Source organism: Xyrauchen texanus, chromosome 29, assembly GCF_025860055.1.
Source record: "Xyrauchen texanus isolate HMW12.3.18 chromosome 29, RBS_HiC_50CHRs, whole genome shotgun sequence".
Lineage (NCBI taxonomy): Eukaryota > Metazoa > Chordata > Actinopteri > Cypriniformes > Catostomidae > Xyrauchen > Xyrauchen texanus.
The window spans coordinates 34246442-34374860 of record NC_068304.1 but is presented as its reverse complement, the minus strand read 5'-3'; the positions used below and the strand labels follow the sequence as shown (position 1 = coordinate 34374860).

The following is a 128419-nucleotide window of genomic DNA, read 5'->3' as shown; positions in this document are numbered from 1 at the left end:
TACCTTGAAAATTAATTGGCTTAAACGTTTCCTTCACAATCAATCTTCTATTTGGAGTATAATCCCAAGATATATTTTTTCTCAATTAGGAGGTATACATTTTCTTTTAATGTGCAATTATTCAATTAGTAAACTTCCTGTCAAACTTTCCAATTATCATCAGCAGATGCTTACGGCTTGGAAACTTATTTACAAGCATAATTTCTCGCCACACAATTTTTTAATTTGGAACAACTGTAATATTCTTCATAAGAGGAAATCTTTATTTCTTGAAAACTGGTTCAATAATGGGGTGATATTAGTAAACCAGCTATTTGATAGTGAAGGTAATTTATTTAATTATTCCGATTTTGTTTCAGGATACCAATTCCCAGTATCTAGTAAAGAATTTAATATAGTTTTCAAGGCCATCTCTTTGGAAATCTGTATGCTGTTTAGAACAATAGTGCTACAGTGACTTCTGTTTCTCCCCCTAGCCCTGAATCTACTGTGGTTGGTTCTATTTGTTTTTCAATACATAAATCCAATTATAAAATTAGGTCATTATTTTTGGACCCTGTTACTTCAATTCCTTCCTCCATTTCTTATTGGAATAACCTTTTTGATGATATTAAATGGTCATATGTTTGGTCACTTCCTCAGAAATTCTTTCTAACTAATAAAGTTAAAGAAATATCCTATAAAATTATTCATAGATTTTATCCAGTTAAATACTTTTTAAAGAAATTTAGAAATGATATTGATACTTCCTGCTCTTTTTGTGAAGCCTCCTCTGAAACTGTTGATCATTTGTTTTGGGAATGTCTTTTTACTCGGTCTTTCTGGAACAATATTGATGCTCTGATTGTCCAAAAGGTTTTATGTAACTTTTCTTTATCATATAGACACATTCTTTTTGGATTTTATGTTAAAGACAAGAATCTAATTAATGCATGTTTTTGTATAAACCTTCTTTTATATATTGGAAAGTTTCATATCCATAAATGTAAATATATGAAAAGTAAACCCCACTTTAGCTTTTTCAAAGAAGAATTGAAGATGTATTTAAATACAATTTCAACTTCTGTTAACAAGAAAGCAATGAAAACATCCAGAATTAGTGCCATGTTTAATATTCTCTCTTAATGTTTTTTTCTTTTGTGCCCTCTTCTTCTTCTTTTTTTTCTTTCTTATCTTACTCTCTTTTCTTTTTAGACTATTGTTGAATATATTTAAATTTCTTTCACATTTCCTCTCTTAATGTATTCTGAACCATAATTTCTCTTTTGTTTTGAAAGATTGTTTATATTTCTTGTATGTATCGTCTTGTTCTGTTTGTTAATATTGCAATAAATAAAAAATAAAAAAATAGTATTCCATTTGAGTTTTGGCTGGCTACATATGCGACGCTGAGAAAGTGAAAAAGCAGACGTGGTAATTGAAATTGCTATTTAAATATGACAGGGCCAAAACTCGTAAGATATGGGAAACACAGTTGCAAACGGACTTTGCTTTTCCATTTGAAATCTGGCAGTCACTGTGCGTTCGCTTAAACGAAAATGCAAACAGTAATGCGCGATTTGCAATTGCGTTTGGATTATGTCACATTTTATGCCTCCACAAATTGAAAACGCAATTGCAAATATAATTTGCAATTCCTTTTGAATAATGTCCGGAATATCATTCCATATGCACATGTTACCAGACACGATCATATATTTTAGCAAGAAAATTCATGTTGGATCATAATTTCTTTTTTCTTGTTCAGTTTGATTTATCTTGTTTTAGAAACAACATTGCATAAGATATTTCGTTTTTTCAGAGAATGTATTTTGTCTTACTGTACTGGCAGTTTGTATAGTCAAAACAAGTGAATAAATACCAGTGCTGAAGAAGTAATCCAAAGTATTTAGAATACGTTACTGACCTTAAGTAATCTAACGGAATACGTTACAAATGACATTTTACAGCATGTATTCTGTAATCTGTAGTGGAATACATTTCAAAAGTAACCCTCCCAACCTTGGTTATGGATTAAACTATGCATCTGCCCTCATTCTCTAATTAATGTGTTTAACATCAGTAATGACACCTACATTACAAATCTGTCATCATATACTCCCTCATGTCATTCAAAACCCACAAAACTGTCTTTCTTCATGGAAAACAAAAGATGCAAGGCAGAATTTTAGGGACTAACAGCATCAGTCACCATTCACTTTCATTGTATGGAAAAAGATGCAATGAAAGTGAATGGTGACTGAGGCAGTCCATCTCTAACATTTTGGGTAACATCCAAGTATTGCCATGTTATGTTACATGTTATGATGTATGCAAGCCTTGTATGGTTACAGCCATTCAGGTATGTAAAGAGACATTGGAGAGGTGCAGTATATGTATTGCACTGCAAGTAATCTTACTATTTCTTCCATACATCGTTATAGCAGATATAGTAATAGAAGTATGCATCTCTTTTTGAGTTCCATGGAGGATAAAAAGTCACACGGGTTTGGAACAACATGAGAATGAGTGATTGATTATACGACAATAGTAAGTTAGCATAACCATTAGGAGCAGTTCTGTTCACTATAATAATATCCTTGTAATTTCTTTCAAATGATTTCTTATTGCAGTTGGCTGTGATAAGTGTTTGCCTTGATTCTGAAATGCAGTCTGCAGACTTATTAATCATGTTATTGCCTAATTGAACCATTTCTCTAAAGAAAATGGCAGACAAAAGAAGATTCTTTGCACTGTTACACTTCATTTCAGCACACTTATAATACTATCCACCTTGTACCAAAAATCACATTGTTTACAGAAATCTCATCCTATGGGATGCTCTGTAAAACTTCCATAAGCGAGTAACAGTAATCAAAGGAGGCAGGGCTTAGCAAAGGATCAATTATGCCATTTCAATCATCTAACGAGGAATCAGACAGCCATGGAGCATCAATGTGGGTGCAATCATGGATTTTGCAAGCCTTGCTCTACCTCAGTCCTGGATTAGCTCCTTTAGCTTCTTTTCCACTTCCTCAAGGAAAGCAGGAAAGCCAGTATCAAGCAGACAGAGGCTCAGTAGAGCATCCAAGTCTCCAGGGAACAACGTAGACTGATGATACGCCATCGGAAGTGACAGCTCGCCCTCACCCAGGAAATGCTGAGGAGAAGGAGGGTTATATACTGTACAGTATTTTGTACATGAAAAGGTCAGAGTGCACTTCATGGATGGCATCTTTGAGATCAAATTAAACAATCAATGATTACAGCATCTAATTCATTTACTCTACACAACAGCACACAAATGCAGTTATCACGTTCATTTCAGCTGCCTTCAAATCAATCACAATGTAGTGGTACCTGAGAAAGGTGTTTGATTGACAGTGATCCCATGGCAATGGCAGGGGCCGCCCGTGAAGCATCTTCAGGGGCCTGAAGAGGGAACATAGAAATAGATCCATTCATTATAGTCTCAGGACGCACACTGAGGGCCTCACCAGCTAATCAATACCCTCATTCCTAATTCAATATCCTCATCCCCTCACGATCTCTTTCATCCCTGCTGCTGCAGGGTGTCGCTGTCACTAACAATATTTTACAAAGAGAATTTCCTTTGTGCTTGTGCATTGACTGATTTTTCAGATTCACAAATAAGAACGGTTTAATTTATGGTGGGATTATTTCATTCTCATCCCCATTTGATTTCATTATGTGGCAACAGCATCCCCTGGTGACCAAAACTTCTAAATGCAGCGCAATCTTTGCACTTGAGACATTAAACTGCCACCATTTACTCTCTTTATAAACATTCCTGATCTTACTGGGCACATTTAACCAGTGAACATTTTTCAGAAGAATACAATTTTGTTTTCATAATCTTCTCATCATAATCTTACATTTCTAGGCTTCTGAAATAACTTTTCTGCTGATGTATTCAATGTGAGGGCAGAATGTATTCAAGGGATAGTTCACCCAAAAATTGTAATTCTTTCAACGTTTACTCAACCTCATGCCATCCCAGATGTGCGTGACTTTCTTTCTTCTGGAGAACACAAACAAATATTTTTAGAAGAATATCTCAGCTCTGTAGGTCTATTAAATTCAAGAGAATGGTGACCAGAACTTTGAAGCTCCAAAAGCAAATAAAGGCAGCCTAAAATGTATCCATTCGACTCCAGTTGTTAAATACATGTCATCAGAAGTGATATGATAGGTGTGGGTGAGAAACAAATCAATATTTAAGTCCTTTTTAACTTTCAATTTCCACCTTTCGATCAAGAAATATGATCATATTAGCCATTGTTAGTCAATTTTATTGTTGTTACATTGGCTACCTGTTAAATGTAATATATATATTTTATTTATTTTCTGTTAACTACGTACAAAGCTTTGAATGGTCTAGCTCCGCAGTACTTAAGTGACCTTCTACCACCCTATAGTCCAACACATTCATTACGATTGCAATATTCTGGCCTGTTAATAGTTCCTAGAAATAACAAAATCCACAAAAGGAGGTAGATCCTTTTCATATTTGGCTCCTAAACTATGGAATAGTCTCCCTAACTCTGTTTGAGATGCAGACACACTCCCTCAGTTTAAGTCTAGACTAAAGACTCATCTATTTAACCAGACATACACCTAGTTTATCCACATTGATTATGATCTATAACTCTGCAATAAATTGAATGGCATCTATGCTTATATTATTTTATTTGTTTCCATGTCTCAACCTCGGGACTCCTATCCTGTGGTCACCAGCTGGATCAGCACCATTCCTGCTTCGTGTTGCCTTCACTGCTACGTGTCGCTGAGTGATGATGACAAATAGCAGCTGGTGCCAGCCAAACATCACTTCAGTCTATTATGATGGACTTCAGAGGATGAACTGATGCCAACTCCAACCATAAGACATGGGATACTTCATATGCCATTGCCTGAACCTTGGATTTAGGATTCACTGAAATTACCAGCCGGTTGAACTGCGATGCACCTCATTGATCTCTGCCTGCATCACATTGATAGACTACACTATTATAATGGAATACATAGAATATAAATGAATTGCCAACAAAAGCCTTCATCAGCCAATTAACAAGGACAATTACATCGATGTGAACTTCTGCAGTTTATCCAGGATGGACTTCAAAGACATTGGTCATTAATCTTAATGTTTAAGCACTGACCCTTAACACTTACTTAGTTTAATCATTTTAAACCATGACTTATGTATCCACTATACATAAGTAATATTGACATTATATTCATGATGTTAGCCAGAGGGGAACTGGCCCCCACAGCCAGTTTTCTCCCAAGGTTTCTTTTCCTCCATTAACCAATATCTTATAGAGTTTTGTGTTCCTTGCCACAGTCGCCTTCGGCTTGCTCACTGGGGTTATAAATACAATTATTATTTAATTACTTGTTTTTTTAAACACAATTCACAATCATATTTTATCAAACTACACAATGATGACTAAGACTTTATAGATATTACAGTTAATGCATAATTTTCTGTAAAACTGCTTTGAAACGATGTGTGTTGTGAAAGGCGCTATACAAAACAAATGACTTGACTTGACTTGACTTGAGACCCTACCAGTAGGAGGCGATATGCACAAAAATAAAAACAAAAGAAGAATGTGAAAATGGAGAATTATAGTAATAAAAACTACAATATTGATCTGTTTCTCACCCACACCTATCATATCACTTCTGAAGACATGGATTTAACTACTGGAATCATATGAATTAATTGTATGCTGCCTTTATGTGTTTTTTGCAGCTTCAAAGTTCTGGCCACTGTTCTTTTACATTGTATGAACCTAGAGAGCTATGATAGCAAAGATATTTTTCCAACAATCTCCATTTTGTTCTGCAGAAGTAAGAGAGTCATACACATCTGAGATTGCCTGAGGGTAAGAGATGATGAAAGAATTTTAATTTTTGGGTGAATTATTCCTTTAACCAATAAAATCATTGTCCACTTCTCACAAACCCGCCTCACATTGTTTTTTAATGGATAATATTATGCGTGTATGTGTATATCTCTTTATTGGACAATTCTCTTAAATAATTGCATTTTGTGGACAATTTCATAAAAGGACTGCTACACCGTACAATTCATCGTTGTTTCAGGGAGTGATTTCCTTCATAGCTTTGCTAGATTCATGTCTCTCGTATCACTAAGTGCTCTGTTTTCACATAACAAAATGTTCCATGTCTGTTCATTTATTTTGGTAAGTAGCCTTGCAATGTAATAAGCAGGATATTGTATAGTTAGACAATTATCATCACAAAATAAGACTTTATTTGCATTAGAGTGACTGTACATTATCCCTTATGTATCTCACAGGTAATTTCCCACCTGCTGCTGTTGTTTAGAGGTTCCAGGTTCTGCAGGATTGGTTGCAGACGCAGTTGCTGGTGTAGCCACAAGGTCAGGAGTGGCCGCATGCTCCTGGACAGGTACATAACTCTGAAACCTCTCTTCTGCTTCTGCTCAACTGTTACCATCAAACTGCAGTCTGATCAGAAGATTCTCTCCAAAACAGAAAACACAAAAACATCTCTGTGACCTGATTGCATTTTTCCAGCTCAGCTGTGTTTACATATTAATCATTACCCAAATGAATCTCCAAACACTTGAATGGAAATGTAAGAAATTCAGTTGACATTCAACACTAAAACAAACACACTTACCATTTCAACTGAAAAAAACATTTTGCACAGATGAATCTCATTTTAAAAGCTGCAAACACGAAACCACATTTGCAACCATTTATTTGTTGTACAAAATATAGGCAGCATTGGGTTGCAATATATTCTCAGAGGGTAGTACTGTCACCTCACAGCAAGAAGGTCCTGGGTTCGAGTCCCAGCTCAACTGGCCCTTTCCATGGAGTTTGCATATTCTCCTTGTGTTTGTGTGAGTTTCCTCCAGGTACTCTGGTTTCCCCCACAGTCCAAAAAGACTTGCAAAGTTAATTTGAGACCCTAAATTGCCTGTAGGTGAGAGTGTGTATGCCTGTGTGTTATCCCTGTGCTGGACTGGTCACCTGTCCAGGGTTTTTCCCTGATACAGCTGGGATAGGCTCCAGCACTACCTATGACCCTGCATAGGACAAGTGGCTATAGAAGATGGATGAATGGATTTCAAAATATAGGTTGTTACAACCATATCACAGCTTTATTACGTATTGTTGTTTTTAAGAAGCATCAGTATTCTTGAAGTAATGAATTGTTCCATGTTGGAGAAGAGATAATTAGCTTAATTAACAAGCACAAAATTTGTTTTTTTGCTGTAACTTGGAGGTCACTTGGAAGTAGATATTGTTTTTTAAATTTGCATATTAAAATTGTTTATAGCTTTCAAGGACAAGAAGGTGGTGGAGTCTTCCTCCAGAACAACATCCACAAATCACATCCTGTTTACTTCCTTTTGTGTCTGATAAAGCTGTGGAAACAATATTTTATTCTTGCGTAACTAATAAGTATGAAAAATTGAAGTGCTGTTTCTCACCTTTACTGTAATGTTAAACAGCAGACTGTTTGATTTGTGCTGAATTTTCAGAAAGCTTTGTGCATTAAGCAGAGAAAAGCTTTCCAACATAAATATAAGAAAACAGCACAACACATCATCATTATCTGTCAGGGACTCATTTAATAGGATCGCATCTGGCAAAGCACATCATGTAAGCAGAACACCATGGACTTACTGCCATGCCCGTCCACTGGTGTGTTTCTCACACTAAATATAAGTGTGATGTGTATTTGACTGTTGTCAATGATTTAAAATGCAAAAGTAAACTGCATTTCTTTGACTAATTTAACATAACAACAATATATAACAATTTTCTGAAGAATACATTTTCAAAAACAAGCTTATGTCATTTAATATGTGTGTAACTAGACTAGTACTGTTATCATAATTATTCGTTAATGCTTTTGACCTACTAATCAGGTGTTTCCAGGGATGGATTACCGACCGGGCCAATGGGGCCAGTGCCCAGGAGCCCTTGACTACCGGGGGGGGGTGGTCCCGGTCCCTGGTCTTTCAGGTTGCGCAATCCAGTTTGGTGATCCAAAACTCATCAACGGTGAAAACGAAAACTTTTTTGCCATGAAAACTAAAACACTCCTCCCCACCTGTCAGTGTTAGCCCTAGGGCCTTTGCAAGTCAAAATCTGTCCCTGGGTGTTTCCCAAACATAAGGATAAAGGTCTTTTATTTCTGGCTGCTATTACATGACCACGTCAGAGGAGGGCTCTATTAACAAAACAACCTCAGTGTCTCAACTCTCCAAATCACTGTTCTACAACAGGGACAATATCAACAAATACATCAGTTCAAGGACTGCTATTATTACTACTACTATTAGGCCTAATGATATCCATGTGAACCTTACAGCCAGAATCTTACAGGGGACAATTTCATTTGCTAATTTCCCCCTCATTTCTTCAAAGTTTAGAGTTAGAATTATTTCTTGTGATTTATTATAAATTTCACATTACCCTGAGCCTTTTGTAGAAGGTGCAGTAACGGAAAACGCCACGGTTCGACGAGAACTCGGCTTCATATGGATATGTAGCAAGTGATTTGAATTGATCGATTCAAAACTGATTATTTCCTCACTGCAGAGATGCTAAAAGAGGATAAGATTAAAAGTATTATCTTTTCAGATATCATATTAACATTGCACAGCATTGTTTTCTACACTTGCTTTGTTGTTGTTCAAGTAAAGAACTTGCTGTTAATCCCTTTGACTCAAAAGCACTATTAGTTTTCCCTTTTAAAATAAAAGGTATAAGAAGCATTCATGAAAGTGGTGTTCAGATGATTGAATACTGGTCTCTGCTCTTAAAAGATCACCCACATTTCACCCTGGATAGGCACGTTGTCTCGTTTGGCTCTGTGGTTCTGCATAAAAGCTGGAAATGTGGCTCATTCTCCAAAAGTGGCTCGGCAGCAGCACGTCATGAAGAGCCAGTTGTGTGACTATTGTGTCCATGAGTCCAAGATTGGGGCTTATTGTTGGGAGATATCAGAGGCACTCAGCCTGGCAATACTCTTGGTCTGGCAATCCTAAAGTAAAAGTGACAGGCCCAGCGGGAGAGGAAGGGGATTACGCTGTTCTTTCAGTGGGTGAAAAGAAATACAGTCAAGCCCTTATGATGGGCTCAGTGGAACCTGTGGTCTCCAGACCCTGCACTCAGAGCCTGATGGGAGGGAGTGTTAAGGGTTTAAAGAGTGCCATAATCTATTAACAGCCAACAGGTAAAAAAAAACAAAAAAAGGGTTATTGGCTGACAACTATGACCTGTATATTTATATAATCTTACCAAGACTTCCTGGCCTTGAGATACTAGCAGATGACCAGAGCCCAAAATATTCAACTCCAGCAGGCCAGACAGTTCACTGCACACAAAAATCTGAAAGAAACAAATTTAGCTGTGTATGTAAGCGCAGCGTAGTTCTAGCGGGAAGACTAGCAGCTGTACATCATCGCACCATTAGCTGGGTAATTCCCAGCCAATCACATGTAAGACGTTGCTTTATAAGTCTGCTCACAATCTATCACATTGCTGTTTCAGTGTGCTAACATGGCAACCTCCACCACCCCACCACCACCAGTTGAGTCCCATCCTGCATGATGGTAGGCTCCTCGCCCCTGCCTCCTATCTCCGGCAGGATATGACGGTTCCGAGTACAACTTCTTCTGCTTCCGTAGGCCCCGTCTGGACCTGTTATGAAATTGGTACCATTTGTGAGTTAACCATTCCATAAATAATAATAAAAAAATATTTTTATCATAATGACATTATCATGCTGTCAGGAAATGAAATATTAAAGAACAATTGAAGGTCTCTTTTTAATCACTTTATCTCATGTATTAATGTGTACATAAATAGGGGATGAACAGATATTGTTCACTCAAAAATTTAAATGTTCTCATTTACTTACCCTCATGCCATCCCAGATATGTATGACTGTCTTTCGTTAACAGGACACAAATGAATATTTTAGAAGAATATCTCAGCTCTGTAGGTCCTTACAATGCAAGTGAATGGTGGCCAGAACTTTGAATCTCCAAAAATTACATAAAGACAGCGTAAAAGAAAGTCATATGATTCTTCAGAAGTTATATGATAGGTGTAGGTGATAAACAGATCAATATTTAAGTCCTTTTTTACTATAAATCTCCACTTTCACTTCCATATCCTTCTTTTGTTTTTTGACGATTCCCATTTTTCTTGCATATCGACACTTACTGGTCGAGACTGGTCAAGGTGGAGATTTGAAGTAAAAAATAATGTGTTTCTCACCCACACCTATCATATCGCTTCAGATGATATGTGTGACACTCCTGTTCTACCGTACGGGAGCTATGCATCAGCTGGCTCCCGTTACACTCACCCCCCTAAACCTCACTCCCATCCGGGTCATGGCACCATTGTGACGCTCCTGTTCTACCCGCTCCGTACTGGACTAGAACCAACATCTCTGGCATGGGAGGTAGGTGCGCTAACAAGGAGGTCCTTTTCTGCATATCTCGGTGCCGTTTTGTGGTCTGTTCTGCATAATGCAACGGCTCATTTTAGCTCATCATGGCCCATTCAGTTCTCACAATGGCCAGTCTGCCTCTGATCAGCCCAAAAGTGCGTCGGCCTACCGGGATAATGCTTGGTATGCCAGATTACCAGTCCAGCACTGGTTTCTACACATTGCACTGCTATCTATCAGCTGACTCCCATTACATATGCCTTTAACCACTGGAGTCTGATGGATTACTTTTATGCTGCTTTTATGTGCTTTTTGGAGCTTAAAGTATTGGTCACCATTCACTTGGATTGAATAGACCTACAGAGCTTAAATATTATCCTTCAAATCTTCATTTGTGTTCTGCAGAAGAAAGTTATACACATAACAGCATGAGGGAGAGTGAGGAGAAAATTCTAATTTTTAACTGAACTATCCCTTTAAATGGTCAACTATGTTGCCTTAATTTTGTAAAGTAAACAATCACTAATTTAAAATAATTAAATTAGTGATTATAACTAAGCAAATTGTAATTTCTTCAGTGTTGTTACATGAAAAAATATCATCAAATAGTTACAAAAATGTGAGGGGTGTAGGCCCTACTCACTTTTGTGAGATACTGTATAAATTTACCTTGACAGACAAAATAAAAATAAAATAAAAAAACTTAAAGATTTACTTTCAAAATCTCGAAGTTTCTGCTTCGTTACTCTGTCTGTCCATTTTCACTTTTATTTTATTTTTGTAAATGACGAAGGGAAGGGAGTTGAGTTGGTTTGTTTATGTGCGCACTGCGCATGTGTCGTCGGCGTTTTTCGTAGTTCTGTTCGTCATCCTCAGAAAAATAATGTGCTAGTAATATCTAGAAAACGTCAGCATCTATCTTATACACAAATTAACGTAACAGCAGACTGTGTACCGATTCACGTTCAAATTTGCACAATTTGGAAATTAGACCACGTGACTTTTAGAAGCTACAGCTGATTAAGTATGTACTAAACACGTTTTAAAAGTCTAAATGGAATAGTAGCCTACGATATTATCCTTCGTTATTGACACCTGTCGGTCGGTCTGTGTCACAAAAATATGCCCAGGCATTTTCATTTTCATTGATAAATGAACTATACATTTATTTTGAGTTTTCTGCGTAAAATACCCAGTGTAATGTGATTATTGTGGATATTGCGAGGGAAATCGTGTAAAGGGTTAGGTATTCCGGACCTGAGTGGGTGGGCTGAGCTTCCTCTGCCGTTTTCGCTTCTATGGCAACCCGATATAGATCAGCATCGCCATGAATATTCGCGGAATCAGGACGGCTTGGGACGGCGGTGATGTCAGCGGTGCCCGGCGGCATCTGATGATGTGATTGACAGCTCCTGAAGATCTAGGCTTGGGTCCATGACCTCCGCGCCTCTCCATTCGCCCGCACCTCCCTCTCATGTGATGCTGAGGATACTCCAGTCTGCGTTTTCTCATGACTTTCCTCCACGGGTTCACAAAGCAACACAGTGCATTGGGAACTGGAGTGATGTGGTGAGAAGTGAACCACTGGATCTGTGAGCGAGGGCAAATTTGTGTATCATAATGATTGGGGTGCTCCTGCGTGCCGTGGCATGTGTTTGAGCGAAAGACAGGTGGAGTTTGATATCACCTCCAGACTGTTTTTCATTCAGACAGAGATTCAGAGGGATTTGTGGCAATAATCGCACCAACAACATCACCAAACTGGATTCTTGTGTCATTGAATTGATCGCGCCACCGTTTCAATGTCATAATGGACAGGTTGCATTCGTCCATGCGTAAAAGGCTCTACAGTTTGCCTCAGCACATCGGACAGAAAGCTACGACCATGGGTGAAGCTGAAGACACCGACAAGGACACCCGGAGGAAGAGCATCAGGATGAAACCCCTGCCGTCTCCGACCTCCGGGGGTGCGAGCTGCAAAGGGGAGACCAAAAGCGGAGAGCCCTTGATCATGGAGACGGACATCGGGAGACCCGTGAAAACCAGTTCCAACGGGGACTGCCGGAGGTTCCGAGGCAGCCTTTCGTCTATCACCAGTCGGCACGTCTCGGATGCAGCGGAGGAGAGGCGTCTGATCACGGAGGGAGAAGTCACCCCGAGTGAGTCGAGCCCCCCTGGAGCCGCGGGTGGCGGCGCGGAGCCCGGGGCGCAAGGCGGCGCAGGTGATGATGCCCCCGGTACGAGCCAGCATCAGGGCACCCCCGATCAGCAGGCTGGCTTTATAAAGCTAGAGGGCATCGAGCAGATCTTACCGGACGATGAGAGATATTACCAAGCCGGCTTCATGCACAGGCAGTTCGGGGCGATGCTGCAACCAGGGGTCAACAAGTTCTCCCTAAGGATGTTTGGGAGCGAGAAGGCGGTGGAACGGGAGCAAGAACGGGTAAAATCCGCTGGGTTCTGGATTATTCACCCCTACAGTGATTTCAGGTAAGGCAACGTCCACGTGCCCCTAAAATGCTGCTCATTTTACAACTGGACTAAGCACTGTGTGAGGGGAAATAATGTAATGATTGACTGACCAAAAATGATGTGGAGCATTGTTTTCATTTAATTATAAGAGCTAGGATATTGAATGATGTGACCCCCACATGTAGATTATTTCATATCTCCAATATTTTAATGTGTGATGTGGTAGAAAAACAAAACAACAGCCTTAAGACAAGGTAGATTTATTGATGGGCATTTAGGGTCAAAGAATTGCATTTTATGTGGCATAATTGTTCTCATTGTAATAATAATTATCTCAAGTCACTGCAAACATGCATGTATAGCTTGCTTTATAATAGTTTTATTTGTACCATGCATGCTTAACTCCATAAAGATTTTTCAATTTGATCAACAGTCTTATAAAAATCATATTTCTCTGACAAATTGTGAGCCAAAAGGCAATTACAATTGAAAAACACTTCAGGTTATTTTTTTATTATTGTTGTTTTTCCTTATCTGTGCTTTTTTGTTTTGTTAATTTTTGTACCGCCAACATTTTGGGCCCCAGCTCTCATAGTGGACAGTTGAAGTGCATTGCTTAAATTTTATATGAAATTCAGACTCTCTCTTTATTCATTCAAATGTGTCCTTGGGGATGACATTTCATAAATCTGCTTGTTAATACACATTGGTTTGTGCACATTTGACTTACAGTAGGCTTAACTTGTGATCATTTGAACCAGGAGCAATGAAACATTCAATTCACGATGACTCCAGACAAAGTGTTAAATGCTACCTATTTAATAAATAAATGTTAGATTCAAAGATAATCATTAATGCCATTGTATTATCTTTCTTTAACATTCCCAATCAAATTATGAAGAAGTATTGAAGGTTGATTCGGCTAAATGTGTATTGAACAGTGCTGGCTGACATGGTTGTCTGTGATTTGGTTGAATTTACAAACTGTTTTCATTCATAAATCAGTAGGCTAACATGTGAGAGACAGAGTGCAGGTTTAACAAGTAACCCAGCCCCCTCTGGAGAGATGACTGCTGTTTGCCTTGTTTACCTATTGATCATGAGAAAACGCTTTTATTATTCTCGACATTATGAGATTGTAGCAGTGTTCCTGGAGGTTATGAAAGGCAGTGTGGGAAGAGACTGATATAATAAGAGGTTGTTTCATCCTAGGTTGCTGTGTGTGTGCAGAGAGAGGATGTTTATTTTGTTGTTGACACTAAGCAGCCATATTTATCTGGATATTCTGAGAGACTTTATTAAAGGAATAGTTCACCCTGAAATGTATCTATGCACTCATCCTCATACCATTCCAAACCAGTATGTTTGTATTTTTCTATGGGACACAAAAGGAGAAATTTTGAATAATCTTTACACAGATAATTTCCATGCAATGTTCATGGTGACCACATCTGCCAAGCTCTAAATAGGATGATAAAGTTCCATAAATACAATCCAGACAGTGCATGTGTTATATTTAAAGTCTTCTGAAGCCATATCTATCTATCTATCTATCTATCTATCTATCTATCTATCTATCTATCTATCTATCTATCTATCTATCTATCTATCTATCTATATATATATATATATATATATATATATATACGCACAGAATGAGCAGTATGGCTGGTGGCATTGTCATGCTGGAGGGTCATGTCAGGATGAGCCTGCAGGAAGGGTACCACATGAGGGAGGAGGATGTCTTCCCTGTAAAGCACAGCATTGAGATTGCCTGCAATGATAACAAGCTCAGTCCGATGATGCTGTGGAACACCGCCCCAGACCACGATGGACCCTCCACCTCCAAATCAATCCTGCTCCAGAGTACAGGCCTCGATGTAACGCTCATTCCTTTGACGATAAACACAAGTCTGACCATCTCCCCTGGTGAGACAAAACCACAACTTGTCAGTGAAGAGCACTTTTTGCCAGTCCTGTCTGGCCCAGTGAAGGGGGTTTGTGCCCATAGTTGTTGCAGGTGATATATGGGAAGGACCTGCCTTAAAACAGGCCTACAAGCCCTCAGTCCAGCCTCTCTCAGCCTATTGCTGACAGTCTGAGCACTGCTGAAGGGATTGTGCGTTCCTGGTGTAACTCGGGTGGTTGTTGTTGCCATCCTGTACCTGTCCCGCAGGTGTGATATTCAGATTTACCGATCCTGTGCAGGTGTTGTTGCACATGGTCTGCCACTGCGAGGACAGTCAGCTGTACTTCCTGTCTCCCTGTAGCTGTCTTAGGCGTCTCACAGTATGGACATTGCAATTTATTACCCTGGCCACATCTGCAGACCTCATGCCTCCATGCAGCATGCATAAGGCATGTTCACGCAGATGAGCAGAGACCCTAGACATTTTTCTTTTGGTGTTTTTCAGAGTCAGTAGAAAGGTCTCTTTAGTGTCCTACATTTTTATAACTGTGACTTTATTTGCCTACCGTCTGTAAGCTGTTTTTTAACAACCGCTCCACAGGCACATGTTCAATAATAAATGCAGTATATATATTGTATATTGATCAATTATAAAATCGTTTTTAACAAGTTACAAGGTCCTTTGTATAATTAACAGCATTAGTCTGTTCAATTGCGGGTTTGGCCTGGTTTTGTTCTCGATGTTGTTGATGAATAAACATCATAACCGGCAAATTCTTTTCATTTTGTACATCAGGGATATTGCAATATAAATGATAATGTTAAATTATATTTAGCCTTTGATACACATCTTTGGTTTTGTGATAATGAAGGGGTGCTTGAGCATTACCGAGGGTGCTGTGTGGGGTACTTATGGCAATAAAGGTTGGGGAAAACTGCTTTAGAAGACTGGAATATTGTGCGCAAGTGCACTACTTAAATAATCATTTTTTATTGTGTTTTGTGGTCCTATTTGGAGCTTGACAGACATCACTATAAACTATCCTTGCATGGACCAGAACTCTGTGAAAATTCTCTAAAAATCCTCCTTTTGTATTCAGTGGAAAAAATAACTGCATGCAGGTTTTGAATGACATAGGGGTGGGTAAAGGCAGAATTGTTATTTTATGGTGAACTATTTCTTTAAGCATCTTGGCTAACAGATTTTTTTATAGTCATGCTGGTATTCTCGAGATCCAACACATTGTTGCTGTGGCACAAATAATACTGGAGTCTCTCTCCTTCTGAACACAATAGAATGAATTTCCAGCACTGATTACAGGCCTAATCTCATCCCGCATATTCCTCCGTAATTACCACTGCAAGGTCACACACCACAGCATAATTTTAGAGGATAAAGGACAGAACAACATGTTTCATTGACCACTATACTTTCTATAGCTCTACTCCAAAACCTAGTGAGCTCCCGTGCTGTCTCCTGCCGACATGAAGAGACCTGACTCCAATCTATTCCAGTAGAGTTTCACATAAGCATGTTGCTAAGATAATGAGTCAACAGATAGCAAATGTGATATTGCTTTCATGCAACATGATACAATTAAACAAGAAGTTAATATTGCATTACTTAATATGGTAAGTAATTTTGTTTATTTTTGCTACACCAACTAAAATAATTGGCAGTGCGTTTTGAGATTGCTGCATCTGTGAAGATTAAACATGCTACCTTAATTAGGCTGAACTGATCTTAGAATGCAGCATAATGTTGATGCCTACCTTTTTGGACCAACCTTTGTGTTGGTAGTGCACCTATGAGGCCTTAAAACGCTTTCTAGGTAGGCAGCTTACTAGGTTTTGCAACAAAGCTTATTTGGCACCTCCCTCTAGACATCATTCCATTCAATGCACTTCAGTTTACTTCCAAAACCCTCTTCGGTGCAGTGTGTTATCCACCATATTTTTATCTTGTCATGCTCTAAAAGGACTTGAATTGCTGTATCTGTTCTAGAGTCATTGAGCAGAGAGAGATTTGCCCCAGCCCCGCTCTCATAACTGGCCTCTGTAGGAAGTGGGTTTGAATATAGGCAAATGAAAGAATTTTTATGTTTTAATTTGTGTCAGAGTGGCTTAAGTCTGCCGTTGCGTAATGGCCATGTAATTAGTGTTTTACCGTATGCATAAAAATGAACTTCTGTTTCAGCTGCACTTAAACACAGTGTGTCTGTAATTATGGATCCGGCAATTAAAATCATCCAAGTCTCTATCCATCCATATGCACAGAATTATCTGTATCACTGTAATTTAGCCTTTTGATTGATGCATTCACCCTTCCACAGGTCACACGCAGCAGATCAGCACAGATCAGATACTCGCTGGCTATAATGAGTGAGATCCACTCTGCACAGTGTGCTGTCTTGCTCACACTTCATAAGAGAAACAGTGACTGCAGTAATTGAAATGTCAGAGCTGCGCATCTAAGCTGTGAGCTGCGAGCCTTTTTGAATTCACTTATAGAAAATGGTTGGTCAAAGTGAAAAAGTTAATATTGGATGTTCCACCGGGCACCTACGTGTCCAGATGCCACTTCTGTGGTGCAGCAGACCAGCTGCAAGTTTTTAACTGGGTGAGTGTCAGAACAAATCTAAGTCATCTTTCTAAGTCATATCTAAAGAAAATGAAGCTTATTCTAAGACTATACTGTGGCATTGTTGTCATGACAATTAAGCACTGTCAGCATAAAAATCTTTCTCTTTACTGCAATGTGAGAGTAACAGTAATATTATTGAAATTGTAATATGAATGCATCATTGTAGTTGCTTTTGATAAATGCTGAGTTAACTTAAAGTTGCAGTGTGTAAGATACAGAAACACTTGTTATTAATGACACCTGTGGCCCTTAAGTGAACTGCAGCCAACTACCTGTTGCTCGTGCTTGTGCTTATGCACACACTCCATAGGGACCCGAGCGAGCAAACATTAACCAAAACAATGACGTAACGTACAAAGAGACTGAACGTGATTCACCGGCATCATGCTGACAGATGAGGTAGCATAATTCGAAAGACACAGTTATGATGTTTTTACTACAAACTTTGAGACTGTATATTATATTTGACTCTCCAGTGCTGGAACAGGGCTAAAACAAAGTGTGGATATAGGTCTGACTATGCAAGACTGTAGTTTGAAGTAAACACTTTTCTTTGCATGATATATTGACTGCATTTATACGATAGCCTATGTCTGCGTTAGCTAGCTAGCCAGCTTTATCAAGAGCTGTTAGCTAAATCTGGTGGATGATGACAGTAGCTGTTGATAAAATAGACCGTACATTATAAATATGTTGACACAATTCAGTATTGATGTGATTCCATCACAACTGTCATTTACATATATCGATGCGCTATTGTTTTATAGTAATATAATGTATATATTTTCTGAGTAACCAAGTTACATTACACTAAAGAATGGGTCTTTTTGCATTATATTGTCTAGCATTCATTGCATGTGTTATTGTAGTTTAGCTAAAATTACTCAGATCAATCCTTATGGCACTATATTTCACATGCTTTGCAGTTATGTAAGCTTATGTGTCCTATAAGAAGAACGCCAATTCAGGGTCAGTTTTGATCCCCAAAAGTTCCCTCCAGGAATCAAATGCCCTGCTGATGTTCACTCTAGTTTTCGCTCGACCCCGATCACATTCCTGCTTAGCCAGACGGGATTCAGTAGATAAATGTTTTTTTTTTTTTTTGGCTTACTCTGAATTTGTGTAGGAGTCGGTGTTGTGCTGGGAGCTGGACGTTTGCTGTATTCCAGCTCTACGATAACGTTACCTATTGTCGCAGTTTGTTGTCACTTTGTTTGTTGGCAAGGCTCTCGGGAGCGCACATAAACGTCACATCCTTTGGATTTTTCTGACAAAAGCAACCCGCTCCCTTCGCATGAAAATCAGTCTACAGGCTTTAATAGGCAACATAGGAAGTCCGGGAAGGACTAATTTTTTAAGTTGTGTTACAAGCCATACATGAAATTTGTAACATATTGCACCTTTAATAAAAGGTATTGATGAGAATCTCTGTTCAAAAATTATGAGAATTACAAAAATCTCAAACGTAGAAAAGGGTATGTTGTTACATTGTCAATTTGAGGGGGGAATTTGCTTAATTGTCATGAAAATAATACCACAATGCCAAAAATCTTGTAAAAGTATATTATCAATATTGTGCTTTATTTTCCTTTTGCGAAATAAAATTAATTTTTATTTATTAATTTATTTATTTTGGGGTGAAATGTGACCTAGACATGTTTTTGTGAGATTCTCCCAACTGTTTGATGGAGCAATGAAACGGTTAAAGAATGCTCTGTAGCACTTTACATTACAGTGTCCTTGTTATACAAATAAATGCTAATATAATTAATTATAAAACAATAACACTATTATTTTGTAATTACTCAAATTCCACAGAATAATTATAGATTAAGTGCACGTTTCTCATTAGTTTTACTGACTAATATAATTACTGACACTGTAACGGGCACTGTAATGTAAATCTTGACATTCAATGGCGTATTAAGAACATGTTATTTACTAATTCCCAATGTTATTTGCCGGTAGAAATTTAATTATGTTTTGACAGGGCAAAAAAAAAATTATGCAGTGATTTAAAACACAAGAAGCTTTATAATTTGAGTTGATCAACTGCAGAAAGAGCTTGACTTTCCTTAATAACACACTGGAATCTGAGAGGTTCCTGTAGGCAATGTGGTCGTGACTGGTGGCTTCAGGCTATATTATCTTATGTCAGATATTGTATAAAATGAGTTGTATAGAAAGATGTGAAGAGAGAGGGTGGATCTTTTCTGAGAGCAAATAAGGATTAAACATGGCACCATAATCCAATCTATAGTCTCATTTCCAGCTCTGAAGCAGAGCACTTCCTCTCCGTATTTTGCTTATCTTGTATTTATTTATCCATCCTTAATCGAGCCTTTTATTCTGCCGAGGAATGCCTCCGTTGAGATAGAATAAATTTTTCTAGAACGTTCTGAACTTCACGTTGAGTGTTGCAATTGTGGGGCGGTTTTTTTCAAAGGAAAAGTCTGGGAGGACAAAATGTTAAAAGAGAAGAAATGATGTCAAGAGAGAAAGGTTTAATCAGAGTACATGTTGGATTGGGAGGGTCTTTTGTAATGATGGCAGCTTTACCCACCAGATTTTGAAACCTTTTGACAGCTAGAAGATGCTTAAGGGGTGTGTTTTTGTCTTGGGGTCCTCACATGTATCCCCAAAATTGTCAAACATATTTGATCCTAAAGGCATTGTAAAAGTCAGCATGAAATGAAAATAGACTTATTTGCTTTAATGCACATATTAACTCACAGGAATCAGGAATATTAGGTCTGATGTGTCTGTCAATTAATTCCACATCAGAAGCCTGTCTCATCATTCTCTCTCTCTTTTATTCATTCTGCATAAGAAGCCACACATCTCGCAAAGTGGCATACCTCCACAACTGAAAATAAGAAGGAAGTCATCTCTCCCTGGTATCTTTTTGTCTCTCTTTTCTTCAGATCTAGCTGAATTCATTAAAGTAAAATGGAGCAGCTTTAGAATACAGAATGCACATTAGAGTTTGATGTTTTCCTTTCGTTCTACAGGTAGCAACAGAGAAAGCCTGCGTTTTTCAGTGTAGAGCTATTGTGCTGTATTGTTTTTTGGATACATTCTTATCCAAAGAGATTAAGATTATGTTCTTTTGTCACACTTTTACACCATTTTCTTTATCTGTCCTTGACAGGGTTGTTGTTGTTTTTCCCAGTAGGTAAATCTCTGTGGCTCTGACATTGTACAGTTAGAGGTGTTGTCAATGTGAGGTGCGTGAGCTGTTTTCTGACAGCAAAATAGTTAAAGGGGTCATGACATGGTTTTTTTTATTGTATTATTATGGTCCCTTAGGTGCAATTATAGTATTAATATATTTTTTTTTTAAGAAAAACTTTTAAAATCTAGTGATTTATGACCTTTTCCCACCCTGTTTCTCATCCTCTGATTCAAACAGTCTGTTTTGGGGGCGTTTTCCATTTAAGACTTCAGTGTTAACGCCCACTGTTATGATTGGCTAACGTCAGTGCCTATGTATCAATTATTGACGCCCCCAGCCAGAACAATATGCAAGTAAACTAAGTAAAAACACTGTGATTATTCATAATGAATGAAAGAATCACTTAGAGATCTTAGAGAGATCCTTTAGAATCACTTAGAGATCTTAGAGAACAAAAATGTCAGTGTCAAAAACTGCCATAAAAATATTATATGTTAATATTATTTTCCACACTGAGCATTTTTAATCAACATCATTTCTGATCATAACTACCAAATATTCATTCATTTTCAGGATTTTAACCCTTTAAATGCAGTTTATTTACATAATGCCACTTTTGTTTTTTTACACACTCAGATACACACAAATTTCTCAGTACACACATACACAACACACCCTGAAATCCATACCAACACACCCACACAATTTTAGCTGCATCATTTGTTCAGTTGGCCTGCAGTGCTCTATAATACAGCAAACAAAAATAGGAAAAAAGAATGTATTGCTCCATAGACTAAACATGAGAAAAATAGCGCCATCTGGTGGAAAATATAATTGTAAAAAATGTTGAAGCCAGGGTTCCAGAATATCATAGAATTCATGATTTTATGCTTTAATGCTTTAATGGCACTGGGATCAAATATTGCAGTTTTAATGGGTATCAATATGGACATTTTGTCCTGAAGGTCCTGAGTGTAACTATTTTGTGTACACAGTGTATTATAGAGGTATTATAGGAACTGAGGATGAAATATAAAAATTCCCCTATAAATACACACCTTTGGCTAAATTTATGCCATTGGCATTAACAGCCAAAATGATTAAAAAAAACTAAATTTAAAAAGACAAAAACATCCCTAATATTATTTAAAAGACAAAGATACAAAATACAAATTCTAAGGTTGGTTAAAATCCAGGGAAAAAAGGAACATCTTCAACTTGGTTTTAAAATCATGTATTTTTGAAATAGTTCTAATGTAAATAAGTGTAATGTCAATTTTGTGGTGGTGCAGCTACCACAAAAGCACAGCCACCCCTCAACTTTAGTTTAGACCTAGGAACTGTCAATAGCCTCAGATTTGAGGATCTAAGTGATCTCAGGGATTGTACAGTTTCTATGTAAAGGTTGGCAACAAACAAAGGCGCTGATCCATTAAATGATTTAAAAACAAATAATAATAATAATTTATAATCAATTCTATAATTAACCGGAAGCCAGTGAAGAGAGATTAAGATCGGTGTAATATGTTCACGCTTACTTGCACCCGTCAGCAGTCTGGCTGCAGCATTCTGGACCATTTGCAGTCGTGCAAGTTATGGCATGGCTAATTCCTATATAGGGAAGTCGGGGAAAGATAAATGCATGAATCACCTTTTCAAAATCCTTAAATGACACAAGTTAGCATTAGCAGCCTCGTCTCCCTCCGAGCTTTGACCTTTGAAGTTTTTTCAACAACTTTAATTCATTAATTCATCTAAAGCATCTAAATTTAAATGGAATCTCATAAGGGACTCATAAATAATGTTAACTTGTTTTAATAACAACTTGATAATCTAACAAGCATAAAAACACATAGTTAACAAGTATTGGGTAAAATAATACATTCTTAATAGGCAAGTTGATCTAGTTTAATTAGAATCAGCATGTCTGTTTTTTATGGAGCTTGTGGTAATACATTCTGGCATTATTTTCTCTGATTGCTGCCTTAGTATTTAGCCAAGAAAATGTGTCATGGAAATCAGAAGAATGTTGATGCCTGCCTTTTGCAATGGCAGTTATATTGGGAGCTTGTCTATTATGTTTTAAAACGCTGTCTAAGTGGGCACTAACCAAGGTTTGGAACATAGCTTTTTTTTTCCTCTGGTCCATTATTGTGGTTTCATCAATTTAATATTTAACTGCCCCTAAACGACATGTAGAAACAGAATGTCTGTGGTCGGTTGCTTTACATGTCAGTCAGACAGCCTCATCTTGTCTAAGTTGGCAGTTCATGGCCAGAATTAGCTGGAAAGTGGACCAGACTTAATGCTGATTGTCAAAAGTATGGCTACACGAGACAAGCAAGCATGTGTTTCTACACCTTTTGAGTACATTTGAGTATATTTTTAAATGTAATAAAACAGCTGAAATTCTGTTGAAAGGAGAGAACTGCTAGTTTAATTATTTTAAGGACAATTAATTAGTGAAAGAACAGAACTGTTGCAATCCACTTGAATTCTATTGTACAATATGTGCACTCACAAACACACTTGACTCACAGCTCAAATGACAGTGTCTGATGCTCTCTACAGGTTTTGATTACACTTGATTGTTGGGTGCGTCTCTCTATTGATTTGCTTGGGTCTCACAGGTTTGCGATGGTATTCCACACATGATTTATTTGAGAATGAGAAGAGACAGACCAGCATCCCATACCTGCTCGCCCACAGCACTTCAATAACGTAACAAATGAATATGCTAAATATCTATAACCTTTTACTGCATAAATCTATCATAATAATAAAACACCTATGTATTACTTACGAGTTTCAAAGCAATAGTCTTGAAAATTACTGTTGAATGGTGAATTAGTTTCCAAAGTGCTGCTTTGATTGCTGTAGCGATGGTTCTTTAAATGGGATGAAATTTAGAAACCCAACTACTCTGGGACAGTTCTAGTTGACACTAGTATGTTCTGCTGTACCGTGCTAACAGTAACTGTTGACTTTCAGCACAGTAAAACCTTCTCCAACGTTTGCAACTCTAATTTCGTCCTTTTTAATGCACCACCACTAAAAACATTTTTTTTGTTGTTGTTGGATGATAGGTCAAGTAGTTTAAGTTCCAAGAAATTGTGTTTCAAATTAAAGGATAATTTGCTAAACTTTGTGCAGGACTGTGAAGTGCTTTTCAAAGACTATATTATATTATATATATATAATTATTTGAAGGACAATGTTTGCTTGGGGGGCACTGCAAGAGTGACCAGCTGCCACACCCCAACCCCCCACGGGCTCTAATTTAGTGAAGGTAAAGTGGGAATTATTGAGTGCCCTGGTTGGACTGAAAGTGTGGTAATCAAAAAGGCCACCAATATGAGGAGCACACAGCCGAGGGGATTATTACAACACAATTTATTTAATGGAGGGATAGGGAGCAGGGCTGATGGGACGATGAGAGAGAGACAGAGGGACGGGGGTGGATTGGATGGAGCCTCAGAGGGATTGAAATAATACCGGCTCCATGACCTAGGCTCACTTACCAACAGGTTAGCAAAAGGGAAACACGCACACAGCCTGCCTCGAAATTTATTTTTGAGCACTATTTTGCCCAGTAGTGCAATTTTTCAAGCTTTTCCTTGTATTTCAATAATCATTCACAGACTTTGTGTTAATGTATTTGCTCAGTGAAGAAAAATTGTGTGTTTGAAGCAGTTTTGAATCTATAAAATGATTGTAATTTGCCAGTAAGGTTTATTTAACATCTAAATAGGGTTTGGCGGTATGACAGTATACACCGATCAGCCACAACATTAAATTCACCTGCCTAATATTGTGTAGGTCCCCCTCGTGCTGCCAAACAGTGCCGACCTGCATTTCAGAATAGCATTCTGAGATGATATTCTTCTCGCTGCTGACTGCCTGGAGCGGGAGAACCGCTGCCAGGGGTGAGGAGAACCCTTCTGTTCCCCGAGAACATGGCGGGGCGTTCCGTCTGCCAGGGGCTGGAGGACTGCCTACGATCTGCCCGGAGAGGCGTGGCTGTTGTCCGTTAAGGGGTGGAGGAGTGGCCGAGGAACAAGCTATGGTGTATCGGAGAACTGGCGAGTAAGTGTTTTTTTTCCATATCTCTCTCCTCTCTCTCTCACTGCCGATAAATTTGACAGTGTTTTTTGGGGGGAGGTACTACACTGTTACAGGAAGTACCCCCCAAATTGAATTACTGCTGTTTTCCTCCCCTTTTTCCCTCCCTCATCCATGTAGACAGGGATGACCTGCCGGCAGACGGGACTTAGGGCACGCCCTCCCCCAGGGAAAGAGGGGGAGGGGGTGTATGTCATGCCGGGGGCTCCCCTGCCTGAGAGAATGAGGGAGGAATGTGACAGGGCGGAGGGCGGGGCCGGGTCGTGATTATACACACCCCGTCCCTTATCAGGCTAATTAAGCCTCAGATAGGGATAAAGGCAGATTGCGGACGGTGGTGTGACGAGAGAGAGATCGTTTACGGACATGTCCATCATGTGTGTGTGTTTGTCTTTTGTTTAAGTTAATCATTAAAATATTGTTTATATCGCAAGGCCGGTTCTCACCTCCTCCTTTACATTGAACTGCTTTACACTTTGAAAAATCTGTCTTTATGTATTTCTTTGGTGGTCGTGTTTCAGCTTTCTTGACCTTGGCCATGTCTCTGAGCGCTTGGCACCTTGTACTTCTGGACACTCCAGGTTGGTTGCAGTTCTGGAATATGGTAGCATTGGAGGATAATGGGATCCTGGTAGCTTCACGTTTAAATAAATTATTTTACAGTTAATTTGCGCCTTTTCTTCTCCATGCCTTTTTTGCGCCCCAGCTGACTATTAGCAACACAACGTTTGTTTTTCCGGTGGTCACGCCTCAATAGTTTAGCTATTTCAAGAGTGTTGCATCTGTCCGAAAGGCATTTTACAATATTTTACTTTTCTGAGTCAGTTAAATCTCTTTTTTGGCCCATATTACCCTCAGTAATGAAGCTGCCTAATAATTATGCACACCTTGATAAGGTGTTAGTCACTTTTGCCACACCCTCCCTCATTGCACAAATACATACCACCTGAAAATGATTGAATCCAATAAGCATTCAAGTTTATATGGTTTGGAGTTGTAAAATGTTCATGGAAATAATGATAAGATCAGAATACTCACTTGCCTAATAATTGGGGACACAGTGTACAGCATTAACAGGAGTTAAATTGGGGTGGGACAATCTGAAATATAATGCATAGGGCACCAGTATCACAGCCAGATTTTGGGGTTCCCCATTTACAAAATCCTAATTTAATCCCTCACGGTAGATATGTTTGTGGTGTTATTAGATAGCAGGACTGATTACACTTATTTACTCAAGAAGTAATTAAGAATGGAGTAATGAAAAATACATAGTGGGACTTGTCCCAAATAAATCAAGACAAGGAATAACTTGTTATTAAGGGTGTACTGTGAAGCAGTTGTTTACGGTTGCCGACCACCAATGCAACTTGCCACGTTGATATTGAATTCAAGTGATGCGCAGCCACAGGTGTGCTTATAGGGGAGAGTCATGCTTCATGTGTTTTGATGTGGCATGTAACAGATCTGTCAATCTGCAAAGATGCTACACTTGTGTACTGTAAGTAAGTCGCTTTGGATAGTGTCTGCCAAATGCATAAATGTTTTTCTTCTCTGCTTTTGTTACGGTATTAAAATGGCTTTATTTTTTGTCCTTGTTTCCAAATTTAGTCCTACACAAAACCAGTTTACAGTCTCAGTGCTGGAAGATACAGTTGACTAGATAGAAAGTGTTAGAATTTAAAGAAAAATACACATTCAGGATCAGTTCTCTGTATCTATGACAGGGTCTATTTACCATTCCTGCATTTTCATTGATCGGAAAGTTATCCGATCATGAAAGACCAGGTGTAAATGCCCTCCGAAATGCATTCCGATCGCTCAAACCACTTTAGAGACACATTCCATTCATACCTTGTTGTGTAAATGCATCTGGCTGTTCAAGACGCATATGTAAACTTTACTCCACCCAAACAGCGCTGCGTCAGCATAGGGGAAACATGAAATAAAACAGCTGCTACCAAATCTTTGCATAACGCTTGTGTCATGCAATAAATAACAACAAATGAAGACACAGATGCACGTTGTAGGAAAGACCTACAGGAAAGAGAACTTGTGGGCCCAAGACAATACACCTCTTTGAATAGCATTTGGGAGGCTGTGGTTAATGATGCAGATCGCTGAAGAAATTGAAACTAACACTGGCAATGAGCGCATCTGACGCGCATGACACATTTTGCCTACGAGAAGCCCAGAGGGGGTGAAATACACAACGCGCAGACACACTGTTCAAAGTCAGTTGGAAAATTATAAATCACATCTTTTACATTTTCTGCTCAGCATTATCATAATCATGGGAAGTGAACTCTGTGTTATTTTCATTTAGGGTGGGAATTGAAGATCGGATTTATATCTGTTTGGCGGAGACACATTGATGTGGCCAAGCGTAAATGGAATGAGCTTATTCAATCGGATAGCAATCAGATCAGTAAAAACTGATCGTACATGTTGGAGCCTATCGCTTTGGCCTGCCTCTGTCTCATGTATTCGGGCCGGATGCCTGTTTACTCGCTCCCCGATTCTGGCCTGAGTCAATCAGCCCAGATGTGGCAGCCGGTAATGCACTAAAGCTCCAGGGGTTAATATGAATTGGCCCAAAGATATAAGTGACAGCACGCCAGAGCTGACCCGAGTTATGTAACTATGTACGGTTAATAAATATTACCATTTAAAATTGATATTCAGCCTAAAAGTTCTCTTGCATTTTAATTATAGTTTGTGATAAATAATACATTTTCACAAATCTATGCTGCATTCCTCATTTGTAAGTCACTTTGGATAAAAACGTCTGCTAAATGAATAAATGCAAATGGAAAATGTAAGTAAACTAGCATTAAACTAACTGCTGTCTCATATACTACACAAACATTTAAATGTATAGTGCATTAACTTACGGAGTACAAAAATTCTTTGGGCCAGTTCATCTAAGTCAAGGAGCTACAAAAACCTCCCCCTGACCCACTACACAGTCCCCCACAGACATTTACTGCCTCACATTTACATATGCGTTCGCAGCTTTCTAGTTCAGTCAAAGTAGACTTAGGATGAAGTTCAGTTTTAGTTCTTCAGGGTTTGGAGAAAAGCATTGTTTGGTTTTCACAGGTGTTCGATGATTATCGGCAGGGTCTTCAGTGATGCTTTCTTGGCTATTGAATATAAAAAACATGCACACAACATCAGCCATGGCTTGAGTCTGTTGTTTTATCAGATTGTAGCATGTTAAGAGAAATAGTAGCAGTGCCTCTACATGTAGAGTAAAAAGCAACAGATAAAGTGACAAAATGTGATACTGATAATGTTACACTTCTTGAAGGCAGATCAGAGCTATTGTAGAGGATCACTAAATCAAGCTAAGCTAATCGGTCGCGGCAGTCTTGCCATGAAGTTAAAGCACTATTTGTCACTAAGAGCATCTGCTAAAAAAATACACCAAATTTAAATGTGCATCAATGCTTACCCAAGTTGTTTTCTTCTAAATTAGCCCATTTTTATAAAACTTCATAAATAATCCATTGTTTTGCCTGTGTCCAACCAGCTCAAACATGGCGTTCATCCCCCCACTGTCACCACCGAGAGCGAGAACCACATTATAGCAACCACGAGGAGGTTAGCCCAACATGACTCTTTCCACCCTAGCAACTGGGCCAATTGGTTGCTTAGGAAGCCTGACTGGAGTCACTCCTGAGCACGTCCTGGATTCGAACTTGCGACTCCAGGTGTGGTAGTCAGCATCTTTACTTGCTGAGCTACCCAGGCCCCCACAAATTCACATCATTACATGTGTGGTGGTTTTCAAATTTTCTGACATTACAGGTGTATAATGTGCATTTTATGATAGACATACAGTATAATGCATCCTAATCAATAGATCAATCCAAGCTGAAACATTTCCAGAAGTGGCCCAGACCAAGTGGCCTGAGCTGGTCCAGCTGTGTTGAGCCAGAATCAGCCAAGTGCTGATTGAGGCAGCACATGAGGCAGACGTCTGCGGGTATCACTCGGCCCAGATCATACCTGCCGATGCCAAGTCTGAGCCGCAGGCGCTGCTACGCTGCTGAGCTCAGGCCCATTACTACATGCTACCTGGGAGTTTTACCTTTTAGCACAAAAGCAACTTCTGTTAAATACCTGGGCACTAAAACAGTAAGACAATTTTTTTAAGACAATGATTAAATCAATGCAAATATGCTTACAATTGCATAAGTAAATATATTTTTGATATACTGTAAATTAGCTTGTGTAATAAATGTTTAATGTTAAAGTGAAACCATTTACAAACCATTTTACTTCAGTTATTTACATTTATGCATTTGGCAGACACTTTTATCCGAAGAGACTTACAGTGCACTTATTACAGGGACAATCCCCCCAGAGCAACCTGGAGTTAAGTGCCTTGCTCAAGGACACAATGGTGTTGGCTGTGGGGATCAAACCAGCAACCTTCTGATTAACAGTTATGTGCTTTAGCCCACTACACCACCACCATTCTGTTATGAGACATATTACTAAACAAAACAAGATTTTAAACAAGAAAATAAATTATGACAGGACTTTATCCATCATTCCATCCATACATTTTTATTTTATGGTGACTTGATGTTTGAGTCATTTTCATCTCCAGAGAGTTAAACAGGCTGGAAATCTTCTGCACTCTGTGTGTGCTGATAAATCGATTTAAAAACCTATATTATTTACATGTTTCAACTACTACACAGTCCCTTAGATTGTGCAGTTATTGTGCTTTACCGCAGGGACAGAACGGAACATCACCCACAACACTGAAAATGTGTTGATAGCATGGACACATCAGAGACTATTCAAAATCCGCCTTCCTCTTTCAAATCCAAAGTTTTGCAACATTTTGATCTGGGAAAAAACTTTATGTTGCACATTAAAGTCCACATTACCAGAAGTGAAGTAATCATTCTTTTGGTCATTAGCGCATAAGCGTATTTTCTAGTGCTTATCTTCACAAATAATGGTTTACATTTAAATTATTTGAGGCAAATTTATATTTAACTAATAATGCATTTGGTGATTTGGAAACAGTTTTCTGAAGTCCTATGAATAAGACTGAAAAACAGTAAGTAGAATATGATAGATATCACTATATATTGCAGTTTTGAATGCAGTTTCCTACACCAAAAATAAAGAAATCGCAATTCTATCGTTTCGTGACCTAGACATCGATATAATATACCAGTTACCTTGTGATACCCACCCCTAATACTGACATATTGACATCATCTAAAACATCATCATTTTACATATTAAAACCTTTAGAAACGTGCAAATGCTTACTTATACTATTTAATAAATAATAAATCTGTTAATTTCATTGCAGTTTTAATAATTGAGATTAGCTAAATGCCATCAGATTTATTTAATGCAGTTGACATTATAATATTAAATTTTTTGATAAAGAGTATAATGCCACAAATGCTGTCAATTGAGGTTAACTTGAAATTAACTTGGAATATTTATTTCAAGTTTGAAAGTGCTCAGTGCATTTTTGAGTGGCAGAACACTACAGAATTGAGAATTACTTGTATAACAATGAACTGATCAAAATTATATCTCTTTCTCAATTTCTTATTTTACTTTTCATGGTTGTCTCTTTTTCTGTTTCTTCTTCCTTCACTTTCTCTTCTGTCTGTTCATATTACACAAATGCCCAACCTTTTTTAGATTTCGCTTTCTCACTCTCTGGATCAGTATTGCTGAGAGATCAAGCAGCTTTCATTTTGCTCTCTCCATTTGCTGATTACATCACCTGCTGTTGGGGTATAATGTTCAGCGTGAGCAAGAGGTGACCGTGCGTGTTTTTTTTTTTTTGTGTGTGCATGCGGCACAAAATAGTGCTAGTATTAGGCTGTACATTAGGTACAGCCTAATACCTTCTACCCCCCCTATCACACACAATTACCCATTACCAGTTTCATTCCATTTGTCTTCCATTTGGAGATAAACTTTGCAAGATACACTCACCTACACTTATGTTCTCTGTGGTTTGCCTCACACACACAATTAATTCTTTCTGTCACACTCAGGCTCTGATATCTGTGATGCAGTCCCCTGTTACAAACATATATACACTCACACACAGATAATGAGGGATCAAAAAAAGAGAGAGAGAGATTAAACAAGTATCATGTGACTCCTCTCTTATGGAGATATGTACTTAGTCCATGAGTTATGCAATGGCTGTATAAAATTGTTGTTTTTGAAAGAATTTTCTCTTGCTATTGTGAAGTATTTTTCTGTTTTTGCAGCAGGCCACTCAAATTGGTCCTAATTATACAAAATAAAAAAATGTGTAACATATTTTCATTTCTATTTTAGATGTACTAATGTATCGGCTAAACATCAGCATTAGCCAATAACACATAAGTGACTAAACTGGTCACAAAGTATGTTTGTTGTTGCCAGTGGCGGGCCGTGCATTTACAGTCTAGGACTTCAGTGTGATTCATGCCATTAAGAAAACACAGTTTCACAATGAATTTCACATTATGTCACAGCTAACTAGTAATACCAACTGACATTTTAAAAGCACATCCACACATGACTGTTTTGTGAAATGAACGTCTCCCGAACAGACATTCTAAAATCATAATTTTCATATGAATCTAACAAGGAGGTCAATAATACCTGGAAAAATCTGTCTATTAATATTTGCGATTTAAATGTTGCTTGCAATAAATTTCATTTCGTCAGGGTACAAGGTTATGCTGCGTTCCATTCAAAAAGGAGACTTTTTTTGGTTTCAAACTGGTAATTACAAGGGTATTACACTATAAATGTGGTTTATGAGGACATTTCTAGTGTCCACATAATTCAAATCGCTTAAAAAACATACTAAACGAAGTTTCATTGAAAATGTAAAAATTTATTTTTTGTGAGGGTTAGGTTTAGGGATAGGTTTAGGTTTAGGGGATAGAATCTATAGTGCGTACAGTATAAAAATCATTATATCTAAAGAGTCCTCATAATGATAGCTGCACTAACGTGTGTGTGTGTGTTTTGTGACTATGGTGAGTTCTTGTGCATTGTGTTATATACTTGTTATCTCAGTGGGGTTTATTATAATGTTAGGAACTCTCCTTCATGCTATTGTTTATTTCCTGAAGTGGGTATGAACCAACACACTCTCACAGTGAAATCGTCAGGATTCGTTCGACTTTTCAAAATTTGGCTAAGTATTTGCACTCATTTGAATCCTTATGACTTTCACTACAGCCAATGACGTCGCTGGACATCCTTTTCATCTAATATGCCACACACAACAGCTTCCTATCATGTTTACATACTACTGATTGGTTGTTTAGATAAGAGGTTTGGGTAAGGGCATAATATTAATAATTACACACATACAAATGGACACATTTGAAGAAAAATAGAAAAATATCTTTGCTCAGTAAGTCCTTAAAATGCAAGTGAATGGAGATTTCTCTTTTGAAGCTCCAAAAACAGACTGTCAGCATATATGTCATCCATTCGACACCAGCTGTTAAATTAATGTCTTCTAAAACGACACAATCACTTTTTGTGCGAAAAAGATGAGTATTTAAGTAATTTTTTTAAACTCCGTTATGCAGCTGTACACACATGTGACATAATCACACTGGCATTTGAAACAAGATTGAAGCTAGAAAGTCATACTCACCTGGGATATCAAGAGGGTGAGTAAATAAAGAGAGAATTTTCATTTTTTGGGTGAACTATCCCTTTAAATGTGATCATTCTGACATGACTTGAAGGCAACAGTTGATTGCATGACTGGTGGTTTTCATGAAGGCCTTAGGACAGTCTAAATAACTTCACAACCTCCCTTTGAGGTAAAACACCTTCACTATAATAAGTTCTTCCTCCTGTATTACTGTTTGAGCGAGCATGCAGGCTTCAAAAACTGGTTAACATCGCTCTGTTCTCACTCTACACAATCTCCTTATCAGTGCAACTGGAGTCATGAGTGATAAAGCCAGTACCCCAACTTCCTACACGCATACTACGCAGACTGTGTAGGGCACCAACTCCCTAGGGGGGCACCATCTTACCCTAGTAGGGCACCAGAAAGTCCACCGGCTGCCCTTACTCGCACGTTATACGTTATTCAAGAACGTCTATATATCCACCTGTAACTCTGCATAGGGCATCATTCTGGCCAGCGGAGGCCCTGGATAAAGCAACATGTGTTGACCCTAAATACAGCCTCTAGTGGTTGCGAACTCACTGATTTGATTACTATAATGGAAGACAGAGTCAGAATCAGAAAGACATAAGACAGCAGCACTGAGATGCTTGTGTCACATTTTTGAAAGCAGCTCAGCTCCACCCAGAGGAAATTTTTTTGCTTAGATGTTGCGTTTTCATTGCTCACAAAACAAATTAAAAGTAAACAAATTAATTAGCCCCCCATTTAATAAAGATTTATTTCATTTATTTATATATATTATTATTATTATTTTTTTTTTTTTTTCATTTAATCTTTTTAGATTTATATTAATAATAGCATTTCCACACACACAAATACACTTTCATACACACTCTCACAGATGTGGACAAAGTGTGCGGGGTCCCCAGCTAAAGTTGAATCTCAGTGGGTTGGACAGGGTGCAAGGCAAAAGACTAATTCATACCGGCATGTTTTACTGCAGCTGTCTGATACAACATGATCTATCATCTGCCTCTCTCTCTCTCTCTCTCTCTCTCTCTCTCTCTCTCTCGCTCTCTCTCTTTCTGTCTGTCTCTCTCTCTCAAAACAAAGACAATGCAAAACAATGTACATAATACAAGAAAAAGGCTAAATATGCATATGTATACTTGACAAATATGGTACAAAAGGATAATGTTAAATTATAAAAATGAAGTCAAACATAGAGGAAAAATACAATATTACTGGAAAACTATAACGATGAGCCATAGTAAAATATGAATCGGGTCAGTTCACTCACTGTCTCTCATTCTGTGGCAGACAAACATATTGTGCAGCTATCACACAGCACTCCTTGTGTTCTACTAATAAGCAGTCTGTCATGGTTTGTTAAATGGTCAAATGTGCATGGTCAAATGTTTTCCTGAGTCTGCCCGTTTCTATGGTGAGGTTGTGTCCACAGAGTCTGTATCTTGTCAAGGAGGCTCTCAGTTTTTTGTCTGTCACTGTGTACAGATCTGCCATGAAGTAATCTCTTTTTAGGGACAGATAGCATTGCATTTTGCTCTGTTTTTGCACTTGACTTTTGCTAAGTTATGCCATTTTGCTTTATTTGTGCTGTAATTTGGCTGTTTGTAATTAGTTTAGCAGTATTGTTGTGGTCCAGGTCTTTAGTGTGATGAGGATTAGTGGATGTTGGTGAAGCATCAGGACTAAAGCTCCAGACCAGCTGAGAGAGGGGATTGGTTTCTTTGCTCAGCTCTTGGTATTGCAGGGCTTTATAATGGTATGAGTGGGGTCACTGAGTTTTAGATGTTTCCAGAAATTGATTGCCCATTTTTGTATTTTTATAATTAGTGGATATTTGCCTAATTCTGCCTTGCATACATTATTATTCTGTACTTGTAGAATATTTTTACAGAATTCTGCATGCAGGGTCTCTATTGGATGTTTTCCCCATTTGGTGAATTCTTGATTTGGATTTGTCAGTGGACCACACATCTCAATGACATGCAGGGCAATCGGTTCAATCACTGATTCTAACATTTTTATCCAAATTCTGACAGGTATCTCTATTGGATTTTTATGGCATTGTTGTTTTATGGAATAGAAGGCCCTGCAAGCTTTATCTTTCAGTTCATTCACTGCAGGGTTGAAGTTTCCAGTGGAAGTGATTTTTAGATAATTGTAGTGTAATGAGTGTGTTATTTGGTTAGTTCCTAATGTGAATGTTTGTTGTGTTCCCTGGGATCTGGATCTTTTTTGAGAGTTCATGATTTTAGTTTTTATTGAGGTTTACTGTCAGGGCTCAGCTCTGACAGTATTGCTTTAGCAGGTCCAGTTTCTGCTGTAAACCCTGTTCAGTGGGAGACAACAGAACCAGGTCATTTGCATACAGCAGGCCTTTTATTTCTGAGTCATGAAGAGTGAGACCAGGGGCTGTAGATCCCTCAAGACTGGTAGCCAGTTTGTTGATGTAAATGTTAAGCAATGTTGGACTTAAACAGCAACCCTGTCTCACTCTGTCATGATTCACTGTTGTTTTGCCTTGTGCCTGTCATCTGTTTCCCCCAGACAACACTTCCCATAATTCCCTGCCCTCATCACTGCCAGCTATGGTTCTCACCTGTGTTTCATTCACTCATTAAACCCTTTGTATATAATGCCCTGATTTCTACCCAGTCATTGTCAGTTGTTATGTGTTTTCCTTCAGTTCATGTTCCAGTTGCTATCTTATTTGTATTAAACAAGTCTTGCTAGTCTTGCCTTGTTCCAGTGTTTACCCTGTTCTTGTATTTTATTTTATTTTATTTAAGTAAGCTGCATCTAGATCCCGCTCTTCATGACTGTGTTTCGTTCAGTTTGCTCCACGCCATGTCACAGCCACATTTGAATCTGCTCCACACTATGTCACAGCCACGCCTGAGTCTGCTCCAAGCATGCCATGGCCAACGAGTCAATGGCCACACCTGCCACGGCCAACATCTGCCAAGGCTAATGAGTCAACGCCCACGCCTGCCAAGACCAACAAGCTGGAAGCCTCGTCCGTCCCAAAGCCTGCATTGAAAGTCTCCTGGCCGTTTGGCTGATCGGCTCTGGTCTCCTGGGTCTCCTGGCCATCCGCCTGATCTGCTCTGGTCTTCTAGGCCTCCTGGCCAGCCACCTGATCTGCTCTGGTCTCTTGGGTCTCCTGGACATCCGCATGATCCACTCTGGTCTCCTTAGTCTCATGGTCTTCCGCCTGATCTGCTCTGGTCTTCTGGGTTTCCTGGCTGTCTGCCTGATCTGCTCTGGTTTCCTTGGTCTCTTGGGTGTCTGCCTGATCTGCCCTGGTCTCCTTGGTCTCCTGGCCGAGCGCCTGATCTGCTGTGGTCTCCTTGGTCTTATGGCAATCTGCCAGAGCTGCTCTGGTCTCCTTGGTCTTCCGGTCTTCTGCCTGATCTGCTCTGGCCTCTTTGGTCTCCAGCTCCAACTTGGCCCTGCCTCCCTTACCAGCCTTCCTTGGGCATCAGGAGGGGGCTATACATAATATATATATATATTACATGTATATAATTCCCTGATTTCTACCCAGTCGTTGTCAATTGTTATGTGTTGTCTTAATTCTTTATTCCCGATGACAGGGAAGTAACCTACTCTCAGAACCACATTGAATAATTTTAGAATGGCTGATTGGAATTTAGTGCTGGTATATTTTTAACATTTCATTCAATATCCCATCAGGTCCAGATGTTTTTGGGGGATTAGAGTATTTATTTAAGTTCTTTCTCAGTAATAGGAACATCTAATGCATACAATTTGTTCCAGTTTCTACTTTATAATGTTTGGAAATGAGTGTCTCATATTTCTAATTTTTGGATTACCAATTCTTCCTGGTCAGTTTTTTCAGGTTGTTCCAATTCATATATTTTATAATCTACTGCGCTATTCCCAAGAGGTGAGCAAAATGTAAATCTACCTAAAGTGTCACCTATTGTCCTACCATTGACAATGTACAAACCCAGACTTCGACAGAGCTGCAGGAGAACTTTAGCATTCTTATTTACAATACGGTCGTAGTTATATCTGTGAAGACATTTGTATCATGGACATTATATCCATGATAAATTTTTTTAATTTATACACGTCAGTTTATTGTTAATATATTTACTCCCCTGTGTGTCCGTGAAATCAGTCTGTTGTCCTGTTCTTGCATTCAAGTCCCCACAAATAAGTAAATTTCCCTAGGCCGGGAAATAGCATGTCTCTTTTTCTAATGTGTAAAACATGTCTTCACTGTATTAGGGGGACTCTAATGTTGGGATGTATATAGCAAAGAGGAATGTGTCTTTTTGTGACAGGAGTAGTTCCTTACAGAGTTTGAGCCAGATATGGTGTTTGTCCATTTTTACAGTGTCAATAAAGTTGTGGAATTTTGAGTGGTACCAAATTATTTGTCCTCCTGAATCTCTGCCTTGCCAAGTTTCTGTGATGGTAAAATTATTTATCTCTAATTAGGGGGACAGTGGTGGGCTGTCTTTACACATTAAACAAAACTGTCCAGTGGAAAAAGAGGCTGAAAGTTGAAAAAATTACGTTGAATCTAACTTTCATATAGAGCATTAAAAAAAACAACCGATCAGCAGATTGAAATGCCTTTTTGAAAGATTGAAAGTGGAGAGCGGCTTAGTACAACGTCTTTGAAAAGTGGTGCTGAGAGCAACAGTGGTGGTCCTAAAGTTAATAATGTTGAACAGAGTGGAGAGGATTGCAATGTGGAGTCCCAAGGCTATGTGAGACTCACTGATGCTGAGAAAATCGGTGGGTTAGTGCAATCTGAGGTGCTAGATGTGCTCAGGGCGGGTGGATGTTCAGTTGACTTGGAAACATTAGGTGATAATATATCACATGGTGACATGGACTCGCTGTCAGAATAAATGGACTCTCAGCTCATTGAAAATGATTCAGAAAGTGAATATTCAGAGATTGTTGATGATGTTGAGGCAAACTCCCAAGATATCTTTGTGGGTAGGTGGTACAAGCCATATTACTATACAGTCGAACAAATGAATGATTGTTTTGATAATTCATGGCAAAAAATTATTTTCAAGACAATGGTTTAACGTATCTTTTTTTTTTTTTTATTGAGTGGAAAGTAGTCACAAACATACAGCGTGACATAACAATTGACAGAGACATACAACCCGTTCCACGAAGTATCAATATTCCAATAGTTTTTTTTACAGCAACATACAAAACAAAAAACGGAGGGACAAGAAAACCATAAATTGGAAAAAAAAAGGGGAGGAAAAGGAATAAAGATTATTTAAATTTAATCAACAGGTAAAGTCCGTAGAGAATAGAAATTTCAGTAGTTCATATGTTAAGGTAATCTTGTGTTGAAGCTGTAAACGTATTTGGCCTGCTGTCCATATGCTGGAGGGCTGATTACCCCCCAGACTTTACTTATTTAGATAATGAATCTAGAGAATATGTGGAGATGGGGTGGAGGTGGGATGTCAGGAGAGTTTTCAGAGGAAGCATGCAAGCAGCAGCTTATATACTCTTGCTGGTGGGCAGTGAGTTGTCAGATTCAAATTAACATGCTCCTCCCAAACCTCTGTTAATTAACTCCATATGTTATAATGGGTTGCCATTTATCATGAAAGGAGACAGATCTATCAAAGTGAGAGCGTCTTATCTTCTCCAGTTTCAAGAAATACATCGCATCTAAACATTCTTAAAACGCGATTTATTTACTTGTCAAGCAAAATGGTGTAAGATATTAAGTCTTGTTTTAAGAGAAATCAGACAAAATTTTGTAGGTTTCTCAAAGAATATAAAAAATGTTATGCCAGTTTGCTTGTCAAGTAAATAAATAAAATGTATTTATAATGCTCATCCTGCAATGGACTGGCGACCTGTCCAGGGTGTCCCCTGCCTTTCGCCCAATGTTAGCTGGGATAGGCTCCAGCCCCCTGCGACCCTGTACACAGGATAAGCGGTTGACGATGGATGGATGGATGGATGGATGGATATAATGCTCATCTTGAAAATAATTGTTTGCATTGTACAAACAATCATAGGAAACCTGACTGAAGGTTATCTCAAATCATTTGTGTGGTGCAAGGGTTGATCAAGGGCAAATAGCAAAGGAATGTTCTTTAGAAGTTCTATTGCACCAACATTTCTATCAGATCACATTACAGCTCTATGGCTGTTTCTGTATTCTCACCTAATTCTTAACTTAATCTCACTTAATTCTTGTTGTTCACACTGACTAAGAATAGATTAATTCAGGATCACTTTTTCATTCACTTCTTTAATTTGTTCTGGAAATCTTGGAGAGAGGAAATATCCAGTTATTCAACATTGAGTAAGTGGTGGGACATGGGCAAAGTGCAGATGAAGAACTTTTGTCAACAGTATACTGCACATAATACCACAGCTTTAAAGGGGTCATGAATTGGAAAATCAAACTTACCATGATTTCTTGACATATAAGAGTTCATAGCACTATAAAAACATACTGTAAATATCAGAACCGAAAACTTCTTTGTTAGTCCAAAAAAAAATCTTTATTGAAACGAATGTGCCAAAATGACTTGTTCTCTACTTCCTCCTCACTATTACATCATAGTGAGGTCTTTCATCAACACAGGCCAGCCTCTGCATAAACAGATCCACGCCTACTTTATTGTTGACACTGCTTAGGCCCGCCCACCGGTCTTGTGGTTAGAGTTGAGCAGTGAGATAATTTGTAGAGCAATAGGAGGTATCACGATGGCCACGAAGATGTCAAGACGTTACAGTGCCAGGTTGTTAGAAACTAAGAAAAGAGTGGCTGAAGTTTATTTTTAATGAAGTCCTGGATCGCGTCGGTAAGAAGGTGTTTGTTTGCTCGCTTCATTTTCCTGATGATTCTTTCACAAATAAGACACAGTTCGAAGCAGGCTTTGCTGAGAGACTTAAGTTAAAAGTTGATGCAGTGCCAACTGTATTGGACCTGACAGTGATGTCGCAACAAACAAGTGTGAGTATCCATGTTAATCGTTTTGCTTTATATGTTACAGACTGTTAGATGTGTACTGAGTATTTGATTCTCGTGTATTAGTTTTAATGCACAGGGATATATGATGAAAGATGATTCTATGACGACAGTGCGACAAACACCGGTGAATGTATTCTGTATACGTTTACATGTTGCACTGTAAGTGTATCCTTTCACAGTTATAAATGTGATAGCACCATGTATTTACACTTTATTTGGCACTGTCATGCATTACTCAGCATTTGTAAAACACGGAAATGTTTCACCGTTGGAAAATGCCCCAACTCAGTAACAAGATACACACCGTTGTGTCACGTCTTGGTTTAAACAACAATAAAAGTAATACCTATTACACAAATAGACATGTAAATTACAGTGATTAGCCTACTTACCACACGGTCACAGACTGCAGTATCCATAGTTTTTGTTGATGGGGGTTAATTTTCTTTAAACCCGGGATCAGACTCTGGCTCAAACATGTATGGATGAATTCATTTTTTTAGCCATCGGAAGTTTTCAAAACAACCCTACATGTGCGTAATGGTGGGGTTGTTTACACTTATCCACATGCAACGATGTTACCCAATCACAGCAGTGGGGGTTTACACTGAAGTCTTCAAGAACACACACCCCAAAAATCAGAGGCACAAAAACGTTATTCCTAAATTATGACTTTTAATGAAAAAAATCACACTGACATTATAAGTGGACCTCAAAGAACATTATAAAATAAAATAAAAATCCAATTCGTGACACCTTTAAAGAATAAAATGATGATGCCAGAACAAGAAATTCTCCAGTTATCATCACAATGTGGGTCAGTGTCTGCTGACATTATTGAAAATAATAAACTTCTTTTAAGGAACTTATTGGAGGAACAAGGCAAAGGAGCAGCTTGATGTGCTCAGCTGAATAATATTGATGACCACACAGCTTTGTTTTGTTTTTTTTGGACTTGAGAAGAAGTGAAATTATCAGAAATTGTTTCATAGAATGAAATTTCCCAATGGGCGGGATACAGCTGACCAGAAAGAAATTCTCCTTTTATGAAGATTTCTACAGATCAGAACCCTGTGATGAAACAGCAGCTTGTCCAAAAAGGACAAGATGGATTTAGAATGTATTTTGACTTTTGCTGAGCTCTCGAAGGCTGTGCAGGAATTGAATTCTGGGAAGTCACCTGGACTAGATGGACTTTCATCCCAATTTTATGACTGTTTCTGGAGTCTGTTTGGTCAAGACCTCTGGATCTATTGAGAGTGGTATTTTGCCCCTTAGTTGTCGCAGAGCTGTGTTAACATTATTGCCAAAAATGGGGGGACTTGGATTTTTAAATAACTGGCGCCCTGTATCTTTATTATGTGTTGATCTGAAGATACTGTCAAAAGCCATGACTAATAGATTGAAGAAATGCATAGCAACTGTGATCAATGAAGACCAAACATACTGCATCCCTAAATGGACAATTTTTGATAATTTGTTTTTAATAAGGGATATAATTGCCGTTGCTTAAAAGCACACATTTGATATAGGTCACTTAGCTTTAGATCAAGAAAAAGCTTTTGATAGAGTGGACCACTTATACTTATTCAAAACTTTTGGGGTTGGTCCACGTTTTGTTTTTATGGAATTGTGTACAATGACACATTCAGTATGTTGAGGATTAATGGTCATCTAACTAGGCCTTTTTCAGTAATGAGGGGTATTTGCCAGGGCTGCCCACTTTCTGGACTTATTTATGCTATTTTCATCGAACCTACGTTGTCATCATTAATAAAACAACTTCATGGATTTGGTACTCCAGGGTTCTCAGAAACTGTTCCTGTAAATCTTGTAGCTGATGATGTAACTGTTTTTATCTGAAATACAGGTGATGTCACCACTTTAAAGTTGCACTATGTAAGATTTTTGTGGTACATAAACAATCAGTGTTCCAAACAATGTCCTTACCTTACCCCGATTCATTTCAGTAAGCATATAAAAATAATTAATATTTTGAGCTGTTGGGTCGGAATGTTGTTCCTCTTTGTGTCAAGACTAGAGCTGAAACGATTAGTCAACATTATCGACAACGGCGACAAAAACAAATTGTCTGCAAACATTTCCGTTGTTGAATAGTCATTTGATCTCATTTAACGTAACATGAGATCATATGAAATGCTAATGATGATGTGTAAGAGCAGCACTGTAGTTTGTGCCTGACTGAGAAGAGGAAGAATCACACAGCTCCAGGTGATATAGATCACAAAGTATGGGGGAATTATACAAAATAAGTATATACAGAAGCACTTTCGTTGTGAAATAAGCGGAGCTGGAGCTGCCGCTCCTCTGAAGCAAAACTTGGTGTAACACCGTTGTTACATCTTTATTATGCAATTATATTTAATGCATTATAGCTTTATTAAAGTTCAAATAATAAGGATTGAAGATTGAAACTGCACATGGCTGAGGCACACACTGTTGCGGGGATGCTCATCCCTCGAGTGTGCACGCTTGCTGCAGCTAGACTATAACGTAATGACTCATGACTTATTGAATCGTAATATGTCACTGTGCATTTCTTATCGTGAAGAAAATTGGTAATAAGCAGCTTAATTAATAAGAGAAAGTTTTTTTTTTTGTGAGTTATAGATGGATTTTAGTGAACAAAAATTGAGATAGGATAGTCTTCTCCCTAATATACACTGCAACAAAATGTGTTTTTGATTTGTTTTTGTTTTGGCTTGTTTTCCAAAAATTATATCTAAAACTAATTTTAAGCAACATACATTTACTTTAGCAGCTATACTAGAGAATAAAAAATAGTTATCTGAGAATGTTGAAAATAATATTAATAATTAAAATATTTTAAAATGTAAAAAATCCTAAAAATCTTATTATCTTATATGTTGCTTCTCAAGTAAATGTATCTTGTTTTAAGGATTTTTAAACAATTTTAAATAGAAAATAAGACAAAAACACTTGATTTTTTCAGTGAATTATTTACTGAATTAAACTTAATAAAAAGTTTTTTTCCCTTTAATTCAGTGAATGTAATTTAGAGGTATTTTTAAAAGATGATGTCATCTGTATTGTTAGCAAGCACGTTTAATACAACCTTTTAAGTTGGGGCACAAGCTGAATAGTCGGTTAAGAGGTGATGATTAATTGTTGCAACAATCGCCATATAATCGAATGATCGTTCTAATAATCGTTAGATTAGTCGATAATAAAAATAATCGTTAGTTGCAGCCTTCCATAAACACAGGAAAGAAGTGCCAGCTGTCACGTGTTCCGACTGAGGACGCTGTTCAGTCAGTCGCAGTCACACATTTCAGGATGGCATCACTGCAGTCTGGATGGATGTTTATCTGTTATCCATTTGGCGAAGTTATTTACCTGCTATAATGCTTGGAATTGGATACAGTATGTTGTCTGGTAAGGTTGTCATGCTTTTATGAATCGAACATTACTCGTGCACTGTAAAAAAAAAAATCCTGTTATATTTACTGTAAAAAACTGGCAGCTGTGGTTGCCAGAAATTCACCGTAAAAAATACGATACCATGTTTCAGGCTTTACGGGGTGTAATTTTGATGCCTGTATATTTTACTATACATTCTGTTGGCATTACCGTCGTTCATATAATTAAATAATACATTTGATATATTAACCTTCTAGAACTGTAAATATCTGCTTTTCACTTTATAATGTATTGTTAATGACCGTAGTAAATACAAAAGGGCACATGATGACATGAAGTTCATCAATAGAGGCCCTTTCTGGAGCAATGACCAATAAAAATTATATAGAGACAGTTCTCAGTGTCACTCATATAAACACTAAACACCATCAGGGTAACAAATATGAAATTAAAATAATGTAATAAACATTAGCTAAACTACATCAAATATAACACAAAACACCCCAATGTACAAAACTGATATTAAAAATAAGAAGAAACATAACTATTCATATAAAATATAACTAAATGAACTGGGTTATGGGTAAATGGGTTTCAAAATTGGGGAAAAGTTATTATATAATATTTGTGTAAAGTCTGAATATTATATGTAACTAATGGGACGAGTTGATGCTAAATGGAGAGCACATCTCTCTATTCCTGCAGAAATAACTCCATCATGGAGATTGTTACGTAAGCCACCTATTTCAAAGAGAACTGGAGGTCTCCAGTGGAGAATAATTCATAGTATTGTGGCGACAAATGTTTTAGTTTGAAAATGTATTGGAATCATTTCATCTGATTATACATTCATTGATAATATTTGTATTTTTGAAATGATGTGGGTGTAAAAGGGGCTCTTGTGTTGGTGGATGATTTTGGAGAATTGATTTTTGACTGGTTATTTATTATTAATTTTTTTCCCGTGTAATTTTTCTATTTTTATTTTTATTTTTTGTTATTGTTTTTGCTAACTGGGTTTACTCTTTATGTGAAAGTCAAAAAAACTCTCTTTTTCTTTCTTTATTTCTCTCTCTCTAACTTTTTCTCTCGCTCTCTCTCGCTCTTTTATGTGTCATGAGTGTGTGTGGCCAGATGGCACATCCATAATTCTGAAAGGGATTCTTAGAACAAACAAACTTGTGAGCCAATAATTACCTCAAAACAAACAGCCGCCTCACAAACAAATGCACAACAAGAGCAAGAAAATGCATTATTCAGGAGGATGCTTTTTATCATTTTTGCTCATCAATTAGTTGCTTCAGTCCTCAGAAAGAAATAGTGCGAGAGGGAATCAGATGCGCACTTGTCTTCCTCGTTCATTCGTGAAGAGTGTGGAGAAACGCACTTCCTCTTCACCTGAAACAACACCTGAGAAATGTAAACGCAGCGTAGTTCTAGCGGGAAGACTAGCCGCTGTACATCAACGCACCATTAGTTAGGTAACTCCTAGCCAATCACATCTAAGCCAATGCTTTATACCTCTGCTCACAATCTATCACATTGCTGTTTCAGTGTGCTAACACAGCAGCCTCCACCAACCCACCACCACCAGTTAAGTCCCTCCCTGCACAGGGGTAGGTTCCTCGCCCCTGCCTCCTATCTCCGGCAGGATATGACGGTTCCGAGTACAACTTCTTCAGACCGCCAGACGGGGCTTACGCCAAAGAGAGACATTACTTTTCTGTTTTATATTCATCGAAACAATGTCATCTTAAATTTCACTCCAGTCTGCGAGTCTTCCTGATATAACTATACTTCACCTAAAATTACACCGCAAAAGCTCACTCTCATTTTATGTCATTAGGTCTTGGTTTTATTATTATGACATAAAATATTATATTGACATGTATTTTTTAGTCTGGCTGAGCTTCTTTCATTTTAAAATGGATACATTTGACTCTAAAATAGAATTGGTTTGAAGCGACTTTATGATTTACACAATGTACGCACCTTCTACTATATATTGGTGCGCCAACTAGTTTTAGAATAATTAACTATATTACGTGCTGCGAGAATTGTTTAATGTGACTATTATTATTAACTAAAGGGAATTTGAGTGGCATGTTGCTGCAACAATGCTAGGATGTTGTTGGTGTTGTTGCTATACAGTTGTAACCGGTCCTGCTCAACCCGCTTCGAGCGGGATTCAAACCGTATTCAGCCAGCATGGGAGGCGGGCGTACAAACAAGGAGGCTAAAGGCTACAGTCTCTAGTGTCTCTAGTGCACCTGTTGAGGTCAGGGGAGTGAGTTTTACACATACCGCACAGCTTTCACTTACCAGTTGGCTCCCACAGTTGCTAATGTGTTCTAGATAGTTGCTAGGGAGTCTAAACTGCCGATATTCAGAAAAAGCAGTGCAGCAGTCTAATATTTAGAACTCGCTTACATTTCTTTTATCAATTCATCAATTAATTGTCTGATTTTGTTGGGGACATAAATAAAAACTAATTATTTAACTAAAATTCTGCATAATAAATGGCAAGAGAATAGCGGGAAAATAATGCATATGTAGTTAATACAGAACATGATTGCTGACTATGCATGTAAACCTCTTTTTGGAATTAAGGTTTAGCAAGAATATGAACATTGGTTGAGGAATGGTGTGGAATTACATTAAATGTGGTCAATTAATGGATTTATTATTGATAATGGAAAATATTAACTGATGATGAGTTGTTTAATAGGCTGCATTATATGGCCAGAAACCGGTAACTGCACTCACTTTTTTAGAAAAACCTTGCCAACCAAACAAGAACATTCCAAATGAATGCATGAATGAACGAATTGATTAGGGGATGTGGTATCAGCGGAATTCTAGTCCGCATCATTGGCGCTCCTGACCGCAGGACGCTTTCCGATTTGGGGAATAAGTGAAAAATATAGGTGTAATAGGATTTATCAATTACGCCATGTTACACCAATTACAGACATGAAAATAAGTAGTGCGAGTGGTTCTGGTTCTGGTTAGTGTTGTGGTAACTGTACTAAAAAATAAAAGCTTAAGCACGCCAATTGACTAGCTCTGATGTACAGAAGTGGACAACAGTGGACAAAACAACAATTTCACAAACACACACAAATTTATAGACAAAGCCTATATACTGTATATTCAGTACATTCCATGCTGCATTTGTTGCCATGATCCTGCTTACATGTTTTTCCATGATGCCAGACTGTAATATATATGAGAAAGAGAGAGAGACAGAGAGAAAGAATGAGAAAGTGAGAGAAAGAGGCTTATCGTGTAGCTGGAGGAGCTTAAAAGGAGAAAACATGACATAGACATCCTCTTAGGGAACAAGACTCTCTCTCTCTCTCTCTCTCTCTCTCTCTCTCTCTATCTATCTATCTATCTATCTATCTCATACACACACACACATTCTTACTCTTTCACGCTCTCTCTCTGTAGTGGATCAGGCAAATGTCATAGTGGTGCATCGCGTATATGTGTATGTGTGTATTTGTCTATTTCTTTCAGTTAATGGATATTCTCTCTATTCCTCTGCTGTTCTGTTCTCCTCCACCCTTTAAACAACATTTTCCAATGATAAATGGGTAAATCCCATTTACAATCTGTGCCCCCGCAAGATGCTGCCCATGTCGCCCATGCCTAAATCCACCACTGCACAGACATGTCCTGACAGGTTTTGTGAGATTCATCCAAGCACATTCTCTCATTCTATTCCTGTCTCTTTCCCTCTCTCTGTCTCTCTTTCTATGTGTCTGTTTCTCAGTTCCTCTCTTCTTTTCTCCTTCACACTGGATGTGTGGGGAATTCAAAACGTCAGAGAGAAAGGAACCACTGTAAATACTGGCGGGAGTCTGTTTCTGTCAAAGAACAATAAATGCACACACATATGCAAACATGCACTTTATTATAGAACAATGTCTCTCCATATCAAGGTTTTTACCCACAATCATACAGCATAGATCCCTGCCTCGCAGTCAAATATACTCTCCATTAGAATGCAACATTCACTTAAGCCTGAAATATACTCGACACATGTACGTGAATGTGAATGCAAATGCGTCTTGCTAGCTTCAAGCTTGATTTCATGCATCATTGTGTTCCAAAATGTTCAGAACACAATTCATAACACAACACATTTTAAGCGTTGCCACAAGGCATGCTATAGCGGACATTAGGGAAACTGCATTTCTACTCTCAGTTTTGTCTTTAAGGTCAACTACTGTTATGCAGAGCAACAGTTTGAAGAGAAGCTTGTAGAGAAAATAAAACAGTTTAAACTGTCAACATGCTTATAGCCAGGGCTGGACTGGTAAACTGGGTATATCGGGCACACTTTGGGGCCTTTGTTAGTTATTAATTAATTATCAAACCACCTTAGTTGTCTTATGACTGATTTATTGTACTATGACAATCATAATTATATGTACTGTATAAATACATTTTCTATGTCAATGTTTTAAACCCACGTTTGAAGCATCCGTCTGTATAAAGTCACGTTGCAGAACAAACTCCACGAGTCAGTTAACCTTTAGAGGGTGCTGTTATATTCTTGAACCAAGGAGTTGAGACTGTTGAATGCTCCAGCTTCAGCCACGGAGAAATGAAACATAAAATAACTATTGTAAACTGATTTTTTCCGATTGTTAAAAATGCAACACCAACTAAGTGGTGGTGGTGTAGTGGTCTAGACCACATAACTGGTAAACTGGTAATCAGAAGATCGCTGGTTCGATCCCCACAGCCACCACCATTGTGTCCTTGAGCAAGGCACTTAACTCCAGGTTGCTCCGGGGGGGATTGACCCTGTAATAATTGCACTGTAAATCGCTTTGGATAAAAAGTAATGTAAATGTCTATTAGCTAGCTGATTAATAACTCATCTGGTTTAATGATGGAGGCATTTGAAGGTAACTCTATCGCCCCCTTGATTACTGAGGCTTGTTACCTCTCCTCAGGGGGCGTATCTAGAATTTTTGAGGGGTTGCAAGATTAAAGCAAGTGCCCATGCGAAGTTCTTATGGATTAAGGTACATGAGCTACATTTGCAACAAGTACTGGTTATTAATATTAACATCAATTGGAGTCGCTATCAAATTAGAAATGTCCATGAATTTGTGATTTACTACTGCATTACCATAGGAACTACATAGTAACAATTTTGATATTAATTTGCCAACTTTAAAAGCTCAGCGAGCAAAGACACTGACTACCACCGCTGGAGTCGCAAGCTCGAATCCAGGGCATGCTGAGTGCTGAGTGCTAGCAACCAAATTGGGGTGACAATGCTTTATCTTAGGGTGGCATTTGCCACCCCACGCCACCCTGGTAGATCGGCCCCTGGCTCCCCAGTATCACAATAACGCATAATGTGTACATCCAACAGAACTTTGTGCTTGCAATGCATTGGTAGTGTCTTTTTGGCCTTACACAGGGCTGGAGTGGGAAGAGAAATCGGCCCGGGATTTTATATAGCAACTGGCCCAATTAGCGATTCAGTGACAAACAAGACACACACGTATACAGATGTCATGCTGTTAAATGTGTCTTGCGTCTGCCCTCTGCAGCTGTATACATTTACTGAGATGAAGACATCCAAATTCTGATTTTCCATTTGCAAATCTTTTGAGCAAGGAAATACACAGCAGATTAGTCAAAATTGGTTGTATTATCATATCTCTCCTGCTTAATTACATGTATGTTGGAAGGAACATTTATGTAATACAGTATGTTAAGCACTGTTTACATGGAACAAACTTCACCCTAAGGAATAATGTCGATAACACAAACAGAAGCTCAACCAGCTGTCCCATCTGAAATGGATGATTTTGACAACAGTCATATAATACAAATTTAACTCAACATTTTTAACCCCTCTTTAATTTTATGCCAGCTAGACTTCCATTTTAATTGCATTACTGTAATTGGTATTCATAGTGTTTTTATTTACACCATTTGACTGATCATTTGTTTTCATCAACAGCAGACCACAGATGCTGTCGATAGACCTGAAGTTGTGTTAAACCTAGAAAATTCTGTTAAAGTCTACTTGATACAGCTTTTACAACCTATTTTACTTCCATTTGTGACATATTTCCAAGTGAAACAGGATATTAGTCCTTTTCCAGCAAATGTACGGAAATTTTTCCATTTAGAGGTCATGTGTGAACAGGACCTGTTGGGAAAAACTGGGAAATCGGTTCTTGCTGTTTCTAGGAATGAGAAGTTGTAACATTACTGGAAAAGTTCATAATACAATAAGTCAGTGTGACAGGGCAGAGGGCGGAGGGCGGGGCCGGGTTGTGATTATACACACCCGGTCCCTTATCAGGCTAATTAAGCCTCTGAGAGGGATAAAGGCCGACTGCGGAAGGTGGTGCGATGAGAGGGAGATCGTTTACGGTCAGCTGACCATCATGTGTGTGTGTCGCGACTCGACTCGATAGAATCAAAAAAGACTTGCGACTCGACTTAGACTTTGACAGCAATGACTTGCAACTTGACTTGGACTTCAGCCGTCTGACTTGGAAATACTTATACTTTTTAAAACCAATGATAAGAGTTGTATAATTAAAAATGTGCAGTAAATCAACAATTAATTTCCCAAATAAACAATTAATTTGATTTACAAATCTGCATGTCAATGCTCCTTATTCAACCAATCAGCTTCCACGAAAGCTGGACCAAGTTTGAAGACCGTGCATTTAAGGACAAGGACACAGCAAAAATGATACCAAAGGTGATATAATTGGGATATATTGAATACAGAGTTAAAGGCAACATAAGGAATGCAACATGTAGACACCAAAATTATAGACACCTCGTCGACAACTCCAATTTTGGGAGGCATCTGAAAATCCACAGACAGAGGTAAGTTGTTAACTAATTTACGTCAGCTATGGTTCAGTAAAATACATGTCTATGGCAGCACATGGCAGATTTACAGGCTAACAAAGTCTGCATATCGAACCGCAAACAATTTTTTACTGCGGTCAGTAGCGTTTAACGTGTTATAGCAATTGGTGTAATGGACTAAATCTACCCAGTGTTTTATCACGCTGTTGTATGACCTCAATAAAGGAACTGCATTTATTGTGACCACACACGTTGGTGCTTTTTGAGCATAACGTGCATGTAAGAACGTGCATGTAAACACACTCATTCTTTTGCGGACGAGCTGGTCCTCTGTCATGCGTTTAGCTATATTTATTTAATTATATTGGTTATGGTTCTAAAAATCACAAAACCGATTATTTACTCTGTTCGCAGCCCTTTACAGTATATAACTCATATATGCAACGTAAATGTCTGCAATTAGCCACTGCCTGGTAACATTTCAGATTTCATTCACCAGTTCAGCACGTTCAGCGTCCTTTCACTGTGTGTTTAGAGTAAAAGTTTGGTTTGCCTTAATGTGTGTCCAAAGATAAGATCCATGTATCATCTTTATTACCCTCTTTGGTCTTTACAGGTAGATATCGATAAAAAAAAAGAAGATAAAATTAGATTATAAATTAGAAACTTCTAGATAAAATTAGTCAAAATGTACTATAGTAATTAATACTCTGATACTAATTTGCGCAAAGCGCACTAATGACTTGTTTAAGACTTGAAGCTAAAAGTTGAGGACTTGTAAATTGACTTGGACTTGACTTGGACTTGCCTGCCTTGACTTGGGACTTGACTTGGGACTTTAATGCAATGACTTGAGACTTACTTGTGACTTGGAAAACAATGACTTGGTCCCACCTCTGTCCTTTACACTGGTGCCAAAACCCGGGAGCGAGGAGGGATACATCATAGTAGAGTTCTCGCCACTACCATCCACCCCAACGGAGCAGCTGCGGCTCTCTGCTGGGGGACGGAGGAGCCTGGCCACCTGAAAATGGAGGAACGGCTGTTTATATCCCTTTACACTTGGTAATAGTAAATGCTCACTGCACAGTTCAGTTTGAATGCATTTAGTGTGTTGATAAAAAATTGCAAAATTGTACTCATTTTGAGCTGCCAGGCCTGTGTGGCACAACAGCAAAAAAAAAAAAGTGATCATAATTATGACACTGGAATTACGGTTACCGAACTTCCCAGGAGGACTAGGGATATTCTCATTCTAGAGAGCATATTACTGAACAATTATAATATATATATATCTCTGTTTTACTGGAAGAGATCGTAAACTAAAATGCATTTATCTGGTAAAAGATAATTATATCAAATTTTTGTAGAAAACCAGCATGGACTAAATATACCTCAAAAGCTAATAAAACACACAAAAACATATTTTTTTTGACATTTTGATTTCAAAGTATTTTTGTTATAGGCTGGACTGGACCAGGCACAACCTTTTCTGGTCAAATGACCCAGTTAAATCCATCGGTAGGTCCATAGAGGTGGCTGTACTAGTATGAAATGCCAAATGTAAACTTGAAAGAAACTGGTTGAGATGCTGGCACAGATGGCACATCTATTACACATTAGCGGGTGTCTTCCCCACCGTGCACATGTGTATTTGTGCTGGGGAATACTGAAATTTATGAACAAATGTTCTGTGCAAATATGATATTCCTCTTATGTGTGTGACTTTCTCTTGGGTTTTAAAGCTCAACTGAAGCGAACAGTGTCAAAAACGTCACACTAAATATAACACATACGCTGACAGTGATCCAAACCGTCGGGTATCCTCCTTACATTCTTTTAAAAATTCCAACTACTGGCAGTGTTTAAAATGTGTGCGTGTGGGTACATTGTATTCACAAATTCACATCACAGCTCAGGCATCACCGCAGTTTATGTGTGTGTGTAATTTCCCCTGTAATTAGTGTTTATTCAGGAACGCTGTGATTTTGTCCACAAATAGCCAAATGTTCCTGCTAAAAGTAACAATAAATAAACATGAATAATAATAATGAGTAGCAGAGGTTTAAATTCAGGGGAAAATGTCCTCAAATATGATGAAATTGAGCCGCTTTCATTTACGTTGCCCTTCCTGCTTTAAATTGGCTTTCACACTGACGATGGATTTTTATGAGCTGTCTAAACTTGGTAGGTTAAATCAACCAGAACCAGTGTTCACAACACTGACCTCTCTCTCTCTCTCTCTCTCTCTCTCTCTCTCTCTCTGTAATCTATAGAACAGTGAGGATATATCACCCAACAACAGAGCCAATCTAGATTCAATTACCAGCTAGGCCAAGGGGGCAATTTATAACTAAACACACACTGGTACACCCACACCCACGCATGTAGACGCACTTTGGGATGGGAAAGGTAGAGCTGCATGTATTAAACTTCCTTGTTTACCTTGGAGAACATGTGAGGACTTCAGCGTCATTATTTCCCAAAGATAATTCATTGCTAAAATCTCATGTGTCCTACTTATGATTCATAAACTAAAATCCACAGTGAACAATTTTTGAATTTTTGGCCGAAATACATTTCCTGTATCGCAAAAGTGTGTGCTTGTATTTACATTCTGAATAACTATGCAGTGCACTAATCTATGACTGATCATGTACACTGATTTATGTGACGGATAAGCTTGTGAAAAGGTCAGGGAATGAAAGTCTTTGCTTCAGATTGTACCTTAGGTTGAGGCATTTCAGCATGAACAATGCTCTCTGGATGATGTGCTGTCTATGAGCTATGAAAAAATAGCATATTAAGGCCGTTATAAATTCCAGATTTAGATGGGCAATGGTGGTCTGTTACTGACATGAATAATCAAAGGGATAGTTTACTTATAAATGAAAAATCACTATTTACTCAGCCTCATGTTCTACACAACCAGGCATGACTTTCTGTCTTTCATGGAAGACAAAAGGTGATGTTTTTCTAAAAGAATTTACTGCTCGTTTCCATTTACGAAAACAAATGGGGACTGGCAAGTTTGATTTGAGAACTAAAGCCTATGGGGCTTTTTTGTCATTTTGGAAATCTTCAAATGGAAAAGAAAGGCCATATTTGTCAAAAATGTCCCTTTTGTTTTCCATGCAAGAAAGCTGTACTGGTTTGTAACGACATGAGCATTAGTAAATTGTGACAGAATTGTAATTTTTTAATTGTACTTTTCCTTTAAGACCAGCTTGACCAGTATAGCCATTCTTAAACCAGCATGGAAGCTCCCAAATCATACTTTATACATGTAAGAGGAAATAGGATCTTCTCATATGGTAGCTGTTCTTAACCTGGTCACCAGCTGAAATAGCTGTTTCAGTGATGCTATGTGTGTGTCATTCAGTATAGGAATACGGAAACTTTAAATAGCATTATCTGACTCTAAAACTTGGAGAGCATAAAAAGAAGACATTCTGAATTTATTTTAATGAGCAAATTGATTTGACTTCAGCTAGGCAGAAAACAGTTTGTTATTTGGTCATTTTATTTGATATATGTTAGTGGTCAACAAATATTTTCAAAGCTGATGTCAGATATAATGCTGTTGTATGCATAAACCCATTTGAATGAAATAAAAGAAAATGCTTTTGATTTAACACATTATTTACCAAATTCTAGATTTTTATTAACTGATACAAGGAACAATTTTTTTTTTTTTTTTTTTTTTGCTGCTGTGCCTTTAAACACCCTATTTTATGTAAAAGCCCTATAAGTGACAATTACAGTGCTTTGCTGTGCTAATGAGCTGCGGAATTGCAGTGGAGTCCAATAAAGTTTGGAACTGCCCAATCCTTCAATAAGCTGCATTACATTGTTACATAGTCATAATACTATATGTGCTGAAATGTGCCACACAAACTGTTTAAATCAGACTAAAGTGATCAGGGACTGTTTAAAATAATCTTCAACTGCTTGTTTGTAATGTTGAAATTTTGCAGAAAGATATGCAGAGCTGCAGGTGCTACACACAGGCAAGAACAGCACAAGGTTTTGGCAGACTTTACCACATTTTACTCATATCCTTAGTTATTTTTGTGTTTAGGAATATTAGTATCTTTCCTACTTTTTCCTTATTACCTCACTGTGACTGAGTAGGCCCATTCACACCCAATTAGTGTTGTTGCCATTTAAATATGGGTGGTCATATCGTAATATTTAATGTTTCTTGTGTACAGGGATTTTGCATCTTAGTTTCAATAAATGCTCTTTTTGGGTTCTGAAAGTTGCACTATTCATTTCTAAAGATTAAGGAAAATTAGATTTTTCATTATATGACCCGTCTAAGTGGGCAGGGTGTTGACGTTATCAAATATCGGTCCATCACTTGTACATGTCATAATGTTAATGTGACTAGTGATGAACATACTCATTGCTCACTGTAATTCTTCTCTAGATTTTACTGGGACCTCACCATGCTGCTCCTAATGGTGGGAAATCTAATCATCATTCCTGTGGGCATCACCTTCTTCAAAGACGAGCACACACCACCGTGGATCGTCTTTAATGTGGTTTCTGACACATTCTTCCTCATGGATCTGGTGTTAAACTTCCGCACCGGGATCGTAAAGGAGGATAACGCAGAGATTATTCTGGACCCTCAGCAGATAAAGGTCAAATATCTGCGCTCGTGGTTTGTGGTGGACTTCATCTCCTCAATCCCTGTGGACTACATCTTCCTTATCGTGGAGACACGGATAGATTCGGATTTCTACAAAACGGCACGCGCTCTCAGGATTGTACGCTTTACGAAGATTCTCAGTCTGCTTAGACTCTTGCGGCTTTCACGGCTCATACGCTACATTCACCAGTGGGAGGAGGTGAGTGGACCTTTAAAAGTGTTTATAACAGTGCTCATTGTTCATAACAGTGCTCGCACAGTGTGACAGGTGATGATGATCATGTTATCCAGAGTGATTTTCATGCCTCTTCCCAGAGGAAAATGTATTGCTCAGAGGTTGCTCTTTCATAGCTCACGAGACTTGACAGAATTGTCAATTATGTATCATTAAAAGCAGGGGTGCTCACACGTCTATGGAATGAGATCTACTTCTTCATGTTATTACAGCAAGATCTACCATACACAATATATACAGAGTTGGTAGTGCAATTTCACACTACTAAAAAACTACTAGCTGCTGGTCTTCATTGTTTGATTATATTCCATTTATACTTTTTAAAGCTACTCAATTTATTGAGAAAAGAGCAGTTAGTTGTTTATTTGTTTTCTTGTTTGATTAATACTTATCAACAGCAGGTCTATTAGGTTACATTTAGTCCGAACTTTTGATACAAATCCGCTTTCTTGTCCCATTGTTAACTTTCACTTTATACGTTACTGATTGTATTTACATTAATACCTCGCCAAGACAGGCATTTTTGGTGGGATTTTGAAGTGTATTTGCCCATTGGAATTGGTGGTGTTGTAGTGGGCTAAAGTGCTGAACTGGTAATCAGAAGGTCACTGGTTCGATCCCCACAGCCACCACCATTGTGTCCTTGAGCAAGGTACTTAACTCCAGGTTGCTCCAGGGGGATTGTCCATGTAATAAGAGCACTATAAGTCACTTAGGATAAAAGCGTCTTCCAAATGCATAATTGTAAATGTAAATTTAGGCTCGCATCCACTTTACCACAAGCACTCTCTAAACAGAAGTGCATAGAAGTGAGGAAATGAACCACTTAGATAGCTAGGAAATAAAAAGTAAATCTTTAATATTTTTGTTATTTGTATAGGTATTATTTTCTCTCTCTCTATCCTCTTTCCCATTTGACCTGTTTTCGAGATCGACCAGTGGTTCTCATGCGATCGATGTGAAGAGCACCCCTGATTTAAAGGAATAGTTTATTTGATGAGAAATGTTTGAGTCATATTGAGATCTTTGCCATTTTAAATGACTGACAGTAATTGTTTTTCATGAGGACGTGAAGTAATTCCCTCGTTTACAGAGGCAGTCAGTGAATTTATTGCCATCAAAATCTAAAATGTTGGTGTTTTCTCTCACCAGCCGCAAGCATTTTCAGCAAAAAGACCTACTCTTAGGGGCGAATTCAGTAAACATTGGTGCCACTTTGAGCGTGGTATTTCAGCGCAAAAATGTGCACTGTGTTCACCGACCTCATTCCTTTCCCTACATACACACCTCCTTTGTATGTAAATTTGGCTCATTTTAGATTGTGCTTAATTTACAAAAATCATGCTTTTACTGCCAGATGAAAGCAGGCGGTAAATGAATTTATATTAAAGAGATATTTGTGTACATTTTCTTTCGATCATATCAGCAGTAATTCATCAAATAATGATCAAATAATGGAGAAGAGAATTGTAACCTGGCATATAGCCAAATGCACTGTCTGGATTACAGTCGGGTGATGCTGTATAGTCCCGGAAGAGTGTGTCAGATTACGGTGGTCTGCTGCATCCTCCTCTGCATAGCGCTAAGAATCGGCCCACAAGATCAGAATTGGACAGGCAACGTGCGTTCAGAACTGATTTTGTGGGCGTGCATGCGCTGTTGTCTGATCTTCATAATTTCTGTAGTGAATTTGGCGCTAAACCAGCACAGACCAGCCGCAATTCATTCTTAGTGAATTCCCCCCCTTAGAGTTCCTAGACATAAAAAAACTTCAACAAAAGTCTCCATTTGCTCTCCATTAAATGCTCTCCATTGCTGTTTGGGTGAAACGATTGCATTATTAAAGAGATCTCATTTCTGAATTGTTCTTTCCTGTGGGTGTCCATCCATTAAATTATTTATTTTGAGAACACAGTGGCTGATTCATATGCAGCAATTCATATTTGTGAAGGCTCATTTATACATGACTGCACTATGCATATTTCTTCAACAAAATTACAATACAGCACTTAAGAGCCTCTTATATGCACATTGGAAAAATAAGTGCAATTTTAATAACTGTAACAAGACGTTAGAAGTGCAGATTTCTATATCTTTTGCCTTTCCGCTCACCACATTTATTGTGAAAATCACAATAACCACATTTTCAGAGGAGAGGGAAGATTTGTTTGCATTGATAATGTCCCCTGCTGTTGAAATATTACTCCTATGGCATTCATTATCACTTTAACTCTGTCTGAGCTTGCAGCTAGTGGCTGCTTAAACGCCATGTCGAGACTAACTTGCACAGGCTGTTTATACATTGCTCCCGTAAGCTCAAGAGACACAAGTGGATGATGCCGCCGCAAATGAGTCATGTTAAAGCCCGTTTACACTGCCACAACACATGCCAACAAAAACCAACATCCAACACTTGTTTGGTTTTGTTAGATCAGTGTGATCACCCTGTTGGTGTTTGTTGGCATCTATTTTTACCGTAATGCACATAATAGTTATATATTAAATCACAACCACTTCCTTGTCAGTCATCGTCAAAGGCGAAGTACAACATGCAAAGTCGTATGTTTGTTGGTGTTTGTTAGATGTGTGAGCACTACAGTTCTCTTACAAGAGGTTCTCTCGTATTGCGTAAGCTAGCTTACGCTACGGGAAAGATTAATCTTTTCTGAGATATTGAAGCCAAAAAATTATCCTTAATTTTGTATCCATTGTCAACGCAGTGCAGCAGCTGCATACCTTGAGCGGGCTAGATAGCGAGCTCATTGGTTGCTCTGCGGCAACTGCTGCAGCCTATAGACGAACTTGAGTGAACTTGCGTCCAATGACAGGCACCCGCGCCGTCACTGTATCAAAGCCCGCCAGAATTGGCGTGGCTAGAGTGCATATAAGCGTAAGTTCGTAGCCTGGAACCCTGATTTTCATCTATTCAGTGAAGCTCTTCGCATCTCTTAACTGCAGAAGCCGCGTCGCCGTTCGAGGGGCATCTAGCAAGGTTGGACAGCGCTCGAAGAAGCCAGCCATCTTCGCCACCTTCAGCCATCCTGCGAGCTACGCCATCCGGCGACATATCCTTTTTAGAGCAAGCTAGTTCCTCAGCGAACTTCACAAAAAGAGCAACGAGCGTCTTTTTAAAGATGCCTCGCACCACCTGCGCCTCATGCCGCGCCCCTCTCAGAGCCGGAGACCGCCACCTCATCTGCGCTCTCTGCCTGGGACTGGAACATGCAGAGCTCGCCCTCGCTGACGGCGGATGCGACCTCTGCGAGGAGCTTCCTATGTCGACCCTGCGGGCTCGACTCGAAGCACTCAAAACCGAAGCCGCCACGCCGCCTTCCGTTTCGCTGCGCAGAAAGAAGCGCCGCTCCCAAAGGCTGCCGGAACCAGTGTTAGAAGCCTCTCCCTCGAGCCTCGCTTTCACCCTCCCCGCCCCCCCGGGACGCGCAGTTGCCGCCGAGCGGCCGCACTGTTGTCATCTCGGATGACGAGGCGGAGGATAAGGGCTGCTGTTCCATCATGGCTTCGGACAGCGAGGAGTGGTCAGGCTCCCAAGCCTCCTCCTCAGCCCAGGAATCCAGCAGGAACCGCGCCGAGTCGAAGAAGAACTAACGCGCCTCCTCACACAGGCCGTCGACCGCCTCGGGCTCGAGTGGTCACCGCCCTCTGAGCAGGCTCCCAACAGACTCGACGGCTGCTTTCTTCAGAGCCATCGCCGCGCAGCGCCCGCGGCCCGGGCTCCCTTCCTGCCGGAACTCCACGCCGAGCTCTCTAAATCGTGGAACGCGCCTCTCTCGGCCAGGAACCGATCCCATGTCTCCACCTCTCTCTCGGTGGATGGCGCCACCGAGAGGGGCTACTCTTCCATCCCCCCGGTCGAGGATTCGGTAGCAGCACACCTATGCCCGCCCTCCGCGAGATGGCGGTCTAAGCCAGTTAGACTTCCAGAACTACTTCCGCCTGTGTTGGCCGCGCCTATGCCGCCGCCGGCCAAGCCGCATCTGCTCTGCATTCCATGGCCGTTTTACAGATCCTCCAAGCAGACCTTCTTCGAGAGTGGGATGAGAAAGGCAGGCACCCAGAGGCTGTTTCAGATCTAAGGAGCGCGATGGATCTCAGCCCTCAGCGCCACCAAAGCTGCAGCTCAAGCCCTAGGGAAGTGCATGGCCAGCTGACTGTGACCGAGAGACACCTATGGCTAACGCTAGCCGACATGGGAGAAGCTGAATGCTCCACGTTCCTCAACGCGCCGCTCTCTCCGTCCGGTCTCTTCGGTTCCGCGGTGAGTGGCATTGTTGACCGTTTCTCGGAAGTCCAGAAAGCCACCCAAGCCATGAATCTCTTCCTGCCTCGTCGCGCTAGCTCCTCTGCAGGCCTCCCACGTGACCAGCCTTCTGCACGAGCCTCTTCACAGCGTCCAGCTCAGCAAAGTCAGACTTCTCAGCGTCGACAGGGCGGCCGCCCTAGAACGCGCTCAGACAGCCGCCGCAGACCGCCGCCCCCCCGCGGGCCTCGGCCTAAGATTGTGCTGAAACCTGAGCAACCGAAGTCCTCCTAGCTTTGTTAAGGAAACGACGGCTCAGTCCGCGCGGCCGGACCACCGTCAAAGCTTAGCCCCTGTCAGTCCCCTTCTCTCAGGCTACTGCAGTGGTGGATTCAGCAGCCAACAAGCCGGTGATACTGCCCGCTTGCCTGCACTCAAATGCCGTTTTCACGGCGACCCAAAGAAATCTTGTGAAAAGCAAACATGCCTTATGTGTAGAAAATGTGCCCACAATCCAGTGTTCACCCCTACACACAAGCATTACACTTCCCGTGTCCCTTTCAGAGCCCACTCACATAAAGCGGGCACAGCCAGCTCGAGTGTTAGAGTCAATAAACGCGCCCACGAATCCGTGCGCGTGCCCCTTCTCTGCCCACTCTGTCACACGGCCAGCAAACACCTCTCTGTATGTAAGTCCCATGCCCGTGACTGTGCTCGCGCATCACTTCACAGATGTGACTCTTTCCCCATTCACCTCAATCGGGAAGTCACTCACAGAACAGCCTGTCCCTGCTGTCTGCGGGCAGTCATGCATAAGCACAGTAAGCGCGCTCACACATTCTGTTCAACTCACTGTGTGCGGCAATCAGGGCGACTTGGCCATTCACCCTCTAGCGTTATGCTTCAAAGCGTGGAAAGCTATCCCAGGGATATCCAAATGGGTGTTAAGCACAATAAAACAGGGCTATTTGCTACAGTTCGATCGCCGCCCTCCCCACTTCAGAGCTCGGCTCGAAACTACTGTGAACACGGAAGCAGCCTGCATGCTTCGTTCAGAAATAGCAAACCTTCTGTGCAAAAGGGCCATAGAGAGAGTGCCACCTTCTCTGAGCGAGTCGGGGTTTTACAGACGTTATTTTCTTGTCCCCAAGAAAGACGGCGGCCTCAGACCAATATTAGATCTCAGGGTTTTGAACAAGGTGCTCGCAAAAAGACTGTTCAAAATGCTTACAATCAGGAAACTCCTCGCGCATGTGCACCAGGGGGACTGGTTTATTTCTCTGAAAGATGCCTACTTTCAGATTCAGATAAATCCCCGTCACAGGCCATTCTTGAGATTCGCCTTTGACGGCCAGGTTTATCAATACACCATCCTTCTGTTCGGCCTGTCTTTAGCACCCCGTACTTTCACGAAGTGCATGGATGCGGCGCTTGCACCCCTGCGGAGTCACGGCTTGCGAATTCTGAACTATTTGGACGATTGGCTGATTTTGGCACAGTCACATACGGAGCTTCTGTCTCACAGGACAGTTCTCCTCAGTCATCTGAACAGTTTGGGTCTTGCAGTCAATTGGACCAAGAGCTCACTACAGCCCAGTCAGGCAATTTCCTTCCTTGGAATAGAACTAGACTCCATGGCGAGTAGCCGCGTCCTTTCAGATGAACAGCCTCACGCCTCTGAAAAAATTTCAGAGAATGCTAGGTTACATGGCCTCAGCCGCAGCAGTACTTCAGCTGGGTTTACTGTGCATGCACCCGCTTCAGCATTGGCTAAACACCCGCGCGTCTCGCCGGGCTTGGGCCACGGGCCGCCAGCCGATCAGAGTGACTCAGACCTGTATCTCAGCTCTGCAGCCCTGGGCAGTGGCCTAATGGTATCAGCGGGGAGTGACGATGGGAGCTGTATCTCGCCGAAAAGTCATCTCGACAGACGCGTCCAACACGGGTTGGGGCGCGGTCTGCGAGGGCTCTCCGGTTTTTGGCCTATGGTCAGTTCAGGAAAAGCTCCTTCACATTAATTGTCTGGAAATGATAGCGGTTGAGTACGCGCTCGTGCGCTTCCTCCCGGTCATTCAGGGTCACCACGTCCTGGTCCGTTCGCACAACAGATCTGTGGTATCCTATCTAAACCATCAGGGCGGTGTCAGATCCAGGAACCTCTTCCATCTGACAAAACGCATACTGAGTTGGTCCCAGTGCCACCTGCGCTCGCTGAGGACGACGCATGTGCCAGGCCACCTGAACGACGGCCCAGACAGACTGTCCAGAGACAATATTTCCCCAAGGGAATGGTCCCTGCACGCTCAAACAGTCCAGAAGTTATGGAGCATATTCGGCAGAGCAGAGATAGACCTCTTTGCGTCAGAAGAGAACTCTCACTGCCCAGTATTTTTCTCGGAAAGCGAGGACGCGCTGGCCCAGGACTGGCCCAACCGCCCGCTTTACGCCTTCCCTTCCGTCTCACTATTGCCACAGGTAATGCAGAGGATCAGGGAAACGCGTCACTCGGTGCTCCTCATAGCCCCGCGCTGCGAGAATCAGACATGGTTCCCGGAGCTTACGCAGCTGTCACTGACAGCCCCGTGGCCCATTCCAGTGAGAGCAGATCTCCTCTCTCAAGCTCGCGGCACGATCTGGCATCCCCACCCAGAGCGCTGGGCGCTGCACGCGTGGGTGATCAACGACTACCCGTCGCTTTGCCAGAAGGAGTAATAAACACTATCATACACGCTAGAGCCCCTTCCACGAGAAGACTCTATGCGTCCAAATGGTCTGTGTTTTCAAAATGGTGCACCGACAGAGACCTGGACCCACGGACATGTGGGGTGTTGTCGCTGCTCGTGTTTTTACAAGAGCTGCTGGATAAGGGCAGATCCCCATCCACGCTCAAAGTGTACGTGGCGGCCGTCGCGGCGTTCGCTGAACCCCTGCACGGCCAGTCACTGGGAAAAAACGAGCTGGTTATCCGCTTCCTCAGAGGAGCTAGAAGGATGAACGCCCCGCGCCCCCCATCGGTTCCTATCTGGGATCTTTCCGTAGTTCTCGAAGCTATGAAAGCCCCCTTTCGAACCGCTTCAATCCATGGATTTGAAATACCTTTCACTCAAAACCGTTTTTCTAACTGCCCTGTCATGAGTTAAACGTGTGGGAGACCTTCACGCGCTGTTTGTCAGCGCTGCGTGTCTTGAGTTTGGACCAAGTGACTCCAAGGTCATTTTAAAGCCTAGACACGGCTATGTCCCCAAGGTGATCGGTACTCCTTTCAGAGCACAAATCATTTCCCTATCGGCGCTGCCAGCATCCGATAGCGAACGCGACGCCAATCTCCTTTGCCCTGTCAGAGCACTGAGATTGTATACTGCGCGCTCCGCCTCTTTCAGACGCTCTGAGCAGCTTTTCGTTTCGTTCGGAGGGCGCACCAAAGGTTTCGCCGCCTCGAAACAGACACTGTCTAGATGGATAGTGGACGCTATTGCTGCCGCGTACGCGTCAAAAGACCTACCATGCCCGTTAGGCATTAGGGCTCACTCCACTAGAGGCATGGCCTCCTCGTGGGCATGGCCCAGCGGGATTTCCATTCACGACATATGTGTGGCAGCGGGCTGGGCTTCCCCCTCCACCTTTGTCAGATTTTACAATCTGGAAGTGCCCGCCCTGCAGGCAAAACTACTAGCGGTTTAATACGCTACAGCTCCCCTGGTGAGCTGCACAGACGGGACACATTCCACACAGACCGGCACAGCCGCTCTGTCTTTCCCTTCCCACTATGTGCTTATGTATTACACACACACTGGCCCGCACTCTTGCTGGCCAAATATTATTCCCCCACTCACAAGGGCTCCCCCGGGTCCCCCCACCCCCGGGGCTCATGCAGTGGATGCTTGGCGCGCACGGCGTTGACAATGGGTTCCCGTAGCGTAAGCTAGCTTACGCAATACGAGAGAACCTCTCGTAAGAGAACGAATCGGTTACCTAACGTAACCTCGGTTCTCTCTAGAAGAGGGAACGAGTATTGCGTAGCCGGCCGTGTTCGCGCCACGAGCGATTTTCGCTTCATTCAATGAAAACCAGGGTTCCAGCCTACGAACTTACGCTTATATGCACTCTAGCCACGCCCATTCTGGTGGGCTTTGATACAGTGACGGCGCGGACGCCTGTCATTGGACGCAAGTTCACTCAAGTTCGTCTATAGGCTGCAGCAGTTGCCGCAGAGCAACCAATGAGCTCGCTAGCTAGCCCGCTCAAGGTATGCAGCTGCTGCACTGCGTTGACAATGGATACAAAATTAAGGATAATTTTTTGGCTTCAATATCTCAGAAAAGATGAATCTTTCCCGTAGCGTAAGCTAGCTTATGCAATACTCGTTCCATCTTCTAGAGAGAACCGAGGTTACTTTAGGTAACCGATTCGTTTTGTTTCTCAAAATTCTAAATACAACAGCCAACTTTAGAAGGTTATCTTTAAAATACATTGTCCTGAAAAGTTTATATATATATATATTTATTTATTATTATTATTATTTATTTATAAAATATATATATATTATTATTATTTATTGTACATTTGTAACATTATTATTTGTGTTTTATTACACTGACATTTAAAAAAATTGTAAATCTCTTTTGGAAAGTCATGGAAACTTAATAATGGAATTATTTTCATTTGTTTTTGGAGCAAATGGGAATGCAAAATTAATGTTTGCTTTAGTCCTCCATTCTCAATGTAGTTTACTTTTCTGTTTCAAACGCAGAAAAGTGAAAAGGGTCCATTTTACGGTCATGTTTTAATGGCTTTTAAATAATGGAAGTAGGCTAGAAAGCTTCCTCGTGGAAGTCACTCTGCTGTGAGTGAATCTAGTTAGTCAGTAGGTTATTAAATTAAACTCTAATGACTCTCTCATGAGATCTGCAGATACTCTCAATGGTGCTCTTTTGCCAAGACAGCTATAAAAACAAACCTCACAGGGACTTTTTTTTTTTGCCCATCAATGAGCGTATTAATGAAGTGGATGTTAAAGCACCCCTCTTGGCCTGTATTATGCTTATAACAAAGCTTTACTACGCTCTTCGCATGCAGGTGGTTGATGCGAGCAGTGGTGAGAATTAGCTAGAACGACATTAGCATGAGGTATAATTTTGAATGAGTGTGTGGAGCTTTGGAAGCGCAACCATCTGTGTTTGTTTATTGAGAGGAGACAGAAAGTCCACCTCGGCCATTCGGGATTCTTCTGATTTATGGCTTGTGTTTCCTAGACTTAGAATGTTCTAGATACAATATGGCCTAGAGGTCTCTAAGGCTATGTTCACACAGACAGACATTTTTTTTTTTTTCAGATTGATTTTTCAGATCTGACATGAATCTCTTTTGGTTTTTATAGTCAGAACAGGAAAAAAAACACATAAAATCACAGTTTTCAAAATCAAAAGCCTGTTCTATATCATCTTTGTAGTTGGTTTGGGATGCGTCTTTGTCTAAATGGTTTTATCGTATTTCATGTATGTTTTCTTCATTCGTATTACAATGTGGGTTGTTTCGTCTGGTGTTGCAACAAGAAGATAATAATGGCCACACTGTAGGATTGTTACAAACTGAATAAAAAAAATTACTAAAAAGGGAATTCATGTTTTATCACACCTTTCAGCCCTCTGGAACTGTCACAGCAGTCCTGTGTGGTATATGCTGTAATTTCGGCCAAAATACGATACGTCCCAGCTCTCCCATTTTTTAAGCCGTTTTTTAGATGAATGTGTTAATATTTGGATATTGCACTCATGAAAAACATAAAGGCCTTAGATGCTTCAGTGATGACACCAAAGATTCCCTTGTTTTGAATAGAGATGTGCAAAATTGCATATGACTCACCGCTGACTTTTATGGGGGGAAAAAGATGCAATGAAAGTGAATGGTGACTGAGACTCGTATACTGTATAATGTCTTCTTTTGTATTCCATGGAAGAAGGAAAGTCATACAGGTTTGTAATAACATGGTGGTGAGAAACTTGGGTCTGAATTTCTGGGGGTGTGTACTTGATTTGTATGCTATTCTGTACAGAGCCTAGGTGTTGCTGTTATTCAGAAACCTACCATGCAAATCTGAGGGTGTTTAGTAGATTGCATGTTATTTATTTACTCTCTTTTACAGCGAACCTGGTGTGTGATTTTAATCATTCTCAAAGGCACATTTGCCTGTTATGTTGCCAAACCATCTTAGATCCCATAATACCATGTGTTAAACCTTTTTTCTCCCTCCTCCAACAGCTCAATCTGAGTGTAAAGCATCTAACTCCAAATCAGAATGGCTACAGTTATCCAATGTTGTCAAAACTAGGAATGGGTCAAGATGATGGATTAGCTATCCAAAAAACAACTAGTTAAAAGAGGTTTACAAGTGAGAAATTTAAATAAAGATATTTTTACTAAAATGTCGATTCAAAATGCAAAAGAAAATATTTTCATTTCAGAGATGATAACTGGATGTTTCAGACAGATAGTTTGGCAGCTCAATAGAGCTTGGAAATTGTTTCCGTTGGATGAAAATTAATGAATGAATGAACGTTACATTTATATAGTGCTTTTCTGACACTACACTCAAAGTGCTTTACACAGTGAACAGGGAACTCTCCTCAAACACCACCAGTGTGCAGCTTCTATCTGGATGATGCGGCAGCAGCCATAGTGCACTAGTACGATCACCACACACCAGTTATTGGTGGAGAGGAGAGAGTAGAGTAATAGAGCCAATTAGTGGATGGGGATATTAGGAAGCCATGATTGAGAAGGGCCAATTTCTGTTTCTAAAACATCTTTTGTGGATCTTTAGATTGAGTGTGTTGAGGAATTTTCCCAGAATTTCATTGGATATTCTTTCATATGGGGTTGTTTTTAATACATTTATTTATTTATTTATTTATCAATTCTCTCTTTGACTGTGTCTAAAAAAAAGGCAGCTGCTTTGTTGCCTCGCTGCCCAGTCAATAAATGAATAAAGTAACAAAAAGAAACTGGTTTCGACTGGCTTCCCAGATAATCAAATAAATATTTAATGACTACAGTGCTTCTTTCTTATTTATTTATTTTTTTCTTTTCTTTTGGGAAAAGCCCAATCCCCAATGCGCTCTTAGCCCTATTGGCGGCGTAGTGACTCACCTCAATCCGGGTTACGGAGGATGAATCTCAGTTGCCTCCATGTAAATCCACGTATCTTATCACGTGGCTTGTTGAGTGCATTACCGCAGAGACATAGCACACGTGGAGGCTTCACACTATTCTCTGCAACATCCACACACAACTCACCATGTGCCCCACCGAGAGCAAAAACCACATTATAGCGACCACGAGGTGGTTACCCCATGTGACCTACCCTCCCTAGCAACTGGGTTGATTTGGCTGCTTAGGAGACCTGGCTGGAGTCACTCAACACACCCTGGATTCGAGCCTCCAGGGGTGGTAGTCAGCATCAATACTCTCTGAGCTACCCAGGCTCCCTGCAATGCTTATTTCTTAATAATTGATAAGTTGTTTAAAATGTATGAATTATTTTACTTCTTTCAACATTTACATCAGACAGCATTTTTCTCAAAAGAATGTACTGCATTTATTGAAGAACATCTCAAGTGTTCATAAAGCATGTCCTTTGTGTATGCAGGTGATGAATATAAATACATTTCTGGACATACAGTGCTACATCCTTTGACCAGTATGTTCTTTGATTTCCTTCATGATGTTCTAATGACAGTCGTGAACATAATTCACTCTGATTTTGTTAGATAAGTACAGTATAATTTAGCATTGAGGAACAACATTTTTTAAACCCATAGCACTTAGGGGCCATTCACTTCTGAACACATTTTCATGTCCATCTGTGCTGTTTATTAATAGTTTTTCTATGAAAACATGCACTAGACAAACTTCTCTGACAGTTGCGCCTCTTCTCACTGTTTTCTTTTCTCCATACACATTTTTTAAATGTCATGTCAAGTTAGAAATTAATTCAACCGCATTCTGTTCTGTTACAGTGTCTGTTGCACTGTGACTTGCTTTTATTTTGGTGCAAGCATGTGTTCAATCTGAACAGCCCCTTACATTTTCAAAGATTCACCCAACTCACAGATCTCTGTGGTATTTTATTTATTTATTTAAATTCATCATTTTAAACCTGACTGTTTCTCAGCTTTCGTGAACTTGGAATAGTAAGTGTCCACTGGTTGCACACTTCAGAATCTCTGCATATGCCGTAGTTCTTCCAGGTATTTCATAGACACTGTTTCATGAATACTGAGGATTCAGACATCCTTTTTCACATACTGGTTTTTTGCATGCTATATGGTCGGGATGTATGTCTGTCTGTCTATCTTTTTAATTTCTCATCAGCTTCATTAAACTCGAGTTGTTTAGTCTCTGTGAAGCTTTCATCTTTAATGTTCCTTCATGTCAATTAGAGTCACAAAGGCGTCATTCAGTGTGTGTGTGTGTGTGTGTGTGTGTGTGTGTGTGTGTGTGTGTGTGTGTGTGTGTGTGTGTGTGTGTGTGTAGTGTGTTTGAGTGAGAGGGAGAAAAGTTAACCGGCCTCCTTGGTTTTTGTGATTAATACATTCCTAGATTCGTCCCTTACCATTTGGACAAGACATATTAGACTTCTTTCCCCTGATCCACAATAATGACTTTATAATAAGGCCATATTAGAGAGGATTTCCACAATCTACCCAGAGCACTTCTCTTTTTAATTGCGGAGCAGTCTGTTTCCATTTCAGCGTGCTAATTTTTTAGAATAGAAGAGCATAGACAGATGGGAGAGAGGGACAGAGAGAGAGAGAAAGAGAGAGAGAGACATTTGTCGATCCTTGTGTTGTCTCTCTCATTGTGAATTGTTTGTATCCGTAGATTTGAATGACATAACGGTGATCAGGGTGCAGTGTGCAAAATCTATGCTCTTGAAAGAGTCCTTTAGGGGTAATAAAACTGCCTGTAGTATTTTAATATAATCGTTAAACATGTGGGGAGCTAGACACTATGACATTGCAGTCACAGTCAGAAATTATCTAAAGCTCCGGGGGGAAAAATCAGTCTTTCTCATCACATTCAGTTTAGATTATTACCCACAACTCAGCTAAAACATAACTTTGTGCTGTATATTAAGTAGCAGATCAGAATATATTAGAATAGTATTGTGTTTCATCCTTAACGGCAGAAGAATTCAAACATTCAGACCACCATTAACGGAACAAAATGCCTTTGAATATCGTTTCTTTCTGGTATTTTTGAAATTCTGAATCTGATTCTTGATTCCCAACTCTAATAATGAACATCATCCGTTTGTATCTGAAGTGTCCTCTGTCTAGCTCTATCAATTTCTCTCTCTCTCTCTGTCTGTAATGTAGTGTGTCTAGTGTGCAGTAAAGGCAGATAGTCAGTAATGAGGGTGACTTTAACAGAACACAACATGATTAATTCAGATGCTTTTCTGCTAGTTAATGTTACAGATTTTTTAATCTGGCCTCATGCTGTTTGTCTGCACTCAGAAATAACAGAACTCTGAGCAACATAATGTCCTGTTTGTGATTAAAATGTTATGGCAGAGGAAGAACATGTTGAAGAAAAACATATGGACAGTAATCACAGTGGTGACAATTGGCAGGTGACCGTTGAGAGAGAGAGAGAGACAGACAGGCAGACAGGCAGAGAGGTAGACAGAGAGAGAAAAACTGCTTATGACTGGTTCTGACTTATAGGGCTTTTTTCATCGCCCAATGACAATGGCTCGTGCACATATCCCTCTCAACTAATCTTTTAAAAGCACTGTTTTAAAGTGACTCGAGTGGTTTTTAATAAGCACAGGTGCAGTTAACAGCGCATGCCGAGGCTTCACTCAGATTAAGTAGCTTTAAATTGTGAAGGCCATTAACACCCAACTGCCTGCATGGTGACCGACGGTCTCTCAAGAGAATACTTAACTATAAGGATTAGCCAGTCACTAACTCACCTTCATATCTCTCTCTGTCTTGTAATGGAGCAAATTACCCTGGACCTGTTCTTTCCTGTTTTTAGTTTTTTAAATGACTTGGAGTTTTGTCTTTTGCATGCGCGCACACACACACATACATGTAAACACACATGAAAATATTATATACGTGCACAGGTCCACAATATGTGATGCGTTTTTGTGGGATCTAATCATTTATTAAAAACATATATATAAAATACAAACTGTCGGGCCTGTGTAGCTCAGTGAGTATTGATGCCTACTACCACCCCTGGAGTCGCGAGTTCGCGAGTGACTCCAGCCAGGTCTCCTAAGCAACCAAATTGCTAGGGAGGGTAGAGTCACATGGGGTAACCTCCTCATGGTCGCAATTAAGTGGTTCTCGCTCTCAATGGGGCGTGTTGTAAGTTGTGCATGGATATCGGAGAGTAGCATGTGCCTCCACATGTTGTGAGTCTCTGTGGTGTCATGCACAACAAGCCACTTGATAAGATGCGCTGATTGACTGTTTGAGAAGCGGAGATGCCACCATGAGGACCTAGTAAGTAGAGGGAATTGGGCATAATTCTGTTAAAATGCATGTGAAGATGTAAATTTGTTTTTTTTTTAGGGTTATAGGGGAGAAAAAGGGAGAAAATAAAATATTTATAAATACAAACTGTCCTGAGATCTGATTAAAAATCTAAAAAACTGTATGTGGTTTTGGTTGTCTTAAAAATAAGCAATGAAGGAGTTTTGTTTTTAATTATGAATAATATTTATATTTTTTGTCTGCCAAATAGAAAGTCAATGTGTTGTAACCAACATGCAAGCAATAATTGTATTATCACCTGACAAGAAAATAATAAAATAGGAAATGACACCATAGAGAGGACCACTGTATACCCTCATAACTGTGTTTTAATGTCTGTAAGTCTCATAAAATATCAGATAATTGTAGTTTACATTTTTTTAATTAAAAAAACACAAAACAAAGATAACATTTGGAAGAACTTGGCATGTGCATTTAACATTTTAGACATATTTGTCTTTGACCCAAGGCCGGGACCTGGTTGCATAAAACCCCCGAAATTAAGAAAAACCTCAGTGACAATACACTTACAATTATAAAGTTACTAATATTTTACTTAACTTAATGGAATATTCCAGGTTCAATACAAGTTGACAGCATTTGTGTCAATGTTGATTACCACAAAATTAATTTTGACTTGCTCCTCACTTCTTGAAAAAAGCAAAGATTGAGGTGACAGTGAGGAACTTTATTGAATAAGTAAAATACAAACTTTTTCAAAAGTATAGCCACAAGATATAAACAATATGCATGTTAAAATTATTTTTGAATGATAAAATCACTTACAAATGTTTTCTGTGTAAAGTTGTAGCCAATTTTACAACTTTGTTGCCATGACGATGTAATTTCAACAAACCCTAAAAATAAAATTTTTAACAACTTTATAGCTTAAATAATACATTTGTTTTAACAGAGTAATTCATGTATGTTTTTATAAAATTATAAGCTTCACACTTAAAAAAAATAAAATTTGGCCACATTCACTTTCATTAAAAGTGCCTCACTGGAACCCAGATTTTTGCTTTTTTTAAAGAAAAGGATGTGTCGAAATGAATTTTTTTGGTAATCAATATTATTCCACAAATGCTGTCGATTGTGTTGAATTGAATATTCCTTTAAGGGGTTTCTGGCAAATGGTCCCAGATTGGGGGGACCAACTATTGTTTGGCCTTTAAAGGTGTTGATTGTACAACAGATGTCAGTTCAGTCATTAATCAATTACATTTTTGTATTTGTTGAGTTAAGATTTGCCTGTTTTGTTCTAGTACAGAATGTAAATTTAGTTAGCACTGACTGGAAAAAAAACTCCTAATGGAAATGACATTCAGAGAGATCAACATGTGAAAGCTTGTTTCCAACATCTCCTGTGCCTCATTCTCTCCCTTTTTTCCAGATCTTTCATATGACCTATGACCTGGCCAGTGCGATGGTGCGAATCGTGAATTTAATTGGAATGATGCTGTTGTTGTGTCACTGGGACGGCTGCCTGCAGTTCCTGGTGCCCATGCTGCAAGATTTCCCTGCCGACTGCTGGGTCGCCAAGAACAAGATGGTGGTGAGTATTTAAACATGAAGTCTGTCCCAAATCAGATTAGGATCTGCTCCCCATGGGCTTCCCATCTCATCCCTATATATATGCTGTCACTGCACTACACAGCTCCCTTTCAAAGCAAACCATGAGTATTTATAACTCATTTGTTTAACTCATTTACTCATCATTCTTATGGGAGTGTAAAAGAGTATAATGATATGTTGTTTTCATTAAGTTACTCCCTCAAGTGTAAATTTGCCTTCTCTAAACTGCTGTGTAGCATAAATGTATGTTTCTCAGAGGCAAACATTTTCTTATTGTTTTCAAATTATTACTCATACTATTCAAGCCTCACCATGAGTTGACATGCATGCATGTATTTGCACAGGCATTAGTGGGCACATGTGAGCAAAGACGAAACCCAGGCCAGAATAATGTGACAGTGCAGAGCAGGACGTGTAATAAGCAAGTTATGATTAGGAAGAATTTTTATTTATATTGTGATATGCTTCTGTGATTTCAAAATTACACATAGCATCATAGCATTATTACATAAGAAGGGTGTCAATTGGTTAAAGTGTCTCAGATTGTGTTTTTGGTTTCAGCACACTTAATTCTATAGCACTCTAGGATTGACAGTTGTCAAGTGCGCTGGGCTTTCATTTTATTTCCAATTTTAGTTAAGACGATGGGCATCCGCAGAGTTCCCAGTGTCCAGAGAAAGAAAGAAACAATCTTATTCATGACATCCATGATATTTAGTTGCTGTCCCGAGCTGTGACTATAAATCAACCCGATAAGAGAGAGAGAGGCTGTGCCCGAAATCAACACGTCCTATCGGGATCTGTGATTTATCGCAGGGGTATAGCGATGAGGCTTGTGGTGGCTTGCATGCTTCACTAAGGGAAAATTGGTGGTCTGTGATTGCCCACATCCTGCAGTAACATAAACCCTAGATCAAATACAAACAAGAGCATTACCAATCAGCAGGGTGGCATCCAAACAACAGAGGCACACTGAGAATTTATCATGGAAAGGGTTCTCAAATGTCCTAGTTTATTTTGTAAGACAATTAGCACTTGCCAAATGCAAGGAAAGTCTGGCTTTGGCAAGTAAATAAAACTTGCCAGTTGGCTGATTGCATGGATTAAGTGGAATAGTAAGAAAGATACACTGATGTAAGTGATGTGAGAGATTAAAAAAGAACTTGTGGATCTTGGAAACAACTCTCATCAGAACTCCATGTAGTGACTCATGTGGTATATTCCACACAGTAAGCCACCACAACCAATAGACTGTATGAGAAACAGAATCCAGATGTGTATTCATGTTTTTGTGTCTGGTGCAGATTCACTGCAAGACTGAAACTGACTCATCTTATATACAGTATACTGTAGTGCTGCGAGTGGCACATTAAACTGTGCTGTCAGACACTAATATAGATGAAAGGAAATGGCTAAATAATTCCAAAGTCACAGAGACATTTTCAAAGCAAATAATGCAAAATACCCTTTAATGGCCAGTATGAAATATTTATGGTGAGTAATTTTCTGAATTTACTTGCAGGTGTGGCAAAAGGGTAATTTTGGATGTTTTTACAGTTCAGAGTATGTAAATCCACACTAATGTATAAAGTAAAAGAGGCCAAATTGTGTGTGTGTGTGTGTGTGTGTGTGTGTGTGTGTGTGTGTGTGTGTGTGTGTGTGTGTGTGTGTGTGTGTGTGTGTGTGTGATTTTGTGATTTACGAGGACAATTTTGTAAGTTACAAATTAGTAATTACAAGGGTATTATGCTATAAATGTGATTTATGAGGACATCTCTAGTGTCCCCATAATTCAAATCGCTTAAAAATCATACTAAACAATGTTTTATTGAAAATGTAAAAATGCAGAAGGTTTTCTGTGAGGGTTAGGTTTAGGGGTAGGGTTAGGTTTAGAGGATAGAATCTATAGTTTGTACAGTATAAAAATCATTATGTCTATGGAAAGTCCTCATAATGATAGGTAGACCAACATGTGTGTTTGTGTGTGTGTGTGTGTGTGTGTGTGTGTGTTTTTCCAATTCGTCACATTTTTACATCCAGCTTTTCAAGTGATGTAGGCTTCATTATAAAAGAGTATGATCCTTTTCCTCTTCTTTGGAAAGCTGTAATAAGCTGTCTCTCTCTGCGGATCAGGCCCCTACAGAAATGAGTCTGAAAGCAATCTGGACATGTCACCTTAGAAGAACCAATATTGATTCCTCATGGACTTCCAGACACATCCACTGGACAAGGGCAATTTATTCACTATTTTAGACTCGCATCTTTTTAAATAGCTGACCCACTTTCCTCTAGCTCGGATTTTGTTTCCGGCCCCATTTGTACATATTTTCATTTTGTGAATGTTTTCTCCAATGCAAAGCTCCCAGGAGTCGCTCTAGATTAATATTCCTGCAGTCATTTGAAGAGTTTGAACTTTGATTCAAACATACGCATAGGCCTAGATGAAACAGCTAAAAGAATTACTGGTTTGTCTCGATATATAACTTGATATTTATGTATTTTCTCTGAAATTGCTTATAAGGGTGGCTTTCAACAATTCAAATGTTTTTCACACAATTTTTCAGTTTATGACCACAATGAAGAATTATGTTTATTATTTAATTATTATAGTATAATTATTTGTTTTGAAACGTGTTCACTCACAATTTGCACTCACTTACAAAATGGTAGGTAGAATACAGTGTATACTGAGAAGTATTCAGTAAGTAATAAGCTAGTATTCTATTCCGAACATTTAATTTTGTATCTCTCCTCTTTCAGAACAACACGTGGGGACAGCAATATTCGTACGCGCTCTTCAAGGCTATGAGTCACATGTTGTGTATCGGGTATGGCATGTACCCGCCTGTCGGCATGACAGATGTGTGGCTGACCATTCTCAGCATGATTGTGGGTGCGACGTGCTACGCCATGTTTGTTGGCCACGCCACCGCTCTGATTCAGTCGCTGGATTCGTCACGGAGACAGTACCAGGAGAAGGTGAGTGCAGGTTTATTTACTTCGCAAAAACAGCAGGAAACGCTTCCTGTGAAGGTAAGTTCTGGTTTGACATCTGTTGATGTGGTTAGCAAGCGCCAGGGACAGTTTTGTAAGAAGGCATCTTTACACAGTCTAGTTAAGCCTGCTCTGTGCATGCTCACAGAAATTAAAAGCCAAACTAAATTATGCCTGCTCTGACCTGCCATAGCTCCTAGTATCAAAGGCAGTTCTGATGCTGCTTTGGTACTGTGTATATGAAATGAAGGATCAGAGCAGCCTTAAACTTTGTCGTTGTCATAATAGAGCATATATATTTTTATATTTTAGTTTCAAATTTAAAATAATAACTTCATATTTTCTTTTATTTTATATTTCTATATTCAGAATTTGATGTTTTAAATGCATTTTTAGCTGCTGTTAATGCATTTATGCCTGCTCTGAGCAGCATTAAAGAGTCTGTGTAAATACAACTAAATGCCACTTCAGAGGCATTTTCTGTGTCACCCTGGTAGCGTAAAGGTCACAAAGTAGGGCAAGCAGCATAGCAAATGTAAACTTTACTTCAGAAAATGTCAAATATATCTATATGTGCATCTAAGTTTGTTGCTGCCACTGTTCCAGAATTTACATATTATAATTCATATGTCACTTAGGGGATTGCCAGGGCATTGCTATGTGGTTGCCTACTGGCTCAAGTTTCCCTAGCTCAGGTCCTTCCTTCATAAACCTATGAGGAAGGTGAAAATTGTAAGTATGATCATATAAAAAAGTAGTAGCATACCTTGCCTCAACAAGCTGCATTATTTGAGTATTATATAGAACAGTGTTTCTAAATTCTTTCCTGGATGGCCACTAACACTATAAATGTTGACTAAAATGTCTCTTTTAACCTTGTGCAACCCCGCGTCCTCCTGTGTGGACTGTGTGTTTTGTCTTCGCTATACTTTATGCATAACTTAATTTCATTTAAACCAACTGATCTCAGTTCAAACTATAATGCTGCTAGCACTGAGATGACATCTGCCCCCCTCTCTTACATACCTTACATTACAAAGTAGTTTTATAATCACCTAAAACAAAGTAATGACTTATCCTATTCCAGTCCCAAAGTGACTTCTTTCAAAAGATAGTACAACTGTGTCCATACTCCAAAGGGTTCAGTAAATACAACCATTTAAGTTCAGGTATGTCATTTTCATGGTTTGTGCTCATAAAGGGGGCGCACATCAACAGGTTAAGGTCAACTTAAAATTGGTGACAGATTAATATAAAATTAATAATTAATTTGTAAAATGCAAATTAATAACTGTTTTTGTAAAAGACAGTACAACGCAGAGACCTTCAAAGGGGAATCTATTCTATCAATGGGTTCCACTCCGGACTGATAGGTTTGTGAGTGTGCCCTTCTACCTTTCCTGTTTTACAAGAACACTCTGGGCTTTCAATAAATGGTTAAACTTTTGATGCATCGAGTCATGAACAACATGGTGCTGATCTCAGCGGAGTTTGTCTTTGGTAGACAACAAAACTACATCTGGTAAGAGACCTCATTAAGTTTTTACACTGAAAGCTGTTTGAGTCAAAAGAATAGACTGTCTAATTTCATCCGATATGCAATTTTTTTAATTTCTGCAATTCTTCTCAAAATGGCACGCTGTTAAGCATAGTGACGCAGGATGTTGACTTTAGGGCTTTTTTCCCTTAGATAACCTATATTTACTGTGCATTATCTCAATGAGAATCAATGAGTTCATTCATTTCAGAGGCTTTATATGGAGTTAGGATGAAAATAAAGTGTATTTCGAACTGTTCTGAGACCAGTGAAAACAGACAGTACACTGGAGGTCATTCACTAAACAGGGAGCAAGAGATCAAGGGAGCATCCTATAGCTTTGCTATACAGCATCCTATAGCTTTCCTAAGTGCATTCACTCCGAACATATGGCCAAAAGTTCAGTATAAGGCTGCAGATTATGTTTGGATCTCTCAACATGGTTGGCAGAAATGGAACAAATGTAATTAGTACAAATATTCAGAATTTGTGACACTACATTTTATTTTAACATGGTTGGCAGTGATAGGATCATTCTGGCCATCACTCTGAATCAGAATTAATTATGCTAATTTCTGATTGGTAAAATGCTTCAGCACTGGCTATCACTTGTTAGTTTGACAGTGCAAACTTTGTTGCCATAGTAGAAAAAGCATTGTAACATAAAAGTCAGATGAAGTCAACACTCCTTGAAATATAAAGATTTGAAAGAAAAAAATAATCTGACTTTCTATAGCTTGGTATTACAAAAAATTTCACAACTTAGTCCCGCTGTCCCCATAGGAGGAAATAGGTTTTTAGGAAAACTATTTGCTCTTAAAATAAAAAATAAAAAAAAATGAATAAAAAAATTGACATGTTTATAAGTGGCTACTAGTTACAAATCATAAAGGGGAAATTGAAAATGCACACAGCAGTTGCGCTCAGGTCACAGGAGGACATATAACATCCCTGATTCTTATGATTAGCTAATTAGTAGAGGTTCATTGATCTGAATTAGATGTGTCAAATAAGGGAGACATCCAAAATGTTTAATGCTATAGGAAAGAGCAAAGTTCAGTTTGACAACAGCGTGATGCTTCTAAACTCATCTTAGCTCGCTAGCGGGATAACGAATCAGTTACCTAACGTAACCTCGGTTCTGTCTAGATGAGGGAACGAGTATTGCGTAAGCTAGCTTACGCTACGGAAAGATTCATCTTTTCTGAGATATTGAAGCCAAAAAATTATCCTTAATTTTGTATCCATTGTCAACGCAGTGCAGCAGCTGCATACCTTGAGCGGGCTAGCTAGCGAGCTCATTGGTTGCTCTGCGGCAACTGCTGCAGCCTATAGACGAACTTGAGTGAACTTGCGTCCAATGACAGGCACCCGTGCCGTCACTGTATCAAAGCCCGCCAGAATTGGCGTGGCTAGAGTGCATATAAGCGTAAGTTCGTAGGCTGGAACCCTGATTTTCATCTATTCAGCGAAGCTCTTCGCATCTCTGAACTGCAGAAGCCGCGTCGCCGTTCGAGGGGCATCTAGCAAGGTTGGACAGCGCTCGAAGAAGCCAGCCATCTTCGCCACCTTCAGCCATCCTTTGAGCTACGCCATCCGGCGACATATCCTTTTTAGAGCAAGCTAGTTCCTCAGCGAACTTCACAAAAAGAGCAACGAGCGTCTTTTTAAAGATGCCTCGCACCACCTGCGCCTCATGCCGCGCCCCTCTCAGAGCCGGAGACCGCCACCTCATCTGCGCTCTCTGCCTGGGACTGGAACATGCAGAGCTCGCCCTCGCTGACGGCGGATGCGACCTCTGCGAGGAGCTTCCGATGTCGACCCTGCGGGCTTGACTCGAAGCACTCAAAACCGAAGCCGCCGCGCGCCTTCGTTCGCCAGCGCAGAAAGAAGCGCAGCTCCCAAAGGCTGCGGAACCAGTGTTAGAAGCGACTACCTCGCCGGAGCCTCTCCCTCAAGCCTCGCTTTCACCTTCCCGCCCCGGGACGCGCAGTTGCCGCCGAGCGGCCGCACTGTTGCCATCTCGGATGACGAGGCGGAGGATAAGGGCTGCTGTTCCATCATGGCTTCGGACAGCAAGGAGTGGTCAGGCTTCCAAGCCTCCTCCTCAGCCCAGGAATCCAGCAGGACCCGCGCCGGAGTCGAAGAAGAACTAACGCGCCTCCTCACACAGGCCGTCGACTGCCTCGGGCTCGAGTGGTCACCGCCCTCTGAGCAGGCTCCCAACAGACTCGACGGCTGCTTTCTTCAGAGCTGTCGCCACGCGGCGCCCGCGGCCCGGGCCGCTCCCTTCCTGCCGGAACTCCACGCCGAGCTCTCTAAATCGTGGAACGCGCCTCTCTCGGCCAGGAACCGATCCCATGTCTCCACCTCTCTCTCGGTGGATGGCGCCACCGAGAGGGGCTACTCTTCCATTCCCCCCGGTCGAGGATTCGGTAGCAGCACACCTTTGCCCGCCCTCCGCGAGATGGCGGTCTAAGCCAGTGCTCCCGTCTAAGGCCTGCAGAACTGCTTCCGCCTGTGAAGTACTGCCTACTTTCATTGACCATTGAATGTTAGTTCGTAGGCTGGAACCGTGGTTTTCATTGAATGAAGCGAAAATCGCTCGTGGCGTGAGCACGGCCGGCTACGCAATACTCGTTCCCTCATCTAGAGAGAACCGAGGTTACGTTAGGTAACCGATTCGTTCTCTTACGAGATGGGAACCCATTGTCAACGCCGTGCGCGCCAAGCATCCACTGCATGAGACCCGGGGGAGCCCTTGTGAGTGGGGGAATAATATTTGGCCGGCAAGAGTGCGGGCCAGTGTGTGTGTAATACATAAGCACATAGTGGGAAGGGAAAGACAGAGCGGCGGTGCCGGTCTGTGTGGAATGTGTCCCGTCAGTGCAGCTCACCAGGGGAGCTGTAGCGTATTAAACCGCTAGTAGTTTTGCCTACAGGGTGGGCACTTCCAGATTGTAAAATCTGACAAAGGTGGAGGGGGAAGCCCAGCCCGCTGCCACACATATGTCGTGAATGGAACTCCCGCTGGACCATGCCCACGAGGAGGCCATGCCTCTAGTGCCCTAGTGCCTAACGGGCATGGTAGGTCTTTTGACGCGTACGCGGCAGCAATAGCGTCCACTATCCATCTAGACAGTGTCTGTTTCGAGGCGGCGAAACCTTTGGTGCACCCTCCGAACGAAACGAAAAGCTGCTCAGAGCGTCTGAAAGAGGCGGAGCGTGCAGTATACAATCTCAGTGCTCTGACTGGGCAAAGGAGATTGGCGTCGCGTTCGCTATCGGATGCTGGCAGCGCCGATAGGGAAATGATTTGTGCTCTGAAAGGAGTACCGATCACCTTGGGGACATAGCCGTGTCTAGGCTTTAAAATGACCTTGGAGTCACTTGGTCCAAACTCAAGACACGCAGCGCTGACAGACAGCGTGAGAAGGTCTCCCACACGTTTAACTGATGACAGAGCAGTTAGAAAAACGGTTTTGAGTGAAAGGTATTTCAAATCCACGGATTGAAGCGGTTCGAAAGGGGGGCTTTCATAGCTTCGAGAACTACGGAAAGATCCCAGACAGGAACCGATGGGGGGCGCGGAGGGTTCATCCTTCTAGCTCCCCTGAGGGAGCGGATGACCAGCTCGTTTTTTCCAGTGACTGGCCATGCAGGGGTCCAGCGAACGCCGCGACAGCCGCCACGTACACTTTGAGCGTGGATGGGGATCTGCCCTTATCCAGCAGCTCTTGTAAAAACACGAGCAGCGACGACACCCCACATGTCCGTGGGTCCAGGTCTCTGTCGGTGCACCATTTTGAAAACACAGACCATTTGGACGCATAGAGTCTTCTCGTGGAAGGGGCTCTAGCGTGTATGATAGTGTTTATTACTCCTTCTGGCAAAGCGACGGGTAGTCGTTGATCACCCACGCATGCAGCGCCCAGCGCTCTGGGTGGGGATGCCAGATCGTGCCGCAAGCTTGAGAGAGGAGATCTGCTCTCACTGGAATGGGCCACGGGGCTGTCAGTGACAGCTGCGTAAGCTCCGGGAACCATGTCTGATTCGCTATGAGGAGCACCGAGTGACGCGTTTCCCTGATACCTGTGGCAATAGCGAGACGGGAGGGAAGGCGTAAGCGGGCGGTTGGGCCAGTCCTGGGCCAACGCGTCCTCGCTTTTCGAGAAAAATACTGGGCAGTGAGAGTTCTCTTCTGACGCAAAGAGGTCTACCTCTGCTCTGCCGAATATGCTCCATAACTTCTGGACTGTTTGAGCGTGCAGGGACCATTCCCCGGGGGAAATATTGTCTCTGGACAGTCTGTCTGGGCCGTCGTTCAGGTGGCCTGGCACGTGCATCGCCCTCAGCGAGCGCAGGTGGCACTGTGACCAACTCAGTATGCGTTTTGTCAGATGGAAGAGGTTCCTGGATCTGACACCGCCCTGACGGTTTAGATAGGATACCACAGATCTGTTGTCCGAACGGACCAGAACGTGGTGACCCTGAATGACCGGGAGGAAGCGCACGAGCGCGTACTCGACTGCTATCATTTCCAGACAATTTATGTGAAGGAGCTTTTCCTGAACTGACCATAGGCCAAAAACCGGAGAGCCCTCGCAGACCGCGCCCCAACCCGTGTTGGACGCGTCTGTCGAGATGACTTTTCGGCGAGATTCAGCTCCCATCGTCACTCCCCGCTGATACCATTCGGCCACTGCCCAGGGCTGCAGAGCTGAGATACAGGTCTGAGTAACTCTGATCGGCTGGCGGCCCGTGGCCCAAGCCCGGCGAGACGTGCGGGTGTTTAGCCAATGCTGAAGCGGGCGCATGCACAGTAAACCCAGCTGAAGTACTGCTGCGGCTGAGGCCATGTAACCTAGCATTCTCTGAAATTTTTTCAGAGGTGTGAGGCTGTTCATCTGAAAGGACGCGGCTAGTCGCTGAACACGGCGCGCGCTGTGTAGATAAGCGAGCCGTCATCGCCCTGGAGTCTAGTTCTATTCCAAGGAAGGAAATTGCCTGACTGGGCTGTAGTGAGCTCTTGGTCCAATTGACTGCAAGACCCAAACTGTTCAGATGACTGAGGAGAACTGTCCTGTGAGACAGAAGCTCCGTATGTGACTGTGCTAAAATCAGCCAATCGTCCAAATAGTTCAGAATTCGCAAGCCCTGACTCCGCAGGGGTGCGAAGCCGCGATCCATGCACTTCGTGAAAGTACGGGTGCTAAAGACAGGCCGAACGGAAGGACGGTGTATTGATAAACCTGGCCGTCAGGCTGAATCTCAAGAATGGCCTGTGACGGGATTTATCTGAATCTGAAAGTAGGCATCTTTCAGATCGAGAGAAATAAACCAGTCCCACTGGTGCACATGCGCGAGGAGTTTCCTGATTGTAAGCATTTTGAACGGTCTTTTGCGAGCACCTTGTTCAAAACCCTGAGATCTAATATTGGTCTGAGGTCACCGCCTTTCTTGGGGACAAGAAAATAATGGCTGTAAAACCCCGACTCGCTCAGAAAAGGTGGCACTCTCTCTATGGCCCTTTTGCACAGAAGGTTTGCTATTTCTGAACGAAGCATGCAGGCTGCTTCCGTGTTCACAGTAGTTTCGAGCCAGCTCTGAAGCGGGGAGGGCGGGGATCGAACTGTAGCAAATAGCCCTGTTTTATTGTGCTTAACACCCATTTGGATATCCCTGGGATAGCTTTCCACGCTTTGAAGCGTAACGCTAGAGGGTGAATGGCCAAGTCGCCCTGATTGCCACACACAGCGAGCTGAACAGAATGTGTGAGCGCGCTTACTGTGCTTATGCATGACTGCTCGCAGACAGCAGGGACAGGCTGTTCTGTGAGTGACTTCCCGATTGAGGTGAATGGGGAAAGAGTCACATCTGTTAAGTGATGCACGAGCATAGTCACGGGCATGGGACTAACATACAGAGAGGTGTTTGCTGGCCGTGTGACAGAGCGGGCAGAGAATGGGCGCGCGTACGGATTCGTGGGCGCGTTTATTGACTCTAACACTCGAGCTGGCTGTGCCTGCTTTATGTGAGTGGGCTCTGATAGGGACACGGGAAGTGTAATGCTTGTGTGTAGGGGTGAACACTGGATTGTGGGCACATTTTCTACACATAAGGCATGTTTGCTTTTTACAAGATTTCTCTGGGTCGCCGTGAAAACGGCATTTGAGTGCAGGCAAGCGGGCAGTATCACCGGCTTGTTGGCTGCTGAATCCACCACTGCAGTAGCCTGAGAGAAGGGGACTGACAGGGGGCGAAGCTTTGACGGTGGTCCGGCTGCGACGGGACTGAGCCGTCGTTTCCTCAACAAAGCTAGGAGGACTTCGGTTGCTCAGGTTTCAGCGCAATCTTAGGCCGAGGCCCGCGTGGGGGGTCAACAATGCCACTCACCGCGGAACCGAAGAGACCGGACGGAGAGAGCGGCGCGTTGAGGAACGTGGAGCGTTCAGCTTCTCCCATGTCGGCTAGCGTTAGCCATAGGTGTCTCTCGGTCACAGTCAGCGCAGCCATGCACTTCCCTAGGGCTTGAGCTGCAGCTTTGGTGGCGCGAAGGGCGAGATCCGTCACGCTCCTTAGATCTGAAACAGCCTCTGGGTGCCTGCCTTTCTCATCCAACTCTCGAAGAAGGTCCGCTTGGAGGATCTGTAAAATGGCCATGGAATGCAGAGCAGATGCGGCTTGGCGGGCGGCGCATAGGCGCGCCAACACAGGCGGAAGTAGTTCTGCAGGCCTTAGACGGGAGCACTGGCTTAGACCGCCATCTCGCGGAGGGCGGGCAAAGGTGTGCTGCTACCGAATCCTCGACCGGGGATGGAAGAGTAGCCCCTCTCGGTGGCGCCGTCCACCGAGCGAGAGGGGTGGAGACATGGGATCAGTTCCTGGCCGAGAGAGCGCTGCTCCACGATTTAGAGAGCTCGGCGTGGAGTTCCGGCAGGAAGGGAGCGGCCCGGCCGTGGACGCCGCACGGCGACGGCTCTGAAGAAAGCAGCCGTCGAGTCTGTTGGGAGCCTGCTCAGAGGGCGGTGACCACTCGAGCCCGAGGCGGTCGACGGCCTGTGTGAGGAGGCGCTTAGTTCTTCCTCAACTCGGCGCGGGTCCTGCTGGATTCCTGGGCCGAGGAGGAGGCTTGGGAGCCTGACCACTCCTCGCTGTCCGAAGCCATGATGGAACAGCAGCCCTTATCCTCCGCCTCGTCATCCGAGATGGCAACAGTGCAGCCGCTCGCCGGCAACTCGCGGCGTCCGGGGCGGGAGGGTGAAGAGGCTCGAGGAGGCTCCGGCGAGGTAGTCGCTTCTAACACCGGTTCCGGCAGCCTTTGGGAGCGGCGCTTCTTTCTGCGCGGCGAAACGAAAGGCAGCGCGGCGGCTTCGGTTTTGAGTGCTTCGAGTCGAGCCCACAGGGTCGACATCGGAAGCTCCTCGCAGAGGTCGCATCCGCCGTCAGCGAGGGCGAGCTCTGCATGTTCCAGTCCCAGGCAGAGAGCGCAGATGAGGTGGCGGTCTCCGGCGCTGAGAGGGCCGCGGCATGAGGCGCAGGTGGTGCGAGGCATCTTTTAAAAGATGCTCGTTGCTCTTTTTGTGAAGTTCGCTGAGGAACTAGCTTGCTCTAAAAAGGATACGTCGCCGGATGGCGTAGCTCGCAGGATGGCTGAAGGTGGCGAAGACGGCCGGCTTCTTCGAGCGCTGTCCAAGCTTGCTAGATGCCCCTCGAGCGGCACGCCGCTTCTGCAGTTCAGAGATGCGAAGAGCTTCGCTGAATAGATGAAAATCAGGGTTCCAGCCTACTGAACTTACGCTTATATGCACTCTAGCCACGCCCATTCTGGCGGGCTTTGATACAGTGACGGCGCTGGCGCTCGTCATTGGACGCGAGTTCACTCAAGTTCGTCTATAGGCTGCAGCAGTTGCCGCAGAGCAACCAATGAGCTCGCTAGCTAGCCCGCTCAAGGTATGCAGCTGCTGCACTGCGTTGACAATGGATACAAAATTAAGGATAATTTTTTGGCTTCAATATCTCAGAAAAGATGAATCTTTCCCGTTGCGTAAGCTAGCTTACGCAATACGAGAGAACCTCTCGTAAGAGAACTGCAATTGCCACTGGATACATTCATTTAAAGTAATGCACTTACAACGGCTCATAAACAACATACTTGATAATGCAGTTTTTAATGACTGAATGTTCACTCTCATATACAGAGTATAATATGAATTTAAATGCAGAAGGGCTTTCTTATGTAGTAATAATAGGTGTTTGCTAAGGCAATCATCACTTTGACTATTGTCAAGGAATGGTGTGCTATTGCTTTTGTGCAAGATCAGGCTTCAAGTCTTCACCTGGTAGACAGCAAAATGGGGGGGGGGGGGGGTGTCCCATTGACTTATTGAAGAAGGATCCCATTGACTTACTGAAGAAGGAACTCGATCCATATCAATATACCAGAATACAACAGAGTCTGAGGGGTGGGTTCTTTTGACCTGGGCCAGTATGTCACCACCCAAAACATCCTTGCAATTACAATGTAACATGCTAACATTCAGAACACATAATTAACCACCTAGCATTATGTAGTTATACATCAGTAGTGTAGTCTTCAGTCCTGCATTAGTTGTTCACCTTGGCTTACTCGTGGTCAGATTCCAGGCAGAATCCCTCATGTCCTCTGTATGGGTAGACCTCAGCCCCTTCTCTGACACCCACCTCAACATGGGTAAAATGCCACATGGCACACCATCTGTTGAGGGATGGAAAATGTGAGACCCTTGGAAATGGATAAGATACAATATAAAGAGGGAAAAGATACAATTAGCAAAGGACAGATGGAGAGAGAGTGAAATATGGAGAGAGAGAGAGTGAGAGATGGCTGGCTGATGCGTTTTTCCTTGGCTTTGTTGGGCAACATAGACAATTAATGAAAGCAGGGGTCTTGTTGATTTACTGTAAAAATATGGCAGCATAGTTGAGCCAAACCTGTCTATTGCCAGACCTGATTTCATGGGTCCAAAAGTCACATTTAGGCAGCATAAAAGTTAAAAACAGCATCAGATCCCTGGACGGAAGCTCCGATTTAAAGTTAGAAATGTTTTATTTATCGACTTGTTTCTTACATAAGGCATTCATTGATTGAGTGGATTATTACTTTTATGCTGCCTAAATGTGACTTTTGGACCGTGAATGTGCTGGCACCTGTTTACTTGCATTATAAGGACCTGACAGAGCTCTATCATCTTCTAAAATAATCTTCATTTGTGTTGTGCAGAAGAAAGACATCATACATATGGGATGGCATCAGGGTAATTGAATGAGTAGATAATTAACATTTTTGGGTGAAATATTCCTTTAAGTGTCCAAATAATTTGTAGGGCCTCTGTGATATACAATAGATGATTACTGTAGTTTCATAACACTGCAAGATATTTCTGAGAATAACATGAAATTACTATTCACAAACCATGGTTTCATCACAGTATCATGTCCATGTTGGTGCTTTTTTATTAGAGCATACAGTTTGCATCAGAAACATAACTGATACAGCATTAAAATAATAATAAACAAAGGAACAGGATAAACACACGTGAAAAGTGAGCTGAGAGCTTTGTGTAACATGAATGGAGAATCCAACTGAGGGAGAAAGCTGCAAAAATTTGAAAAACCTTTTACCTTCGGAAATTGTTTTTGTCTTGTATGGGTGAAGATAGTAGACAGAGAGTGACAGGGAGAATGAGTTATCAGAGAAGTGTGTGAGAGAGATACTGGGAGAAACATCAAGAGAGAGATGATTCAATGGCCATTCTCCTGGTGTGGCCTCAAAGAGTATAAATAAAACAATGAAAATCTGGATTCTTTAAACCTCTGAGGGGAATCTCCATCGAGTTGAAAAGAAAACACAGATGAGGAGTAACCAAGATTGAAGATGATCGTTTGAGACAATAACACACAGCTTGACCCTGCCATTCTCCTGCACTAATTTAATGTTCACAAATGTACCCAGAGGAAAGTGTAAGAGTTTGGTCTCTCAGCGCTTGTGAAACTAAGTTATCAGTTTTGTATTAAGCGTCAACTTTGTCTCAGAAGTTTCTCCTAAAATGTCTTAGGTACAATAAAGAAAACCCACAAGAGAAATTTGTATACAAATTGAGTTATAAACAAAGGTTCGAGAGGAGCCTACTAATCTGATCCTATTAATCAATTACGCAAAAACATATATAAGCAGAGCTCACCTCTCTCCCAGCACTCATCCCTTCTGGCAACCCTCCACCTCCCCAACTCCACCTATTCTCATCATCCATTAGTTAATAAATAGGGGGGGATCTAAGATCGGCCTTCTCTCTCGTTCGAGCACTCTCTCTTCTATTATCATAATATTTACTTCTTCCTAGGATCAGGCAAGGAGGTGAACTCGTGAAACAGGAATAGAGCCAGGGCCGCTGCTGGCCAGATTGATGCCCTATGCAATCGTCTGTGATCTGCAACTGCTTTCGGGTCCGTGAATAACATATAACGTGCAAGTAAGGGCAGCTAGTGAACTTTCTGGTGCCCTCCTAGGGTAAGATTGTGCCCCCCTAAGGAGTTGGTGCCCTACGCAGACTGCGTAGTATGCGTATAGGGAGCGACGGTATTGAATAGAGCTATAAAATGAACATAGCTCAGGTGATTTGCTCTTGGAAGTATTTTCTATTTTCTCTCAGGGGTGCAGCTATCAGAGGCACTGAGGTTTGATTACACAAGCCTTATTTCTAAATATAGAATCTATAAGCCTTATTTCTAATCTTCATTTCTTTTTAACAATCCACACACCAAGTAGATTTTAATGCATGCACCAGTCAACTTGTTTGTTTTTCTGGGGGGTTTAGCCGAGAGTCAGGACACGGGAATAAAGAATGTTTATTGCAATGGAATTTCTTCAAACGCAACTCAAAATAGCAGCACGGTGAGCCATAAGTCTAAATAGCACAATACATTGGGCTTAAAATGATCAAATCTCACATTAAAGTCAAACAACAATTACTGCGTGTATATGTGCTATGCCCATGCTGGTTCACATTTCCATGTCATGTGCATGGAGTTAAACTGCTGCATTTAAATAGCCTCACTGGGGTCCCTTGATTTTTAAATGGTTTAAAATCAAATGGAACTGAACTTGTCAAATGATTGTACTTAAGGCTGCACACCAGAACAAAAAGGCGAAAAACACTCTCTTACCATTCATCAAGCATTGAAACTGTGCTTTGTTAAAAACAACCTGGAATCATGTTTAATAACAGTAATGAAACCCAACGCAGGTGTTTCGAGATGCTTTTATAAAAAACTTTAACTTTAAATGTTTAACTTTACTCAATGATCCCACGATGGTGTTTTATTGACATGTTAAATTAAAAAAATATATAAAAGATTTCTGTAATAAAGTTCATATTTTGTGAGTAAAATTTAAATTTGAGAATAAATTTGTAGCATTAAGTGATTAAAGTCGTAATAGTTTGAGAATAAAGTTGTAACATTATGATATCAAATTTCGTATGAGAATAAATAATAAAAAGCCGAGCCAGCAGCTTAATTAATGCAAGAGATGGATCTGGAGGATGTAGTTAAATCTTTAGGATAGGATTTTGCAATAAAGAAATCCTTGCTCTTTTGGCGCATCAGCACAGTTATACAGCTGTACAGACTCTGCAGCGGTTATTTAGGAAATTTAATTTCTTCAGGAGATAGAACCAGATTCGAGCAGTCCCACTTGGCACTTTTATTGGGTTTTCCTCTCCAAACAATACTGTAACTGAGGGGATGTTACACATACAATGTCTTGATATGAACTTATATAATTCACAGCAGTTCCATTTATTTTTTGCTTCACTTGAGTTCAAGCCTATATTTCACGCCTCACTTGACAGGTTCCCACATGTTGAAAACTCCTGTACTAATGCACACCTCATTCATGAACAGAAAGCTTGCAAAAACTTCCCACAAATTCAGCTCGGTTGCATAGCCATGTTATCTCCCTGGTTAGTGATGTTGTGTGTAAAGACCCAAATCACTGATGTTTCTTTCCTTTCGATTTATTCTCAAAATTGTATGACTTTAATGTCATAATGCTTCAACTTTCTTCTCGTTCTTTTACTTTATTCTCAAAATTGTATGATAAATAAAAATGGTTAAATTACTTTAATTTATGCACAATGAACAATGAGCTGACAAATTGTAATTCTCACTTTGATCCTCCACAATTTAAATTAAAACGTGTTTGATCCATTTATTGTGCACCTGACATTTACTTATATAAAGTTCTGAACTGGTGTCAGTGTTGTGCTTAATATAATTATTATTTGACAGGTAGAGTGGTAATGTTTTAAGTTAGGAAAAGGATCTACCACCTTTTGTGGATTTTGATATTCTTTGAACTATTAACAAAATTTTAAGATTAATTCGAAATTTAACAGGTTGCCAATGTAACAACAACAAAATGGGGCAAATATGATCATATTTCTTGGTTCTAGTCTGCACTCTGGCTGCTGCATTTTGAACCAATTGAAGTGTATTTATTGAACATGCAGGACATCCTCCCAGTAATGCATTACAATAATCTAGTTTTGAGGTCATGAACGCATTCATTCTTTTTTCGGCATCAGCAGCAGAGAGCATGTGTCGTAGCTTAGCAATAATTCTGAGGTGGAAGAATGCTGTTCTGCAAACATTGGAAATTTGGTTTTCAAAGGACAGATTTGCAAATATAACACCTAAGTTCTTTGCTGTAGAAGACGATATAACTGTACACCTATCGAGAGCCAAATTATATTTTAGTAAATAATTTACAGATGTAATCAAATTAGTACTTCTATTTTGTCAGAATTGAGTAGAAGGAAATTTCTGGCAAATCTTTAATTTAATTGATACACTCTGCTAATTTGGAGAATTGTGAAATTTGTCAGGTTTCGAAGAAATATAAAGTTGGGTTTCATTGGCTGTGAAAACTGATAATATCTCCCAGGGGAAGCATATATAAGGAGAAAAGCAGAGGCCCTAAATCTCCCTGTGGCACTCCATACTTAACTTTTCTTTGATTTGACAATTCCTCATTTACACAGGCAAAGTGGTAGCGGTTTGCTAAATAGGACCTAAACCATGCTAATGCAACTCCACAAATGCCAACATAATTCTCTAGCCTATTCAAGAGAATGTCATGATCTATCATGTCGAATGAAACACTAAGATCTAAAAGCACTAGAAGAGAAATGCAGCCGTGGTCAGATGATAAGAGCAAGTCATTTGTAACTCCGATAAGTACAGTCTCTGTACTGTGAATGTACTGTGATCTGTACTAAATCCTGACTGAATTTGTTCATATATACTATTTCTCTGTATAAATGAACATAGCTGAGAGGACACTACCTTTTCTAGTATTTTCGACATACAGTAAATGGGAAATTTGAAATCGTCTATAATTAGCCAATTCTCCAAGATCAAGCTGTGGCTTCTTAATAAGCGCTTTGATTATTGCCATTTTAAAGAAATGAACAGTCATTTACAAAATCTCAAGATAGAATATCTGTAATGTTTTAGTGTGGCAGAGCTTCTGTGCAGTAACAGATTTCCCCATGAAGGCCCAGAGAGAGGTCGACATATTTCATATTCGGACAAAGACACGTCAGATCAAAGAACAGAAAAACTCGCATGGGAGATCGACCCAGCAACCTTTCAGGAAGTAGTCCAGGTCTCAAAACACACAGCCACAGCTGCAGCTACCCCCCACCCCTCAGCATTCGTTCCAATACGCAATTAAACTAAGTGTGTAAGCATGTGTCTTCCTCAGAACACTGCTCCTGTTTAATTTGGTTATCTGGCACTGAAAAATTTCACAAGCACCAAACTCAGTCTTTCTAATGAGTCGAGTATCAGAAGTCCCCTTCGCAGATAGAAGTATGAGGGATGGGACTGCCAAGTGGGTTAACCAGCCATTTGGTGCTCCAGTGGACATGGCCTCTAAGGTCCTTGTCAAACAACCATCCTTTATTGCGCCCCCATACAATGACAACCTAACTCAAGATCCATTGCATGCCATCCCCCTTGAGCCAGGCGTCCTGTATAGGTGATGTTAGCACAGTAAATACAGATTAATACAGAAGAGAGAACAGCCATTTGTTCATTTGTCTGGCTATTTGTTGGGTTGACTAATGTGCACTCTGAACATTTCCCTAATCTGTCGGCAGATAATCTCACATAGGGACTGTAGCGAATTAGGTAGAATAAATGTACAAGGGATGTGTTAAAGTGCCCACATACCTCCAGCATTATATGTAGGGAAACAGGATGTGTGAGCTAGTAATTAAAATAAACTGTTCTTATTCTACATTATTATGTACATTATTATAATGGAATTTGTCATGTTCGACAAGATAAATGTCAAATAACTAGATTATTTGTCTGAATAAAATTCTCCACCATTAAAACCATAATACAACATCTCGTTGTATCCGTTCACAATTTCTATTGTAAGGAATTAGCTTTAATAAGGGAATTATGATTAATTCTCTTATTGGAGTAAAATTATTCTCGTGGCTTATTAAAAAAAAATATGACACATATTTAGGTACAGCTTTGAAGTGAAATCTTTTAAAAACAGGGATGAGATTATTTATCAAAATATACAACAGCCAAATTATCTTTAAAATGAAAACATGAATAATTAATCATAACTCGTTATAATTAATTATAAATATTTGGATCAGTTAATAGAATTAACTTGATGTAGCTGAATTAATATTACTATTAATTAATCTGTTCGTCCAGCGAACACTCAGTATTGATCGTCTATCAACCCTCGGAAAGGATATTTTTCATGGCCACAGAAAAATAACTCTTTCTTACCATGTAGCTGTGATCAAATCGTTAAATTGACGTTGATTTACAAGCAGACCAGAATCAACTCGCAAGATTGAACACTAAAGCTTTATTTAACTAAATCATGAACACATAAGTAATCTAAACAAACACATACACACAAATCACGCATACATGGGAAATGGAAAGTGAAAGTGAATGAAACCAGAACAGAGCAGGAGAATGAAGCTATGAAAAGAGTCATTTAACCATCTGAAAGTACCATCAGTTTCTTACTTTAAAGCACCTTTGTTAACAAAGGTGTTCACAGCTTATACTAAGCCTCTGTTTAGTTAGTTAATTGTACGATAATTGCAATGCCTTGGCTGTTGAGAGAGTTCTCGGATCCAGTCTTAGGAGAAAGTCTTGATGGTTCCTTGAGTCGATGGTATTGAATTTTCAATCAATTTCTTCTGCGTTGAATGAAGAAATGATGATGAACTTGCGGTGTTAGTTTGACTCCGTTATGGTCGAGGAAGTTGCACATGGCTTGATGTGTTTGAGGCCTGCCGGCACGTTACGTCACGGTCGGACCGGGTGTTTCCGGTCCCACATGAACAGCAACCAAGAGAAGAGAAGCGCGAAGAGAGGGATGAAAGAGGAAGGTCACTCCAACAGTGCCCTTTAACTCCTTAGTGAGGTCACTCCTCTCGAGTTTGGCTTGACCAATGAGAAAGGTGCGAGTTTTGGAAGCTGACTCATTTTCATGATTGGGGTAAGCTGGCAGTTTGTCCTCCTTTATGCTCTTTGATTAATATAACAAGCATACAATGCATGCTATAAAGAGGTGATGTACACCAATGTGCAGGGCTTCCTGCCTCCTCCTCCACGTAACGCGTGACCTTACCAGCGAGTTTACGTCATCCCTCTCGTAAATGTGCGTCACAGAGATGTATGGAAGCAACTAACATTTTTAGTTATATACTGTATATAAAGTATATAATGTATATACTAGTTATTTAGTTATAAAAGTATATACTGTATATATTGTTTTGTTTCTAAAAAATATTCAATCATTTGGTTTCAGAAGAACTTTATTTGTTGACTGGAGTCGTGTGAAATATTTTGATGCACCCTAAATATGCATTTTGGACCATCAAAAATGGAGGACATTCACTTGCCTGGGGATGCCTGAAATGAAATCCTAAAAATCTTGAATTCTGTTTTGATAAAGAAAGAAACTCAGATACATCTTGTATGGCCTGAGGGTGAGTAAATTATAAGCATGTTTTCATTTTTGGGTGAACTATTCCTTTAACTGAGTGTGTATGTGTGTGTGTTTATTTGTGTGTGTTCAATAGAGAGCGACAGAGCGAGTCGAACACACACACCTGGTGTGCAGTACACTTGCTACACATGCAGTGCAGTTATTCTATGAGACAGTAGCCTGAAGAACGAACTAGGTGTAACCTGATGGAAACCATGTGAGGTTTCACATTTACATTTATGCATTTGGTAATCCCTAAGTAACTTTCAGTGCATTTACATTTTATCACTGTGTTCCATGGGAATCAAAACCCATGACCTTGCTGTTAAAAGCACCATGCTCTATCAATTAAGTTACAATTAAAAGTAGAAGTGAAGCAGTACATTCCCTCCCCCAAATCAGTAATTTGTTATTGCATTCTCATTACTGTAATACAGTGATTTTTATATAAAAAATAATAATTAAAGGCAGTACAACAAACAGTACCATGATGTGCAAATACTGTACTATTTCATTTTCACATGATGGGAATTAGGGTGAAAACTTTACTTTTTCATGACAATTAAGCACAACACAAAAAATGTATACAGTATATATATATATATATATATATATATATATATATATATATATATATATATATATATGTATATGGAACATTCTACAGGATTGGTGCTGAACTGCTGTCCTACAACCAAAAAACACATTTAAAAAGCAATTAAGTATTCAAATCTTAGATGTTTACAGAGATCCTTCTATTATCTTTTGAAACCCACAATAATATTTAAAATATCAGTAAGCTTAATATGTATAAAATCATCATTTATTGGGTACTTTCAATTGTCTCGATCCCTAACCCCTAAATTTCAACTTATATAAAAATTAAATAATTTTTGCATTTTTTTCCATTGTTGTTTTTAAAAATATATTTTTGATTTGAAAAGTTGAAAAAAAAATAATTTTTAAATCATGAAAGTTTTTGTAAAATACTGTGTCTCATATTTTCATGTCACTACCGAAACAGTGTATGTTTTAGTCCATTGACTGAGACTGATTTTACGCACACCCCTTCATTTTTCATCATGAAATATTCCTGTGTCCCTCTCTCTCATAGTTACTGTACCTGTTGAGTAGATAGTTCCCATCATTTTGAGGTAAATGTGTTCAAAAGTCTAAAAAATCTATGTGTAACTTTAAGAAACGTCTCTAACAAAAACACTTTTTCCTGCAATTAAGCAAACTTTTTTGGGTGTTATTCCATATAATTTAGTTTTTATGTGTGTACAACTGTTCAGAACTATGCTAGTTAACTACCAAAACAGTCAAAACATGTGGTGAAGTTTCAGTTTTGACTTTATTGTTTTGGTAGTGACAAAAGATGGATAAACTTTGGATAAAAGCGTCTGCCAAATGCATAAATGTAAAAGGGAACACTTAATCCTTTATTTGGGGAAAATAATCAAAAGTTAGCAAATCATTATTATTTTAGTATGTTTTAGTAGTGTTTTAGTATGTGAGTTAAACATTTGTAATGTGATGTGGTTAAAATTCCAGCTGAAATATAGCACTTAAGGGTGCTAGCGAAGGGTTGTTAGGTTGTTGTCAGTAATGTTAATTTCTATGGGTTACTTAACAGGGAGAATGACATAAAACACAAACATGCCTAAACAAAATGGAAAAACTAGAGCAGAGAGACTGAGAGAATACAGACAAAGGTTGAGGGATGACCCAATGAAGTTCCAGGAATACTTAAGAAAAGAAAGAGAAAGAAATAAGAAACAAAGGGAAGGAAAGTTGAAGAGTATCAGTGAATTATCTGACAGGGAGCAAAGACATGTCAGAAAAGAATGGAGGAAAAGACAGCAAAAACACAGGATGATGGTGATAAGGCAAAAAGAGGTGGAGACATTTTGCAGGGCTTCCACACCACCTAGCACTTCAGTGAGGGTGATCTGACACCAGTGCACATACACACTGAGAAAAAAGGATGAAAAGAGAAAAAACCAGTAACTATAGAAAATGTCAGAAGTTAGAACAGAAGATCAAAGAAATGCAGAAGAGGGAAGAAAAATATAGAAAGCGGTGTCAAAGGTTAAGGCAGAAGTTGACATAAGACCAATCAAAACGTTCCCAAGATCGAAGACTCAGATGGATGTACAGAAGCACAGACTTCCTAACCGAGTCAGATAGACCCTTCTAACACGCTTACGCACCAAATACAGGAAAAATACAAGTCTGCAAGTTATAAAGAGAAGCATTCATTCAGAAGAGCTTTCAAAAATGGGTTGCTTAGAAAATAAAACTCGTCTCTATGATAAGAAAATGTGTTGGTATCTCCCACAAAGTGTTCAACAAGACTGAAAACCACCCATATCTTAGGGTCACCTATCAGAGCAATCATAAACAATTATTCTGAAAACCAAGTAACAAATAACAAATCTCTGCACCAGAAAATCGTAGAGACTTACAGGTTGACTTATTTCACTCTCTGCACCAGAAAATATCTATCTATCTATCTATCTATCTATCTATCTATCTATCTATCTATCTATCTATCTATCTATCTGATAGACTGAATCTGAATTGTATTATATTCTTTAAACTTAACTTTTAAAACTACTGAAACATAACTACTTTAACTAAAAACCTTCAAACTTTCAGGCTAGGCTTTCTCAAGCCAATCTATAGTTTGTCAACAAACTTTTGAATCTAGTTCTGAAATTAATGTTTTATGCAAACACACATGGAAGTTCGTCCTTCGTTTTCGAAGAAGACCAACTTCGTCACCATCGTAGAGTAGGGAAGGGGAAGGGAAGATATGTTCATTGATCAGCAACTTTGCGTCATTGGTGAATGCGCAAGTGTCCGACCAGCCCCAATGCGGGAAGTGGTGCAGCAGCAGTGGCGATTGGGATTCGGGTTCCTCCTTTTCTTTTTTGTCGTTTTTCTTTGGCTGCAGCAATCCGACTGGCTTCGAAGTTGGTGGCTCCTGATTTTACAGCAGTCCTCCAGGCATTGCGATCCTGTGTGTTTGCTTCCCAGTTGTTGGGGTCAATCCCGAAATCCTTGAGTGTTGTCTTCAGCATATCCTTGTAACGTCTCTTTTGCCCACAGCGTGATTGAGCTCCATTCTCCAGTTCTCCATAGAAGATGCGCTTTGGTAATCGCTCGTCCAACGTGCGTGCGACGTGTCCACTCCAGCGCAGCTGAAATTGTTTCAACATTGTAAAGACGCTGGGTAGCTTCGTTCTCTCCAGGACTTCAGTGTCCAGGATTCTGTCCTGCCACGTGACGTTGAAGATGCGCCGCAGGCAGTTGAGATGGAAGTGGTGTTTCCTGGCATGTCGTTGATAGACGGTCCACGTTTCCGAGCTATACAGCATGGAGGACAGGACGACGGCCTTGTACATCCGTAACTTCACGGACAAGTTAATTCCACGCCGATTATAGACCGATTTCCAAAATTTGTGAAAAAAGACAAATTTTTTTCAAGATGTTTCCAAATCTGACATTGAACCAAATCTATAGAATGGCCCATATACAATAGTTAGTTCCGGTCCTCATTTCTGATTGGACGAGAGACGTTCGATGAGCACTGATGGTCTGACACCATCAGCGCTCGGACGCTTCAGTGTGTGTGTGTATCACTCCACTTGTGTTCGTGCCATTCTAAAATAAAATGTAAGAGCAGTGCAGATTTGTTAAGAGCTATGGTTTTTTACATGTATTTTTGTTTATATTACATATGTTATCCAGCAAAAGGTGGTGGCAAAAGATAATTTGTACGTGTAATATGAGCCAGTTAGGTGACGTGAAGTGAAGCCGCTTCAGCCATTTACATACAACAGATCTTCGTGATTGCATGTATTACTACTACTAAAGCTAGGAAATAGCTTTAAATGGCTTTAAATGAACAACTTCAGCATTACGGCTCATCACAGCTGAGAGACACAATAGACTGATTAATTACACAATATGAAGGTGCTTACCTCTTATCGAACTTTCCACATTGGAGTGGAAACACTGTTTAAAATGGAGGACATTGCGGTTTCTATAGTGAATGACTATTGCTGCTCCAAAATAGGGAGAAATACCCCTGTTTAGACTGCTATTTTTTCACTGAGAAAGCTGATCTTCAGAAAGCTGACAGCATCTCTGCTTGGGTGTGGCAACAGGTGATCACACATGTTCCGTTTCTCTCGCACATGCACACACACACACACACACACACATCCATCCATCCGTCCTTGTTTATCAAATAACTTTTTAGAAACAGCACAAGCTGTGATACTATTTGTGAAGTGAACTTTTTGAATTACTAATGAATGCTTGGACGCATCATTTGGTTTGAACCAGCAACGGTAGATTCTGACCCACCACGTAATAAAATAGTTCCATGCACAAATTAGTTTTTGACTGTACTCGGTTTTCCTAATTTTTTTACATTTACTTGTTCATTGAACTGTTGTATATAAGCAAAATTACCCTCACAATCGTGCTATATGGCCCCAAATCAGCACTGCTGTAATTACCTACGGCACTTGGCCTGCGGCCGAACCACAGCAGTGCTGATATAGGGCCATATCGCACTTTTGCTCATGTGATATTGCTTAATATATATATATATATATATATATATATATATATATATATATATATATATATATATATATATATAGTAAGACCCAGACAAGTTTTTCTGAGATTCACCAATGAATGTATTTGCATTGTGAAAAAGAGTCGAGAATCATATGCCTCGTTTTCTTCATGCAAAATGTCCCTAGTTTGTTTGTTTGTTTATTAACATGCCTAAGATGTACTGTATTCAAACTATGAAAATACTCTGAAAGCGCTTCAAAAATCTCTAGATCTCACCAGAAACATTGCAGCATGTACTGTAAAATATTAGAATTAGGAAAAAATGTGAAGTATGCTGAAATTATCATGAGAATGGCCAGTTATAATCTGCCTTGAATGAAGGCTTCTATTATACTGTGCCCATGTCTGTCAGAGCTGGCTAATATTAGTTTCATAAAGGGAGAGGGGCTGGTAATGAAATAGCATGTCAGAAATAGATACTGCTGGATTGTGATTTGAGATTATGGGCCGATCAGTTTCAGATGCAGCTCAATTGAACAAGACCAACATTGAAGAAGTGTAAATTAAAGGAATAGTTGATACAAAAATGAACGTTAAAGCTCATAAAAGAAACCCCTCATGTTTGGAACAACATGAAGGGGAGTAAATGATGACAGAGTTTTCATTTTTAGAAGAACTAATCCTTTTAGAAATTTATGGGCACTCAAATCTGAATATTAAAGAAGAAAACACATTTTCTAAATTTTGTTAAACTGGGATGTGTGTGATATTAGATCTTTGACAGTGTGATTCCCACTTTCAGCTGTGCTGTTAATTAAAGATTTTGAGATGAACTGGGATAAGAATTTCACACGGCACACACTTTTTCCTCTCACTCTGATGGGACATGTGCTACAGTATATGCGAACCCCTCATTTGTGATTACATGCTCAACAAAGGATTATGGAAAGACATTCTCCAACATGAACAGTTACTTGTGTGATCTTATCGATCTGCTGACAGAGATAGAATGGACAGAAGACATGGGATGCATCCCAAATCAAACACTATCTGTACTGAATGGTTTGAGAGATTAGGAATAGTGCTTCCCCAATCCTTGTATGTTAAAAATAGTATGCCAAAGATTTTTAGTTTTTCGGAGGTCGGGGTACGGGAATGGGAGACGGGGGGGGTTTGTGGTGAGGATTGCAAGGCAGAAAATCCATAACAGTCCTTAAAATAATTTTAAAGTTAAAGTCAACCTGAAACAATATTTGCAACCTATTTTAATTCCGTAGTGTGATATACAGTATACTGTATATGTAACATCATGGTTACTTTTTACTGTTGTAAAAATTGTGTCGATTGTGTCAATTGTAGTGACACAAATGGTCTCTTCTGAGAGCCTCGCATACCTCTGAACTTGAGAAAATACCAATGTCAAATTGGACAGAATTTGGATGTCCCGCCCCCGGACTTACGGGAATAAAGGGGAGCGGGTGACCGTCTGTCAGACAGGTTTTCACTGAGGAGCCGAGAATAAAGTTACGGCGCATTACAGTGGTAGGGATAGTGACGTGGCAAGGGGAACACTTCCATCAGGAAATGGAGGTTACAACAGTAACCATGACGTTCCCTTTCTGTCACTCACTCGACGTTGTGTCGATTGTAGTGACACAAGGTGCCCTACTTCAAAACGCCATGCACTACCCATGTTACGTGACTGCCGAGCCAGGTGCAAGCAAGCTGCTGCATGCTAGAAGCAGCTGGGTCGGCTGCACGTAACCCTCTTCCCATATGAGCGGATCCCTAGCCCGAGGAACCGATCGAGTAGCCGTGAGGGGGGGGCGGAGGTTTCCAGTCCAGCCTCATGCTCACGACAGCCTGGGAAAGCATAGTGCGACATACGTGCGTCAGGCTCAGACTGGGCGAGCAGACCAGAAGTTGACCAGAAGGACGCTGCTGTGACGCTCTCCGATGCAGCAGCAAAATCATCCAATTTCGGGGACTCAAAGGAGAATCCCGGCTGGCCACATGCGAGTCGCACACATCCCTGAAGCAAGCAAGGACTGCACAGTGTGCAGAGAGGAGAAAGCCGCTGGAATGCGCCGTAAATCCAACATCAGTGCTTATCGCCAGCAGAGGTGAGTAGAACAGTGGTGAGCAAAAAAATCTTGCCCGCCCTCTCCCATTTATACCCGTATGTCTGGGGGCGGGACATGCAATTTGACATTGGCCTTATCTCAAGTTCAGAGGTACGCGAGGCTCTCAGAAGAGACCCCTTGTGTCACTACAATCGACACAACGTCGAGTGAGTGACAGAAGGGGAACAGGATATTTAATGAGACAACATTTCAGATTAAGGTCTTGAATTTATTTAGTTGATTGCATGGTAACAGTGGTATCTACTGTATATGATAGAATGTAGCAGGTAGGTAAATTTAGTCACAGTAATTTTAGTTACAAAATGGATATGTTCAAACACCTAAACCCACTCGTATGCCTAAACTTAAAAAATTATCAACTATTTAAAAGATGTAACAAGCAGATCACAATAATTTATTTCCAAAAATTATTAGACTTTTTTTTTTTATTATTCACTATATAAGTATTCCAAATCATGTAAAGTATGGAACTCCTCTGACATTTTTTGAATCAGAGCATCACGGCATCAAAGTGACATTTAAAGTACAGCCCAAGGACAATGTTTTGGTATTGCAGGCTAGTCATTATAATGATGTATCATTATGAGAGTGTGTTGGTTTATGCCTACAACCAATCTTTGACTAAATATATAGCCACTGCATTTTGCCTTTTGCATTCTGCATTTGCAGAAAAGTTGTAGTTTGTAAAATCGTGATGTCTGATCTAGAGGTCAACCGATACTGGATTTTGCTGATACAATAACTAAGCTGGCAAAAAGGCTGATAACGAGTCATCGGCCAGTAGTTTGATTTTAGTAGATAACTAATAGTTCCAAAAGCAACTGTTGTTTTCAATTAAATGGAAAAATTCTAATATGCTCAGCCTGCCAGTGAAGTATGTACTTTTAGGCATGTGAATTGGTATACAGCCATGTGAACAGCTACATGAAGACACTGGGGATATGAAACTCATGATTAGATCAGAGCTGAGCGGAGTGAAGCTCTACTGTATTTACACTTGCTCTGCACCCTTACCAAGCAGCCATCACACCTCCCTGTCCTTATCTTCATATCTGAACAAAATCCAGCACTCCTGAAAGCCAACTGGTGTCCACCACATTCACTCACACCCTTCCAGCTCCGTCTGTCTGCTTGGCTCTTCAGCGATTAACATGTGTGTCTGCAGACCTACAATATGAACGAAAGTGTGAGGCTGGGAAACCACTGACCAGTTTTCCTTGTGGAATCATTGGGCTGTCTTTCAATTTCAACATATGTGGCGGGACACATTTTAAACAAAGAGAATAACATCCTCAGGAGTGCATGCGCACAGAGGCAGATGCTGTACATTATAAGGAAGTGGTTGGATATCTGGGATAATCCTGTTCGTGAGGCCGGCGTAAGAGCATTATAGCACAGTCATGACATGTTTTATAATTGCTTAAGTTAATGAGAATTAGATATAACGCCTCTAATCTAGTTGACTCACACATGCTCTTGCGTGTGGAGGCGGCATTAGCCTCAAGATTGCTCGTAGGGGTTGCACTCCGAAGCAAAACCTTCATACGTTATTATCTCAAATCAACCACTTCTCACCTTGAAATGGCATGGGAGAGCGAGAGCAAGAGTGAGAGAGAGGCAAAGAATACTAAAACTTTACATAATAATATTTTGAAATTATACTTTGCCAAGTTACAAGCCACAATTCATAATTTTAAGTAGTTAATGGTGCAGGCAGGCTACCATTTTGGCAAAGTAGTTACGTTTCAAGCTACTTACAAAGGATATAAACTACTTTGAAATTATTTAAAAACCCTGGGTAATTACATATTTCCCATTGAAATGGGAAGGTGATGAATGTGTGGATTTATTTGTATCAGTGTATTACAGATATCTAATTTCTCTAAAGTATATATTCATGTGTTTGTAGAAGCTTGTGCTTATCACACTCTTGACTAATGGTTGTTTCATGAAATCCCTTTGAAAGACACGCTCTGGTGTGTATGTATTTAAAAGCAGCATGTTTTGACATGCCATCCCAAAATGGCATTAACAGGAAATGGTGCTGCTTTTCCTCGCTGCCCATTCATTCCAAATTTTTAATTAACACTTGGCAATTAAGTGCATCTCCTTGGGGGCTGATAAATGAAAACTTTAAAGCTGATTATGCTAGACAATGCTGATGTTCCGACAGCCCATTTGAGTATTTTCTCAAGTCCGGTTCTGTCCAGCTCTCCCTCTCTCTCTCTCTCTCTCTCTCTCTCTCTCTCGCTCTCTCTCTCTCTCATTTTGTCTGCACTTTCTCTCATCCTCAGCACTAGAAAACCCCCTTCACAACTTCATGTAACAGAAGGAAGCAGATGTGCTGGTTTTCAGACCCATACAGTGGCAGACATCAGTGTGACTGGCCCTGACAGCTTTCAATGTGTATTTTATCCCCAGTCAACCTGACAGCTGCAATCTCATTTATTCTGCAGTCGAACTCAACTTTCCTCATTTGAAATAACTCAGAGCTCCCCCTCCGCTCTCTCCACAGACCCCCGCTGCTGTTCCCGACTGCTCTGCCGCAGTCACACGCTTTTATGTGAAGCCATGCGTGTGTTCCCTTGGGAGAACTTTATGAGAATCTTTGCCACTTATTAAACTGTGCGGTTGTGATAATGACATCATTAAGCATATATCTATGGCAGATGCAGGATGTTTTATTATAAGTGAGAATTTCAAGCTATTCTGATGGCATGGTAACTTGTCGTTTTGCTGACACAAATCTCTGGTTCATGGGTCACTAAGTTAAATTGAGAACAGCAACCTTAGAGAGACCCTGAGCTATCTTCCATATGGAGCCCGCAAACAGGCCCATGGGTTTCCTCTGATGTTTTAAAGGGGTCATATAAAATAGAAAACACTATTTATTAGCTCTTTTTAATTAGTGAGATGTACTATATAGACATACTGTCATTTATTCACCATTTATTGAAACCAACATGCAAAAAAGCATCAGATTTGTGATGTCGCATGAGCACGTTAAAGGGATAGTTGACCCAAAAATGAAAATTCTGTCATCATATACTCACCCTCATGTTATTCCAAACACATATGACTTTCTTTCTTTCATGGAACACAAAAGATGTTTGGGCAGTATGTCAACATTCACTGAGGCTGTCATTCTGCCTAACATCTCCTTTCCACAGATGAAAGAAAATCAATCATGATTTGGAATAACATGAGGGTGAGCAAATTATGTCTAACAGACAACTAGTCAAAAAATATATTTGTATAATCTTAAAGGTACAGTAGGTGTTTTATTCTAGGTGTCAGAGAGGGTGGAAAATGGTCACATAAAACTACATTTAGACTATTTTGGTGCAAGAAACCTTCACTAACATTATAAGTGGACTTCTGGAAAAGTAATACGTACAAAGAGGTATCCGTGAGTGTAGGAACTACGTTTTATCGCTCTTTAAGGGAATATGGCAGACAAACCATTCAAATGCCAACTTACCTGGAGCAGAATAATCTTTTAAAGGAAAAAGCATCCCTCTCTTTTGCTGTGCTTTCATGCGCGATGGACTCTATAGAAACCAGTCACAGGCTGTCATGCAAATTCATCAATTCCCCTTGATCCCATTCACACGGTAATCTACAGTAGTCATGGATACCGTTTGAGGCTGCTGGGCAAGCCTGTTTATGAAGAGGGAAATCAAACAGAATCTAAACCCCAATTTTTTTTTTATTCATGTCTGGGAACAATTCATAACTTTTAAACATAATTTGTTTTGATGTCTCTGTTGGTTATTCTTAGAATTCTCGGTTCTTCTTTCTAAAATAGATTGTTCCAGTACTGGATACTGATTGGTCAATACAGTGTTCCAGTCCTGCTAACAGACTATGACTATATAGTGACAGTCATGACGTCTAACACCTGTTTACCTTTGCTACTGTATATATCACTGCACAGCACCCATAGAGACCAACTATTAATCTTACAGTATGTTGTCTGCCTGGGACTATATCTTCTGGTGGAAGTCACTTACTTAATTTGCTTATTAAAATATTGTTTTAATTGTTATAAGTGGTGCTTGTTAAAGCTATATTACTATTACTATCACATTTTCTTCAGAAAATGTAGAGAAAAGAAATAGTTCCTAAATATAATTGTGCAAGACTTTTTCTTTTGGTATTACATTTGTTGGCCTTGTAAACTGTGTGCTAAAATTATTAGCATATAGGGTAGCAGTTCTATGAAGAGATGTTATGGAGTTGGTCTGTTTGTGTGTTTCTGATCTACTCAAAATAGAAATGGGCAGTATTTTTGCTTTTGAATACAAGGGCAAATGTTCAAGGCTGTGATTAGCCCAGGTTTTGGCTAAATCCCTCGCACACAGAGCGAGAGGCAGAAGGCAAAATAAATGTTTAGAAATTATAATTAAGCGGCTGACATCTCTTATGGGACATAAATTATTCATGTTTATTTGGAAAGGAAATTTGCATGTAGCGTTAGAGAGAGCGAGAGAAAGAGAGAGAGAGAGAGGGGGGCACTGGTCCCAAGAGAGGAGAATGGCTAGTGTGTGCATTTGTGTGCAGTGTGTGTGTGTGTACATAGTCTCTCAGAGTAGGTGAATTGATGAATTGATTTGTAAATTGACTGTAACTCAAAGACGATGTCTGCTTCCCTAAGGAAAAGTAACTTTTACCGGTGTATAAAAATAAGTGATATTTTGTGTCATTATATGTGCGTTAGAGGGAATCTTACATGAACAGTGAAACATTTCAGCACACCTAGAATCATAAAAATAAAGTAATCAAAACTATAAAATAACACAAATTAAAGTATGGAAAATATGTAATGACTGTAAAATTATTTTATTTAATTTAATCTCGCCACCCTGCTCTACAGACTCTTACAGCTCTACAGACTCTTACAACTCTACAGACTCTGGCAGCTCTACAGACTCTGGCATCTCTACAGACTCTTCCAGCTCTACAGACTCTTACAGCTCTACAGACTCTGGCAGCTCTACAGACTCTGGCAGCTCTACAGACTCTTACATCTCTTCAGACTCTTACAACTCTACAGACTCTTACAGCTCTACAGACTCTTACAGCTCTACAGACTCTTACAGCTCTACAGACTCTTACAGCTCTACAGACTCTTACAACTCTACAGACTCTTACAGCTCTACAGACTCTTACAACTCTACAGACTCTTACAACTCTACAGACTCTTACAGCTCTACAGACTCTTACATCTCTACAGACTCTTACATCTCTACAGACTCTGGCAGCTCTACAGACTCTTACAGCTCTACAGACTCTTACATCTCTTCAGACTCTTACAGCTCTACAGACTCTTACATCTCTTCAGACTCTTACAACTCTACAGACTCTTACAGCTCTACAGACTCTTACAGCTCTACAGACTCTTACAGCTCTACAGACTCTTACAACTCTACAGACTCTTACAGCTCTACAGACTCTTACAGCTCTACAGACTCTTACAACTCTACAGACTCTTACAGCTCTACAGACTCTTACAGCTCTACAGACTCTTACAACTCTTCAGACTCTTACAACTCTACAGACTCTTACAGCTCTACAGACTCTTACAGCTCTTCAGACTCTTACAGCTCTACAGACTCTTACAGCTCTACAGACTGTTACAACTCTACAGACTCTTACAGCTCTTCAGACTCTTACAACTCTACAGACTCTTACAGCTCTACAGACTCTTACAGCTCTACAGACTTACAGCTCTTCAGACTCTTACAGCTCTTCAGACTCTGGCAGCTCTACAGACTCTGGCAGCTCTACAGACTCTGGCAGCTCTACAGACTCTTACAACTCTACAGACTCTTACAGCTCTTCAGACTCTGGCAGCTCTACAGACTCTGGCAGCTCTACAGACTCTTACAGCTCTACAGACTCTTACAACTCTACAGACTCTTACAGCTCTACAGACTCTTACATCTCTACAGACTCTGGCAGCTCTACAGACTCTGGCAGCTCTACAGACTCTTACATCTCTTCAGACTCTTACAACTCTACAGACTCTTACAGCTCTACAGACTCTTACATCTCTTCAGACTCTTACAACTCTACAGACTCTTACAACTCTACAGACTCTTACAACTCTTCAGACTCTGGCAGCTCTACAGACTCTGGCAGCTCTACAGACTCTTACAGCTCTACAGACTCTTACAGCTCTTCAGACTCTTACATCTCTACAGACTCTTACAGCTCTACAGACTCTTACATCTCTACAGACTCTTACATCTATACAGACTCTTACAGCTCTACAGACTCTTACGGCTCTACAAACTAATAGCAAGTTGTTTATATTATTTAGAAAATAATATCTAAGGTCTGGCATTAAACTTGATTTGAATGAAAGAAGTGCACATAAAGATGCCCATCAGCTATGCATTTTCACATGCGCATGGAAAATTGCATGTATTGAACAGGATCCTTTTGACCACTTATGGAACACTAATCACCCAAATGGTGACTTTACACAAAACAGCTATTTTCAGGCAAACAAAATCAATAATACAAATAAAAGCAACATTCTTTATCAATTCTTAATAACAACTGTTAAATGCAGCCTGATATCATGAAATTTACATAAACATAACAATATTTTTGCGATAAAACATTTACATACTGTATAACACGTTTGGCTGCAGGTTTAAAATAGTGTTTTAAAATATGAATGAAATGTTACAAAAGACATCCTTACCTTATCAATGCCTAAACCTATCCAATAGTGTTTTAAAATATGAATGATATATTACAAAAGACATCCTTGCCTACCCAATGCCTAAACCTAACCATTAGTGTTTTAAAATGCAGAAGTAAAATGAAAACTACAATTTTCTGAACCAACCAAAATTGAATGTGTAAATTTAATAATAAAAGGAGCTTATGGGTACTCCCCACAACATCAGTTCTATACTAGATTGTTTGAGTTCTCACAATTAATGATTTCACCTTATGTAACCTTCAAAGTTCACCATTTTGTGTTGTACACATGAATGAAAATTTTGTAAAGTTCAAAATTGTATAAATACTGTATTTACCTTTCTGAGTAGAAGCTATTTATCCTTATTTGTTATTGTTGTTGAGCCACCGAATCGTATTTATCAGTGGCATATCCTGACACACTTGTGAGTTTTTTTAAATCAGTTGCAAATTTTCAGTCCGCTTCAAATAAGGTGGACTGGTGCTATATCACTTCCTGAAACAGTAATTTATTACCCGGTTCCTTTCAGGACATGACAGGCAGTGCAATCAGTGTGGTGTATCAGGACCTAATCAGCAGATGTTCTGTCTCATACCGACAGAAGAGACAGAAATAGATTTGGTGACACATCAGTTCAGAGAGAGTTTGGATAAAGAGAGTCTAGCTAAAAAATAAAGGTTCCAAAAAGAACCAATGGGGTATATATAGCGTGATGTCATTGGAGAACCTTAAATTGTAGGAAGAACAATTTCTTCTCTAGTTCGTTCTTTGTACTGGTGCTTTGAAGTCAACCCAATCCAATTTACTTCCGTAATGTGACATGTTTTTCGAAGTAAAATAGAAGGAGGATATGAGGAAAGAATGGAAGGTGGGTTTGATTTGACTGTTTCCATCGGGAACTGACTGGAAGGTAAAGTGTGGCCTTCCATGCCATATAAGAGGCATAGCAAGTTACTACATTTTGATAAATGATTAGAAAGCCTACACATTTTAATTGAGGAATCATTCACATACCAGGTGTGCTCTATTAAGACTTTAAATAGCACCTACTTTGATTTCATGTTGGCTTAAAGTTGCACTCAGTAAGATTACACCGAAGATGTTTGTTTATTTTCTGTTTTTTTATTTATAGTTTGTGTTTTTTTCCATATCATACTACACACATCCCTATTATGGACATTCTTGGATTTACGAACCTGTGACTGTGAGGCCGCGACTCGCATGCTCTCTGCCGGCTGAACTCAGCCTTGGTCTCACACTTGCGGTTTGATGTTGCACGTATATCCGTGATCTGCGCCGAGAGAGCTGCAGGTAGTCGCAGTTTGTTTCATCACTCCAGCAGGGACCTCTTGTTTGAAAATGTGATCAACAACAAACCAACACTCTTGACTATACTGGTGATTTGGGTTCCGGTGTTGTTTGTAGTAAGTATATTGTGTTTTTTGTTTTATTGTTTGGTTGCTTGTTTTGGAGCGTTGGCTGAAAGCACTAGATAAATTAAACATTTTATTAGTATTGTCATAATTAGTGCTAGTAACTCAAAATCGCACAAAAGCAGAGTATCCTTCAGCCTTCTGGTCAGCTTGTGTGTGTGCGCACAGAATACATTCAGCGAACAGGGCCTGATTAAAAAGCAACACACACTCCAAGAGCTGAGAGTGTGTGTTCTGTAGATGAGCCATCACAGTGGATGGAACAGCTTTGGCATGCACACATCAACATGGACGGTTGACACATAAAGCATCAGTGACACTGTACTGCAAGATGAAAGGAATAGTTTGGCCAAAAAATGTTATGTGCTCATACTCATGTCATTCCAAACACTTGTTTTGAATATCTGGAGATTCTTTACACAGACTGGTTCAAGCTGCCAGAAAGGCTATTGTAACTCAGATAACCACTCAGTTCAATTGTAGTGAGCAGAATAGCATCTCAGAATGCACAACATGACAACATTGAGGCGAATGGGCTACAACAGCAGAAGACCACGTTGGGCACTTTATTAGGACCATAGCATTCCTAATAATATGGTCGGTGTGTGTATACTCTATATTTATAATATAGTAAATTAGGAACAAAGAGCAGTGTAGAAATAATACAAAGCATCTCCCTTTGTGTCCACGGAAGAAAGTTAGTCATACAGGTTTGGGAAGATATGAGGGATTTGTAAACAATAATAGAATAAAAAATGTTGTGATCTATAATTTCAAATGATGGAGAGATGGAAAGTAGAAGAACAAGATACTGGATAAATAGAGATGGAGAAAGATGGTGATTTGATTAGCTTCATCCTGTCTCCTTATTCTCTTCTGATGTGTGTATAGGTCAGCAACGGACACACACAGGCTGAGTGACCTGCACTGGACAGAGTGTGTATGTATGTGTGTGTGTTTACTTACAAAACTGTCCCCATTTGTAAATGAGCTAGCTAAATCCTCACTTTGATGGTGTCTTCTATTGAAAAAAAATATATACTTTTCAAGTTTTCCTTTAGACATTGTGTGACTAAATGTCCCCATAAGGATCGTAACAGCTGTTGTTTTTTTAAACACATTTTGTGGTAATATAACACAATGGATAATATTATAAATGGACACTAAATTACACAAAAAAAAAAATCTAAAAAAGTTTGCTAAATGTATGCTGCCACTTAAAGTTGCACTATAGAAGATTTGTATTAATTTTTTTTAATAAAAAACGAATAACTGATTGAGGACATAAACAATGTCCTTGCCTTACCCCGATTCTCTATGGTAAGCCTACAGAAATGATTTATGTTTTGAGCTGTCGGGTAGAATATGGCACAAAACGCAGGCTTACGTCATTCATCCTTCCGTTATTACGTCATGCCCATAAACAGAAAAAAGTTCTAACAGAAAGACTTGAGATCATTTAATCAAATAACATAATATCAACATAAAAATAGCAACATTTGACTTTGGCTCTGAGCTGCACAAGTGTAGTCATAGGGGTGATGCAGGAGTTGCACTCGACGACCGATCTCAACCACCACATGACGAAGGTCACGGCACGGGCTCTCGGGCAGGCAATGTCCACCTTGGTGGTCCAGGAGTGCCACCTGTGGCTTAACCTAGTCGAGATGAAGGATGCTGACAAGGTCTGCTTCCTTGAAGCAGATGGAGGCTATCCATCACATCCTGCCTGGAGCATGCCTCAAGGTCCCATACCCTGTCTGCTCATCACCAAGAACGTCCCCCTGAAGTGACTGCCGACTGACCGGCCCCGATGTAGAGCCCCCCCCACAGGAAGCTGACACCCTCTTTCCCACGGTGCGGCACCAAGAACCCTAGGAAGGCTTTGAAGCACCCCTAAGATGGGCGACCCAGGGTCGAGGTGACCTGCTGTAAGCTTGGAGGTGATGGACAGACCACTCCATCCCCCGGTGGCGAGCCGGGAGGAGAGTATTTTGTTTCCTTTGAATATGATTTCACCACACGCCCGAGGGGCTGCGTCACCATAATTCCCTGGATTACAACCGGTGTTTACGTCCATCGTTATCACTTTCACGGCAGCAGGTTCCCCGGACTTCGCGCGCCGAGCTGCAGCATACACACACACACATGCTCAGGTGGTTGTGATGAGTCACAAGGACGCTCACCCTCCTCTCCCGTCACTGACCGGTCCTATGGTGGGCACAAGGAGCAAGGTAAGTACTTTGACGTTTCTCTCAGCACAGCCAGGAGCTCGGGAGGTGAGGTGCCTTGATGTGGCAACTCCTGCTCTGCCCCGCCGTGAGGCCCCAATCGCAGGTACATCACACGGGATTGACCTCTTAGTGTTACACACTCCGAGCTTGGAGGCATGGCTAGTGCTCTCCAATCTGTTGCGCTAGCTGGCCAGGACGATCCAACTCGGCTATGCGATTCAGTTCGCCAGGCGCCTGCCCGGGTTCAGCGGCATCCACTTCACCTCGGTGAGGGGTGAGAATTCCGCTGCCCTGCGTGTGGAGATCTCAATTCTTCTGCAGAAGGACACCGAGATGAAGAAGGGGTTCGACAGCCCCTACTTTATCATACCAAAGAAAGGCAGTGGGTTGCGGCCAATCTTGGACCTGCAAGTGCTGAACCGGGCCTTGCACAGATTGCCTTTCAAGATGCTGACGCATTCTGACGGAATTCTGTCGTGTGTCCACCATAAAGATTGGTGTGCGGCGGTAGACCTGAAGGACGCATACTTCCACTTCTCAGTTTTACTTCGGCACAGACCCTTTCTGCAGATCGCCTTCAAGGGCCATGCATATCAATACAAGGTCCTCCACTTCGGTCTATCCCTGTCGCCTTGCATGCCTTGTACGCCTCACTGGCCGTGTGCACCACTTGCTTAAAGTACCTTTTTCCCTGTTGGTAAATCTGCATCTTCCTTGGGCAGAGCTCCCTCTGCCACCGGTCGCCGTATTGCAGAGCTCCTCCCCTCTGTAGGACCTACCACGGAGACTTCTTCCACATGCCCCCCCCAACATGGACGCATATGGCCCCAGCTGAATGATTTTCCATTTTTGTGGGACAAATAAGAAGAGAAGAGGCCATGGCTGGTGCAGCCTGTCCCCAATATGAGTTCGTCTTGTCCCTGGGGTGCGTGGGGTGTATGACACTCTTGTGGCATCGGGCAAGGTTACGTAGGGGCCGGGTGCACTTGCTACGAGGCATGCAGTGGTCTGCCTGCACCTGCACCGCCAGTCCACGTAATACAGTTCAGCTGGTTGTGGTGTTTCGTTCAGGGACCCCTAGTGTCACTACATCGACACAACGTCGAGTAAGTGACAGATAGGGAATGTCTTGGTTACTGTCGTAACCTCCGTTCCCTGATGGAGGGAATGAGACGTTGTGTCCCTCTTAACACCACGCTGAGCTACCCGCTGAAATGGCCGAGACCCTGTCTTCCACTCGCCAATTCCCATTGGCCTTTTCTCAAAGATTAGAAGCATTTGGGGCTCCCAAGAGCGACCCCTAGTGTCACTATATCAACACAACGTCTCATTCCCTCCATCAGGGAACGGAGGTTATGACAGTAACAAGACGTTTTATGGTGAAATCGTGTCATCACAGTCTAAAAGGGTCTATTGTGGCGAACAGCCAACAGTTCTCAGGAGGAAAATAGCTTAAAAAACATTCTAGATTTAATTTCTTTATGAAAATGTAAAAATGCATTAGAAACTAATGCAAATTGTGTGAAGGTTAGGTTTAGGGTTAGGGTTTAGTGATAGAATCCCCTATATTAGCTCAGTATATAAATTAGAGAAGTCAAAGAAAGTCCCCACCGTGATAGAAAGTAAACACGTGTCTATTTGAGTGTATGTTTGTGTGTATGTTGAGTGTACGAGAGACATCCATGTTTTCCCTTAGGCTGTGCCACAGGCAGTTCATCATGGGGCTGCTTCCTCAGGGGCCTGATGCTCTTACTGTCTCATTAGACACATATATCCAAGGGAGAAGCTCTCTCTTTCTCTCTCTCTCTCTCTCTCTCTATCTTGATTTCTCTCTCTCCAGCTCCTAGCATCTATCTACGTATCTGTATGTCTGTCTGTCTGTCATTCACAGGCCTGGACTCAAGTTCTAATGCTGTAGCTCTGCATAATAAACTGATCATACCATGTGTATTAGGTGCTAATTGTCATTCAGCAGGGGTGTGGGTGTGTGTGGTGTGTGAAGGTCAGTGAAGATCTCTGCACTGTTGCTGTCTTTTCCACAAACCTTTGATCTTCTGCACTGTCCTGTCAGAACTGGCCTGACAGCATACAGAACACCACACACACACACACACACACACACATACACACACACTCAGAGTCAGGTATGTCTGACTGTATTAACTCATCTGCAGGTCATGGCGAACATAGAGTGTCTCTAAAAACTATTAATCAATTATCAATTAATTAATTAAAAAATAAATACTTAAATACATAAATCATTTAAACTTTTTAAATTTACAAATAAATAGTAATTTTTCAAATTGCTTATTTAATGCTTGTAAAAATGTTATAATAATTTTTAATGTTGTTAAATATAATAATTAAATTATCATTATAAAAATTCAACCAAAAATGAAAATTCTCTCATCATTTACTCACCCTCATGCCATCCCAGATCTGCTGAACACAATGATTTTAGAAGAATATTTCAGCTCTGTAGGTCCATACAATGCAAGTGAATGGGTGCCAAAAAACATTTTTAATCCACATGAGGACAACATAAAAGTACTCCAGATGACTCTTGTGGTTAAATCCATATCCATAGTGATTTGATAGGTATGGGTGAGAAACAGATACAAATTTAAGTCCTTTTTCCTTCATTTTCACTTTCTTCTTCTGTTTTTGGTGATTTACATTTTTCGTCCACTACTGGGCAGAGAGGAGAAGTTATGATAAAAAATGCTTAAATATCTATCTGTTTCTCAACCACACCTAGCATGTCTGTCTGAACACATGGATTTAACCATTGGAGTCATATCGATTATTTTTATGCTCCCTTTATGTGGATTTTGGAGCTTCAAAATTTTGGCACCCATTCACTTGCATTGTATGGACCTACGGAGCTGAGATATTCATCTAAAAATCTTAATTTGTGTTCCACAGAAGATATAAAGTCATACACATCTGAGATGTCAGGAGGGTAAGTAAATGATGCGCGAATTTTCATTTTTGAGTGAATTATCCCTTTAAGCATTTTTAAAATGCAACTTTACATTTTTAAAAGCATTTGCATGTTACTTGTTCCATTTACCAACACAGTTAAAAATGTTATTGAACAGTTGATTTCGTGCAATGTTTGTAGAAATATGTTCTGTAGTTGTTATGCTGTTTTTAAACACGGACTGCCATCTCTGAAATTCACAATATATTGCCTTTCTTTTTTCTGTCTGTCTCTCTCTCAGTACAAGCAGGTGGAGCAGTATATGTCCTTCCATAAGCTGCCAGCAGACATGAGACAGCGGATCCATGATTACTACGAGCACAGGTACCAAGGGAAGATGTTTGATGAAGAGAGCATTCTGGGAGAACTGAATGAACCGCTGAGAGAGGTGAGCGCATACAGATGCATGCTGGATCAAAATACTCTCACCTACAAAAACACACATTATTCCCTCTATTTAATTTCTTGGTTTGTCTTAATTAAAAACAATCTAGACATTAACTGGGCTTCTGTCAAAGACATTAAATAATGACAATTATTGGCTCTATGCGTAATAGTATAGAAGCACAAAATGTCTCAGTAATGGCACAAAGTCATTTAAAAATGCAAAATGACTGTATTTCTGATATGAATAAACATGCAACATAATGAGGTCATGTGGTGATGTTTCACATACAATATTTATAGAAAATTAGGCAGCCAACAGTGTATACTGTGCTGTATGAAGTAAGCAGTAAGTTAAACATCCCGTACATGGCCAGTGATCTGAAAATTAACAAGAGACATAATTGTTTTGATCCACTGGATAGAGTGTTTAGTGTTATGCAGGTCTGATTGGTCAGAAAAGGTGATGTCATATATACCGTAACTCCTTAGCTTCCTGTTTTCCTTTGCAATTAACAGGAGATAATAAACTTCAACTGTCGAAAGTTGGTGGCATCCATGCCGCTGTTCGCCAACGCAGATCCTAATTTTGTGACATCAATGCTCACCAAACTTCGCTTCGAGGTCTTCCAACCTGGAGATTACATCATACGGGAAGGAACTATTGGAAAAAAGATGTACTTCATCCAGCATGGTGTCGTGAGCGTGCTCACTAAAGGAAACAAGGAGACCAAGCTGTCGGATGGATCGTACTTTGGAGGTACAAAAGTAGTTGCAAACATCACAAAACAAAAGGGGATCAAACAAGCACACAAACACTCATCTGAAACACTTCTCCATCTGAAATATTTATAATGATGGATTAGCCAAAACAAAAGCTTTTTGCCCAGATTCATCTAAGCTTTTGGGAGTCACAGAAATGTGGAAATGTATCTGATAAGTGCCCTGTTTCTGAGACAGTAAAACAGACGAGTAGCAGGTATTGCTGGGGTTGTTTGGGGATGTTTAATTTTTTGGCACTGACACAGATGTTCAAAAAAATTATAATTCTAACCATTCAAAACAGAGAATTTCACAGATATATGAAATAACGGCTCAGTTCTGTCATTTGAACGATTCCCTATGCTGCTGTATGATTGATGAAGAAACGTTTGTTTCCTGTTGTGACACAAACATCCAATTTTATATTTTATGAATAAATAAAGATTAGAAACTTAGACACAGTCAGTGCATCAAAGAAATTTGAAAACTGAAGAGTCAGGGGAGGGGGGTGGTTTTGAATTCAAGTTCAAACCGAGTGTGAAACCACTTTAGATGAGGTCAGAGATCAAAACATTTGTGTGTGTTTGAGAATTTGTACCAAACATTTGACTCATTTGCTTCATTTCATTGCGTGTTTTCTCTTTAAATAATGAGTAGTGCCACTGAGGCATGTGACCTGCACGTCTGTCGTTAATTACAGCGAGTGTACGCTGTACGAGCCCTCTGACCTCTTCCCTTGGGAGCTCCACGGACATAATGTAAAGATGGCGCGCAATCTATCTTCAACAATGCCAGCGTTAATCAGCATTTCACAAATAGGGTCTTGACTGCCAACAGCTCACTATCTTGGAGATATTCCTGTAGACAACCCAGAACCTTGGGCACGTAGCCCGGTCGCGGTCTTAGGATCACGAAAGTGTCCGCCGGACCGAACTCCAGGCAAGCGTCGCTAACAGAGAACGCATGCAGGTCCCTGACCCTCTTGATGGAAGCGAGCGCGATCAGCAGGGCGGTCTTGAGAGAGAGGGCCCTGAGTCCAACTGAGTCAAGCGGCTCGAAGGGGGGTCTCCGGAGTCCCATAAGGACGACCGAGAGATCCCAGGAGGGAAACAGGTTAGGCCGGGAGGGAGTCATCCTCTGGGCACCTTTTAGGAACCTGACGATTAAGTCGTGCTTACCAAGAGACTTGCCGTCTACCGTGTCGTGGTGGGCCTCGATAATGGCAACATACACCTTGAGGGTGGAGGGGGACAGCCTCCTCTCCAGCCTCTCCTGAAGAAACACGAGCACTGACCTAACTGCGCACTTCTGCAAATGAAAAAACAAAAGATTCTCCTCCCAGCCCTGGATGGAGTGGTCTTACCACCTCCGGAGCTAACTTCTCGTCCTCTGGGTCCGCTGTCTCAGGGACGCTTGGGAGCCTTCCGGGTCCTCGAAGGGGTCCGTGAGGCAGGGGGCGTACGCTTCCTGCGGTTTGCTCGACGCCGGGGCTGAGAGCTGGGCCCAGGTTGGGGCGGAGCAGAAGGTCTTCTGGCCGCGGGAGGACGCCCTCGGCGAGCAGGTGGGGCCTGGGCCGTGGCGGCAAGCTTGCGGCGCGGCATGATGTGCGAAATGGCCTCCGTCTGCTTCTTCACCAGGTAGAACTGCTGGGCAAAGTCCTCAATGGTGTTGCCGAAGAGGCCGAACTGGGAGACAGGGGCGTTGAGGAAGCGAGTCTTGTCAGCTTCACGCATCTCAACCAAGTCCAGCCATTGCTGACGATCCTGGACCACCAGAGTGGCCATCGCCTGCCCGAGTGCCTGCGCTGTGACCTTCGTCGCTCTCAGGGCGAGGTCGGTCGCTGAGCGCAGTTCCTGCAGCGTGTCGGGATCAGGGCCACCCCCGTGCATGTTGCGAAGTGCCTTGGCTTGGTGGACCTGCAGGAGAGCCATGGCATGCAGGGCGGAAGCGGCGCGTCCGGTAGCGCTGTAGGCCTTCGCGGTGAGCGAGGATGCTGCTCTACAGGACCGGGAAGGGAGTACAGGGCGGCCCGCCAGGTGGTAGTGCTTCGGGACATAAGTGGAGCGCAACAGCTCTATCCACCTGGGGATCTCCGTGTACCCGTGGCGCTCCGCCGTCGAGGGTGGCGAGGCGGATGAGCAGGTGGCGGTGCGACGAGTGGAGAGGGGTGCTCACCACGAAGACGTCAGCTCATCATGCACCTCCGGGAAGAAAGGAACCGGGGGGGGCGAGGCTGTGAGCAGCGCCCCACGCCCAAGAACCAATCGTCCAGCCGTGATGGCTGTGGGGAGGATGGAGGGTTCCAATCCAGGCCCATGCTGTTGGCTGCCTGGGAAAGCATATCGGACATCTGTGCGTCGGCCTCCTCCTGGGCGTGCAAGCCCGAAGGCGGCAGCCCAGAGGAGCCCTCAGCATCAGAGCCCACGCCCTCCGATGTCACGGCGAACTCATCTGCTTCCATCGCAAGAGGGTAGGCAGACTGGCTGTGAGGCGAGTCGCCACCACCTCGAGTGGGGACGGGAGTCAACGAGCGTGCCGGGGCGCGGGTGGTCCGAGGGCGTACCGGCGGAGCTGCACCGCTGCCATCCCGAATCGCCTCCATCGCCAGCCGTATCGTCCTCATTCCCGTGGGAAGAAGGAGCGACGCGGGGCGGCTGGAGTGGCTTGCTTACGGTTGTAAGCAAGCCGCGATCACTAACGTTTTCATGGTCATGTTCTCGCAATGAGAACATGAACCATCCACAAACGCAGCCTCAGTGTGATCACTGCCCAGACACACGAGACAACGCCTGTGGCCGTCGGAAGCGGAGAGTACTCTACGCATTTAGGAACAACACAGAGGCGGAAAGGCATCTTTATAAAGACGCGTCCTTAAAAGGACGTTCAACGCCGCTGTGTTTTTTGCTCTTTTAGAGGAAATTACTCTTTTAAATAAAATCACTCTTTTATGAATGAAAGAACTTGTGAGAGATCTTTCTTATCTGCAACTGTCGATGCGCTCAGGGGCAGGAAGTGCACAGCCGTGCAAACAGGAGAAAGCCGCTGTTGTGCGCCGTAGAATCCAACAGCATGCAGCAGAGGATAGCAGGAACTCTGTGTGTAAAACGCAGCAGTCTGCAAACACGACCATCGTTAGGAACACGAAGACATTTTCTGAATGAACTCCCGTATTTGCGCCGCTTAAATACCCGTATGTCCAGGGGCGGGACATGCAAATACTGGTTGCCAACTCTCATTGGCCTTTTTTCATAGTTCAGAGGTGAATATCGGCACTCAAGAGAGACCCCTAGTGTCGCTTCTCTGACACAACGTGGAGAGAGTGACAGAAGGGGAACTTTATGTTAAGTCAATAAACATGGAAATGCACAGAACACACAAATATTGGATGAAATAGTTCATTTTTAATCGCATTGAAAAATTTATTGTTGATACTTTTTGTATTGAATAAAATATATTTGAAGTTGACATTAATTAAGATTCAACTTTATTGTCATTGTGCAGAGTACACAGCCAATGAAATGCAGTTGTTTTCGCATATCCCAACTAAGCTGGAGTCAGAGTGCAGTGTCAGCCATGAAACAGCAACCCAAGAGCAGATAGGGACAAGGGCCTTGCTCAAGGGCCCAACAGTGATATCTTGGCGGCGCTGGGGCTTGAACCGCCAACCTTTCTTTCAGTAATCCAGAGCCTTAACCGCTGAGCTGCCACTGGATGGCAAGATAAGTTAATAAGCATACAAACACACAGCATACAAATATTGGACAAAATAGTCAACTTTGAGTTACATTGAACTATTTTTACAAATTCTTTAAAAAATTAAGAGACCACTGCAAAATTATCAGTTTCTCTGAATTTACCATTTGTAGGTATGTGTTTGAGTAAAATGTACATTTTGTTTTCATTCTACAAAGTACTGACAACATTTCTCCCAAATTCCAAATAAACATATTGTCATTTAGAGCATTTATTTGCAGAAAATGACAACTGGTCAAAATAAAAAACACCAAACCTCCATCTAAATTTCACAGTGGGTGCGAGACACTGTGGCTTGAAGGCCTCTCCAGGTCTCTGTCTAACCATTACACGACCAGCTGGAGGATCGGTGATGATCTGGGGGTGCTTCAGCAAGGCTGAAATCGAGAAGATTCGTCTTTGTGAAGGACGCATGAATCAAGCCACGAACAAGGATATCATGGAAGATAAATTGCTTAATTCTGCTCTGACAATGTTCCCCAACTCTAAGTATTGGTTTTTCCAGCAGGACAATGCTCAATGCCACACAGCCAGATCAATCAATGTGTAGATGGAGGACCACCGGATCAAGAACCTGTCATGGCCCTCCCAATCTCCAGACCTGAACCCCATTGAAAGCCTCTGGAATGTGATCAAGAGGAAGATGGATGGCCACAAGCCATCAAACAAAGCCACTTGAATTTTTGAGCCAGGAGTGGCATAAAGTCTCCCAACAACAATGTGAAAGACTGGAAGAGAGACGCATGAAAGCTCTGATTGAAAATCAGGGTTATTCCACCAAATATTGATTTCTGAACTCTTCCTAAGTTAAAATATTAGTATTTTGTTGTTTAAAAATGAATATGAACTTGTTTTCTTTGCATTATTTTTATTATGTTTTGTTATTTAGACCAGTTGCCATTTTCTGCAAATAAATGCTCTAAATTAGAATATTTTTGTTTGGAATTTGGGAGTAATGTTGTCAGTACTTTATAGAATAAAACAAACATTTTCATTTTACTCAAACACATACCTGTAAATAGTAAATCCAGTAAAAAGTAAACTGATAATTTTGCAGTGGTCTTTTAATTTTTTCCATTGTTGTAAATAGAACTGGATTGTTCATGTCTTCATACCAGTGAAGCCACTGTGCCACCATATTGCTTTTCCCAAACATTCCAATGTCCCTTTTGACTTGATAGGATAGGAAATCATCTAATTTCAGCGAGTAAACGTAAATCATTCAATCACCAATTTATATATATCTGAAATCTGCACGTACATCCCTACACCGCAAACATCCTACACTTGTAATTATTCCTCTCTGGAATTTTTCCTGTTTCTTGAAAGCCAGAGCAAGTTATGTATATGTACTGTATATCCACCAACAGTATCCACCACTAACAAACTACATCAGTGAACAGATCAGCGGAATGTAAACAAGTTCACTGAATCTGAGGTAAGATACAAAGAGACATTTTCTGACTTATTTATTGTGATAATTGAAGTGTTTGTTCAGAGTTAGTTGTTTGATGTTTTCATCAAAAAGTGCCTTGTTCACTCAGTCGCTTGAATAAGAGTGCACGCTCTCTCCCTCCATCACACGTACAGCCGGCGCGCATAGAGGGAGACACACAAAGCAAACCATTGCGTCAACAATCCAGTTCTATACACAGTATATATCACTGGGCAAAACAAATGTTTGAAAAGTTTGAAGCATTCACAATATATCCAAATGCACATATGCCATCGTATCATCTCAATAGTAACAGTGTAAGGGTCTTCACCTTGTCTCCTCCACATTTGCGTTCACTATCAAAAACCTTGTCTAAAAGTTTGCGGGACCATGGGATCCGCGTTCATGCTGTTCTAAACTAAAGTGTATCTGTTAGTAGTTACTGGTTTTATTTTTGAAATTACATATGTTAGCCAGTAGGTGGTGGCAAAAGATAATTTTTGTCTGTAATATGAGCCAGTTGGTGACGTAAAATGAATCCGTTAGTCATTGTTTACATAGAACTGCGCTCCGTGATCGCTCGTATTACTAATACATTACCAAAGCTGGGAAATAGCTTTAAACGGACAACTTCAGGATTAAGGCTCATGCTGAGAGACACAACAGACTGATTTATTATAGAACTCAAGTGCCAACCTTTTATCGGAGTTTCCACATTGGATACATACTGTTTAAAATGGCGGAGGACATCGCTGTTTCTATAGTGAATCACTCTTGCGCACCAGCTACAGCGAAATAGAGAGGAATACCCCTGCTTGGACGTCTATTTTCCTCTGAGAAAGCTGACAGCATCTCTGGTTGGGTGTTGCAACAGGTGATTGCACACGCTCCATCTCTTTTCCTAATTTTTTAAAATGTACTTGTTCATTGAACTCTTGTATATAAGTAATATCACACTCACAATAATGCAATATGGCACTACACCAGCACTGCTGTAATTAACTACTGCACTCGGCCTGCAGCCAAATCACAGCAGTGCTGATGTAGGGCCATATCGCACTCTTGCTCGTGTGATGTTGCTTAAATATGCAACATATATTTCAAAATATGACAAAAATTGGAATTTAAATAAGTACATGCTCAAATGTATGAACTCTAATTATATTTGTTCGATTATGACCATATATCAGATTTCAGTATCAGACAGTGTAATAACCGCAACAGGCCTAATTATCGAATCTTCATTTGTGTTTTTAGTTTACAGATCTATTGCACATCTATTTTAACTTTTGCTAAGTTTTCTTGCATTGTCTGGGGCAGAACATTTTTATAAAAAAATAATTAAGGGTCTTCCAATACCCACAGGTTTCACGTAAATGTATGGTATTTTTGGCTTGCTAACTGCATATTCAGTTGTTGTGCACTAATGTATTTAATGTAATGGTATTTACAATGTAATTAATACAATTACAAAGGTATATAATGATGATTTGTGATGTAAAAAATATGCAGCAAATTGCATCGCAAAATTTGAGAAAAGCCGCAGCAAATTCAGTCATTTTTGGCCACAAAAATCAGGGAAAAGTGCAGATATCCTGGTAGGACATGAAAAATGGGAAAGATCAGTACATTTTAAAATGATGATTTCCAGATTAAAATAATGATCTTAAAAAATTATGAAGCATTATAGAAATGTATATTATGAATAAATCGTTTTCTAGTTATGCTCAGCCCTAAAATATTTTTGGCTAGAAATTTAATAAAAAATTGTCCAGAAATTGCGATCTCTAAAAAAAATCCTTATAACGAATCATTGGAAATGTCATCGAAATGTATTGGTTGAAAGGTATGGAAACAGCTCATTAGGTTTTGAAACATAGTGTTTCATAAATACTGTAAGGAAGTCAGGAAAATGTAGTTAGTACTTGCATACTTGCTGATGCTAGGGCTCATGTTTTAACTGTAACAGATGAAAACACATGAATGCGCCATGATTCTCTTCATTGCATTGAACATCAATGATTTAAATGTAGAGGCTGATGTTAATTATGAACACACTGTAATCTGTAATATGTGTCCCACACCGTGATGACATTGCAATGATGAGCTTCATATAATAAGAAGAGAATTAGAGTTAAAGGAAAGATTGATGAATAAAATGTGAGTGATGTTTGTGCAATGTGCTCTGGCTGCATAAGAAAAGGAGATGAGATCGGACAAAGCACAGAGATCAACAAACCATTAAACAACCTAAATATAAACCTACAATAACTTGAGCCAAGCACAGAGAGTACAACATCCACAAACCATCAAATAACCTGCAAAACCTTAAAATACCATCAGCTCAATCGCTAGTTAAACTGTCAAATATACTGATTAAACAAATAAAACAGGATACCAGTCCATCCTAAAGCAGCGCGAATGCATAAGGCATTTCTTGAGACTGAAACATCCAAGGAGAGACAACATCATCTTAAATCATGACACAACACAAGCAAAATTCCTCAAATCACCCTCAACGTACTGTAAACTTATATGACCCAGATATGAAGCTTTATGATGTTTCCTCTGCATGAGATATAGACTGTGGATATTGTACTGTAGTGTTTCTGAGTTCAGGTCTGGTTTCAAACATGAGCGAGCAATATTCTAAAACTGATCCACTTTGTGTTTAATAACAAAAACACTGTCAGACAGCACTGTTAGTATAATCCACACACACACATACTGTACTCCCATCAAGGTAAACAAGCCAAGTATTCCATCAGATTATATCCTCAGAGTGATTTGTTTTTATTTTGATGAGTCAGAGCGGCCGCACAGATCGGATGTTGCACAAATCACACTAATGGAAACACTGCAGTGGGCTAAACTGAGGTCACTGTGACATCACACAAACGTTCTGGAACAAATCTAGTGTCTGACCGACATTTCATTTCAAAGACCTTCTATACAGATACCATTCAGTGATGTTACAATGTTTCGGTCTCTACAAGGATAATTGTATTGCTCAGAGGTTGCTCTTTTATAGCTCAGGAGAGTTAAAAGAGTTCACAGTTATGTTTAGTATTTCCTTAGGACAAATAGAAACAGACAATTGTTGGCACTCAGTAAGAATATAGATACAATTGTATAGCTATAAAATGAATGTGGCTGGAATAGCTCAGATCATTTGCTCTTGGGAGGAATTATTTTTGATTGCAGACTTTGGTATCTAGGCAAATCTGAGCTTCCTATGCCAGTGCATGGGCACAGAAGCCACAACCCATGGCATAATCACAGCCCAGGCACTGGATATCCATATGTATTGGAAAGAGGCCTGGGTTTTACTGGAGGGCAACAAGGGGCTGTGTTTCCAAAACTCCACACCTCTGCACCCTCTTAAAGGGGCATCATTTTTGTGAGCCGCCATGACATATGAGGTCTGCCAGTCCTCTAAGCTCTAAAAAGGGGCATTAAGTGCTTCAGTTGCTCTGCCTTTTTTCCTTGATAGAAAGTCATTGTATTCTCTCTCTGTGTGAGTAGAGCAAGGATGAATCCAAATATTCAAGCCTGGAGAGACCAAATGTAAATGTCTGAGAATCAGTCATTGGTGAAAAAAATACATTTCTGACCACTATTTTAAAAACTGAGACAATGTCTATTGTCATTACAGTCCTGCAGATGGTATAATGCAATCGGAAGTGTGTAAAGAGACTAATCTCTACATGCAGGTTCATGTCAACACAGAGGTGTCTTTGAAGTATGCCATTAATTCTTGGAGAATTTGATGCAGTTCTCAGATATCTTGTGCTGGCTCAAGTCAGTCGTTGTCTGTTTGTCTACAGGACCAATGTGAGATGAGCAGAGAGTATACATTTGTCAATTGGTGTAAATTGTATGTTGATAATTCTATTAAAGTCTTACATATGAGAAAGAAACATTATTTGTTCAGTTGCTGATGCAGATGTTAATATAGCATTCCAGTCATGCCACAGCACAATATATAGTAATAGCTATTATGTTAAACACCTGTTCACCAGTTACTGTCTATATCACTGCAGAGCACCCATAGAGACCAACTGTTAACCTTAGTTTACATGTTGGAAACTTTATGTTCAAGCAGATGGATGATGCTTGATGAATGTGCTTAGTAAAATAATGTTATAATGACTCTCTGTGCCCTTAGTATTTGTATTTTGCATTAACTGTCCTATAACAGCATAAGGCATTCAAGGCTATAGTGTTATATTGTGAATATAGTCAGTATAATCAACTCTGTTGAACCATGACAATAATTACAATTAACCATGGCATCTCATACCTTAAAACTTTTTAGAAAATGTTGAACTGTTTTGAATAATTAACCAACTTTTGTGTATAAGAATATATAATCACAGAAACAAACTGAAATGCACTCTAATTTATTTATGTGTATGTCTTGTCCAGAGATCTGTCTGCTGACACGGGGTAGACGCACTGCCAGCGTTCGGGCGGATACATACTGCCGTCTGTATTCACTGTCTGTGGACAACTTCAATGAAGTCCTGGAAGAGTATCCCATGATGAGGAGAGCATTCGAAACCGTTGCTCTAGACCGCCTGGATCGCATCGGTAAGATTTTAATATCTGGCAGTAGATGAGTCCCTTGAGATGTTTGTAATAGCATACAACCCACACTATTTCTTTGCTGTGTGTGAATTGGCTGTTTTCATATAAAATGCAAAAATGTGCAGTATACTGTACATGCCAGAATGCACTGTGTGAGATACTGTATCCAACAATGTCATGTACTCAATCTTCCATTTCCAGTGTACTCCACTTCCACTCCCTCTTGTGTGTGTCTGATGTCAGAATAAGTGTAATTTGCCTTATTGAGTCAGTCTCAGCTCGTGAGGTATTTCTATCCCTATGTGTTAGTTTTTCTGCTGCACAGTGTTTATTTTCCTCAGTAGGAGGGAAAACGCCTTTCATTATCACCATAAACATCCACATCGAGTGCCATCAGCCAGCTCACAAGAGTAACACGGGCAGCTGTGGCTCAGGTGGTAGAGCGGGTAGGCCACCAATCACAGGGTTGCTGGTTCAATTCCTGGCCCACATGACTCCACAAGCCGAAGTGACCTTGGGCAAGACACTGAACCCCAAGTTGCTCCCAATGACAGGCTAGCGCCTTGGTGTGTGAATGTTTATGCAAATGGGTGAATGAGACACAGTGTAAAGTTCCTTGGCAACCTCTATGGTTAAAAAAGGCATTATATAAGTGCATACCATTTACCATAACAACAGCAAACTGAATCATTTCATAGCAGAGAGGTAAACACGATATGAGACTGCAAGCAATGGGAGCTTAATATAGAGTGTGAGAAGAATATCCTTCTTGAGAAATGCCACATATACCACCTTTTTTAAACCAGACATACAGTGCTGTATACAGTGTATATGATAAGAGATTTATACTTTTAAAATTTCATAATTTTTGAGTGCGCATAGAGTTTGGACAGCATATGGTCGCTAAGTAAACCCATGCAAAATCTACAACCCCAATTCAGAAAAAGCTTAGGCAGTATGGAAATTGTTAATAGAAACAATAAAGAGTGACTTGTAAATTCTATTCACCCTGTGTTTTATTGAAAGCTCTAGAAAAACACGTTATTTGATGTTTAATGTTGTGAATGTACAGTACATCCGATCCAACGATTATCCGATGATTGCAGCAAGCTCCAAAAATTAGGAACCTTTGAGTGTTTACCACAGTGTAACATCACCATTTCTTCTAATAACACTTATGTAGCATTTGGGCACTGAAGACACATTCTTGTTACGATAAGCCACTGCAATTTCTCCCCCTCTCATCATGTCCTCAGCTGCACAATTGTACGGAGCCTTCGTTGTCTTATTTTTTGCTTCATAATGCACCACACATTCTTGTCAAGCCAATCTAGCATCCGCACTCTCTGCCTACGCAGCCATGCACTTGTAATCCAGGCGGTATGTGTACATTAACATACCAAAGCTCCTGTTGATATGTTAATATTACTCCTTGTTTGTATTTTTCATCATATTTTTGTCCTGTTGTCTGTAGCAATTTTTAACCTACACTGTCACTTGAAACACTCCAAATAGTGAAGACACCACAAATTAATTGAAGATTAAATAGATTTGTGAGCATCTGTATTCAACTGAATCAAGGTTCACAGGTCCTTTGTTTCCCTGCAATGTAGTCTTGACTAATCACAAATTCTCCTATCAGAAAATTGCCAACCCTGATCTAAACTCTAATCCAATTTGCAGTTTAGCACCTCAGGGTGCCTTCAGAGCAGATTAATATGAAGAAAATGAGAATTATTGAATTATTATTACCAAGATGTTTCAAACAATATGCATTGTGGAGTTCTTGGAAGGATAATATTTCACCCTAGAAAAAGGTAACTACTGGCTTATATTTAATATTATATTTAATTATTAAATATCTCACAAAAACATGTCAATAACATATCACAACTCTGGTTCATATTTGTTTGCATTGTGACATTATTCTCCTATTATCTGAATTGTAATGTGTTTACATGGTAGTATTTGTTGTACTGGTTTTCAGATTTTTTTAAATCATTATACATCATACAGTAATTTTTATTTTAATACTGTAAAAATATTACTGTATCTCATAATCATTATACATCATACAGTGATTTTTACTTTAATACTGAATCACAGTAATGAGAATGAGCTTAATTATGGTACATCGTAATTTTCTTTAGGCAAATGTACTAATTTTTTATTGATTTTTATTTTCTCTCCTGTTTTCTGGGTTAAATTTGACCTGGACATGTTTTTGTGAGATTAAATCAAGTTTAGTGCAGCTATTCTGTGTATGAAATCAGGGTTAATCTGTATAAATAAATTACAGTCGTGTACTGCCAGAAGATCAAAAGTCACTTGTGTCACTCCTCAGTGTGATTACTGTTGTCAGTGATACTGTGTTTCTCCATGCAGCCATTATCAAACATAGCAAAGTGCCCTCTTCTTCTCCTGTTATATCAGTCCTCTGGAACTCAGAGGTCATGTTTGCTCTGTCTTTTCGTACTCTTTATTATTCGGCTTGTCTCCTCACCGTAAGATGGCCCTCAGTGTCTGATTGCGCTCTGAGCTGTCCTACGGCAAACTGAGGCACCCGTAGAGAAGACAGAGACCGGTTTAACAGGGGTGATATGGCATATGAAAGGGAGGAATCAAAGGGGTGTTAAATGGTGGACAGAATCTACAGAACACTAGTCTCACTCTTTAATATTCAGGCTGTCGGCTGAGGGTGAATAATATCCTTTTTGAAGGGTGCAGTGCAACTTAACATGCTTATGCAAGGCTTCATGGAACATGATCATTTTCGCATAAACACTTTATTAGATTGAAGCAAAAAATTGAAGCTAAAATTATTATGACAATTAATGAATTACATAGAGAGCTCTACTGTCAAACAAAAGATTTGATAGATCAACTGCAACATCTGATGTGTCTTCATGTACTTTATATTGTTTTGTTTGTTTAATTCTGAATGCTTATTGCATTAGAAAAAGTGTTATGGCTCTACCATGGTAAAGGGATTTTATTAGATACTACTAACTTAGTACTTTGAAATATACAATGGCACTGAATGATTACCATATTCACTACCAATAATACACCCTATTGTTTACATGGTTAAATGTATAAAACTGGTGTGTATATAAAAAGAACTATGAATTACATGGCATTATGCCCACCCACCCCCCAAAAATCAACTAACATATTATTACCATGGTACGATTCGATAATTTTTGTTTGTGTTGAATAGTCTTGGAATCATACAATAAATTGTGTCCTTCAAACTGCAGATTACTTAATTATATTTTTATTTCATGTATTAGGGAAGAAGAACTCTATTCTTCAGCATAAGGTCCAGCACGACTTGAATTCAGGGGTTTTGAACTATCAGGAGAGTGAAATCATCCAACAGATTGTGCAGCATGATCGGGACATGGCTCACTGTGCCAACCTAATGCAAATCCCGTCTCCACCTGCTCCACCTTCTCCAACACCTGTTATCTGGGCCCCGCTAATCCAGGCACCTCTACAGGCTGCTGCTGCAACCACTTCTGTTGCTATTGCATTAACCCACCACCCCCATCTTCCTGCCACTCTCTTCCGACCTCCTATTTCTGTCCTGGGATCGAGGAAGGAGCCATCCAGCCGGTTGAAGAAGTTTCAAACTGTGGTACTGAAGTCAAGAGGCTCTGGATCAATTGGTGACGCCCCTTCCAGTTCGCCTTCAAAGCGTCTGACTGGTTTTGATACCCCTCTTCTCGCAACGCTTCAGACACAGCACTTGTCAGGTACCACTGCTTTCAGCAGTACTAGCCAGCAGGCTTGCAGTAGTAGCTCACAGTCTGGGCCCAGTGGGGCATCTACATTCCCATTTGGGAGCTTCTCTTGCTCCTCGACATCGCCAATGTCCAGTACTGCACAGCTCCATTCGCAGCCCCGACAGAAACAGCCCATTCCTCCTAGCACCCCTCCACTGTCAGGATGCCTCCAGAAAGCGGCGACAGCTGGTGCCCCACGGGGAGGCTCTGGGAGTGTTATTGGGTGTTCGTCAAGTGGAGCAACCGGTGGTGTGATTGGGGAAGCGCAAGGGGACCCTTCCGGTGGACTTTCAGCTGGTTCCTCGGGGGGCAGATCAGTTGGCATCACAAGTGGGATCTTGTCTACAACCTCGTCAAATAATAGCCCGCTTTCTACAGGCTTGTTCAGTCATGCTCCCAGTCAGTTTTTACATGGCCAGCCTCCATCAAAACACACTCAAATGGGCTCCTTACAGCAGTTTGCTGGTGGAGGGGGCAAGACATCAACAGGGTTGAACATCTTGCATACTCCCCCACATGGATCCCCTTCTTCTAGCCATGCCCAAACCCATGACGGTTCTACATCATCACAGACCCTACCCACTTTAGCCAGCCTACAATCTAGCTATCTTCCACAAATTCCTTTAGAAAGGTCAGCGCTAGCTTCCCTGGCTCAATACGGCTCAGCTAATGCCTCACCTTGCTATACCCCTTTAGCCCCTAGTCCAACTATCCACAGCCCTGTTACAGGGAGAACTTTCCAATATAGTGACCCATCCATTGCAGGTGGCTCTCACAGCTCTCTGCTCCTACCCCAATTATCCTGTCCTGGCCAGCTCCCAGGCCATCATGCCTCAGGGACGGACTCTCCACTGGGCTGCTTTTATGAGGATTTGAATATACTTTCCAGTTCCCTCCCTTCATTAGCTATAGAGGGGGCCCAAGCTATTGGTCAGTCCTCCCCTCTGTCCATTATGGAGCCTGGTTACTGCCTCTCCCCCTATTCATCACCAATGCTTACACCCAAGCCCTGTAGCTCGGTATCTGGGCATATGGCTACCCTGGTACAAACTTCTCCTGGGTCACAAGCCCAGGCTCATTCTATAGGGACATCACCTGCACTTTCTCTCCCGAGGGCCTCAGACGCCCATTCGTCTGAACTAGAACCGCTACGTTCTAAACTTCCTTCCAATTTGTGAAGCTGAATCACACCCTCCTGTGCATCCCTGATCCCCTAACTAAGGAATAGCAATCTTCCTCTGTGTTGCATTTAAAAATGTCTTTCTTTATCTATGTATCTGCACTGTGTTTTTAAAATATCTAAATATTACTGTGACCAGTACCAAAGTAACCTAGAGATCTAGAATTCTCCTCTTTTATTTGGCTTTGTTATTCTTCTTTTCACTCATGAATATAAACATATACAGTATATAGAATTATATATTTAAATATATGTTAATCAGTCTATAGGAGGGTGTGAAATGCAAAATATATTGAAACCTAAAGGACATTTGTTTTGTTTATTTTATAACTATGCCAAATTCATCCACATGGATTTGGTAATTATGACTGATATGGACAGGATACAAAGACTACATTCCAAGATCCTATGCACTCAAGGCTGCATATAAAAACTCCTCTTTGTGTCCCCAAAATAACTTTTTAGTCAACAAGACACCCTAAATGGGATCACATATTGCTGATCTTAAATATAAGGGATTGTAATTAAGGGATTGTTCCTATTTATTCATTGTATTAACTTTTCAGAACCTTCCAAGGTACAGAAGAGAACATTGGAAAACCAAAAAGATTTTCAGTCCACGTTCTCTTAGACAATGTTTAGCTTTCTTTCTTTTCTTTTCTTTTGTTCCTTTCTTCTTTTTTTCTTTTTTTGTTTAACCACACTGGTAATATAAGTGTGCATTGAGTGGGCTTTGTGGGACAGGGAGATGTTTTGGAAACAGGGATTTCACAGC

The 128419-nt window shown here is 40.6% G+C and overlaps 1 protein-coding gene across 1 annotated transcript; it reads left to right on the top strand.

Annotated features, from left to right (window-relative positions):
* Positions 1 to 12289: 12289 nt before the first annotated feature.
* LOC127623304 (potassium/sodium hyperpolarization-activated cyclic nucleotide-gated channel 3-like) lies at positions 12290 to 127642 on the top strand. Its single transcript, XM_052097705.1, has 9 exons — positions 12290 to 12969; positions 54187 to 54610; positions 70848 to 71009; positions 73790 to 74008; positions 111994 to 112140; positions 112656 to 112896; positions 122515 to 122679; positions 125970 to 126653; positions 126783 to 127642. Exons 1-9 carry the CDS (start codon positions 12290 to 12292, stop codon positions 127640 to 127642), a joined length of 3582 nt encoding a protein of 1193 aa, XP_051953665.1.
* The last annotated feature ends 777 nt before the right edge of the window (positions 127643 to 128419 follow it).

Bases quoted from the DNA above. Each gene is read 5' to 3' on its own strand.
- LOC127623304 (XM_052097705.1), top strand. From the start codon at position 12,290: ATGGACAGGTTGCATTCGTCCATGCGTAAAAGGCTCTACAGTTTGCCT. The intron at 12,970-54,186 runs GTAAGGCAACGT...ATTCTTCTCTAG, and splicing joins CACCCCTACAGTGATTTCAG to ATTTTACTGGGACCTCACCA. The intron at 54,611-70,847 runs GTGAGTGGACCT...CCTTTTTTCCAG, and splicing joins ACATTCACCAGTGGGAGGAG to ATCTTTCATATGACCTATGA.